General features: G+C 37.3%; 6 protein-coding genes and 1 long non-coding RNA gene across 29 annotated transcripts in view; all 7 read right to left on the bottom strand.

The window, feature by feature from the left end:
- Nucleotides 1-4,709: 4,709 nt before the first annotated feature.
- LOC144630957 (uncharacterized) lies at nucleotides 4,710-5,734 on the bottom strand. The gene is made up of 2 exons (XR_013566650.1): nucleotides 5,218-5,734; nucleotides 4,710-4,870 (listed from the first exon to the last, which is right to left on the bottom strand). It is a non-coding gene; the product is annotated as an uncharacterized LOC144630957 (long non-coding RNA).
- A 1,242-nt stretch (nucleotides 5,735-6,976) lies between these two features.
- LOC144630462 (eukaryotic translation initiation factor 3 subunit K-like) lies at nucleotides 6,977-11,849 on the bottom strand. The gene is made up of 9 exons (XM_078488821.1): nucleotides 11,335-11,849; nucleotides 10,329-10,377; nucleotides 10,086-10,135; nucleotides 9,556-9,676; nucleotides 8,729-8,803; nucleotides 8,554-8,620; nucleotides 8,025-8,102; nucleotides 7,546-7,671; nucleotides 6,977-7,104 (listed from the first exon to the last, which is right to left on the bottom strand). Exons 1-9 carry the CDS (start codon nucleotides 11,385-11,387, stop codon nucleotides 7,073-7,075), a joined length of 651 nt encoding a protein of 216 aa, XP_078344947.1. The 5' UTR covers nucleotides 11,388-11,849; the 3' UTR covers nucleotides 6,977-7,072.
- Nucleotides 11,850-32,977: 21,128 nt separating this feature from the next.
- LOC144629910 (hepatocyte nuclear factor 3-beta-like) lies at nucleotides 32,978-53,450 on the bottom strand. Its single transcript, XM_078488156.1, is given in 4 exon segments — nucleotides 32,978-33,786; nucleotides 33,788-34,048; nucleotides 34,050-34,667; nucleotides 53,347-53,450. Coding segments are annotated over 3 exon segments (894 nt in total). The 5' UTR covers nucleotides 34,536-34,667; nucleotides 53,347-53,450; the 3' UTR covers nucleotides 32,978-33,639.
- A 14,544-nt stretch (nucleotides 53,451-67,994) lies between these two features.
- LOC144630647 (H2.0-like homeobox protein) lies at nucleotides 67,995-76,436 on the bottom strand. The gene is made up of 3 exons (XM_078489015.1): nucleotides 75,816-76,436; nucleotides 69,326-69,490; nucleotides 67,995-68,320 (listed from the first exon to the last, which is right to left on the bottom strand). Exons 1-3 carry the CDS (start codon nucleotides 75,988-75,990, stop codon nucleotides 67,995-67,997), a joined length of 666 nt encoding a protein of 221 aa, XP_078345141.1. The 5' UTR covers nucleotides 75,991-76,436.
- Nucleotides 76,437-83,908: 7,472 nt separating this feature from the next.
- Nucleotides 83,909-114,891, bottom strand: LOC144630857 (uncharacterized). 23 transcript variants are annotated; one of them, XR_013566643.1, is made up of 44 exons: nucleotides 114,734-114,890; nucleotides 111,585-111,746; nucleotides 110,110-110,217; nucleotides 108,686-108,802; nucleotides 108,454-108,561; nucleotides 108,151-108,267; nucleotides 107,472-107,582; nucleotides 106,585-106,695; nucleotides 106,055-106,156; nucleotides 105,502-105,621; nucleotides 104,943-105,053; nucleotides 103,898-104,014; nucleotides 103,511-103,621; nucleotides 102,803-102,919; nucleotides 102,370-102,480; nucleotides 101,794-101,910; nucleotides 101,394-101,501; nucleotides 100,774-100,890; nucleotides 100,183-100,290; nucleotides 99,546-99,662; nucleotides 99,249-99,347; nucleotides 98,501-98,617; nucleotides 98,267-98,377; nucleotides 97,765-97,881; nucleotides 97,234-97,344; nucleotides 96,984-97,100; nucleotides 96,434-96,544; nucleotides 95,939-96,022; nucleotides 95,105-95,191; nucleotides 94,491-94,607; nucleotides 93,866-93,982; nucleotides 92,561-92,674; nucleotides 91,991-92,080; nucleotides 91,489-91,605; nucleotides 90,763-90,858; nucleotides 90,171-90,239; nucleotides 89,376-89,471; nucleotides 88,502-88,582; nucleotides 88,259-88,360; nucleotides 87,889-87,930; nucleotides 87,491-87,518; nucleotides 86,780-86,950; nucleotides 86,084-86,673; nucleotides 85,745-85,945 (listed from the first exon to the last, which is right to left on the bottom strand). XR_013566643.1 is itself a non-coding variant. In XM_078489211.1 (43 exons), exons 1-43 carry the CDS (start codon nucleotides 114,768-114,770, stop codon nucleotides 85,695-85,697), a joined length of 4,449 nt encoding a protein of 1,482 aa, XP_078345337.1. In that variant the 5' UTR covers nucleotides 114,771-114,889; the 3' UTR covers nucleotides 83,909-85,694. The 23 variants fall into 23 exon arrangements, 22 of the variants coding, with proteins under 22 accessions (XP_078345337.1, XP_078345336.1, XP_078345339.1 ...); XM_078489211.1 differs by lacking the exons at nucleotides 85,745-85,945; nucleotides 86,084-86,673 and adding an exon at nucleotides 83,909-85,722 and having other exon boundaries at nucleotides 114,734-114,889; XM_078489210.1 differs by lacking the exon at nucleotides 85,745-85,945 and having other exon boundaries at nucleotides 86,070-86,673.
- A 6,539-nt stretch (nucleotides 114,892-121,430) lies between these two features.
- On the bottom strand, nucleotides 121,431-136,453 carry LOC144630451 (alpha-1,6-mannosylglycoprotein 6-beta-N-acetylglucosaminyltransferase A-like). The gene is made up of 18 exons (XM_078488813.1): nucleotides 136,169-136,453; nucleotides 135,186-135,259; nucleotides 134,935-135,024; nucleotides 134,247-134,315; nucleotides 133,391-133,555; nucleotides 132,353-132,498; nucleotides 131,596-131,748; nucleotides 130,782-130,918; nucleotides 130,004-130,116; nucleotides 128,478-128,528; nucleotides 126,219-126,272; nucleotides 125,220-125,303; nucleotides 124,673-124,735; nucleotides 124,456-124,572; nucleotides 123,858-123,932; nucleotides 123,233-123,335; nucleotides 123,023-123,065; nucleotides 121,431-121,680 (listed from the first exon to the last, which is right to left on the bottom strand). Exons 1-18 carry the CDS (start codon nucleotides 136,365-136,367, stop codon nucleotides 121,482-121,484), a joined length of 1,935 nt encoding a protein of 644 aa, XP_078344939.1. The 5' UTR covers nucleotides 136,368-136,453; the 3' UTR covers nucleotides 121,431-121,481.
- An 853-nt stretch (nucleotides 136,454-137,306) lies between these two features.
- Nucleotides 137,307-144,179, bottom strand: part of LOC144629859 (phospholipid-transporting ATPase ABCA3-like) — a 49,722-nt gene continuing 42,849 nt past the window's right edge. The window contains exons 41-47 of the mRNA XM_078488094.1: nucleotides 144,104-144,179; nucleotides 143,321-143,413; nucleotides 142,780-142,874; nucleotides 141,512-141,684; nucleotides 141,252-141,377; nucleotides 139,220-140,597; nucleotides 137,307-137,539 (exon numbers count right to left, since the gene is read on the bottom strand). The exon at nucleotides 144,104-144,179 is cut by the window's right edge and continues 28 nt beyond it. Of these exons, the coding sequence (XP_078344220.1) occupies nucleotides 140,514-140,597; nucleotides 141,252-141,377; nucleotides 141,512-141,684; nucleotides 142,780-142,874; nucleotides 143,321-143,413; nucleotides 144,104-144,179 (647 nt within the window). The 3' untranslated portion in view covers nucleotides 137,307-137,539; nucleotides 139,220-140,513. The remainder of the gene's footprint in view (nucleotides 137,540-139,219; nucleotides 140,598-141,251; nucleotides 141,378-141,511; nucleotides 141,685-142,779; nucleotides 142,875-143,320; nucleotides 143,414-144,103) is intronic.

Raw genomic sequence — 144,179 nt, 5'->3', positions numbered from 1 at the left:
ATACGCTTGCAAATATTTATTGACTAACGCCAAAATCGAGAAAAGAAAAAACTATATATATTTCACGCTAAATACTGCTGGCTTGCAACTAACGTTACGGCGGCCATGCTGGGGGCAAGAACGAAGCGTTTCCCCCGCTAACAATTTCACTTTCTTATCATGCAAATTTTGCGACAGTTTTTTTTTTGTTTTGACCCCCAACATGGCCGCTTTGTCACGTGGTTGCAGCCTGCAATAGAGTAGACAAGGGCCATTCCGTTGTAATTCTCTATTTAGCGTAGTCCAAATAACGAGTCACACAGTTTGTGTGAGCTGGAGTATTGAGCGAAAATTTCCCTCCTTACATCGATCGCACGCGTCATCTCTTTCTTTCTTTCCGACAACAAAGTTTTCTCGGTGGTGTCGGCCGAACGGAGATCTGGGGTGAATAACCATAAAAAAGGGGGAAAAAAAATAGCGAATTTGAACTGGCGCTCCGCCCAGTTAATAAAACATACGCGTGTTAAATGAGATAAATGTTTTAGGATCTAATTGGTGAATTCAAAGCATGCCAGCAGGCCTTTTTCTCCAGCTGGTTGTCCGCCGACATACCCCAGCTGTCTGTATTAGCTGTCGAATTCTAGGGACGACGAAGGGCATCCAAGAGTCGTTTGTTTCCCGTACCGAAGCTTTGCCGGCGATGGGCTTGGGAAAAACAATGGGCGTACTTCTTTTACACGTACGGCCTGTCGTGTTATTGTAAGGCGCAGTAATATTTTAGAGCCAAAAATCTCCATCACTTAGATTAAGTCATACGATGTTTCTCTTTTTTTTCCTTTTTATCCTCCCGTAGGATACAACCGCGGAAATCAGAAAGTATAATTTAAAAAGAACGACAAAAACTCCTGGAGTGGCAACCGTACAAGTTTCTTTCCTTCCTGTGAGGTTTTTAACGACCCTCACTTGAAATCCGCCTTACTGTGCTGTTGGTGTTTTTAAATGCGGGATGAACAGAAACATGAGTTGAACTATATTTGTGGAAGAATAACCGGTGTTCGTAACATATTCAGTAAGAATTCTTCGGGAAAGTGAATTTCAATTTGAGTAGGTTAATTGGTTACCACATGTTTCTCGTACTTTGGGATTCAACAGTTTACAGTTGAGACTAGAAGCAGTGATTTAAAACGTATTGGTTCTTTTCCCGTGGTATAGAAGTCAAAATTGTAGTTGTAGTGCTAGTGATTTCGCGGCGTTTTAACTGGTTGCTTTTTCGTCAAATGGAGCAAGGGTATGTCTCTTAGGGCGCGTTTTTTTATTCACAATTCTGGAATGATAATGGCCAGAATGTGAAATTAGCGCGTTTTTCTATTCCGCATTCCTATTCTGGAATGGACAGAACGCCATTCCTTCCATTCTGCTCCCAGGGGCAGAATGAACAGAATGTTCCTTTGTGAATAGCACTACCAGAACTTTCGACAAAATACATTTTAAAAGACTTCATACTTTCTTCCTCCACTTTATTAAGACGAAAATTGCTGCGATAATGGCTTCAATGGAAGCCTCTTCGCCGGCCGCCATATTTGTTACGGCCGTGCTAGGACCACGCATATCATCTCGACTACATGGGCGTTTTTTAATGCAGGCAATCCAAATTTTTCTTAGCATTCTGTACCAACCATTCTTATTCCAGAATTTGGGTAAAAACGCCCTTAGTTACGGTGGAGGAATCCCCGACACCTCCCAAGGACTGGGGACTGGGAAACACGTACACCACAAAAAGAAAGAGAGAAATGAGACCGGTAGTGGTTCGTACCCCATGTTTAGTCGCATTTGATTCTTGACTCCATAATACCGAATACTTTGCTTTGGCGGCTCAAGCGATGTGACGAGCGAAAGTAAATTATGGAAGTCCTTATCTTCCAACTCATCGATTCTACTCATCTATTTCTTTGATTTTCCAGCAATATGTTTTACCTTTTCCCACTATTATTCTTAACAAGTCAATGCGATCAGGGCCAGTGTAAGACATACAAGAATTGTAGCATCTGAAATTCAAATATAAACACCACTGCAAAGTTTACTCGGGTAAGTATTCTACTGAGTCACAAACATGCAGCCGCTCACACAATTGCGAGATTCATAAAATACCTTATTGTTACTTTTTTCGCGGGTCTATTTCGCAGGACATATCGGACTATTTCGCGGCCTACGCCGTAGTCGTGCGCCCTCCTTCCTGCGCCCTCTTCCCACCCCCTTCTGTTTCCCCCCTTCCTCGACCCCTTCTTCGCCCCCTTCTTCCCCCTTTCCAATCGCCCCTTGTCCCCCTACTGTCACGTCTCCACACCCCATCAACGCACTCACAGGTCCACGGTACAGCTCCGCCCCTCCGCCCTCCCTTCCAATCCCCGCTCTCGGTACAACAGATCGTGAATCGCGGGTCTTCCTCCCCTCCACAGTACACACTGATCGGGCGAGACACAACTTCTGAATCCTGGGGCGTTTCTTTGTTTGAAATTAAATTCTGTTTTCAAGTAAAAGATACCGTTATGCTTTTCTAACCATTATTTCAAAATAGGAATTTCAATATGAAAGACAGAACTTAACGATTTATAAAACTCGTGTTAATTTTGGAGCGTTAATTTTTATCACCCCGAAAGTATCGCTGTAATTTCCGTGTCCCTTATTTCTATGATTTTTACACAAAATTCTGAATCCTATCCAACGTTAGCCTGCGTAAACCTCGGGCTATACCGAGGTTTTGTGACACGTCCGGCTCCGACGCAAGCTAGTCCAACGTATACGGGATTTAAAACAGTACTTAACAACAATTTCTTTTGTTTGGCGTATTTCAACCTTGTAATCGATGAGGGCCCTGAAGGGGGCGTATAAATTCCATTTTCCCAACATAAATTTTGCCTTTCATATAAATTTCTTGGACTTTTCCCCGTCAATTATTTTACATGGAAACACCAGTAATAAACACCGGCGTGGTAAGCGCGCACACGGAAACAAAATGGCGGCCTTTTCTATATGGCTTGGCCCACGAGGGAGATAAATCATCGTTTTCCCGTAATCGAGCATATTCACCTATATTTTTTATTGCATAATTTCGGTGAACAAATTGTCCTCTTTGAGTAGACAATTAAAAAAAGATCAGAGGAAAAAGAGATATAGCTGAATGCGTGCACAAAACCGTTTCCCGAGGACGCAAAATATGAGCTTGAATTATACGACTCGAGGAACGTTTTGATTTGATGTCGTTCAGATTTTTGTAATTTTTTCCCTAAGATATATAAACGTTGTTCCTAATAACCGAGACTTTCTATCTATCAAGTTTCTGTTTAAATTTTACTTTAGAAAACTATGCTTCGGTTCCACGAACCACCGCAAATTAAATGAAATCTGGACTGATGAAATAACGCGCGTAATTAGTACCAGTACAGGGATAAATGTGGTAAGATAAGTCAGTCATATCTCTTTTGCGAGCATGATCTTTATTTTATTTTTCGAAACATTCAGGGAAAGTTTCAAATAAATTGTTCGACAACTTTTATTTCTGTGGAATCACCTTCACTAAACTTTTCCTTGTGTAGGCCTGCCAGCTTCAAAGGACTATAACCGTAAATGAACTTATGAACTTATCCTACATTTGTATGTAACTCCGCCTAGACGTTTCCTTGGAAACATCTAGCCGGTCCCAAGCCCGGATAAAGGAGGAGGGTTGGGGGTGGGGCTAGCAACTCCACCCCGTAAAATACGATTACGCTACAGAAACAATACGTTCAAGTTAACGTAACTGGTCCTGGGAAAAGGCCCCCCAAGTGGAAGCCAGTTCCTTTGAAGCCCTTTCAGTCGGAGTCAATTCCTTACAGCCGTAGTATGTTTATTACAGGCGTTTTTCGAGTTTATTATGATCCGTTGTAGACAAGGAGTATTCATTAATAAAATCCGAAAGAAAGAAAATCCCTCGTGGTTTATTTACTAAAACAATGATTCCATTCAGTTCGTTGGACTTTGTTGGTCGAGGTGCTTATAACCAACTCGACGCTACGGGCCGCGTTGGTAATCTTTCAGGCGTCTCATATCCAATGCTCGCTTGCCGAATAATTGTTAAATACACCAGCCGCCTAAAGAGGTTTGAAATATTATGAAATATAAGGAACAATTTCACAAAAAAGCATATCCAGATAGCTTTGGAAAAGGTGTAGCGTATGGAAAGTCTTTTTTTTTGCAAAGGCCGAAAAATGCAATTTTTGCAATTTAAAGCTTGGTAACAAATACAAATGGAAGTAAAAAAGTAAAACTTTGTTTATTTCAAACCATATACAATACAGTTTTTTTTTTGTTTACATAATATTTTTTATTCATTTATTGTTATTTTTGTATAATATTTTGCTGGAAAACGTTTTTCTTCCATTACACAACTTTTTTTCTGTCTAGTACAAATATTTCCATAATTTCACAATTGTCTTTTCATATGTTATAAAGCAGTTTACATTCCAAGACAAGTGGGGGAGGGTTGCTTGGGATTGTCTTTTGGGGAACGATGATTGTTGGTGGGGGAAATTGATGGCGGGGTTGGTTTTGGGGAAGCGGCCGGAAAGTGGTGGTGGGGTAGTTGGGGTTGGGGGTTTGGGGAAAGCAGAGAATGGTGGTTGGAGGGGGGGGGAGGGGGGGGGGGCTTTAGAGTCTTTAGATGTCTTTTCAAGTCTTTGAAAGTCGCCCAAGTGTTGATTCTTGGCTAAAATTGCAGGAGGTAACCACCAAAATACTTCTTCTTCAGAGTCTTTGCCACCACAATTCCGGCCTTGTTGTTTTAGTCCAATGATGACGTGCAGCTGCCAGTTAATGACGTACAGCTGTCAGTCACTCCTCCATCCTGTCTATCATCCTGACGGGAAAAAATTGCTACGTGAGAAAAATTACGCACCTAGCACTACAACATTCAAACAGCTGCCTCTGTCACTTTGGTTCAATCAAATTAATTTTCCCAACGGCAAATTTGCGCGTATTTTACGACAATTCAGTAAGGTCAAGACTTCCGCGTATCGAATTTCAACGGCCGCGGAAATACGGATAAGAAAATAAATGATTTCCGTACAAGACATTTTCTTCTGCCCTAAGTGTTCTCATTCCTGCAATCCCGGGAAGGCCTTCAAAATATAAACAACTGCGCACGAAAGGCCGACAGCCCAGCGAACTGTTTTTTGTGCAAGTGAAAAATTTCGTATTACTTACGGTATCATCATCCTGATCATTATCTTCGCCTTGGTATATTCTCCAAGCTTTGGACACCAAATAAGCTCCAAAATAACCGAACGCAAACCCACCAACAGCGCTTAATAGAAGTTTCTTCATCATGTTTTAAGCTTTTTGAACTTTTCGGAAGAACGCCGCTTGTTACTGTTAACTTTGCAAGCAAACTCTCACAAAACTCTTACAAAGACGTCAATAATGATAGTGACGACATAAAGCCGTGCTTGCGCGCGGAATTCGTGGAATAAAACATTCGATTGCATGCCGCCGATTAAAGAACGATATTTAACAATTTACAGTAACCAAAATTGCGGACTTTTGTCAGTTACAACCTATCAAAACCGGACGATACATACATATTCCATTCCTTGATGGATTCAGCCAATTACAAGGCTAGAAATCGTTTGCATATTCCGCAGTATTCCATGGGTCGTATTTAATTTTTGTTTCCCGGCAGTCGTCACGGCAATAACGACTTTTTTTTCCAAGCGCGCGCTTGCGCGCGCCAGGCATTTTTCTTTTTTTTTTCTAGAAAAGGTTTGAACATGAATAATTAACGTAATTTTGGGAATTTGTACGTTAGGCCAGTTCTCCGGAAAATAGCCCTTAATTGTAAGACAGAGCATTGTATGCTGCACTCAAACAGAACTTTGATGACTTCGACAGAACGGGACACTATTTATGCCTTTCTTTATTTGATACCAAGTAGACGAGGAATGTCTACAGACGGTACGCAAGTCAGTCGGTACCTACTTTCAGTGTCCGTCTCGCCTGTTTTCTGGTTATTTAGATGCTGGATCGAGCTACTTGAAATAAAACACTTTTATTGGTTAATACGTTCTCGTATACTGAAAAAGCCACTCGTGGAACACTGCACAGCACTGATCGTGCCACTCGAAACATTGCATAACTTGAGCCCCGCCTATATTCAAGCGGTCTAATGGTGTTGAGTCCTCTGTCATATGGAATACGGAGAAAGTAGTCCTGTCCCAGAACTCTTCCTCTGCGCCCTATAAAATGGTTGATCCCAGGTGGGAGAGGAGAGAGTCTAGGATAGCTTACACGCGCATGCTAAAAACGAACCAATCAAACACGACAGAGGAGCTCTGGCGTTACTTACATGGGACCGGCGTGCATAAGGGTTAAAATTGCTCGCTCGAATGTCGAGATCAACTTCCCGACCAAGCACGCGACTTAAAAGTGCAAGAAAAAAGGGCGAGAAGGGTAAGCCCGGGCCAAATCTAGTTAAGGTACGTAAGGAATTCTTGAAGGCGGAAAATTTTTTTTTTTTTTTATTTTTTTTTAAAACCCCCACGGGGGGGTGACAAAAAATTAAATTGTATTGTGTTGACACACTTCTGTTGTGTTTAGACATCACAGACTGTGAAATTGATCGGCTCGAATCTGAGTGAACTAACAGAAAAGGGCCAGCTAACAAGCAAAATAGTGATTTCCAAATATTAAGCATCCTTCCAATTTGAGAATTTTATTTCATTGGGAAGAACAAGAACTGTTCTTTATTTAAGATCTCGTTAAAGTACCCGAGAAGGTCCAGAATTGCACAAAAAATGACCCAACTTCCATCTCAATTTTTCTTAATAAAAAAATGCGCACACTTTTTATACATTTCTGTAATCTCGTAACGTTTTTGTGCGAAACACGTTCCACGGAAGTCGTAGCGTATAACATGCACGCGTCCTTGCAGCAGTATTGTTGTAAAACGATTACTACTTTGACAATCCTTGTTTAACTAGTTTTATTTTTTTCAGCAGATTTGGTAAATACAGAAACTAAAAGTAACATTTCATGTAGAAATAATTTATCAGGCAGGAAACTTCTACTTGGCAGCAGCAATTATACCAGCAACGCCTGCAAAATAACAAAAGAAGGAACATTGTGAAAATTCAATCCCGCTCTGAGAGACAAGACCCTACAATTTTTGCCAAATTTCCTGAAAATTATTAAGGACTCCCTTGTGAAACGTCATCGCCTCTGCATGCATTGCGTGCCGTTTATTTTATTGTGGCGCTACATAATGATTAGACTACATAGCTTTTCTTGTCGGGCCTGTGCCGTCCCACCCCTCCCCTGATACATAAGAGTGCACTTTTGATAATACATATCACTGCCCTCTCCTCCCTGGCAATGTTCAATAACAAAATGGTGTCACCAAAACAATATCCTCCTAGTTGATGATTTTCTTCATTCTCAGCACCTTTCACTTCAGAATGTATTGATATCACAGGGAGAAATAAAGTGCTGATCAGTTAGGGAATTGAATAGTTAATTTAGATGATAAGTTCAACTTACTCTCAAAGTCAATTTTCTCTGCAATATTCTTGGACTTGATATGTGCTTCTTGGTTGCAAATAAATACTTTTCCGTCTTCCTTGATTGTCCAGTTTTGTGCTTTTATCCAGGCGTCAAGTTCTTCTCCTGAAAATTCGAAATATCACAGAAGTACTAAAACAGAGTTTTGAAATGAGCCCTACTGTACAACAATGTTTGTACAACCCCACCCAGCCTGTAATCCACAATCTACACTATGGGGGCACCTCAAATAAGGGGACACTTAGTCATGGTCGCAGCCACATGTAAAAAATTTGTAAGAGGTCTTGTAAGGAGACACCCGCCATAGCTCCGAGATCCCAAATAAGATGACGGATAGTCATGGTCGCAGTCACATGTAAACAATACATTTGTAAAGGTCCATTGTAAGGTGACAACTTGCCATTAGGTGCCGATGGTCCCAGCCATGCACGAATGTAATTCACAATGACAAAACATACCTTGAAGCCCTCCAAGAAGTTCTGATATGAGGTTTTTATCTATTGTTTGATATGTTATTCCTATGACATAGCTTGCATCTACACAAAATAAAAACATAATATGAGCTTACATTGCAAACAGTAAAGGAAGAGGTTTCCACTTGATACCGAACAAAATTATATTCTTGAGCAGTCCATCATACTGCAAAATTTAGATACCAACGGAGTCTGACTGTTCAGGATACTACTTTTCACTATGGAAAAGTTCCTTTATTTGGTGACTGTACAGCTTATAATTTGTATTGACCAGTGATGATTTAACTCTCATCAGACTTTTCCAAAGTTTATGGAGAGTTTACATATATGCTCTAGGTGGGTAAATCTCTCCATTTGAGTTATCCACTCTAAGGGTATGATTTTGATTTTAATTTATTTCCAGTAATTTTTTAGGGAACTAAGAAGGGAGAGACAAACTGAGAGGGAGCCATCTAATTGTTTTAGCATATACCATCACCAATAAATTATGAAGTTTTCATCACAAAATACTCACATTTTCTTATTGCATCATGGAATCCTACAATACCATCCACAAGAGAACTATCTTCCTCAAGGTATTTCTGAAAATGATACATGTATAGTAAAATTTAAGTTCAAATCAATTAAGTCTTCATGCCCTGTAAATTAATATTGAAAAAAATCAAGAAACATTTCATGAAAATTCTTACCCAGGCCTCCACAAAATTGCATGTTTCCAGAAGCTCTGCCAGTCTAATGACTCGTGCAATAGCTGGATCTTGTTGCTAAAGTTCAAAAGTCAAGGTTGCTAACTGTGGTTTATACTCCAGGGACTGGTTATTTGAAAGGTCAAACAGACAGTTAGAAAGGGAGCTTTATTTCTCAAAGCTTCAATAAAATACATATTTATATATAAGTTGATTAGGTAGTGTCCTTCAACTATGGTACCGTAGGAGTACAGTATGCACATGAAGTGGCCCGTCAGGCCAGCGCCTGAAGCATCTGGTAGCATCATTTCTACTCGACCCTGGATGGGACCCTGGATGCTACAGTACATGTAGTCCATCGCAGGGTTTACCCTTCTCCTCCCCCACCTCACCCCAGCTATATATTTGCTGGTACTGTTTGTACCCTGGGTGAGAGGGCCGGGTTTGCCCGAACACACACAATCTCTTTAGCCTTGGTGTGACCTAGACTGCTCATCTGGAGTCCAGGCCCCGCTTGTTCAAAGGATGGATAATGCTATCCACTGGATAAATCAATATCCATTGGATAGCAAAGTTGTTTTGCCAACACTCATGTCTCGCTGGATGCCATTATCTGGTGGATAGCATATCCACCATTACAACTGAGCCCAGCACACAACCATTAGGTTGCAGTTCCTTAGTTGCACTGTAACTTATACAAAATCATCTAGCAAGGAACATTTTATATATATTTGCAACTTTTTTTGTTGATTTATTGAAGTGATCATGCTTTTTTCAAGCTTAAAGTTAAATGTTTTTGCATTCAAATGTTGTTTCAACAATAAGGATACATTAGCATCGTCAATTAAAGATCTGCACATGATGAAGTCAGCATTTGGTAATGTCATGAGAGCTTTCAGCAGGATTTGCATGGTGACTGTGGTTTGGTGATATGCAGGATTAAACTGATACCTTAAATATAATAAAAATAAAAAACTTTTAGTATTAGCCTGCAAACAAAGGTGGATTTCAAGCTCTTGCACTGAAAAACTGCTGCATTCTATTAAAAAAGTTTCAAAAAAATTTCACTTGTAAAAAAATCTAAAGTAAAGTAATTGAAACACAAGAAATTATAGCTCAGTAACTGTCTTCTTAGGAAAGATCACACTCAAGGATTTCATGTGCCGTCTTGGAAGAACATTGAATGGCTCAAAAGGGTTTACCACAATTTTAATCTGAACAACATTTGCCTGTGGTAAGGTTCATGTTTCCACAACTTTTATTCTTCTCTCAGGCTAACAAAAATGTTAGCCTGAGATGAGAGAAATGTTAGCCCCTCCATATGGCACCCCACATGGAGGGGTACTAATTCTATACTCACAATTTTAAAACTGCCAGATTTGAATCCAGATCATATGCATTATTGTAAACCTGACAAAGAAAATAAATAGAGTCATGTGAAAAGCAATATACATGTTCCTTGTACAGGCCCTAAATAAGGGTATATATTTTTTGTAAGAATTAGTGACATTATCGCCGTATAAAGTGGTGTGAAAGAATGAAAAACAAGCAAATATGTTACTTGACAACTGTACATGACAAGTAGTCTTCACCTGCTACGTACCTGAATATGAACATAGCTTTCCAGTGTTGTAAGATTTTCTGGGTTGTACCTAAACAAAATAACTTCCAAGTTAATAGTATTAAAAAAAAAAAAAAAAAAAAAAAAGAAAGCAAAAACTAAAACTCTAAAATGAGTATTTTCAATTTGAAATGTGGACCTTAATTATGTACATGTATACTGTACCTTTAACTTTTAATTATAAAGCACTACAATCATTATATCATTGTTAAATTTTCAATATCTGAAATATACTGATTAAGGTCCACAGTTATTAAGCAAATAGAGACAAAATTCCAGCCATGCTTTCAGGAGGCTGTACAAGTTGAAATGGCAATGTTTTTTCTTTTCTTTTGGTTTGTTTGTAAGTTGATAGTAAGGTCAGGTTGGCATTTGGCATCAGTAAGTCAGAACAAAGCAGGAAACTCCAATGCTGTAGATTGCCACTTGGCTAAGTTTTTTGATTGGGTTTGACATATTTTGAACAGCTCTGAAAGGTTCTGTTTGGATGTTCAGCAAATGCTTACAGAGCACTCTCAAGAAGATAGTCAATGATACTTATCTCGATCTTGATTATTCCGTAGATCACAACAACCTCGTCAAATAATTATTTACAAACCATAATTAATATCGACTGCTATCGATTCCCATCGATTTTTATTAATCGATCATCGATCGAACATCTTACTCAAACTTTATACAACCAAACACTTTTTCCTCGTACTGTATACTTGCTGGTTGAAAACAAAGTGATGGAACAACTTTAAAGCGTCCTTCGCTGATTTAAAAATAGTTAGTGAAACCTTAAAACAAAACGTTTGCGTTTTCCTTTCAAAGCACAGAGAGATCATTTGGTTTCTCAGATCGATGGATTTATCCACGTGGGTCGAGGAAATCGTTTGATCTGGCGTCCAAGACGAGCTCCAATACACAGGATTGCTACATTAACCTTAAAACGGTACATTAATTCGGTTTTTTTAACCAATGGATAGTGTTCGACGTTTCTTACCTATCTATTCCTTTCAAAAGTTGAGCCACTTTCGCTCGCATTTCTTCCGCCATCTTGGATAGTCGACAGATCCAGCGAGTCCTGGGCTCTAATGAACCTCGTTTCCACGGCCTTTCAAGATGGCGAACGCTGAGCGATCATGGGAACGAGGTCGGTTGTGCAGCACGGAACTTTATTAGAATAAATTCCCACTGGGAGCCCCCACTCCCAAACGCCCCAGGTTGGGATAAGATTAGACTTTCTCAAAGTCCTTTTAATTTTTTTTTTCTGGTGTCCGGTTGGTTGCGCCTTTTGAGCAAGTCTAGGATAAAATCTAGGAAGAGGCAGGAGCCCCAGGAGGCGAGTCCGGAGGCGGAAAGGAGCGGGAGCTAAGGCACAAAGGTGAGCCATCGCTGCGGAGAGGAGGGTGGGGCGACGATCTGATGTCTGGCGTCCGAAACGAAGAGATGAAAAAACAGGCCTATTTATACTAAACTAGCCAAAAATTACTGTATTTACTCGATTAAACACCGCCCTCAAATAAACGCCGCATTTTAAAACAGAAAAATTAATAAACGCCGCCCTCGAATAAACGCCGCATCATGATGTGGCGTTTATTCAAATTATAGACTGTCCTTGTTTTTAAAGTTCAAATGTTCAGTTACCATGCTATTATTTGCAAGAAATAAATTGTATTTTAAATAAACGCCGCCCTCGTATAAACGTCGCACTTGAATCACTAGAAATTTAATAAATGCTGCGGCGTTTATTCGAATAAATACGGTATGCACTGTAGACTCCCTAGAGTATATACAGAAGCAGGGAAGTAAACAAGTGATATCCCAAAGGATTTAGGGGCGTTTGTGCTTGAGGACTCCCAGTGAGAAAAGCTTGTAATATCTTTTTTTTTTAACAAGTGTAAGCTACAGTAAAGGAACATATAAAAAAGCAGATGGTCGTTTTCCGGCGTGTAAGTAAAAAATCTTTAAAAAATTAAGAGATCGAACTGCAAGAGTTTCGTGCTTGTTTCGCGCGCATTTCAAAGATCCAATGACATCACGCAATTCTGGGAAGCTACTAAAGTGCATTTGAACCACGAGTTATTAACAATCTACTCAATGTTCTCGACAAAATTATAAGGAATGCGTCGCATTTTTATCAAAATCCAAGGAGAATTCAATCTAAATTCTTGAAATTGCAACAATCAATTTTGGAAAGGGGGACTGGGCCACAGGACCAAGACATGAATTCACGGGACATTCCACTAATCCTTCAGTCCTTTACTTTTGCATCGTTTCGGTCCAGTTTGCACTAAATACTTCGTATGAAAGGAAAATGCTCATACCTGTAATTTTCCTGCACTGTTTGACATTTGCCGTCGTGCCAGGATGCCAATTTTCAAGTATATATCCCATTCCTCATGTTTTCTTACTTCAAAGTTTATGATTGTTTTGTAACATGCACACAAAATTTCGTTTTATAGATAATCTACAGTACTCATATGAAACTGATATGAAGCAAATCAGATTCGAAGGTCGGCATTCTTGCAATTGAAAGACGAACTTCTCTTTGATACAAACAACCAGGTAATAGATCGTTTCTGTCCCGGGTCAATGGGCTTATATTGGCCCTTGCATATTTAATATTCTAAAAAAAACACAGATAAGCGGCTCGGACATCGCTCTCGGGTTAATAGTTGTTTTTTTAAAAAGTAAAATTTCCACGGGCAACTATCATCCCATAGGCCCGAGACAGAAACGCTTAGAACAGTATGGGGTAAGGGGAAGGGGGATGGTGTTGGTTTTTGTCCTTTTTATCATTGTGTTTTTTATGGCTGGGATAAATTTTATATACTTTTAATAGCATATAATTTAGTGTATTTTAATTTTAAGTCCTACGTTTTTTAAATGAGCCTCTGGCTCGGACATTGAGAGAGACCTCGTCCCACGTATGGACATTAAAATTGTATTGTATGTAAATTGTATCGCTTGTTAATTGCTATGTCAGAGAGAACAATTAACTTCTCTCGACCAGTAAACTCTGATTTAGATATCAGTGGCGGATCTAGGGGAGGGTCCCTTGGGGCCCAGGGCTCCTCCTTATTTTTGGTAAAAGACATTTTTTTAATGACTCCCCACCCCCTGCTATAATGTTTTTGAGTGTACAAGAAAAGGGGCCCCCACTTAGTTTAACGTCTGGGCCCCGTTTTAAATTCCTTTTTTTTTGGGTTTTTTTTTTTTCCCTAAAAAAAAAACAAAAAAAACCTCTCTTAAGGCCCCCAAAAACGAGGGGGGAGGTCCCCGCCGTTTTTAGAATTTTACTGTAACCAAAACCCCAAAACGGACAAACCAAACGGACAACGGACACTTTGAAACCGCAACGGACACTTGAAAAGTGTTTTTTATCGTGTTTTAATAAAAATACTTCCAAACTTCGTATCGACCTAAAGAAAAGTTAATCGCGCCCTAAGGATACGTGTATACTAAGCTTACTAACCACAAACAATGACGCTTTAACGGATTACTTCTCTGCGCATGCTTACGTGTATGGACACTAAAGAGGTCGTTTTCTGCTTATAGTATTACAGTTTGTAGAAGCTCTCAATTTTTGCTTTAACAAGCAAATACGGTCCTTTTATTATTTTAGTCTTGTTGCAGCTAGCAAAGGTTTGTTGCATTGCGCAAAGGTTTAACTTTATTACCTCAGAATTACTGGTGTCCTATTACTTCGACTCTCTACAGAGCGGACACCTCTCTAAGACGGACAGCTGCGGCCGGTCCCAAAGGTGTCCGTCTTAGGGAGAGTTGTTTGTACCCCAAAAGAAATGCAGTAAAAATGTCTCAAGCCCTCAAGAATTTTATTAGAAAAATATTTACTTTACAAGAATTCCACTACATTTCAGGATTTTACCCGTAAAAATTCCAAGATGTTTCACCCACAAGTCCTCGTAAGGGGAGGGGCAGCTGCCTACATATCAGATAATGCCGTGAGGTTTTAGGCGTACAGTACTTATCTATTAAATAAGAACCGTTCTAGCTCTGAACGCTAGCATTCGTTCAAGAGTTCCTGCCCAGTTCTCTCCTTTGTCTGAATCGGCTAAAAGAATGGAGGAATTAAACTCCGAATCCATGAAATTTCGAACATAAAGCAGCTGATGATTAGCTCCCTCTTCAGTTTCGACATCAAGTCCACATTCCTGGGGACTCTCCTGATTGTTCTGGAACCTTTCAAACAGATGAGGGCGGATCTTAATAGCGCAAAATACGTTTTTTGTTTTGATCCAGGAGATTGTCTTAGCATACTGTTCCCCTGACTTCTTTAAAGCTATCAGCTCTGCTAGGCGACTGTGATATCTCAAACATTCTTGGCGCATTCCGCCAGTTGTGGTAATTACTACGGGGCGTGAATGTTCCGCGTGTTCGATGCCGAGAACTCTCCTTGAGTATTGGCGCTTCTTCTCATTCTCATGTAGTCGGTAAATCTGTTGTGGCTCTAAATCCTTATACGATTCGGCATTTGGGTGGCAAGCCCTGACATCAAAGAATGCCGATCGATGGGGTTCCCAGAAGCCACGTGCATTAATATCCAACCTTGCTTCCATGCAGTGCTTTGCTAGCTCCTCTGCTGAGCTGTTCTCCTCTGATGTCTTGGGCCACCGGTTCGGCTTCACTAGGCATCGTTACATACCGTACGCAGGAGTTCGGCTTTCAGGTCTCTCAGCTCATTATGTCGCTGGATGACAAATCCGCCTTGTTTGCAGAACATGGTGTGGTCTACCGTAAAAACTTCCCCACATACACACGTAATAAGATAAGATAAGATAAGAAACTTTATTTAAGTGTCAAAAACCTTATAGCCTGGGAATAACACCATACTTATTAGGGGACACTGCTAAAAACTAAAAACTACACTAATACTAATATAAATACAATAAAAATATATATAAGTCATATAAAAATGTTATTATAATCTATGATATAGAAAAATGTTAAAATCTTTAACTAATTGTAAAATTATGGCTAAAAATAAATATATGACTTGACTTGAGAGGCATTATGTGCAGCATAGGATGTAGCCCTTACAGCCGGTGTCCATTAAGCCAGTTATATCCCTTTTGCGAATACAGTTTGTTTCCAAGCACGTGGAGGGAATATCATCAACTGGCCATTCACAGCGTAGGTGCCCTATCTCTAATCCTTTTTGCCGTTTACTTGAGCTTCTCCGCTCTTTCGCTCTTGACTGTCTGCTGTGCACACTTAATAACCCCTACCCCCCCCATTTTTTTTTTTTTTTTCTTTTTTAATTTCATTTTCTTTTCCCCGAAAAACATTTTTGGCGAGCAAATAAAATCTTATTCTCTTATTCTTAATAAGGGACTCCTCTGTTAGTCGGATTGTTTGAGAAACTATATGTTCAACGAGGGGCGTTGTCACTTGGACTTATGAGGCGTACTCACGACTTGCTTTACGGATTGGATTTCAAGGCTCAGGCCTCCAAGGCGAAATGTAAGCGCTAGTCTAAGAATGTCCCTATCAAGCTGTTTTCACTTGTGTTTCGTTATCACAGGAATTAACACTTGATGCATATTGCATTCTCCAATGGCTCTAGTAGTACTTGTATGTCCGGCAGTGTTCTTAGAAAGTAAGTTTACCGATGCTTTAAACCAGAATTGTAGGCAGCATAACACGCCTGTGGCTTCGTCAAAGCGAACTCTTCCAGGTGAATAACGACCGTTTCCGAAGATTAACGAAGTCAGGGCCGCAGCCGGGTTTTCGGCATAGACGAGGCAAAATCTGCGATCGTCGAATGCATGAGCCACCAGGGTGGTCTGGGGGAATGCACCCTAAAAATATTTGAAATCTAAAAGCTCTGAAACGCTATTTGCAGCATTTTCTCATTTTCATAACGTATTTCTTTCGAAAACACCAATCACGCTAATATGGGGATTATTTTCCTTACTAAAAGCATTTTTTTTTTAATTTTGAGTTAAAATCTAGACGAGGTAAATGCCTCGTCTTGCCTCTTGCTAGTTACGGCCCGGAAGTTTGTCGAAGATTTTCGAGGAACATCCGAAGACGTTCCAACTTTCGACTCATTCCTCTTTAGAACATTACAAAATTAGTCAGCAGACACGACTCATAGATATCTTCACGATCTTTCTAAGTGAAAGAAATCCTTGTACCGGTAATTCAACGAACTTTTGCCTTAAAATGTTATTTAGATACTTCTGTTGCAGTGAAATTGCATGAAACTGCTTAGAAATCTTTCCTTCAAAGGGAAATTAGCATATATTTGGAGAAACTTTCTTGATAAAAAGCAGGCAGTTTGGATTTTTTGGGCAACTTTCGAGCAACTTTTTTTTTAAAAGAAAATTTTTTGGATTTTTGGAGCAACTTTCGAGCACCTTTTTCAGAAATTTCTAGCACCTTTTTGAAAAAATTTCGGGCAATTTGTGGAAAGCCCTAGACTAGGGTGGAGGAGGGCCATGCTTTACAACATGTACTTACAGTTCTGGGCCCATTTCAACGGGGGCATAATAATCAGTTTTTACTAGTTCACTTCTTTTTTTTGTCTTATTTGACAAAGGCTTCTAAATATCATTTTTTTAAACCCCTCATCACTTTCAATGCTTTTTTTCGTTGACAGGAGAGAAACATTATAGAAATGAATGAAATAGGTTTTTGGGTACTTTCAAATCAAATAAAAAGGATCTCATTTTGGCGACCAGAACTTAAATCAAGTTTTCAATTCAAAAATTAACGCTTTTTTATATCATTCGTTTTAGCGTTTGGTCTTTTTCTTCCAAAAAAGTGTTTCACGTTCTAAATATTAAATTAATTTTTTGCTTAAGTGTAGCTGGCGGCTTCCACAAAGCAACTTTTTAAGTGTACTCGTCAATTTATGCAACCTTCCATCGATAGCAACATAAAACTTAAGTAAACAGACCACGGAGATCGAATTGTTGCCGATCACTTTAGGGGAAAAATAACAAAAAGTGCAATTAAAGAAATAAGCCAACTGCTTTAATATGACAACCTCCTTCAAAATAATACTATATCATTTTCATAAGAAATGGGTTTTTAAATTCGCAGCTCGTAAGCTGACGATTTCCGTCATTTGAAGTTAATGTCTTTTGTAGCAGCATTCTTAACAAGAGTTTTCACAGATCAACCTGGCTAAACGAGGAAACACATTTAATTTTGGGCAAATGTTCAATTTTTGTTATTATAATCTTTGTGATAGGAAAGGGTGCTAGCATTTTAGTGTGACTTTGCTATTAAAAGGAGCGGAGATTCACAAAAAAAGAATTATTTGCATTGTCACCAAATGAATACAAGAGAAGCTGTCATTTATTTCAATGCAATTTCCCATTACAAATGGATTCATACGTTGCTGGGATATAAGTACTCTATGGGGAACGCCCTATACAATTTACTACTGTTTGCTACAAAAATAATTTTCACGAATCGCTTCGGTCAGTTTTTTTTTCAATAATTATTTTTAATATTTTTTGTACTCAAAAAAGTTTCTTTCCGGTTTTGAAATCTCTTGTGACATCATTGAAGTAACATATGATTTTAACAGTGACAATTTCCTTGTTCATTTGTCAGCTGTGCGGCGAAGCTTTCTGCAAACATTTCACAAAGCTTGTTTGTTCCATTAGAACAGAAACTTGGCAAGATCTCCTATTGTTGGAAATGTCCATTGCACAAAAAAAACCGGTGATGAGTTGTCATGCGAGCATGGTCAAACCACGTAACTCTTTTCATGACATACGCAAACAGAAAGCGAGACTTTTGCCCTTGAATAAAGAGTTATTTTATCATATTGTGAAGCTGAATACACCCACCGATGCGCTGGAATAATGATAGTATTATCAAAATAGGTAAAGAAATGCTAAAGCAGTGCACACAAGTTTGGAGAAATTGAAGCAAACGACACGCTGCACTCAAACTTTGAAATGAATAAATAAGAAACCTACGACCAAATAAATCGACAACGATTAAAATTAAAGCATTTTAAGGCGCAACATTCACATCGTTTACAAAGCGATGCTAAGCGTGAAGGAGGATCTTGAAAATAACTAGTTATTCAAAGAAAAAAGTCGACGAAAGGGCAAGCAAAAAATATAAAATGTGGTTTGAGTTCGAGGCTAATATATCGTACCTTGTGATCTGCGGATAGAAAGTTACTAAAACACGCTTTAAACCAACTGTGAACTAAAATATTAGTATGGAATAAACATCGTGAATATTCAGCTCATGTCCAGCCAGCGCGCGAATGTGTTTTTTTTTATATGACGAAAACATCATATCTGTCAAACATTACGATTCTAGCGCGCTTAATTTCTCCCAGATACAACAAACTTAGTTTTCTTTCGAACTGTGGCGTTTTAAAGAGCAGTGGAAGTTAAGTCAAGGGCTTTCGCTCATGTTGTTCCAAGATTGCGAGAATGAAACATTATGATTACTTTACACTTATTGACATTCGCGACACGAATACAATTTTGCTATCATTCTCTCAAGGAAAACAAGCACAGAAATTGTTCATTCTTAATAAAGAGAACCTGAAAAAAATAGAACATTTTATTAATTTCTTTTAGTGATTGCGCTAGCAATTATCTTAGATACTAATGTCAGCTGAGTTGCCTTCGCCAGTTTACATGAGGGACAATATTTTCAGAGAGTGTTTGTCCTGGGAGTCTTCCATGGCCCAATATTTGTAATTCCACTCAAATGTTGGTCATACTATCACTTTATGAATACTCTAAGGATTACATGTTAACTTAGAACGCCCGTTTTTTTTTCAGCGTAACGATTTTGCGCGCTCAAACACGCTTGGTGCGAATTTCACGTTTATCCTAAGATACCTCGGAATTTTCCCTTGATAAAATTATGCATTTCAAATTCTATGCTGGATGTCTTTTATCCTGCTCGACAGCTCCGTTCGATTATAAAAACAGTATTTTCTTCAATTTCTCTTAACCCAAGCTCCCAAACAAAACGGGAGAAAAAATCCAAAATAGTTTGGTCGCGAAGAACACAAATGCCCAGCCTTGGTCGGCATTTCTTCTTCTCGAAGTGATAATCCTCAATTGTTTTATTGAGCGATCCTTTGTTCCAAATAATAAAAACGGAGACCAAAGAAGAAAATATCTCGTTGATTTTCCTTGTCTGCGTTTATTTTTGTTTTCTCTAAGTAAATGTTTTGAACAACCGCGCGTTATATCCTCCAACTTCTAGCCTTGTACACAAAGAAGCAGAATAGAGGCTGCCAATGGGCAAGATTGATTTTGCTCTGTCGTGTTTTCATCTTACCGTTTTGAGAGTGAGTTGTTTGGTGTTTCCTGCAGTAAAACTCATATCAACTGAGTCGCCTGTTGTATATACTTTTCACTTCTTGTGAAGATTAGAAATACAATAAATAGATTTAGCACAAAAAGTTGATTTGCGTTCCCTCGACAACAATAAAACACGGTTGTTTTTGGCCAACATTAACAGTAATCTAAAATTTAGAAGACACGGTCCTCGAAGGAAAAAACATGGCATTATTTGACTGTTTCACAATACATGATCGTTGACTAATGTTTCTATTCACGAAATGTTTTCCCTTCTAAAACAAATTCATTATTCGTTGAAATGTTTTCACTTCGCTAAGCCTCGAAGTCTACAAAATATTTAATTCACTAAACAGCAAACCAAACCGCCTCGGGGCTAAGTCAACAGAATTCAAAATTTATAAGTTTATTTTTCTAACTTGTTTGAATTCGTTTTTCTTGTACATCGAGAGAAATCAAACAATTACAATCAACCATTACACGATCCAGGGTACCAAAATGGCAGACTTTCGGGGTTGGTAGGGAAAGACCTTCCCAGGGCTTCAGCAAGAAGGATAATTAAAATTCACTGCTACCTTATCAACCAAGTCCCCAGTTTGGAATTTTGCTTCACATTTATTAAAGTACACTAGCAAAATTGCCTGTCAAGAATTTTGAAACGCCGCCTACATAAAATTTCAGACGACAGCAGTCAAGGCTTTGTTTTAGAAGGAATACGCTAAAGTGAAAATTGTTTTCGCCATTCAATTAGACACCATGGAATACAATCGGTATTAAAAATGACGCGAGAAATATCTTTTCTTGAAAAAATGGGAAGAGTTGATGATAAACATTATTTCTTTGACTAATAACATGCCGTAAGACAAAGGCTTTGAATGCGTGTCAACCCCTGAACAAACGACTCGATTGATCTAGGAAGGTGTGTAAACGAAGCTCGGAGTCTACTTTTAATTGCCACGAATTACTTTTATGCAAAAATCGCTGAGGTTTGCCTATGACGAACATAGGGTCATTTCTAATCCCGAGATGCGACAGTTTAGCTGTCAGTTTTTCCCACGCAAAAAAATCAATTTACTTCTAAACAAACAAACGGCTAAAACAAAGGGCTTTTCACAGCGTCCCACTTCATGAAAAAACCCAAAGTAAAGCCCTACCAAGCTAAAACAGCATTCATCTTTTCACTCCAAAAATATCAATATGAAAGGCGTCGATTGAGAGCGCTTAAAAAATTAACGTTTGCAACGCACAATTTCAACAACTAATATTCGAGAACAAATATTTTTGCGCCGTGTTTGTGTACGATATGTGTATGTACAGCAAAATCCTCTTTTTGAGGGGTAATACATGCTATATGTTTGCTTCCCAACAAACCGCTCCCAAATATTTTGCCTAACGTTTTCTTGCGTGCAAGTTTTAAAATTCGTGGCAAAAAATGTATGTTCCCGCACACAGCGACATTGCCCTGCTAAAATGTCAATCTGCGGAAACTAGAAAGGCCCTCCTCGAAGCCTGTGATTATGCAAAAATGTACCACTCTAATAAATAAAGAATCAGTAGTGAAAGAACTGTTCATAAATTCAACGGATTTTTTGATAAAGAATTGACAACATGTGTCATCCAAGCTTTAATGTGTTTATCAAGGAAAAATAAAATTTGTTCCGCGTTATGGACAAGATTTGCAATAATGGTTTAAAATTAAAAGTTAGCTCAGAAAGTACGACAGCGCGGGTTTTCTGTCTCGAGTGCTTTACGAGAAGAAATTTAATCAAAGACAAAAAAATTGCATGTCCATGGTTGTGGAAGGGTCTTCCGTAACTGATCCCTTCATTGTCCCTATTGTATTTTTATGTCGGAAATTATTAAGTCTTTACAAAAACTACGACTGATCTCAAAGAAAAAAAATAATCGCAAAGAAAAAAAAACTCTGTTCTTCATAATCGCAGCGAAATTTGCTTTATACCATTTCAAGTGTTTTTTGGTAAGTAATATTCAAAACGTCGCTGGTACGAAGAGCTGTAAAACTTACTTTATTGCATCACAACCATTAAAACCAGGATTAATCATCATTTAGCCTAAAGAATCATTACTTTGATCGGTATTTCCTTTTTATTTTGAGCAGAAATATAAAACAAACCATTTGCCGTAAGATTGCTACATCAGAGTGAGTTGTATGTTGTTTTATTTAATCACGCTTTCTGTTTGTACCGACAAAGATTCTACTGCAAATTAATTGACAGAAAGCGCCCATTGTGTAGCGAATTTATCAATAATCACAACATCCCCGCGAATATTAGGCTCCGATTCAAAGGCTTTTCAAAAAGCATAATAGGACAATTTTGTAATTAAAACCGGCTTCACACGTCTATAAGACAAAAGAAATTGAAAATTTCTTGGTTTAATGGACAGAGAAGCAGTACGGGCCCCAGAGAACAAATAGTACTAAATTGTTGGAAACTTGGTTGCAGTGCATAATTGAAAAACGTTCTCCTTTTTTCGGTGAAAAAGCGTCCTGACTGAGATAAACACAAAGACAGGAATGTAATAACAATAAAAAGACAAAGAAAAACCAAGGGCTGTAAGATAAATTGTGGTTTATTACAACTTTATTGCTTCAACTATTTCTTTAGAACGATGGGATTAGCGCAGTAAAGACAATTTTACAAAACAAAGCCATAAACACGTGAAATACAAATGCATAATTTTTAACTACAAAGGCAAGGCTTAAACTAGCTTAAGTCTTTCTTCAACGTGGGAACTCTGTTAGCTAAATTCGGCTTGCTCTAGCTAGCAGGAAATTGGAAACTCATTTCAATTTTTTTTGCGCCGACTAACAAATTAGTTAAGTGCCTGGAGATTGCCCTATTATCGCAGCTGCGGTTTTTGGTCGAGTTTTTTGTAGCGAGTTCCCGCATAAAAGAAAGACTTGCGGACGATTTACGGCCATAATTACCATGGCAAAAAGACAGTTTAAAGTCAAAACAAAGTAGTAGGTTCGAAAGCTTTTCTTTCTTTTACTAACTTTCAAAGAAGTCGTTTAAGTTTAAACAGATAAGCCGAAATGTTTATCAGCCATAACAAAAGGAAAGCTTTTAAGGTCTTCTTCTGGAACAATGGGCAAACCACGTAGAAAGGCGGGAAGCTTAGGATCGGTTTACACATCCATTCATACACTTCCTTCTAGCTATTAAGCCATCGTTTTGTGAATAGGTTTCCACAGAGATATGACAATTTTAAACTCTTGTGCCTGTTTCTCTAAGTACCTTATCTTAGCCTGTATAAGATACTGCCGGTAAACGGACCCTCTGTCTAGTATCCCGTTCTTAAGGGAAAAGCAAAACTTGACAGTTCTACAATACGGAAATATATTTTCGCTAGACAAAAGCGTATTTTACTCTGGACAATCCTGAAATATTTTACATATACAGCCATTAATGCATAATTCGGCCTTGTTTTGTGCAGAATTGTTCTTTTTTACCTCCAAATATCGAATTGGCAAAAAAAAAAAGAAAACAACAGCAACAACTTACAAAATGTTCAAATTTTCAAGTACGCTCATTTTTTAACGGAATATTTTCGTAAAACATTTAACTGATTTTCACTTGTTTGTTGTCCAGAAAAACTAAGTTTTACTTTGTCATTTAATATCGTGGTTCATCTGTTGTAAGGCTATATCTTATTTTCAATAAATTGGGCTTATGACGAAGATTAAAATGTTTAAACTATGTTAATTGTGTTCGGAAATTAGTTTTCGCTGGAGAAGGGGACTTAGTAATTCAGTATGCCAGTACAACAGTTCTAATAGCAAGGGAAATGCAAAACACATCTTACTGAGAACAAACAAAGTCCTGAAATTTACTTGTCCTCGCGTTGCTCGAGTAACAAAATGTTTTTCACTTTTATTTTGCTACTTTTTTCTTAAAAATTTTATCCAGGTTTTCAATATTTTTGTAAACTGGTTCCCCCAAAAATGCTTTTGCAAATATAAAATTTCAAACAAGCGATTTGTCTAAGATTCTTGCCCGGAAATATTGTTATCTTTTTTTTGGCTAAGGCAGAAACGACTTTAAAAAGATTATCTATTTCGCTTCATAAGCTGATTATTCAAGACATTGTAAGTATACAGCATGACTGGGAATATCAGCGCAAATCTTATCTAGTGCTGGTATTAAAGTAATACACTTGGCAAATGAAATCCATTAAATTCACGACAGGTGCGAGTTAAATGAAAAACAGAAATGAACATCTCCCAGAGAGCCCCTCAGCAAATAAGCTTTATAATTGAAAATACAATTAGAAAAGAACGAAGTTTTCATCACTCGACGCCAAACACACATATTAAAAATGCCAGTTCTAGAAAAATATTGTGTGTACATAAATATATTGATCTTGAAGGTTAATAAAAACAAATTATGAGACGATAGAATTTAGCGGCTTGGTCTTCGGAGAAAATACAAACTTTCTGATACGAATTTTGTTAAAAGAACTGAAACTTAGTTTAAAAATAGCCCAGTGTATTTTTATAGTGTAGACGTTTTTTATATATTAATTCTAAGTTTAAATACAAAATAAGTTAACTAAATGTTTTTTCTCTCTTCTTGGCAATGTCCCCGTTTAATTTCAAGGCCTGTCAAGGCGAGTCCAAACATTTTAGCTTATTTTAGATCATTCAGTACTCTTCTCACTGCCTCCTATCACAGCTTAACCGAATTAAACTTTCATTCCTGATTCTCATAGACCCTATTTAGGTAATTCTTGAAGACTAATGGCCTTTTTAAAAAGTGTATTTCTTAACCTCTTTTGAAAAATCCGTGGACAAAACTTGCAAAAGACTAGCTTAAATTGACGCCCAAAATTAACTGTAGGAACTCAACCAGTTTTTTGCTTGCTCAGCCATTTTGTTTAGCTAATTCTTCGTATATATCAATGTTTATTAACTTATTTCACATTCATACGTCTACACATCCATACAACATATATTGTTATTCGAACACACACACAAAACAAACTCAGACAAGTCTTCATTTTGCTGCTACAGAGGTTGTGTGAGTTTTCTACGAAGATTAAACTGTGCTAAAGCAAGTATCTTAGATTAGAAATGCCCCTGAAATAATTCTTGCTATTGATGCAATTGGTGGAATATTTCTTGTATAAAACAAATGCGTTAAATTCGATAACATGTTTACTTGGTGGCTATATATTTTTCGTTCGTTTCTCCGTGCGAACATAACTGACCAAAGAACAAATAGAATGAATAAATCTTTCTATTTTGGAGTGACGATAAAATGTCCAAAAATTGTCAACGTTTTCAACTCCAAGGCATAAATTCAAAGTGTGTCTTCTTTATTTAAGGTAGCTCAGCGCGATACTCGTTGCTAGCAGAAACGTCTAGAAAGTAAACGAGAAACGAAGGTAAAATTACGACAATTTAAATACGCCCACTTGCAGGTCATTTTTGGCGAAGTATTGTATTGCGAAAGATGTATTTGGAAAATGAATTGCCTGTAAAGTCGAACTGTTTGTCTTTCCAATTTTCTTGTCGAAAAATACGCGGAAAAATGGCATAACTTGTATTTGGGCCACCATGATTTGAAAATCTCAGTTTTTATCATGCCTTCCCGTTCAATACCGCCTCGTCAAAAGATGTCAACGAAGTCATGTTCAATTAAAATTTCAATGAGACAGCTGCAGTTTCTTTTGGCCGATTTCAGTATTTTCCTCCTCCTAACTTTTCTCTTCAATATTTTTTCCAAATATTTTGGTCACTTTATAGAAAAAAGTGCATTTAACACTAAAATCAACCAGACAGGTCATTCTGAAAAATTGGAAAATTTCAGCAATGTACTTTCTAAAATGAAGGAAAGAGTTCCTTAATTTGCATTCTCGATTTCTCATGCTTCTTCTTGAGAAATTATTTTAAACCGAACAGAAATTGCCGCAAGCTCGACTGAATGATCTTCCGAAACCCACGTGAAACAAACTCAAACATAAACTAACCTAACTTGTTAAACGAGAAAATATTTTCCTAACTATTTATCGAAGGGAAATTTGAGTCAACTGTTTCACGTTTCACTGTTTGTATTCGAGAGGTTAACTCGACAGAAAACAACTGAGTTTAAAGTACTTTATACTCTCACACAAACGATTTATTTAGTTTTTCCATCTGGGTAGGTCACAAGGGTTTTCTATCCGTCACCGCGTCGCGCAGTGGAACTAATGCATGACACATTGGGAACGAAAAAACAAGAACTTTGTGTTTACGCATTAGAAACTGACTGATTCGCTCCACTTTAGATATTTATTCAAGAGAAATATTTTATGATTTTTCTGAGAAAATTCGTGGTTTAACTACGGAGGAAGTTCAATAGCTAAGGCAACAGTAAACAGCGCAACTTGATATGGGTTGAATTGGAGGAAACACTAAGCGAAAGACTCTTTCAAATAAAAGACAACAAATAGCCGCCAGTAAAACCCCCAGGGCTCTATCACAAATTTATCCCAAACGGTTCATTTCAAATATGGTGAGTAAAATACTGCATCGTATTGATGCAATCAGCATCAAAAAAGCGAGGGTTATTTTTCACCCATGCAATGTCTTAAACCTTTATTAAACTTTGCTATTTTAATCTCATGAAGTTGACTCAAGGATTTAAGGATTAAAAATCTTTCTTTCTCAGTCGCACAAGTTAGAGAGGCCTGCTTTGCCTTGAGGCGAATAATTGGAACGCTAAAAAATAGCTTAATACAATTATATGCTTCTTATTTTCAACTGACGCAAATGCATAGATGTTTTACTGCTGCAATTGCAGGGAAACTCTCGTTAAGTTACGATTTTATCCAGTGTATATTTCTACTAAATTATACATATATCCCTGTATTTGCCCGCTGTTAATACCGTTACTGAGCTCAGACCAGATATCACATGGCTTGTTAGCCGTTTTCTTCTTTAAGGCTCCGAAAGCTCTTTAAACCTGAAATGTAACAGACTTGATTAGATCACATTTAATGCAATGGGCAGCCATCAACTAAGATGCAACAACAAAAAGGATGAAAAGTTATTTCTGAAAACCTTAGTATGAAAAAAAATACTAATTACGTTTTGGGATGTTCAACGAAAAAATGAACTTACTCTTTGAAAGTAATGATTGTACGCGACCCATTTTAGGATCTTTTTTTCATCTCTGTAATACCCTGGTTGCCAAGCAAGTTTTTATCCGCTTAAAGCCTCTACAAACACCCGCCAAACATAGGACACTGGGCTTGTTTTTCAAGCATCAAACACCGCATGAAAAACTTACATTTCCGACATTTAAATTCCCCCAAAACAAACGAGTAAAATTCTTTACGAAAACTAAGGGTTTGCACGATAAAAATAGAGAAAAAAGGCTTTAAACCAAGGTGCAATTTAAAATGAGCGCAAAGTAATATACGGTTAGAAACATATCTTTTGGAAGACACTGTGTAAACATGTCATTCGCGTGAAATGACCCTTTCTTCAGGAAGGACAAAAAATACGTTTTCTTTTGAAAATTATCACCAAAACTCACTTTAAAATCCTTTGAAAGAAACCGCTCACAACTTTCCCCTTTCGAACAAAACTTTTCCAGAAATATAAGATTGCAGAGAAAACGTTTTCTGGTAAAAGGAAATTGCGATTTTACAAGGACAGCTGGCAAAACAGTTTAATTCTTGCGAGACAGATCTTCTTAGCTCATAATGTTGTCCAAAATTAAAACTCGAAATTTTTCATCGCTAAGTCAACTTCATCGCGGCCGCATAAATTTCTCTAAAGAACACTGCGTTACAATCCATTAAATTTCAGCTAAAAAACGTCTTAAAAACTTTTTCAGGTTTAATTCTGTCTTTCTCGGAGTGACAAAGCTACGCCCAAACATAATGCCCATGTGGTCATGTAATTTCCCTCGCCTAATCTGCTACTCTCAAAGAACATAGTCGATTTTTTTATCTCAACGTTTAACCAAGAAAGTTTTCCAGATTTGTTTTACTATTTTTTTCCTTGACTAAAGTTTGTTTGGTCTCATCTTTGCTGCTGTCATCGTTAGCGATTGTGCCGATGTCTTCGAATTTGCCCCATGATCAAACAGACATGTTCGGCCATGTTTATTTGTTTGCTATAAGTTCTGCCAGATAAATAATTACTGCTCTTCTCCAAGGCACAAATGACATTTTCAAAACACCAGAAAAATACTCTTCGTCTAGAATATCATGAATGTTTTTAGCTGCCAAATGACGCCTTCTTACGAAAAAACTCAATCGATCACAACTTACAAAAGCCCCAGCTTGCGAAAACTGGTAGGGCACATTCGAGCCACAGTTGTGTCCGTAAATCTAAATATTTCTAGCTTATTTAAGCAAGTCCAACATTGACCTTACTATCACCTTATTTTTTAAACAAAATAATAAGAAGCCACTGAGTTTTAAGCCCTTAGAAACATAAAACATCAGCCTACTGCCGGTTCTCATAAGCAATTAGTTGATCTAACATGACAAATCTTGTTAGATGGAATACAAAATTCACGATCATTTCACTGCGAGCACAAAACCAACTCAGTTCACATAACGTAAAAAGGACTCTGCTACAGCCAACGGGTCTTACATTATTTTCCTGTCAAAGCAGTAACATGAATCTTAGGATTTCACGGAAGCAAAAGATAAGTGCAGTTTTTCACAACAAGGCACATTTAACTCGATTATCTATCTGTGAGAGAGATTTAGGCAGATTTCGTTTCCTCTTAACCTCATATTCCCATGATAAAAAATAAGCTTCGCAGACAGCAAAGCAGTTTGTGTACAACAAGTTTATGAGATAAAGCTCGATTAGCTTTCGCTATAGACTATGCACAGAACTCGATAAATATCGCAAACACCATTTTCCATACCTTTTAAGTTCTCTTTGTCTTCCTTGTTTCCACGTGTAGTACCAGTAGCCATAAAAGCATATCACTTTCGCATCTTCTCAAGTTTTCTTTCGGTCACCAACGAGAATTCTCTCCCATTCAAACGCTAAACCACAAGAGAAAAATAAAACATGAGAAATCCTTCAATGGAGTAGTTTCAAAGACCTAGCTATTTGAGAAGGTCGAGTGTCGCTTCTCTAGCTTTCTTCGCTTTAAACTTCCTCGAAACCAAGTCACAAAGGGCTAGAGCGGAAATATCTTCCTAAACTTTAGATTTGAATAAAACAACAGCGGGCTTGTTCTTGACAGAGGCTCAGCTTGTAGAGAACATTTATAGTTTAGTTTAACTGAATTGTGTACTTAACAATATTTTCCCTTAGCCAGCAGTTAACTATATAACATGCAAATATTTAACTCATCAAGATGAATCACTGGTTCGCAAAGTTTGTCCGTATTGTAAACTTTTATACTTGGTCAGTGTCGGAACTGTTTACTAGCACTGCGAATAATGAGAACGTTTCTCGTCAAACTGAACAGAAGAAATTCTCTTGTACAGTCGATGTTTAGGGTTTGGAATCTCTACACAGTGTCGCGGCATCTGCTATACACTCTCATTTAGTGTACATCCCAGTTTAATCCCTGTTATTTTGTGTAAAAGCTAAATGTGTTCATGTTTACGTTGGCGATGAGAAAATCTGGGGTATTGTTATCAGAAATATTTTGTGATATCTCAAGGACCTTGCTGACAGCGGTGTGAGTGTTTAACTCGCCGCACCTCTTTTACAATTCCCCTCCCTGTAGGCTAATGTCGCCATTTCCTCAGCTCATTTCAGAAACTTCCTTCCTGAACGCTAATCTCATCGAGTCCAAAAACACGAGTCCATACAACAGATGCTACAGAAATAGGTTTTCACTTTTCAGACACACCTATTATTTCAGGTTTGAAAACTAAACACGCCTTTGACCTCAAAGAAAATACAGTTTGAAGGAAAGGCAAGCTAGGAGAGTTCGTTTTAAACGATATGTGTGGTCGCGATGTTTGATCACTAAAACGATTGCTAATCATTCACTCGTCCTCTACTCGAGACAGGCGCGTGTCTCTAAACTCTTTGACAAAATATCGACTTAGTTTCAAGTTTCGTTTATTGAACAGGTTTTTCAATGAATATTACGAAGGCTTAAATTGCGGCATGACCGGATGAGTTCTATTGCACGCCATTTTCGCGAGGCCAACTTGAGGCTGACCTCAAAACATCTTGGTGCCATCTTCAACAGTAATCTGTCTTAGTCTGCCCTTGATGAAAGCAATCATCTTCTAACGTCAATTCCTAAGTTTGCACACAATTCGAGTCGTAAATAAATTAAAGCAGACACGAGCGCAGATAAGATCAAAAGGAAATTTAGGGTGACTGCGACGGGAGACGACAGCCGAACTGCCTGCCCGCGTTTTCCATGGCAGAGCACGCATTGCACTTAATCGCTAAGCAGCTTTCGCAGATGTTTTCAATGCGATACTTTCATTTTCACCAAAGTGTAGTCAGATATTGAATTATGACAGAGCAATAAATTTCGAAAGCTCCCTGCATAAATTGCGCTCTTATCGCTTAAACCTTTTGGCAAGACAAAACTCATGAAATTCAAGATGAACCATAAAAAGCCACTTAACTAACAAAGATATTTTCCTCGTTTCTTCTCTATGCGCTTATTTTTCGCATTTCATGGCCAAATGAAAGCCATTGTAAACCACTTGTAAACTAAGAGAATTTAAAGCGAGTTAAATCGATCAGGTCACGAAACCCTAAAGGCATGAAACAGTGAGTCTTCAATGTATCATCTTCAAAAGTGCTTTCATCTTCGCATTTAGTTATCTCGTTGTTCGTTAGATTGAGAGATTTTCTTAGCAATAAATAAGCGATTCATTATATGATTTCTCTCTCGCACCTCACAATACACTTTTCACGTGAACTCAAATGGAGAAACATGCTTTCTTCGTGTACCTATACTTTAGAAAAGGAAATACATAAACACCGCTATTCAATACAGTTTTACTTGAACGTTAATAACAATTACAAGTAAGCAAAGGCGGTTGCACATGCCTTTGAACCCAAATTCGGGCATTTTCGCATTTTGATCCGATGTGAAAACATGAAATTACTTGACCCAACTTAGAACATAACGTGCTCCGTAATTATAACTCATGTACCCTAATACGAACAGAACAAAAGACCATTGTTTCCAAATCAAGACTCAAACCATCGCTTCTTTACCCGACATTTTAAAATTCGATTGAATTCCTTTAAAACTAAGAGCGAAATGCCGCCAGCTCACAGGTCGGGCGTATGGAAGTTTGATTAAACGATTTCGGAGCCTTTGATATTCGACTGTGGAATAAAGCGAGTTTAAAATTAGTTAAAAAGCTAAACTCGTCTGAACTTCTCTACACATATCACTCCTCCACTCAAACGCCTGAGGCAAATTTTTGAAGGAAATTTTTGTAAACCCTGATCGAGATTCGTGAAGCTCTTTTCTTTTCGCATTGAGATGAAGGCGGGGAAGAACAATCGGTGAATAGCATCTTCCGGCTTTCTTAAACGTTCATTTTGCCGACCTTAGGTGATAAACATATTACACTTTTAATGATGCAATGATTTTCTTTCTTTCTTTCCTATTCGACAAACTGCTTGAATATTACTTCGCAAGACAAAGTCAACTCTGGCACGAAACTTATTTCATGGCTTCGGAAAATATCAGTCTTTATTTACCGCACAGCGAGTCCCGACCTACCATTAGTACGAGTAATAAAAGTACCTGAACAGATGTGTTCATGCGGGAGCCCTGTTAACTTAGTAATCTCGGCTTCCATGTTAAACGCATCACTTCGGAGAGGCCGGCGGAGAACGTTTTGAGCGCAGCGTAGAATCACGCGGTGCTCCACACGCGGAATTGATATTCATCCGCGGCGAACGCACTGTCACCTCATCATGTCTTCACGACTAACGAAATTCAAGGGCAATTTGAATTCGAAAGAGGCCTGTCTTGATATCTTTACGTCGATTCTCATTGACAAATTTCCCTTTAGTAGCTTTTAATCCGCTTACGTGACGAAATAGAGCCGCACACGGGCTGTGCAAAGCACACAAAAACGGCTAAATCATTTCGGTGAAAACCGACCGAGCGTTTGCGTCAGTGTAAGATCTGAAAAGTGTCCGAAATACGGAAACAATAGAACAAGGTGATTACCATGTAGCGAGTTAGCAAAACTGTGACCAATACGCTCGCCGCCTGCTTGCTAAACTCAAAAGAGAGGACCGCATTTTCCCACGGAAACTTCACTCGAACTAGAAGAATAGCGAAGACCTATCTGTCGAATAACAGCAAAATGTATTTACATTACCTTAACTCAATCTCGTTCCTCTAACTCTCCAGAATCCCTTACAAGTTTCCATCTAAGCTTTAGCCTAAACTCTCCGTCGAAATCGCAAGAACAAGAGCTAGTTTTGGCGTCCGACACGAACTGCGCTGCAGTCGTCAATCACAAATGTATTTTTTGAGCTAATAATGCATGTCTCTCTGTGTATACAGGTTGGTGTTTAAACTAACAACTCAGCCGACTTTGGGCAGTTAAGAACCCTTTCAAGAAATTTGATCTCCTGAAAGAGGACTTCTCCAAACACAGTTCCAAAGTTTGCGAACGATTGGTGTGTTGACTGTTAAAATCATTCAAGAAGATCTGTGTTTAGAATGTTTTGAAAGTTTGCGCTAAACTTGAGGCAGGTTTGCGCTGTAGACCTCCAATCTATCATCACATCGTTAAAGGCCAAGACACTATGTGCTTTCTCTGTAAGCAAAGGGCAAACTGTTTTAAGATATCAATGCTGCGCAGTGAAAAAAGCGAAATAGAAAAGTTGATTCGGGCCGAAAACTTAGAGAAAGGGATGGCAAATGATTTAAAGAAATTTCAAAGGGACCGCTAGTCATCGGTGCGCTGTTTTAACACCTTTACTACATGTTTTATCCAGGAAAAAGTCTCTCAAATTCGATTACTACGAGTAAAGTGGTTTTCACACATCGTAATATTGCCGCCGCAGGGTTCTGTTTGCCTGAGCTGGGACACATACTGGGGTCATTCGCGGCGGGCGCGGGAATTTTTTCATAACCGCGCGCGCGAAATGCTTCATCTAGTCAGGCCTGATAATCGCGTTCTTAAATGTTATAGCTCGGCTTGCCAAGTATTTGTCAAAACTGTTACGAGAAACGTCGAACTGTTGATTACTTTTAATTAAAAAAGCTGGCAGTTGCAAGGTTGTTGGCTTTCGCTGCCAGCCGATAAATAATTAATTTGACTTCCCTTCTCAACAACCTCAAGTTACTGCAATGGGGACACGGAAAACAATGAATACGTCAAGAAAACTCTTCGTTAAAAATTTATTTCGTTGAACTAACAAACTGCTGTTTGGGCAAGACTGTAAATTTACAAAACCTCTCCCTGCTTATATAAATAATGGTAAATGTAGTGTTAAATACACAGTTGACATGCGAACCGCTAACCACAAGAGCAGTCTCTACCGAATATCTCGGTAGTCTGGAAAATTTTCTCGCTATTCTCTTTTGCCCAGCAGCAAAACGAAACTAAACTATAACGTCTTGACATCTCAACATTTGCTCTAAATTTTCAATTGCCCAAAACATAACTTAAAACGATCACATCTTCTGATTAATTCAGTTTCAAAATATTTTGATTTACACATTTACTCTGGTCAAAATACTCTATAATCAAGTTGAGCACGGCGACTGAATGAAATAGTACAAGCTATATTACACTTTATATAATTTTCTTTAACTTTGATAAAATTCTCTGATTTTTTACGCTAATGTTACGGCTTTCTTTAGTCGAGAGAAAACGTCTATTTGAAATGTAATCAACGAAATCACCTTGGAATTTAAGTATTAATTCGTATACACTGGCAAAATGTATCTTAACAGATAACTCAATTTACAAGGCAGCTCAGAGCTGAGCGCCCGCATAACATAATTTAAGCGTTCAAGGTCCCGAGCGAGGATAAGTATGTCAGCTTATGAAAGGTTTGAAAATCCTGCAATTCCCGCGCAACTGGACGGCGTAAACACACAGCCTTGATAGTACGGACTCGGCTCGGTTGTAATGGGGTTTGAATCGTAGGGTTTTGGCAGTCCTAGAGATGACATTGATGAAGACATTCCCTGCTGGATGGTACGGGCTGAAATGCATTGGATCGAATCCTCTGAGGTCTGCTTCATGGTCGGATGCGATGATATTCTTGATGGCGAATGGATGATTAAATGATTTGTTCATAGACATAGAGCCCATAGCTCCCATCCCCATAGCCCCCATGGCTCCCATTGCGCTCATAGCACTGTAAGGGGACGGTGCAAGAAAGCTTGGTGCTCCTAAACTCTTCTGTCCCTGCATTTTTTGATGGCCATGGTGCATCGACGATACTGCCAGGGCTCAGCAATCCGGGTTTAGGAAGGTCACTCAGGCTCGGCTTTTTATCGGCCTTGAAGCGTTTCTGCCTGCGGAGGTAGCAGCCGTTCTCGAACATATTGCCACAGTCTGGGTGCAGGGTCCAGTAGCTTCCTTTTCCAGGCCTGTCCGGCGAGCGAGGCACTTTGACGAAGCAGTCGTTGAACGAGAGGCTGTGTCGTATTGAGTTCTGCCACCGTTGTTGGTTTTGTCTGTAAAACGGAAACAGGTCCATGATAAATTGATAAATTTCACTGAGTGTCAGCATCTTGTTGGGCGACTGTTGAATGGCCATCGTGATCAGCGAGATGTACGAGTATGGCGGTTTAGCGTGCGTGTAACTGCGCCGGTAAACTTTCTCTTTCGCCTGCTTGCTCTTGCCGTCGTCCATAGGGTGGCCTTGAGCTTGCGGATTTCCAACTCCCATAGCGGCGGCAGGATTACCGGGATTCATTGCTTCCATCATGATGCTGTCTTTCTCTATTCTACGAGCAGGTAGACTGTCTTTAAAACTCTTTGGCAACCAGCTGAATGTAGCTATCGTACAGTCCCGTCACGTCCTTCTACCGCGGAGACCAGCGTAGATTACTCTTTCCTCCTAGCAATAAAGAAGTTTTATTTTTAGTGACAGTTCGTAAACAGGCTTAACGTGACATGTCGCTTAGCTCCTCCCTCGCTATTGTTCCATGGGAAAGCCCTTTGGAGCCTTAGTAGGTTTATTGACATAGGGGCCTTTGCGACCACCCGTGGGGAGACATTTTATTAAAAGTTGTGAGGTCCATTATCGCTTGTCCATCACACGAAGGCCTACAAACAAATTGCCGTTTCATAATTTATGGGCAAATACAATTATTTCGATAGGACACTTTATGGTTCGGTCCTATCTCGTATCCTTAATGTCAACACTATACAAAGATCACCGTTCGTACAGGATAAACTAAACATTAACGGCAAAAGATGCAAAGGTGCTGATATCTTTGAAAAGACAGGAAGAAGGGTTAGATTGAAGCGGTAAAAGCCCTGCGTCATCACACAACACGTTAAAAGCCACGCAATTTGGCATTTGACTGATCGAATCATTCACGTCAAAAACTGACCGCTCTAAAAACCGAGGTCGCTTAACATTCTTTTGGAGGCTAGCTGTATCCTAGGTCCTGACAGCGCTATTGGCCTTCGCAATTAGCATAACAACTGCGAACATAAATTCCACAAACAAAAGCAATTACCGCTGGAAACCTTCTTTAGCAATGTTTTTCTCACTTCTTAGGCACCGGCTTTTTGCCTTATGCGGCGACCAACGGTCGCTTAAACGCTTGTTTTCAGTTTAAAAACAGAATTTTCTGAAATCACCTGCTACGCATTTGGGTAATATTGCCAGGATATGTCCCGATCTTTGTATCGTGTATTATTTTAGGTTCTCGTTATGTGTGTTGTTCTGAGTTTACTCGACTCATTATAATCGGTCCGGGAGAAACGCGCTATGAATGAAACACAAAAACTTGAGTTTCATTTAATAAGTTTTGCTAAACTGCTGTCAAATTCGACCAATAGCTTGGTTGAATTGTCTGAATCGATAATTCACGATCATTTTGCGAGCAAGTCCAAGGGGTTTATATATAATAAATTTGCTAAGGATCTTCTTGTTTATCTCTGTAAAATTGTAGCACGCGCTCTGACTGTGCGATAAAATCTGCGACTTTTTTTGTGGCCAAATGGGCGCGCGTGGGACGGAAAGAAAAATGCAGAATTTTTAGAATCCAATTTCTCATTTCCGGAAACTGAGGCAATTAATTAACAAATTTAGCTCGCGTCAATCATTTCACAAAAGCCATTTCCAGGTGCTTCGAAAGACAGCTGTAGATGTAGTGTGATTATAATGGTAAAAATTTCAAATGACCTACATGTATTACGAACCGCCAATGTTGAATGAATGTGTCAAATGCTCATATCCCCCTTATTTCATGTGGCAAAATAGGGGCTAAAAAAGCTCAAACGCAATTAAAACTACCTTACCACCACAAACTTTCTGTTGCGAGCCAGATTTATCTTCATGAAATGAGCAATCGAATGAGATGAATTATTGACCGACCAACTTAACACTGCTCGCCCTTGCAAACATACATTATTTGGTTGTTTCCGTCTCTTAGTGTTTAAGGATTCTTTTTCTAAATGTTTGCCCCCCAGGATCTCCATCAATATGCCAACATTAAGGAACTTTATTTTGGTAAAGAGACTTTAGAACATCTCACAGGCCAGTGGAGTAGTTTCAATTATGCTCAATTTATAGTGTTTGTATAGTGCCGGCAACATTATCTCTGTGTCGAAATGGCTTGTATTGTATAGTGTTTGCCGCAATTTAGTTTTTATTACCCTATCTGGGTTGCGAAAAAACTGCTTTTGTTTAGTCTAAAGTAGCTTCCTTGATCGCGCATCGCCTCACGAAAGAAAGCAAGACTTTGCGCGCGCGGGTGTAAAGCGAACGGTGTCACAAAAGGATTATAAAAGACTTTAGAGCGACAATTCCTTTAATACTAAGGAATCGAAGGGACGCGCTAAACTTAAAACAATTCTAGGCTATCTAGGCTTTTCAAACAACAAGATCCTTCATTTAATTTGCCACGCTATAAGTTGCCGCAATTCCTTCTATTATGTTGAGCCGTTATTTTAGCCAAGCCCTTTCAATGTTAAAAACACCCCAATTATGCGCGCTTTCTTTAACTGTCGGCTTTCTTTAGAAATTTTAAGTGATGGTTACAACTCTTTGCCATTTCACGCAATAATTGGTGTCCTGGGTTTGAAAAACGTTTATCGATGATTAGGAAAATTTTGCCATCATTCTATTCTTGACTAGTTTGGCTCCTACATTAGGAAGGAATCGAATTTTGCGGTTAAATTTAATTTCTTTGGTCCACCTGTCATCTAGGAGCCGTGTGTTATAACCTTGCTTATGTTGGTTTTTCGCTAATCTCGCTAAACTCTTATCCTTCATTCAATAAGTAAAGGAAGTATTCGACAGCCGACTAGCAATTGATGCGCGACCCTAATTGCAATCATTTCGTCCCCAATTGTCCAAGTTTCTGTAAAGTGTTCATTAATTTTTACGTCCTTCAATGTTAATGCGTTTGTCCCCACCAGCGCTCTATACCGTAGTCTTTCGCCAGCTAAAACAGCGTTTTTGATGAGAATTTTCTTGTTTTCTCGCTTTGTTTCTCGCGAAATAAATAAGATATTTCATTTTTCTAATAAGGAAGAAAGCTGTCAACTTTGGAAAGTGTTCCTTCTGTTTGGAAAATGAGCTTAAATTTTAATATGTCTTCTGTGACTTTCAAAGGTAAACAATCCACATTTGTAGACGGGGAAAGGTTTTTATTATTAAACTTAAGTCGAAATTTCTGTAAGAGTTTTTGCGATCTTGAGAATTATTTGTCTAATTCCGAAATCGGTTAACAATCCAGAATTATCTAATCTAAGTTTATAAATTTTCAAAACTCCAAGCAAACAGCTGAAGAGTTTATATGCATAAAAGGAACAGTATTTTCGTTGTAAGGAGATATCCTGAACGAAAAGTTTTGGCTACTAAGTGAATAATTACGGGGGAAGTAGAAGGTACAAGTTGTCTAAAAAGGGTTTCCCCGAGTCACCGTAAGACCTTGAAAAGAAACCATTGACTGAATTGTTCTGTAGCTTATTTTAGATTATGTTAACATGGTATTTTTAGACAGATGACATGCTTTCTGCACTCAGGAAAAGCAAGAATTCATGAATTCTACGGTAGCTAATTCAAGCTTACACGCGCGTGCTGACAGATAAAGATTCGCAAGATATACAGTTATTTCTAAATATTTGTGGGATCCGGGGAAGATGTCAGCAAGATTATTCAATCCACGAGAATAGATCAGAGGTGTACCTTGAGTTTAACTAGAACACAGTGGATCGACATTCGAAGGAAGTTCGATGTTTTCACATCAGGCATTTGGCGCGCAAACCGATGTAAAGTAAACTATAACTGTTCGTTGATGTCTTCGGACGCAAATAACTACAACTCTATCGGCTTTTGATCTTCAGATTCGATGACAAAAGGTAAAGATAGCTGTTTGCCCTGGGGCGCTTAATTATCAAACACTTAACTGCCTCTTTTAGCTTTAATCCCCTTTACTAACTTCCCTGAACACAAAACATAACAGCTAAAACCTTCAACGCGTTCGCCACAAACATCAGTTTTAAAGCTCATTTTCGATAAATGGCATCAGAGCAATATTAACTGAACTAACAGACTATCGGCGGGCTGATCGTGCTTCAGTTTATCTGTTGTTCAGTTAGCTTTCTTCAGCACACAATCATATCAAATTTACAAACACGACTCAACAAAACAGTTCAAATATTGGGCCGAGTGAAAAAAATTACAACACAACAGGTTATGTAAAATTGCTTGCTTAAACATCACAAATCTATCTACCAAACGAAAACGTATTTCGCCGCGAGAAAAGCGATAGAGTTGTTTACCTTTAGAACCTTAGTTTATCCAATAACGGGAGGAGACATACAGATAACCGTCCTCTATCAGTCTACATTGCCAGCTCTCGCTGCGCTGCTTTACGCACTAGCTAAAGCAGAAACCTTTCATAAGTTTTTTGTCGCCTTGTACAGCTAACTCCAGCAGTCAGCATCAAAACTCGTTGAGTCAAGATTTACTTTGAGCTATGTTTTAGTTTTTTAACTGTTCAAACTTAAACGGCAGTCAGCTTATAAACGTTCAACAACCAACGCACTTCATGTTTACTCTTTCGTTTGCAAGCCTACTAGCTCTCCGAGAAAAAATCTTCGGTGAGAACTTCAGTTTATCAAGGATTCTATACTATCCTATTTTCTACACGCCTGAAACTACGGCAGTTTCCACTCGGGTATCTACTCTCCAATAGTTTTACTCGCGAAAAAAAAAGTCTAGAAATTTGCGCAAAAGTAGTAAGCTTACCTCTACGAGTAAAAGTTGAACTTTTGTAAGTTTTCAGTAAAAGGCGTATAGTCTTTCAGATTCTTGTGCGGTTGACAGAGAAGTCTTGTACTCCTTGTAAGTTGTTAAATTACAACTAAACTCGGAGTCTTAAATGATTCTCTTTTTATAACAACGTCTTTGTGTATTATCCTGACTTCCTATGTTCTCCTCCAATTAAAATTCACAAGCCCCTAAGCAAACTTACTATGCTCACAAACGATTGGTTAATCAAAATCGTATTTTTATGCTAAACATTTCTCTATTCTTGACACTCGGTAAATGTTTGGTTTGTCTCGTATTTTTTACGCATTGTTCCGTCTCTCAGATTTAGCAGTTTGGTCGTTTTCCTGTCAATGTTTCGCTCGGTTGCTTTGTCATTTATTTGTCACGTAATGATTTTTCTCTTTGTCGGCAAAAATTATTTTTGTTTTCAATGAAACACTGGCATATTTGCGGCTCAAACATATTCAAGTGTACCAACAAAGAAAACCGACGTCGAATATTTTCTGCAGATTAGCTAAATAAAACTTTTCTGGCTGTCAGTCACTAAACCTCGTACCTGTAATATTCCAAAAGATTAACCTTCATTTTAACTCACATAATTGAACCTTAGCTGTACAAGCGAGAATGCTCGCGGATTTTCTTTAAAACTCGCAAAAGATTGCTTTGTCGAGTTTTTCCCTTTTCTTTTTCCTTGTTAAATGCGTAATATAACGAGTTAGAATTGTGTGACGGTGGTTTTGTTAAACAAACAGATATATTAAGCATAGTGGTAGTTTGGGATACAGTGGGTCGCTGATACTATTTCATTATTCTTTTCATAAACTCTTTTATGTGTGGTTACCACGATGGGGTGAAAGCAAAATGGTTTTTAATGAGCTTTATAGCCCCAGGTGAACAAGCGATTAAAAAGTCCTAAATACAAAATGTGTACTTGGCGAAATACGAAAGAAAATAAGCAGCATTTGGCTTGAGAAATTTCGTTGCAATTTTAAGAAGATGCAACGTGTCTGTTTGTTTACTTAAATCAGAATCTTTTTTGACGTTTGTGACTGACAGCTCACAAACTCGTGAGAGAAATGTCGAAATAAACCTCAAAAACTTTCATTATCGCAAATTCTATCAACACTGTAACAGTTCCTGAACCGTTGCCCCTAGAGACAAATTTCTTCTCGCCCCCAAGTTCATTCCTTTTAAATTATCTGATAGCGTGAAAAGATTTCACTTTATAAAACGGTTGTGAAATTTTTCGTTACTCTATTTTTTCCACTGAAAGTGTAATTTTTCGACAGTTTACAATTTTGCTAGGCAGTAAAACGATTATTTGTACGATGTCGTGAAAGCTATCTATTTTGTTTTTAACAGCATCGCGATGAGCCTAATCAGGGAAAATTTTCAAGTGTTCGTCGGAAAGTCTGGGAAGATTTTGTTTTGACTAAGTTCGTGCTCTAAAGGTGAAGCTGTGTTATCTTTATTCGCCGCGTGGCGAGACAAAAACGTGTGCTCGGTATTAATCTTTTTTCGCACCTGCTAAAGACAGCTTGAAAATAACCTTGCCTTGAAAAGAAACTCCATTTACAAGGTTAAAGTTTGCACGTACAAAAAATCGCTTAAAACGAAAATGGCTTGCCAAGAGTTCGTTCTAAAAATTCAGCGCAACGATAAAGTATCAGTAAAAAGAAACCCTTGACTTTCATCTCGTATTTAATAGCATTTCCATTGGTTCTTTTGTAACACTGTAAATTACTCCGAATTTTCTAGGAGCAATAGATTAATTTCAGCAGCTTTGTTTCCCACGTTCTACATGTTTTACGGCTTTTTATTATTAGAGCCTTAGTCAAGTCATTGTTATTCCGCCTTGTTCGCTGCAAACAAAGGCTTGTTTACACAGCCTTTCACTCAAAAGACGCGCGGCTAATACCTTGTCGATTGCCTGTGGTAACGAACTTTCCTGACTGAGTAACATGAGAATTTGGCTCCCAAGAACAGCTTGTACATTAGCACGCAATACTGCCTCTATTCTATGGAGTCCGTAAAAACAAGTGCAGTAAGAAGAATGCCTTAGCACCTAAAATTACTTGGCACGAGTAGTGACACACTGACAGCATACGTCGTGAGAACATATCCTAGGAGAAGACCTAAAAACAGATTTACAATCTGGCTCTCTTTGGCTGTGAATGTGTTGTTTTTTTCCTTTAAAACCTTTGCATAATTTTTACTCTATGCACATTTGAGATCGCACGATATTAAACTAAATCAGTGTAAAAGAAACCTTTCCTAAAGCGATTTGAGTGGTTTAAGTCATACGAAGTCTCGTGAGAAGGCAAATAAAGGAAAATAATTTTGTTAATCTTTGCTCTATTCAGCGAGTAAACACGCGATTGTCAAGCCTAAAGATCCTTTGCTATGAGATAAAAGAATACAGAAAAAAGAAATTCACCTGTCCGTGCAGGTAAAGTATACCAAGCATGAACCGAACAAACAAGGAAAATTTTGATTTATTTAAAATTACATCTCAGCAAAGCGAGTAACGAAAAATGAAGGGATGGCTAGAGAAAACAAACATGATATGACAATGCTACATATAGAGTGGAATTAAATACTAAAGCCTCTTATAATTAATTCTTGTCCTCTATTTCGTTCTACTCGCCCGACGGATAGGCACCTTTTTAAAGCCGTTTTAAAATTTCTGCCAGAACAACCTCGTGCAAAAACATCACTTCTTTATTTTGCAAATCAAGGGATTTTCAACAGGTGCCAAACTTATTTGAATACCTTAACCAAAAGTAAAAGAATATTTTATGGGCTTATGCTCAAAGGGCTATATCTCAGTTCTCATTATGCAACTGAAATGTTGAACAATTTCAAAACAAATCATCAATGATTTTAAATTTACCCACGTAAAATATATAGATAACGTAAATGTATATATAACAGTAAACAAACACAAAGATTTGTATCGAAAGTTTACCCAATCTTTTAAAATCCCAGAAAGAAGTGTATCTTCGTTATTCTTTGACAAATACCAGACAAATGAATGAAATTTAAAAAACGGCTAAAAAGCAAGGCCTCAGACATTCATCACAAGTTTAATGTGCATTAATAAAGAAGTATTCCTTTGCTTTTCTAGAACAAAAGGATAGAGCAATTTTAAAGCTTCAATTCAAATGAGCTTCCTTTGATCCAAAGACGATCGCGATTATTTGTTTAAACAGCGTTTTGCTCACGCCTTTCCTAATGAAACTTTAATGGTGTAGTAATAACTTCATTATCAAGCACTGTTAGGTTTCTCATTATTGTTAGGATGAGAGGTGGATGATGTTTCGTGACTTAGCAGGTTAAAATTCTGAGTTTAAATTGATTTCAGTTTTTACAATTACCAATGATATTGGATCTGACTCCGTTAATACAGCTTACTGCCCACCTTGCTGAAACTCTCTAAAAATCAAACGGATTAAAATTTTCAGTTATATACCAAATAGATAGTTAGCTGATAAAATATGGGATCGTAAACTCGCTGAAACAAAGTAATAAACAAATAAGGCTCTACCGCTCGAAATTTCCCATTCTCGTGCCGATCAGTCAAGTATATGCCCACCTAAAAAATCAAAACGATTGAACCACGGTTCCATTTCTCTCACAGTATATGCAAAACAAACAAACGTAATGGTTTGGGATAATTTGTAGATATTTTACTTGCAAAATGACAATTTTTGTTCTCAGCGATTGGCCCTAACAAAACCACATTCAAAGTGAATTCACGATCCCACGAGCATGATAGTTCCTTTTATACCGATCGTGTCGAAAATAAATGATTTATCATTATTATTAGTAAATATTTATTTCTGGATACGTTGTATTAGGTAAACAATTCAAAGAGAATTTAGCTAGGCAATTGACTATTTATGTTGGCAACTTCCTAAGGACGCAGTTACCGTATGCAGGTTGGAGCGAATTTTATAACATTACTCAAAGATTGGTGATGACTGCTACACGAGTAAGCCGTACAATGAATGTAAAACCTCAGTTCAAGAAACTTGTTATTGAACTGCCTCGTGTCGCAGTGAAGAGCATTGTATCAAATTAATTCAAACAAAAAAAAAATTTAACTTATCCACCGTTACGTCACGACACCTCAGGTAATGATATTGATATTATTTTATGTGTGGTGCACGCTGAAACACGCTTAGTTTGTAAAACAATCAGTTCCTTATTTGAATACCGATTCACAAAGAAACTTGCCTGTGGCAAGAAACGTTTTAGTGATTTAAAAAACCTTTGCCTGAGGGGCTCCAGACAGTCACGTTCGTTTCTAACGACTTCCGCAAAAATAAAGAGAAAGCAAAACAACTAATTTTAACCTGAGTTTTATCAAAGTACACATTTACTCTGGTTTTATATACTTTTTGATCGTTATGTTTAACAATGTAAGATTTCTTACTTTATGGAAACATTAACATTATCAAAGATAATCAAGACAGACTACTAAGAATGGTTGATTTTTTAGTTATTCTCAAAAACCTAACTTCTTAAATTGATAGTTAATTGTTTAACAAAAAAGGAAAGTTTGCGAATGTTTAAGCCATTTCTAAGTCTTTAGAAATAGTGCGAAATACCTAGTGTTTCATGTTTGTATGAAACCTTTAGTGAAAATTGTGCGGGAAAATAGAGGGGGGCCAAAAAAAAAAAAAAAAAAAAAAAAAAAAAAAAAAAAAAAAACAACCCCACACACCTTTTAAAAAGAGAAGAGAAAATATAAGTACAACTATAAGTACGATAATAAGTGGATATATCTAACAATAACATACGCGTTCTGGATATATTCACTTTGCAAGATCTTGGGAAAGAAAACATCTTAATTACAAGCAACTCAGGCTAACAATTTATGTGCCAGTAAAATTCGTTTGCCCTGTTCACTGATCAGCCACCCAGTATGTATAAGATCACACAAACATATTTTATGTTTACCATAAAAGTACTAAAAACACAAGCTTCATTCAAATGTTTCCTTTTAAATTACACAAATCGTTGGATTTAGTGTGCTACTTATCAAGTTTCAATTTTCTTAAAAACGGGTCTGGAAGCTCTCTTGGCGTTTTTTGGCCAAGTAAAGGAGAAATTACGATTGCAGTAAATTTGGCAATTTTGCAGTTACCCAGTCTGACAATTTTTTTGTTTTAAAAAAATTGCAAAGATTATATTTGAAGTTGAACTTACATTTTAAGTTGAAATTAAACAGATCAATCAAACTTGGGTCCTAGTGGACTAACCCCTGTCGGGCCTAAACGATCAAAGCTGACATTTGTGCATCAGAGCATCAAACGCAACACGGATTTCTGAGATTACCATTTTATCAAAAGCAATAAGCAAGCATGTATTAAAAGATGTCTAAAACTTGGGATGTGAAATACGATAAATGTAAACTTAAGAAATGGTCCTTTGCATCTATTTTCAGAGTTTGTTTGCAAAATTCAATGTAGCGTTGAAAGTCGATGATTTCCTAGATACTCTGCACGCGTGCCCCATGCGAATAAGTAAACACAAATATTTGCAATGTATGGTATACATAAATATAGCTTAAATTCATAGAAAATATTCTCAAGCATTAAAAAGTCGGTCCTAATAATGTATTCAGTAAAATTTGGCCTTTAAATTTTATGCTCTTGCAGTTTAATTGGCTACTGACAAGAAACTCTGGAGCTTTTGATTTGACAAGTGACAAAAGCGTAGCAACGATTTATATATATACAATTTGCATTTTAAGCTGTTGCCTTTGGGGGAGTTTATGTATTAGCAGGAGCCCATAATAAGCTCCTGGTATTAGCCTTCTATGTGGCCTGAATGGAATAGTTCGCCTGCCAATATTTAGTTATACGGTAAATATTTGTTTATTATTTCAAAACATATAAAGCAAGCAAAGGCATATGCGATAATCCATGTGTTTGTTAGTTGAATATTTTTCCCGATCACAGCGAAATAAATTTTTACTAACCTTTCAAAATTTGAATGAAGCCCGCCGCGTTGTTTGTCTTTGTGCGTAGTGTTTTGAAAAGCGCTCAATAAACAGTAAATCGTTTGTAAATTGCCCGCTCATTAACCAAGTGCGGGAAGCGCCATACCAGCTCTCGAACGCTGTTTGCTCTTTTGTTACCGAAAAGTCAACAAAGTTAACTGTTCTAGTCACGGTCCAATTCTTTCCAAAGTGTGGCTTCTCGACTATTTTTGAGACGTTTCTTGACAACTTCAGAGCAGAACTGATGTCTACTAATTATGTCTTTACAGCCGACCCACGAAAATTGACACACGGCTTTCACTTTTTCTCCCCCGTCATTTTAGGGCCAATGAGTTGGGCGGAGAAAGAAAACAAAAGATAGGCGATTTTAATCACCGTTGAATATTTAAAAGTTCACCAGCAAACCTGTCACGAGTTTCAAAGACTCCATCTGTCCGTTTAATGACAATTTTGCGAGCTCATTTCGATGAACAATTCTTCATTTAGGTTTTTATGCCACTGGCGGGTGTTTAAACTGGTTGCAAATTGTGAGGCAAAAACTTGAAACCGCTCAGCAAAGCAGGTGACAACCAAATCACAGCCAAACTTCCCTCTAAACGTGTGAAGCTAAAATGGTACTTCCTATTGCACATTTTACTTTTATTGTTCCATTATACGTCTTTTGAAAATAACAGACAAAACATCGTGTGAGGAAATTCCTTCGTTACGCTCTCGTAACCTCAAGCGATAGCACTTCACCACATGCAAGTTGATACCAAAGCAGATTTACTCAATGTTTTTACCACCAAAATAGTGCTTTGTTTTGCACAACGCGTTGGCTAAGTTATCTGCGATCAGAAGATCTGTTTCTGAAGTCGACGATAAACACGAACCAATCTGCTTTATTTATAAGTCAATAAAATCTGAATGATAATTCGTGTAAACATTTAGCTGTCGAAAACAGTGGGGAAAAATAAATAACGCGAACAACACTGCCACAGAGTAAACAAATCACCGATAATTGGTCTAGATAAAGAACTTTGAGAAGAATAATGGATTTATTTACTTGTACGTAAAACGTTGCCTCGGGGAACGACAATAATCATTAGTTTGTAATTCTTCCTTTGTTCTCAAGTTTTATACCAAGACAAAAGATGATTTCGTACGTTGTAACACTAAGCCCTAAAAGCGAATATCATTTAGTTCAATGTACTTAATTTAGTATATTTTCTGTGGAGGCTTTAGTTATTCCCATCGCTGCCTATTGCTAGAGCAATTATAGGAAATTTTAGCCAAGTGGCCAATAAATCCAAAAGTTCCAGACGCAAAGTTTCTTTTAGCGGTTATATCAATTCAGTGTAAAACTTCCGGGAATGCTAATTTTCAGCTAAATACACTTCTAAGGAAATACTCTATAACAAACTCTATACAGCTTAGCAAGGTGCAAATTCCTCTGAAACTTAAAACCAAATTAAGGTTTCAAGGTCAACAATACATAACAAACATCTAGTTGTTCACAAACACAAAAACGTTGAGGTTTTCTTTTCAGCTTGTTCCTTTCTCAGTTTGTATATAAAAAATAGAATGTACAATAAAACAAACGAGAAAATACATTATTATGAACGAAAAGAGAGCTATTTGGTCGGCGTAACCTACTTCTTCAGTTCGATTGTTTGCGACGTTTTTGTTCAACTAACAACTTGCACGGAACTACCTGCTTTTTGGCAATTGACACACGCGCTAATAACCGGTTCACATGCTTGCTTAAATTTCACCTGCTGCTTAAAATCTCTCTTTTGTGTTTTAGACTTTTAAAAACTTATTTAAAAACCTTTAAAATTTTGTACTTACAATCACAAACAGCCAGATTATGTCTCCAACGTCCGCGATAAACTTAAACTGATCAGGTATGTTTGCGTTGCGTGCAAACTTGAGCTCGGTTAAATGACTAGTGAGGATTTCCCGGCAGTGAATTTGTTAAATGCGATATCTGCCCCCTTATCCTCCCTTTTGTTTTGTCACTTGACACAATTTAGACAAACCTCATTAAGAAAAATATCCTTAAATGTCTCGGCTAAATAGGTCGTTAAGAAAACGTGTCTTATGATTTTAAAAGTTAGTTCAATAGTTAATACCAACACAAGTGAAACACAAATTATGAAAACTGAACGAAAAACGTTGGAAATTCAGGTTCATTATTTGAACGCTTTTTAAACTATGTTTGAAGCAAAAACTATTTTTCTACAAACTTTTCCTTTAAAGTTCAAATTTTAAAATTCTCCTTTTTACACCCATACACTTCTTATGGTACTTGTTGTGAGAAATTCTTTGGTGATCAGTTTCTTTATTGTTTTGACCTTCAGCCGGGTATACGGTCGAAGTTATAAGGCCACTTTAAATGTTAATTGTTTTGACAGACTTAAGGAAAAAAAAATATATTTTCTTCGCCAGATTCTATATCAACTGTTTTCCACCACAAGTTACAAACTAATTAAACCATTTTTTCGTGGCTTGAGCCTTTCTTTACAGAACACAATCGAAATAGCGAAAAGTCGCGCTTCTTTATAAGCAGATATCTAGAACTTTAGAACACTGGGCTGGCGCGACCACGTGTTATGCAAGTCGGATTCCATTCAAAAACCAGCGCCATTAACACGTCCATGGTGAATGAATAAGTATGGCCACCAAAGATTGAGATAAAAGGAAAATCAATGCAATTCTTTTTACTGAAATAACTTTGTGGTTTTGAAGAAAAACGAGACGTTTAAATGAAGCTTTCAATGCTTCCAGATTAATAAATGTAGCCCGACCAAAATGCGCGGATAAAGAAAAAAAAGACACTTTTGCCTGCAAGACAATTTAAGTCTGTCTGGTATTATTTGTAAAGTTTGCCAAATAAGCCCTCAAGCAAAGGTGAAATGAACCTCAGTGTATTGACTGTAACCTATTTGGTCTAAATAAGCTATTAATTGTAAATGCTTTGACCGTGTTAGTTTGCTGAAATATCAGTTTGTAAGAAAATAAAAAATGGCGTAAATGATAAGCTAACAAACAGACCCGAACCCATAGAAAACATTTCAACAGGACTTTTAACAATCATAAAGGAATAGTTATTTTTTGACACGCTTCACGTACAAATAAAGATGTTATTCTTTTCCTTAACAATGTTTGAGACTGGTAAATAGTTGGATTTCTTGAAGCATTTGTACTGTTTGTTCAGTTTTTCTGGAACAAGGGAAAGCTAATAGTCGGTTCTTGTCTTAACGTACTCCTGTGTAAAGACAGCTTATGTACGCTCTTAAAATCATTAAACAATGTTTACCTTCCCAAGCAAACTAGAAGTCCAATATTCCTGTACAAACAGCAACTCATCAATTGCTTGGCCACTTCCAACTAAATGACTCCTAAACTTAACCCAACGGTCTTAAAACAAATAAATAATTCAAAACTGTGTAATCCCGATTCCCGGAAAAATAATTTGCTTTAAAGGAGTCTAAGCGGGAAAAGACATATTAAACTCGTGTAATTTACAGTTTTCAATACTAGCACTTAAGAAATACGTTTTATTATTATTTTTTTATCTTTGCCATTTACAATCCGTCTCCTTTAATTGTTGTTATTCGACGATGGTGAAAATCGTTTTAACTGTCCAGTATGCTTTTAAGCATCTAATTCATTGAGCCATAGGCAAGCTTTTCATTCTAACATATACAGCTTAGTGTTTTTCGTAAAATAAAGCGAAACAGATTCTTATCATGCGAGTTCAATGGGCCACAAAAAACAATGAACATGTAAATCAAGATTCTCTTGGTAAAATCTTAGAGCCGCAGACGCCGATCAAATAAGTGAGGCTAAAGTCGAGATGGTACATGATCTCTAGAAAAATCAAATAGGATTTTACTGAACGACTTTTTTGTGTTTCCCAGCGGATCACTTTTAGTTGACTGTATTTATCGGCTAAATGTACCGGAGAGTGGACTAGGCAAACATGAAAAGGTTAAAACGAAGATACAATATCGGGGATATTTTGAAATCTGTAAGCGAACTTTGTGTTTTTGCAGGTACATGTATCTACAGAGGCTGCCCTATTAAGAAGAAAAAAAGAATTTTGAATTTTAATGCTTGATATATGTAATTTTTTGTCATGATCAAAAGTTGGCATAAGAAACACTGAATTCGTGATACTTCCAATCCCATGTGGTTCTTTGTTGTTATTTCTGTAAATTTGGTTGTGCAGCAAGACAATATTCCCCAATATTCACTTCTTGATGACTCATCTCACGTTTCTGTTTGACAATTTACTGAGGAAAAACCTTTTGGATGCAGAGGACCACTCAACGAAGAAATAAGCTCTTTGACTTGGATCTCCTGTTTTAGAAATGCAAGTTCTAGACGAAAATAAATACTTCTTTGCCCTTTTGCCATTTTGCAAGCCTTGCTTGCCAATTTAGTTTCAGTTTATTAATATTGTAAGGGGAAATCTTATGTTGGTCAGCCTTTGCCTAGCGGCCCACCGTATTTCTCGTACAGCGCGTCAAATAGTCGCAGCATATGTGATCACCTTGACTCGACAATTATTTGCATTAGAGAGCAACTTTAAAATATTACCTTTACAATGCGATTTAGTGGAAAGCAAAATAATATCATTTGACCATACTTATGTTTTATTTATTTTCGGTCGAGCCCTTAAATGTTTACGCCTTAATTTGTCATATCTTAAAGAGGAAAAAATCTGATAAAAAGTTATATATACAATCAAGAATGTGCCTTGCAAAATATCAATCGAACGTCATTTTTGGTATTTTTAATTATATACATTTGCCAAATACCAACAAAAGTTATTTCCATTGAGTGTGGCCACTTTATTTTAGGCGCAGTATGCAAATGCTTTTTAAATCGTCTATTTATTTTACTCTCTAGAAGATTGACAGCCATTCATACGTTTAAACATTGTTCTTTTCAATTCTTTTTAAACAATAAAGTATTGTTTTGTTTAGAAATATGTCATACTACAGTACCCACATCGAAGGAAATTTGAATTGAATTAAAAAGTGTAGAAAAAATTCTTCGTTCTGTGACAGGCTTCATTCTTTTATGAATATGAGGTGATAGCTTTTCTAGTCAAGGTAAATAAACCATGTTAGTCCTACCAGCAAAATATGTCGGTTATCAAGTCTTTCGCCTTTTTGGGCGTTAAATACCAGTATTATTTTACAGCTTACGGTCATACTTAATAAAGAACGTCGAAAACTACTAGTCTTACACCAAATCGTAAACAGTCAAAATTATTCGACAAAAATTAAAAAAGATTCATAAAAAACATGCTAACTTGTATAAAACAATGAACCTTTTTAAACCGTTGTTTCGAACAATTCGTGAATAAATGTTCACTTTACGACTTACTCCAGAACACAAAAAAACCTAGACTGAACTAAACTTAGAAAGAGCCAAATTTATAATTCATTACTACAGAAAGGAAAACGCGTTTTAAAGTAAAAAATAAGAATTGCTGCAATGACTGACTCTAACACTGATCAATTTATCATAAAAAAACTTCCAAGATGATTCCCATAAACTTTATAATTACTCAAAAAAGACAGTCTGAAAGACTAATTATACACCAACAAGTTTTACATCCTATGTAATCAAAACTAGAATTTCGTCCCAGCCGTTCCTTGCCTCAGTACGGACTCATTGTTTGCGTGGCTATAATAAAGTGCAACTATTAATTTGACTGAAAACAGTTTAAAGCAATATCCGGTGTGTGTTGAATACACTCTGCAAGTGCAATTTGAATTTACATGTTTACCTTTTAAACAAAATCCTGTTAGCCTCCTCGCCCGCGGCCTCTGAATTCTCCTCTCCGATCTTATTAATATTGACAACAAAACAGTTTAGACTGCCTTTTTCGTTTTTTTGTGTTTTTTATTTTTTTTTATTTTTTTAATAGCTTCACTTCTGATCCAATTTCTTCTAGGAAGTAAACTGAAGTCTACCTTACATTTGCTAGTAAGACCTTCCTTTCGGTGTTTTTGTCATTTTGTGCTAATAAGGAAAAACAATAGAAGCGTTTTACCGTGTAATCTCCAATTGATCTTCTTTCGCTACTAAAATTCAGTTTAACTGTTCCAGAATTAATTTCAGTGTGTTTCAACCGCTTGAACAAAACTAATTACAAGGTCAATTTATCAACGACAAAAATATTCTAGTGTATTTTCGGTGTCTATAGAGGTTTAACCTAATGTGGCAAATTGGCGCCAAAATATCACGCGGGGATCAACCAAAGAATATCCACACCCGCCAAGAAAGTCATTTGCTTCTTGTATTTATGAGCACAAAGGCCATGAAAACAAACCCTATTTATTTATGCTTTTCAAATGTAAATTAAACTTTCTCTGCATTAAGACTAAACATAAATACTGAAACCTGAACGTTTTAAAAGGAGTATTGTTATGTTGTTTTATTTCACGCTCCGTGAATTCAAACCATCCCTGGGTGAACTTTGCCTTGCCGCCTGTAGGCGACAACTTTGTCCAAAAGAAAACTGTGGCTTTACAAGATGTTGTAAGGATCCAATTTCTTTAAAGATAATGGAAAAAGGAAATTTTTTTGACGCATTTCTGTAATTACAAGTAAAACGCCGGGAAGTTTAACTAATTACCCGCCATAATTAGGTCGCACTCGGAACACAGTAGTTTTCTTATCACTCCATTGTGGTGGTTTCAAGGACGTCGCCGCATTTGATCCAATACTGATTATATCAAAGCTTGAATTTCAACATTTGAACAAATGAAGGGTTACCATCTTGTTAGTTTTCAATGTGATAAAACAACAAAACTGGCCGTGCACTTTGTCTATTTCTTTGAATTTGTTAGATTCCGGCGCCCATCAAACTAGACAGCCCGCGATCAATGTTTCCCCGAAAGTAAAATTTACATTGTGTACATGCTTGGAAATGTCAGTATGGATTTCACGTCCATTTCGTTGAAATGTTTGATCGATTTTCACTCATTCTCAAGGGCTCTTCAATTCAAACAGATCGGAATTCTAAATTTTGGCCGGCCTTGTCTAATATCTTTATCGAATGAAATTCACATCGGCTTAGACAAAACGCCTGAAATTGACACGACGTTAATTTCAGTAAAGAGTCACGCGAGGTAAATTTTGAACTGTTATCAAAAGCCCGAGAATTATCCTAATTTCCTAGATATTGTTTTCACAAAGCTCTTAAGTCGATTTTACTCAGTTTCCGAAATATTAAAAGTCTTTCTTCACTCCATTTATGATCTGCCGTGTGAAATGAATAAATTGAATAAAGGAAGCACTGAAAGGGGGATATTAAATTTCACAAAACACACTCGCTTCCACAAACAGAGGACCGAATTAAAGTTAGAACATGACACGCCAACGACTTGGAAATTTTTCGAAAAGGAAAAGGAAAAAACCTGACATATCTACTTTTCCCAGCACGAATGAGAGAGTGCTAACCGATTCATTAAGTTAAAATAAATATAACGTTTGTGAAGATCTTCAAAAATGTATGTAGGTTGTTCGATGCATTTTGAAAAAGCAGTGGAATACAATATTAAAACATTGCCCTATTATGTCATCTGACAGCTTCGTGCTCTAGTCTGTCATTCTATAGACACTATATGTCCTTGAAAAGCGAAATTTAAATACGCAGAATTATCATGGAATAAATAGCTCTTTCAGCTATCACATTACACCAACACATGTGTCCAAATGCGTTTCGATATCTCTGACGTTTCGAAAAAAGATTTTTCTCTTCACGAGGTTTTACATTCGAGTCTTCCCTAGCAATTTACCTACTGTATAAAAGAACTCTCTTTCTGTGGATATTGAAGGAGAGGGTTTGTCGTAACTCACTTCACCCAGAGCAACTTATTTTTATGCACGCTACATATAGTGGGAGCCTAATATAGAAATATAACTTTACGATAATGGTCTCAACTTATCTTCTAACGATGTATTTCCTCGTTATATCCAAAACACGTCTCTTTCGCTCGAATATCAAATAACAACAAGAAGTTGCGAACTTTTCCCCAAGATGACTTCGCCGTTTTCCGTCAATTGAATTACAAACAGCAAATGTTTTCTTAGCTAAACGTCTGTATTAAAACAGCGAAACTACAAACATGCCATGAAACGCACAAGACAAGTAAACAAGAAATATAAAGACGAGTTAAGGTAAAGAAAGATAAATATTTGTCGTGTAGTACTCGAATGGAATTTATATGGCCAAAGTAATGTAAACAACAAGCTTCATCTCACCTCTTAAACGATCAAGGTTGACAAACAATTTGAACAGCTTGAAAATATTTGATCTTGAATCCGTGAGGCCTGTGAAAGGAAGAATAGAACTTAGTTGAGTTTTGTACAAAAAGTGACATATAAATTCGTTTGATCATTCAATCCTCAAAAACCTGCCTGGTATACTCGACGATATGTAAGGATCTGAGTACCTGTTTCCCTATTTGAATGACATATTTACAAAGCATTTTCGCGGTGATTTGTGGGAACGACTGAAAGAAGGTGAATTCTGGGTAGAAGCTGACTGTAATGAGAGATTCATCACCTTATCGACTGGTACAAAGTCTCCCGTATTTAACAGAAATATTTCCAAATGTACTTTCCAAAATATTTGGAAAACTAAAGCAGAGCCAAAACACCATTTATTGGGGAAAATAAATCCAATTTTAAAAACCTAAAAGTAAACACAATCCGGAAAGGAGCAAATATAAATTTTCTTTTGCGTTTGTAAATATACACATTTATAAATATATTTGGAAAAAACCCAAGCAGTCAAGGTTAACACTAATAAAATAATTTTATACATTATATATTACTATTTTAGGAAATAAGGAAAAGCTGAATGTTGTGACATTTTATGTTATTTACGATGCACTCGATAATATCAATACTGTTAAACAGACTACAAGAAGAAAATCAACATCCCTAGAATTTACCTACCCCCATCATTCAAATAACAGTAAAATTTGGGAAATTTTATTGCAATATTTTTCTTAACAAAATGTTAAATAAATTTCACTTGTGTCCCGGAGTTTGTGTCAAAATTTTATAGGTAAATTTCTGAGGAGAATTGCATTGGAGAACAAACATTTTTCAGTTTTAGATTTATAGTTTCTACAGATAAGAGTCTTTTTGGACTTTGCATGATTGCCACATGACTCAAGTTTTTCAGAAAGACACCTTTTCTTTCAAAATTCAAATATAACCAAGAGTTAGATCAAGGAGAATTAACTCGCAGCTTCCTCCTACTTTGCTTGCCTGTTATTCGTGCATCTGGTTGCATCGCAAATTCCGCCAAAAAAGCAAAATCTTGAACCAAAAACTTGAACTTACCATTTGGGGCTTCAACTACCACCAAAGCGAGATTTCCTTTCAGATCAAAGTCAAACATGGCGTTAAAAAAGGATTACTTTATCTTTAGCTAACTGCTATCAAGACGATCAGTCGAAATTTGAACACAAAAGGCCCTCAGTCAATTTCGAAACTAAAGTTTCTTCTTTTAAATTTAAACCGCACCTTTGGTAAACACATAACATTTACTTTTTTTTCCATGTTTATATTTGCTCGACAACATAAAAAGTAATTTCCTCGAATCGAAAGTGTCATTCGATTTGGGAGCTCTTCTTTTGCCAAGCTACAATTTTAGTGAGGTCAGGCGATGTGTGGTTGTATTTAGCTGTCTTTTGATCGAGCAAGTAAAGCCAAGCGAGTATTAAAGTTTCGTCAATAGCAGGTGTTTTTAAGAGATGAGTCGATACGGAAGCTAAACTGTCCATTTTTTGTGTATTACGAGCATTTCGCTCGTGAGGCTAATTTCCTCCTCGTCTTTGCAAAGTTTAATTAGCAATGATTATAGCAATTTATAACACATGATTTTCCACCAATGATTCATGAGTAAAATATGTCAGGAAAAGACATGCCCAAAGAAAATATGCCCTTAATGATAAATGCAGTACGTATTTAAATTTAATAGGAAAAGCGGTTCGAAAACCTACGATTTTAATTGTAGGAAAGTGAAAAACAAATGTTATCTATGAAGCCAACAGTAATTTAACAATATACGGCAACGTCTCTTGTTATTTCTTTCTAGAACATTCTATCATAGAGTCTTATAGCTCTAAATTTACCGATGTGAAGACAGAAAAAAAATTCCAGTTCGTTTGTATTTTCGACATTAAACCTTAAAAAGTCTCAACCCATTTAGTAACTAAGTAAACCCTTTTCTGATTCATAAAGCAATTTCCGTGCAAACAGCTACACAGTGAACATGAAATAAAATCGATATCGCTGAAAGACCTGAAACCGGCTTTGGTTTGGACCTTCAAAAAGGCTTGTAATCAGGCACAATTCATTTCACTGACCACAAAATTAACTTAACAAACGCTAAAAAAAAGAGCGATCGTTTACAATAAACAACAGAAAATTTAGCGGTCGACATAAATCTTGGACAGTATAAAGATCGACAAGATTCTGAAACGTAAACCGAGAATGTTTCCAACTGAAATGTCTGGAATACCCGCTGTCATTTTCTAACCCCAACATTGAAAGATTATTATCTTTTCAAAAGGCACAGCCCAATAGTTTTAAATGTCTTTTCTTTCGAGTGTTGACTTGCAGTTTTCGACTTCCACGAGGCGTCAAATGTCCAAGTTTCTAGTTCGTATTTGATAACAATACTCCGTTTGCAAACAATCCTCCTCCATTACTTGACCACATACAACACGGTGAGTTAATTTAGAATTTACTCAGCTAATCATGTTTATCAACAACAACTTTTTATGGACAAGAAATATTTGCTATAACGGAGTTTAAATTTTTGTTTGTCGGGGGGTTCCGACGAGTGCAAATATTTTCCTCAACTGTGTACACTAAATTACACAGCGCAAAGGTTTCGTCTGAGATCAATATTGACGCTCTTAATAAATAGTGATAAATTGAAGGCAAACATTGAGCTGTAAAAGTACAGTATTGGCCGTGCAGGACTCAAAACAATGTTCCTTAGACTTCTAGTATTCAAACGTGACTACGTGAGAACTAAATAACCTGTTTTAATATATTTTGGTGGCTGCAACAGTATTTTACGTGCTCTCGATTCCTAAATAAAAAAGGCGATGATGCGTAGCTTCGAGGTGGGTAGAGGCAATTTTCAGTTTTATATTCAAACTGTACTACGCACAGTTAACGTCTGATTCCTCAATATTCCTTCTTTATTCGCAGTATTGGTGCTTTTTGAAATGACGAGCTGCATTCAAAGGCTTATACAGTACCAAGCGAACTCGTAAGAGGTGATTTTATTGTGGACAAACAAAAGCGACGAGAAACCTCTTAAACTCATTCTTTTGTGTGACGGAATCACAACATTTTACGTAGATCTTTGTGAAAAACCCTTCACTGGAGAACTTTTATGGACTAAGAAACCACCAGTTTTTACTCTGTGGGAAACATGCCTTCAAGCAACCTCTTAAATTTTTAAAACTTAATTTAGAGTGTTGAGGTTAAAGATAGAAATTTTGTCATATGCAGAAAATGAAAGCTTACCTCACAAAAAGATATAAGACTTGATACTGGAAAGACCTGTTTGAAATGCAGACTGATAGATTGTTGACAGTGTGAAAGCTTTTAAGATGTCCGAATGTCTCAAAGACTTTCCAAAATGACATCCACAAGAATTATTGAATAACTTGGCGAAAATAAAAAATTACAAAGGCGGCAAATGTCTTTGATGTCCCAGTCAATAATTTCATCACTTGTGAATGATTGTCGCTTATGACAGCAATACCGGTATTGAGTTAACTGCTTATTATCTGACGAATTACTTAGAAATATCCCAATGAAATAAGCCGGCGTTAATTTCTCTATATCCTGTTTTTGACCTAGGAAGATTTTTTTCAGTACATGGCATCAAAAAGGACTCTGTGAAAACCTAACATCGGTCCATTCACTTTCTATTGTCTTGTTTTGAAAGATATTTTTGTTACCGCAAATTGAAAATGTGTTCAAATAATTGTCCCAAAACAAAGCAATATGAAAACAATTCCGCCAAATATAGCGGAATTAAATAAAAGAATATTAATAAAAGGCTGTTTGCAATCTTAAATACGGGTTTTGTAGCCCGGGCAGATTATACATAAACAAAGCAATATACGATCATTAATGAAACCTCTGTCGAGTAAAATGATATTTGGCATTTGAACAAAATTTCATGCTTCTATCTTATTAATCTTTTAATCAAGCGGCCACTTTGAAATACTTCACAGGAGTTAAGCGAATAGGAAATAGATGCGAAATTGTTAATTTTCGGAAATAAGTACTCGTTCGGAGTGGCAAAACTTAGAAGGCGTGACGTGTTATTAAAACAGTATTTGTGAATGGCTCGAGCCACTATTCATTACAATAGATTGCCATTGTTCGTATGAAAATCCATCCACGCGTTTAAGCTGAAAGAAATGCTAAATACCGAGTTATTTTGAGACAAAGAATTATCATGGAAAGTTATGAAGCGGCCAAACATGCGTCTTAACAGCCTTTGTAGTCATTGTTCTCAGTTAAATAAGGAAAAACACAAATGCTACTGTCGTACATTGCCGGTCAATTCACTTTCTTTTTATTAGACATTCAAATGATGAACACAGGCTGCTTTTTAACAAAGCAGAGCCTTTGATTTTGTCGTTTTCTCTATCAATTATCTAAACTTGGCTATATGTGTCTGATAATTTTGCTTGAATAAACGGCGCATTACTGGATCATGAAAATGTACTCCTCGATGTAGAGTTTACTCGAGGCTTTGACAAAATGTTCAGTTGTATTTATAACTAAGCGTTTGTGAGAAAATTTCCAATTTAATTGACAAATTCTGTTAGTAATTTTATTTTATCACAGTGAAGACCTAAGAATCCTACTTTTCTCTACGCATAGCATAACTTAGTAGCATTACTTGAACCAGTTTTTCAACGACCTCGAGCAAGTATTTAACGGCACTGATATGACTAGGGTATTTATTATGAAAATTTTCGAACCGCTTTCTTTGTTAAACATACTTGTCCGTCTTGTCCCGCTTTTTTAAAAACTATCTTCAACGAAGACCGCAAAAAGGCGAGATATCCGTTAGTAAAACAATCCGGTTGCGGCAATTTGTCTTGTAAAGAATTTACCGCTACTGATTCGCTTGTTTAATGAGTCTGCGCTAAGCAGTGAACGGCGATGAATTAGAACAAAGCGGTTACAAGTTACAAGTGGTTCGGTCTAAAAACACCTGCTTTAAGATCAATTTCAGCTTCTGATAATCGATTAACTCTTGCGTTTAATCTTTTCGCTGTCTTTAATCACTGAATATCTTTAGGTAATTCATTTGTGAAACACCCGATCAAGCGCGCCAGGGCAGTCCAAATACTCGTTAGTAAAAGGAGCAATAATTTCGCCGATGTAAAATGATTAAATCACTGTTATTTACAAGTAAATATGAGGCTAACACCGCCATATCGGTTCTCTTTGACATTGATATAAATTAGATGAAGAAAAGAAGACCTTTAAGCTTGTAATATGACGTCCATTCATCATTTCCTGTTCGCCACAATGCCTCATATGGACACATGCTCTGTTTTGGAAGCGCGCGCCTTTTGGCGGTCTGACTGGTAAACGAACTCTGAAAGTAACACTGCAAAAAATACTCCAAAATACTGATTACTTAAAGAATGAACATGTATACCATTGATTCAACTGTATACTGGACAGCAAAGTTTTCAGAAGTGACGAGCGTTCTAACAGACGATCAAAAGTAAACTAGCAGTAAAAAGAAAAGGTCAAAGTTTTTTTTTAGAGATTTATGAGTTACTTCGTACTAAAACTCACTCTTTATTTCATAGTTATCGGCCTTCTTTTTATGTTTTATCTTGCATTGCAGGCCGTTTTCTCTGGGTTCTTTTTGTCGGTGGCGGAAAAGGTAATAGAAATAACCACCTGCATGAGTTCCTGCCGCCTGTAGTTGCACCATTTTTCTCCGTCTGCTCAAGGCATCGCGCGTGTCCAAGCCATTTCTCGCTCGCCGTTTGCGACAAGAACCACTTTACATCGTGCGACATGCTTGATAGCTCATATTTTATAATTGCTTCACGATAATACCATTCTCTGATTTACAAACACCCTCCTCGTTTCAGAAAAAGAACATCAATTTTTTTGCTAGGAGAGAAAGGCTTAAATTCAACGGTGCCGAGTTTGAAAAAACGCTCAAGTCTGCTCATAGAAAAATAAGTATTCCCCAAGTCTTTTTATAGGTAGCTACGTATAAGTAACACGAATATCTTTAACCCTGGACAATTTGATTGTCCTTTCTGATTGACGTCGTCTTTGCATGTGATTTCTATCAAGGCAATATTCGATTTCCAAGTTGACGATTGTCCTTTCTCCTCATCACCTGTCAGTTCTTGACAATGAACCATGTAAGGAGAAATTAAATTTTCATCACTTGGCGGTTAGAGCCCACTAAACTCCACTAATTGGTTGCACTTTTCAGAAATTCTTAGGCTTACCAAATTTTCTTAGGTATGGGGTTCCGCTTGCGCGCGGAAGCCCTCATCTACCTGCGCCCTTCCCTCGACCGTATCTGACAAGAAATGGCAACTTCCACATTTCACCCCTTTTAGGTTCAAAATGCAAATTTGACCGTTTCCAGTCATGGCACTAAGTGAAGTAAAGCGTGCTGCAAACTGAACATGTTTCAAGTTCTCATGAAAGCAAAATACTCCATTAACAGTGATAACTTGCTAATGTTTTAACACAATATTCTCAACAAAACTGAAACAGTTTTTATCAGTAACTGTCGTAGAAAATAGGCAATTTGATGGTCAGCTGTTTACACTTTGATGGTTGTCTGACAAGCGTGAGATTCACCAGGTCAGGCCTCCTTTATCCCAAACTTTCTTGTTTAATTGTTTAAAGTTCTATATTTTTTAACCAAATGCCTGGGACGGGGTAAAGTTTGTGTCCGAGCCAAGTGGCCCATACAGCCGGAGCTTATCCCGGTTTCCGTAGCATTAGGCGACTAGGAGTATTGCTACTCTCCCTGGATGGGATGTTAGTCCATCGCAGGGTTACCCCCCAGCATTAAATTCGGCGGTACCCATTTATACACCTGGGTGGAGAGAGGCATGGTGAGAGTAAAGTGTCTTGCCCAAGGACACAACGCAGCTCCCCGGCCAGGGCTCGAACCCGGACCGTTCGACTTGGAGTCGAGTGCGCTAACCAGTAGGCCACCGCGCCTGGGGCGAGCCCGGTTCATAATTCTCTCAAGGTTTTGTTGCCGGTTTCTTTTTTCATGACTCACCCCATTCCCCCGCGCGGTCGACATGCATGCGACATGCGATTTATTTATTTATTTTTTTTTTTACAGTTAGGGACTGTTTAAAATCGAACCAAAATTACTGGCGATCGGTTGAAACCAATGAGTCACGAAACAAACACTTTCCCAGAGTGAATAGCTATATATAGATTTATGCTTGGTCGAAATAAGTGAAATAAAAAAAAAAAACAATCGGGGCGTTGATCAGAAAACAAAATACAATTGAACAGCGAGAAGGGGCTAATGTGAAGTAAACGAAAGAGGAAAATCGTTTATTTTTAATATTTTCTTCAGGTTTTGAAATTTTTCTAACAAATGGGTCCAACGCGAATGACCTGGAAACCGGAAAACTCATTTCCTGGCATTTCGAGCCCGAAAAACTCTGACATTAGTGATGTATAAATAGCTGACTATCTACTGTCTACAAACTTATTATTTTACCGTACACGTGTCTGCAAACAATTTATTTGAACAGTTTTGCTCTTGCAAACAATTTTTTTTTAGGATTTTGATCCCCCCTCCAAAATTCAATGGTCCGTCCCTCAGAAGAGCAATCGGCTTATGAAATTGTTCGGTAAGAGAGCTAGTCCGGGAGCTAGGAGCACAGAAATGATGTTTTGCACTTCAAGAGTACTGAAAAGGTTTGACAACGGATTTCAATTGATTAAAACCTCCTCTTTCACGCTAGATAGTTTGTGGTTTCAAATTGTGGTATACGTTTTGAGTTACCCCGTATAGCTATGTTTTTGTCAGTCGGTACAGGTCAAAAACGGTCTCGCATGAGAACGAGGCTGAAATTGCCACTTGATTTATTCATAGAAACTTATCCAATAAGAAACTAAATGTTACCCGGATAACTGATAGGACTCTATGAAAGTCGATTTTATGAAAAGTACCACGGCTTGCAAAGAAATAACATGATATTTGATCTCGTTTTGTGTGACGTGTCACAGCATCCTCATTCGCTGTTACATAACAACAGAAACTTTTCGGGCTCACGTTCACCTGCAAACCGTTTGCTCTTTCAATTTGCTCTTTTCGTACTAAAGAAAGGCAATATTGTTAAAATTCATCACTTGCTGAAATAAAAACCTTGACCAAAGACGTTAAAGTAGCGCATTTTTACTGAAGCCTCGCTTTCATGTTAATGGAAAAAGAAAAAACATATTAAACTTGGTAGGGAAAGAAGCAAAATTTAATGAAATTTGCCCACAAGAAAATATTTAAAATACATGCAGGTTCTGTCAATTGTAGCGTAGAAAATAAGTATGACGTTAAACTATGTCAGTTCTGACAAGACCTATCTTTATATTTAAAAAAGAAGATTTAGAAAGTTTCCACCTTAGATTTTGTTAAAACTTGTCTCGTATGAAAGTTATAAACGGTCGTAATGACGCCTAGAATATCATAAATACCAGGTCACAAATAGTCGCTTAATGAAACGGTCATTCTATTTCTGTTTCGGCACTCGTGGTCCCCCGCACAGTGCAGCATTTTGTATTACTTCTATCCATGCCCAACAGGTTATTGCAAGGTCTTTTGTAGCTGTAGGTTATATATTCAAACATAAGCCTGAATACTGTAATGTTCTTTTTTTTTACAGCAAATGACATAGCACAGCGCATTCGCAGTACGTACAAACAGCTCTCTTTCGGGATAAATACATTATTTTAATCAAAGCTTTGGTTTGTGTGCTGTTCTCTCGTCTACCTCTGCCGCTTTCTCTAACTGCCCTAAACGATCTTAGTTTTTGATTCTGCGTAAACGTGTTTGAGCATTTCGGTTTCAAGTTACAGCAAGAGAGTTCAAAGCACCAGGAAATGCATATAAAAGGAGGGAAATACAATCCACAACAATTTTCCATGTCTTATGGCAACTTTCCCACTTAAATACAGAAGTAATAAAACACGTCTGTGCTGACCAGTCAGCGCCTTCATTTGCAATTCATGTCGCCTCACAGAATTTAACAGGAAGAGCCGGCATGGCATCTTTTTTGAGCTATACTGAGGGACCAAAACTCGTTGTTTTCTCACGAATCGAGCTCCTAACTGGGCGGCACATAAGTGTTTAAAGTACCGCAGTGTCTCGCAAGATTGCAGCGCTCGCACCATCTTTCGAATCATGTTTGGTGTGTAATAGAAACCTTGTGTAGGCTTTCTCGCGGCCAGAATATAATGCAATGATCGCAACAAAAATAATCACTTCCCTTTTTTGTGAGGGGCAGGGGTGGTGGTTGGGAGGGGTCGGGCGGGGGGGGGGGGGTTTGGGGTTAGAGGAAGGTATAACCAAGCCTTCTAATATGACCAGCAAAACTAGGCTCTTCACTTGGTTGGCGGTATGGCTTACTTTAAGCCCCCAATCGTCCGAAGTAATAACATTTGGTACGCTTGCCTCAAAGCACTTCAATAGTGTTACCTCTCACTTAAATAAGTAAAATAGTGCGGGGAGAACATTGTCTTTGATCCTTATTGGCCAATGTCCATCCGGCAAAGATGCAGAGCAAAAGAAGAGAGGAAAAAAACACTGAAATTGATATCAGTGGCCCACATACATCACTTCCTTAAGTTAAATACAGGGAAATACCTGCGAGTAATAGCCTAATTTTCCCCAGGTTTGCCGAAACGGGTTCTTCTATAAATGGTAGTAACACAAATTATTTTAGGCTATACAGGTTCTTAATAAGTTCTTATTTTCTAAAGAAAATTTTCTTTAATGCTTAACTTTTAGTGATATTCGGCTATTCCTTGTATAAAATTTGCATACCACATAAGTGCTTATGTAATAAGCACTAGTCATTTAGAAAACGACATTATATAATTTTATACGCACAGTTATGCTTTGTCCAAACTTCCAAAAAACATTTTTAATCAATTTTAGAAAATAACAACTTGTTTCCAAATTTGAGGCCAAATGGGTTCTTATACAAATGGGGTCTAATTTCCAAATTTTAGCCTAACAGGTTCTTAACTGTTAGGGTTTTACCCGCGGGTTTTTACCGTATATATATTTTAAAACTGGAAACAGGACTAATTTCGTGTCCTCCCAATCCTATTCTTAAAATATACTTAAAACAGGAACCTTGTTATTGCTACTGAGTGTAAAAATATAAATTTTGCAGTTTCTCGGAAAAAGAGAAAGCCCAAAATTAATGAGACCATTAGATTCAAACAACGAGAAAGCCGTCAGAAGGGTTCTATCACACGCCAAACATGATGCCAAAGATGATGCGAAAGATAATGCGAGAGCTTTCATTCAATCGCCAGATACTGAATGAGTAATGTAGCCTTTATTATGCAAGGAAATTGGCTGCCAAGAGCTGTCGTTCCGGACAGTGTTTAAAATTCAAACAAAATACACTCAAGTACACAAAATTGTTTCATCAATGTTTGGTAAACAGTTGTGAAAAGTTCATGCTTTCTCTCTCCTGGGATGCGATTCTACAAACTTTGATGTTGATAATGGAAAGCAAAATACTTGGAAACTCATACGTATTAACACAGGCTTATCAAGAAATCTTAAGATGGTTGTAGAAAGCAGCAGGGTCACGGTAGACCCGAGAACGGACTTTGCTGAAGGAGCTTCTGCCTTGATCTCTTCCCAAGCAAGGCTGACTAACATATTGTGAAACAAAAGAAACAGAAAGAAAGAAACAGAATAGCAAGTCTCTTCAACAAACGTCATTCAATCTTCCACTTAGGTTCTTGATTTAGTAAGAGACATCAAAATTATTTCCCTTTTGTCAGGTAGCCCTTAGTTTGTTTTACAAGGTAAGAGTGTGTTTTGGGCAACCTAATGACAGACCTAATGACTCAATTGACAGTGACTTTCTGCACAATATTTTTTTAATACTTATTCTGAAATATCTTGTAAACTTTTGCATTGTTTGTTTTTTTGTTCTTGATGTTTTTCGATGGTTTTTGACGACGTATGACAGCATTATATCTTTTTTCATATCCTCAACATTGCATCATAAACATCACTATTTCAGACTCCAAGTCAGAAAATAATGGAAAATAATGGAAAATTATCCCAGAATGATAATGGCTAGCTACAATCTACTCACTGTATTGGTGCCTACTGTATTGGTGCCTAAAAAGTAGTCAGGAACGTCGTGATTGAAACGAAGAACTATGTCAAAAAGCTGAAAGTGAGGCTACACGTCACTAAACACGGTCCCAGGCAAACGCTCGGCACATCAAAACATTCACGGGGGAAAATTGCTAAAATGAACATTTTTGTATCATGAAGTAGGTCTTCTTCTCAAAGTTTTGGAAAAAATCTCGAGGCTACGTCGCTTATACATCTTTCATGTACGAGGGCTGAGGGAATAGAGCAGGCAGGATTCGTAAAGAACGTAACAGTCTTGAATATTATTTATTTTTTGTTTCTTGAAAGCTATCTTCAAGGAAATGTATGTTAAGTTTGTGCATGGAAGTTTACAAGCAGCTAGATCGCAAATTTTTTGCCAAGCCCGTGCAATCTCGGACACCACTGTAAAGACACTTGCAGTGACTTGGCCAAATGTCCACTTAATAGTGTACAACAGTTCTTTTTTTTTACCCTCCACCTCTCTCCCTCATTTGGTCATTGCTTCGTGTTGTCGTGTTGTGAAAACAACACGAAATGAATATCAAACCTTTAAAAAAAACTAAATATAATGCAGTTCAAACGCACTCTCGAGTAGAGACATTTTAAAGAACAAAATGTCACTAGTTGTTACTTGCAATTTGTAACATTCTTGATGTCATCAACGAACGAAATGGAGAACAAGTTATAATAAAATCTTAGAATATTTTTAAGCACCAATTTCGATCTCTAATTAACTTTATTTTCTACTGCAACCAAACGACAACAACTGTTTTTAGATATTTTCTGTTAGGGAAAAGTTATCAAATGTTGTTTTTTCCAAACCCAGTTTATTATCACTGTTCGTTTCCCTTTTAGCACCAAAGCGAGGCTTCCAATAAAAGGCGCCACTTTAACGGCTTTCACCAAATTTTTAACTTCAGCAAGTGATGAATTTTAAAAATATTGCCTTTCTTTAGTGTGGAAAGAGCAAATTGAAAGAGCAAACGGTTTGCAGGTGAACGTGAGCGAAAAGTTTCTGTTCCTATGTATCAGAGAATAAGAATGCTGTGACACGTCACACAAAACGAGAACAAATATCACGTGATTTCTTTGCAAGCCGTGGTGCTTTTCATAAAATCGACTTTCATAGAGTCCTATCAGTTATCTGGATAACATTTATTTTCTTATTGAATAAGTTTCTATGAATAAATCGAGTGGCAATTTCAGCCTCGTTCTCATGCGAGACCTTTTGTGACCTGTACCGACTGACAAAAACATAGCTATAACTCAAAACGTATACCACAATTTGAAACCACAAACTACCTAGCGTGAAAGAGGAGGTTTTAATCTATTGAAATCCGTTGTCAAACCTTTTCAGTACTCTTGAAGTGCAAAACATCATTTCTGTGCTCCTAGCTCCCGGACTAAGCTAGGATAGTTTAAAGTCATTGCCCTGTAATGCACTGCGCATCCTTACTGCGCAGAATTTTACGCGTAATTAGCCCGCGCACATAAACAAAATGGCGGCTTTTATCTATGCGGCTTAGTCCGCAAGAAAAATAAATCGTCTCTTTCTCGTAAACGAGTATGGTGACCTATCAATTTTGTCTTAGATTTTAGGTGTAGCGATCAAGTTCTTTTGTAAAACGAAAACAGATCAATTCCTATTTTTAAGAAATAAGTTATCACTGGAAATGTGTACTTTGCCAGCACTCGCAAGAGAATATTAAGGAATTATGTGGTATATACAAGGTCTTTCTGCTCCTAAACGAATATGGGGACCTCACTTTTTTATTACAAAATTTAAGTTTTAGTTCAATTTCGGGGCAATGACATTAAAAGCCCTTATATTACACTAACTGCGACAAAGGGTATTATAAAGCCCCGTTGGAATTCAAATCCCAAAATAAATCATATTAATTATTGGAAGAAATAAAAAAAAACACTTGAAACAAAATCTAACCTTTATTTGTAATGGTTTCGGGTTTCGTTTTGTTTTGGTTAGAGTACAATTTATTTTACAAGTGTATATTAATTTTATTTAACAAAGAAGATCAATTCTCTAAAACATAAAAGGACCAACGTGCAATACTGCTCTAGCGTTATATCATGTTAAATGTGATGCGATATAACCAACTGTTTTTACAAGCTTGATCAAGACTTTTCTACTCTTCTTTAAAGTTGTGGCGATGTTAGCAACTTTTAATGGAAACATCCTTTGAACATCAAATACAAGACACTCGAAACGATCAAATGACTATCTGTCAGCATTGTAATCTTAAATAGAAAGTTTATAATTATCAGTCAGATTTGACAACTTGAAATATATTATTGACGAGTTTTGGAATTCACTAAGTCTGTCATCATAGCCTTGTTTTATGATCTCTCCAGAGTAAATCTGCCTAACAAGTTTTGTAATCCACTGTAGTCGCCTTAAGCTAATTTAGTTTTCTTATTATTAGTTAACATTCCATGATACTTAATGTACCACTGCCGTCTAAGTAACAGCTTTTCCTACACTTGAAGACTAATCGTTTTTGCTCAAATATTATTTTACATCCTCTTAATTAAGCCTGACATTGTGTTAATTTTGCGATCAGAATAATAACCAATCACGTTAGTTCTCTTGTATACGTCACTGATTTTCAATGTTCTTTGTCAGAACTCGAGCATGTATAGATTGTCATAGATTCAAACTAGTCTATTACACAGTTGATTTTATTTTCAGTATGTTGCTCCTTGCTTTGCAACAAAAGCGGCATCTCCATTCTAAATTGCAAAGGCAAAGAAAGTTAACTGAGATTCGCCCGTCAAGTACACCTTTTTGTTTTAGTCAGGAACACTTAGGAGAGCTCAAGTTGTATTCTCCTTTTCCAGTTCAATTTCAGTCCAAGCTCTGCGCCTGTACTAGCCTACAACAGTCTTGTATTAAATTGAAGCACTCACTCGATATGTCAGACATTATGCTTTGGAGGCCGAACTAACTTTCAAAGAGATACGTCGCGGATAGCGCATCTGGAAAAATCGGACCCAAATTTTCAAGTTTTTTTATTTGTCTCAGCAATGCTTGCTGGTTATTTTTACTTTTTTGGTCTTTTCAGTACTTTTTTTACACTATTTCGTTTGGGTTTTCTTCGATGAGAAAGCAAATTTTTACATAATCGCAGAAATGACTTACTATACCGTGCACTGTGGCTGGTGGTCCCATTCTCACTTCCACTTGTCAATCAAAACACTGACAAGTCAAGAAAGTCGAGAGAAGAGAAGATTTTCTAAATACTGGTCACGTGATAATAATACTGACTGTGCCACTGAATTTGCGTGGTGTATTTTTAAAACGTACATTTTTTGCAAAGATGATGGTTTATCACCTGATAATTTAACTACATGTGATATATATTTCTTAATTAACTTATTTATTTTATTCCTCGGTGAAGAGAGAGTACGTTTCTTGCTCGTGTGGTAAAATATACAACTTGTAATTGTTCTATTGCTCTTGTTTGTCCGAAGCTTCTTCAGGACTGCCTGTAGCTATTGTCTCTCTTGCTTCTTGCCTCCATTTCATTCGCCTGTTTTGAAACCACACTTTGACTTGGTTGTCAGACAAACCCAACATGGAGGCCAACTGATGTCGATCAGCTTTTGTTAAATATTTTTGAAGCTGGAAGCGTTTTTCCAGTCCCTTTCTTTGAAGATTAGAAAACACTGCTCTGGTCCAGGGCCTCCTAGGTTTTCTCGGTTTTGGTTGGCCGGGTAGGACTTGTCCTGGTATCGTTTTATTGAGAACTGTGGCGCTGTAGTCCCCGTACACTCCTAGCAAAATTGAAGTGAATTGAAATATGTAGTTAAAGCAACAGATTATAGTCTAAAAATAGACGAGTAACCAGGGTAAGACATTGTAAAAAATTGAACTGCGATCTCTGGTTAAAAAAATTTGATTTAAATACGAGCTTTCGGCTACCAGTCTGTAGCGTTTAACAAGTAAAGACTACACCTCGTTTTTAATCAAATTTTTAACCAGAGATCGCAGTTCAATTTTTTACAAGACTGTAATCTATTTACCGGCCTCAAGAGTCCTCACGGGCCCGATGAGGATAAGTAAGTAAGTATAGTCTATTTGGAATGAAGAGCAAGGGATCTTTGTTACTAACTTAGGCATAGTTTTTAAGCTCTTGGGTTGTTTAGAAGCGTGGCTGATACACGTTTACAAATGTCGTGGAAATGAAGCAATGGTTTACAAATGTAGAAACTCTATGTTTATTCAGTTGTATAAATTGTAACTGAACAATTGTCATGGGCTGTTTAGAAGCGTGGCTTAGTATGTTTACAAATGTCGTGGAAATGAAGGAACGGTTTACAAATTGTAGAACCGTTTATTCATTTGTATAAATTGTAAGTGGACAGTTGTCATGGAAATAATGGCTGAGAAAAGGTTGTGAGTACGGTAATAGAATTGTCATAACACCTGTAATTTAGCTGTATGCACAGTGTGGTTGGACTCATCCTCGGTGCAAGAACCTGTGAAACTCACCGGTGACGTAAAACAAAGCACGACCAAGACAACAAAGAACCTCGAAACAATACAGAGCAGAAAAACAAAAGCTCAAAAACAAAGAAAAATATCACAGGTTCTTACACCGAGGTAAACCCTGTGGTTGTCACACGCTTCAAATTTGTCTATGAAAATAACAATGATCACAGATTGTGTGTGCAGTGAAATAAATGTCATATCATACCTGTTAATGAGCTGTATGAGTAAGGAGTGTGGCTGTAATGATCACAGATTGTGTGTGGAGTGAAATAAATGTGGTATCTTACCTGTTAATGAGCTGTATGAGTAAGGAGTGTGGCTGTAACATGCTTCACAGTTGGAATGAAGTAATGATCCACACAGGAAAGGTTGTGAATGTGCAGCCAAATATGGTGAGGTCCAGTATGTTGCGTGAAGATGATCACATGTATTAGGAACCATTGAATAAGCGCCTGAGAAAAAAAAAATAACAGCAAAGTTAATACAATGTGTTCAGCTGCAAATGTATTGTTCATGGGACAGTACTGGGTAAGGACACATTAGTGAATATTACATGAACAAGCTGAAGTAAAATTAGATTGGATTTACCTTACACCTTGTAGAACAATAGGTACGCAAAGTGTGTGATGTGACTTTGATGTTAGGGTGTTCAGGATATCATGGATATAATATTAGAGTGTTTATTGTACACTACAATATTGTATTGCATTGTAAGTTACCAAGTCTTAAACTGAAGAGAAATGAAATCTTTCCCTTTTTCCTTCTAAAGCAAATTACTCCTCAAGGCCAGGGAAACTCAATTTCATTCCCTCCTAAGTCTCAGACAGTCAATTCGATGAAGAATGAATATTTACCACAACTTTTACTAATTTCTTCCATGAAAAAAAAATACATGAAAAGAAAAATAATATTTTTGTTAATCTTAGTTAGGTGTCCACCTATTAGCAGTGTGGTCTCCTCGCTGCTAGATGTTACAGACACATTATTATTATATACTATCACAATTCTACTACTTGCTGACAGTTGTTTTGTATTGTCAGAGTAGGACTCTCCTCGTAATGTCTTAATCAAGGCCAAACGAGGATTATCTTCCTTTCTTGTCAAGGCCGATCACATAGTTATCATATTTTTGGTATTTTTCTTTTAAAAAAAGCGTTCGATGTTCCGTTCAATGAACTGATTAAGGATGACTTGAGGATAATGTGTTTAAATGTTTAAACACCTTATTCAAACCTAATTGATAAGGAGTTTGGTAATTGTTAAGGCATTTGCTAGCAAAGTACCATTCATAAAACTGGAATAGATCAAGTGGCATAAACCAGCTTATTCTTGATTGATCTTGTGAAATTAAAATTTGAAAACGTAAGTTTTTAATTGTTTGAAGTTACTTTCTTTTCCAGCAAAAAGAAAAACAGTCATTATAGATCGTTCTTATTAGAATATCATAACTCACTACAAGGCGCCGCGTGACTGGGCAATATCATATGTAACAAAAACTATTAATGTGCTTGTTGTTTTTCCATTATCAACAATATCAATCACATCTGTGTCATTAGAGATGGTAAAATGCTATTTCTATTACAAGAACAAGGTATAACAACATATGACCTATTATTGCACTGTTATTTCCCCTTAGTGTAGGCTTTTAATAACATTCAAGGTTCCCCCAGCTGTACCTGTATATTAAGGAAACGAAAATAGGTATTTTATGGTGATACTTTGGCGTTTTGACTGCTGGTTCACTCAAACAAATCGCGATAATCTTTGACTTATGACGATACCTTGCAAAACCATCCATTAATATTCCAAGTTTTGTCTAATTTAATGAAAATAAACAGGTCGAGGTCAAAAATCCAGTAATATCAGTAGCTAATTGCAGCCTTATTGTGTTAATAAAATCAGTGCTAATTGACCAGTGTGTGCTATGTAAGGTTACTTGCAAATCTATTCTCACTTGAAGAAACAGAAAGTTACTTTGTACAATGTAACTACAAGCCAAGCGGTTTTCAATGGATCATTTATAGCTTTTTATTTTTTGACCAATTATTACCATGCTAGACAATATATATTGTTAGTAGTGCATTAGTGTCATAATACATGCTACTCACGAAAGTAAGACTTATTTTCAAGTCCTTAAAAAAACGTGTCTTTCAGTCTAAAAAACACGTGTCCCCATTCACATGAAAAGCATTCTCTTATAGTTAATGACAACCTTTCAAATTCTTTGGCACGCTGTAGCGTTTAGTAAGGTCTAAAACTGAAAGATTTCTTCTAATTGGGTGGTCATTCACAGCTATAACAACTCAGACATGTTTGACATAAGATGCCTTTAAACGTCATTTGCGCAAACTTTCTCACGCTAGGCACAACGATCTCGTGAGTAAGGTCGCCTCTATAAATAGTTCTTTGTGAGTTTTGAAAGCCAGAATAGTTTTTGTTATGCAGTAATAATATTTGTCTTTCCGATGTGCTGACGAATGATGTCCATTTCAGCTTTTATCGCATTCATAAAACAAAGCAACACAAACAAGCAAATGGATTTTAGAAAACTGATTCAATCTATTACCGCGCCTCTATTGTGAAGCCTTTGTTGATCTGTCGTCGTTGATTTAATTCATCTTGAACTACATTCTCTCAGGATTTTTTCGACAAGGTGATGTTCACTCTCGACTACAAAGGAATTAGTGTCTAATCCATTTCTAGCTGGTCGCCTCAGATGGTTTGTGTATTTAAGTTTTGTTTGAAGGCAGTGTAAGGCGTGGCGCTTTGTTTAATGTATGACAGCTATTACAAGAAATAAAGCCTTTGGGTTTGGTTAGAAATGCAATACACCGCCAACAGAAATGTCTTGCGTTTAGTTGCCACTTGAATATGTCAGTCCAAAAATCCGGAGCATTTCTCGTCTCCAACGCCACAAAAACACCACATATTTGAGAGAGAAAAAGTTTTGCTTTCCCGGACACATCACCTATAGCAAGTGCTCGGCTGTCGTCGGCTCTTCATTAGTTACTTTATTTTTGTATATGAGTGTTCGTTTTAGAAACCACAATAACGATAACTTGATAAATTGAAATGCAGCTGCTATTAGTGAGTGTAAAAGGAAATGAAAGGTGATAATCTTGTGTTTTCGAAGCTTTTGTCTGCAAGGATTACAATACACGAGATTTTCAAGTTCTCATATCCGATTCAAGTTCTTTTTCTCTTGATGAAAAGTGTTCAAAAGGTATTTTGAAAATTGAACGGATTAACAGACTCAATATAAACCGACACTACTCCTCTTTTGAAATAAGAGCACAGAGATTAGTAGTTCTTATAGTGGCCACATGTTTATTCATTCTGTGCACGAGTATTAATCCCAGGTTCTTTATATCATGAAGACTGAAACTTTGGAACATATTTGATAAGAGTTTAATGCTATCGTAGTCCCAAGGAGTGCCCTTTAACAGTCAAAAAGCTCATGATTTGTTTTAACTCAAATAGCATTTTATTAATCTTCATAATTTCAAGGTGTACTCAGCTAAAAGCATATCGTCCAACTATTCGTTAACAAAGCGAAAGCAACAATCAAGGTTTAGGTTGTTGGCAAGTTACCTTACTCAAAACTAGTCTTACTGAGCAATAAGCGGTTTATCTTTATCACAATAGAGTCGTGCTGTTTTTCAAAACTTTGTTAAATCAGTAAAATTTGGGAATTTGTACTTTTGAATTTTGTCACTCTTTAAGTAAAAAGATGAAAGTAGTTCAAATTTAATCTATACAAATAATAATTTCTCACATAGTCCAAGGTAGTCATGGTAGTATCAGGCATTTATCATTCAACCACGCCGTGAAGTTGTACCCTTCTCTTCCGTAGAAGGCCATTTTGTCCACATCATCAGCCTAACATTTGTAACACAGTCAAGCGTACTTTATACTAAGATATCTTAATCAAGGTTTTGCTATTCTTTTAATTGTAAAGAAAGTTTAAACGCTCAGAAAGCTCTCAAATCTGTTTTTGAAAAAAAAAAATACATCTTCAAGTTAATCGCAAAAACCATTCATAAACACGTCGCTTTACCATCAACAATGAGCCACTGATGTTTTTTCGTCCATTGAGTTTGCCAATTAAACATATAATATAATTATGGAAAAAGATATCCTAGCTGATACAGCCAACACTTTATTATCTGTTATTATGAATTGTTTGATGTGAAGACTTGTTTGGGCAGAGATTCCAAGCATCAATTGGAAATCTAATTCATCATTTGTCGTTTTTCTGATGTTGTATTCCCCTAGTGTTATACAATATAAATTACAATAAAAACTTATTAGTGAAGGGAATTTCGGCGAAAAATAATCAGTTCGTAGAGCATTAGTAAGAGATTCATATTAAAAAGAAAAAAGTAGCTTCTTTTAAACTATGCCCGGGCAATGAATATTCCTTTGGTAACTTGTTGAAAATAAATAAACTACAGTGTCAAAGAGCACACATTTTATTTCTGAAAAAGCGATATATATTTTTGGTGGAATCGATAAAAAATGTAGTCCAAATTGACAAAGGAAACGCATCCTAATTTTGGAAAAAGCAATATAAATTTAACAATTTAACGAATACAAGTTAAGTTTATGAGGTTTGGTCACCAATGGGCGTATTTAACTTTTCATCCCATATTCAAATGTCTGGGCTTGGCGCTTTCATGGCAGAAGTCTTTTCGATCTACATGTTTTAATTCTTTACAGCTGTTTCTAACTGTTTCTGTTTCTTCTCCCATCTTCTCAGCATCAAATAAATTGACGCTTACTTTTCATGTTCATGCATGGCATGTTACAAGACACGCAGACTGCACGAGGAATGCTTTCCCAATCACCGTACATGTGTACTAAACAACCCTACGCTTTTAATTTCAAAAGTCTAAACGCATTACTTTATATAATAAAATAACCAAAGAAATTTTGTGTCCACTGACATATCGACAACGTCAAGTAAATTTGAAGGTTTATGCCTTGTGGTAAAACTCGATTACAAAGACTAAAAAACTCACGCATTAAGAATTAAGCCGATAAAGTTTTTTTGTGTTTTTCACCAGTACGAATGGATATACGGTGTTTTTTTTTACATGTTTAGGAAATCTTCCACAATAGTTCTTTAGAAAGCTGTGAAACTAAAATCCGTAAACCTGAAAATTGTCTTTCTCTCTTGCGTGCTTTCTATCTCGGTTGTTGGTGATGTTTTGAAAGCATGTTCACATTGAGACGTTCAAGTTATCAAGTTCATCTTGAATCACTCCGATCTGTTCTACATATCACAAAGACAACGTGATGTTTTAACGAAAATGCCTTGGTAATAAGAAATTCTAGTGACACAAGATATGGTTTATTACTGTTACTACGTGTCAGATGAGTTCAGCAATTGTACATAATGTCGAAGAGAAGCAATGTGAGATATAATCAGCTATAATCACATAAGCTCAGTATTGCTGGAATGTTTCTTCATTTCAAGATACACGTATCATTGCCATCTATACAGCCTTAGAATGGTTCAATTTCTTAACATTTTTGCTAGCATTTAACTGACCAACAATCTTTGTGCCGTCTCTAGTATTCAGAAACTGAGTACACAAAAGCGATGTTAAAAGTAAGGTATTCCTTTCGGAGAAAGAAAACACCACGTAATCACAAATCACACAGCACACACATACATGCACACCGCTTAATGAAGATAACGGATCGTTTAAAAACTAAAAAGGTATAAACTACTCGCCGCGCGAGTTACAACACCTATTTGCTGATGAAAGACAAAAACAAATCTTCGCCCTTCTTTCTGAGCGCAACCACTTCAATAGTTTTATTCCAACAAGAGTGCAACTTCCGTAAATATCTGTTTGATACAATGGATACGCTGTCGTTTCCGTTGTTTGATCGGCTTCGCAAACCGGCCGTATCGGTAAGTTTTTAACGAGTGAGTGTGGGCAATCAAGGGCACGCTGTGTTCAGATACTGCTATAAAGATATCACCGAACGAAAATGGACACGAACTGAACTGTTTGGCAACGCAACGATCTGATCCATTCGCAAATAAACATAGATTGTTAATAACAACAGTGCTTGCCGAGACAGTGGCTTGCTCACCTGCAGTAAAATTTGATAAAAAAAAGGGGGAAGATAAGGGTGAAAAACAATTAATTTAATATTCTCCTTTTCGATTCTTTTAAAGATGCTGTGGCATTTATTTAATTAAGTACCGCATTGTGTCCCATTATACAAAGAAACTACCTCCTTCCAAATGCATCAGTCGATTAGGCTAGACTGCCTAGCTGTTCGCAGAATATAAATTGAAAATCTTCAAGCCTCTAAGCGGAAAAATTGGAAAACTCTAAATCGCTATAACACGTCGATACCAAGAGTATTTTGAGTCGTGACTAGCGAGTTTGTACTGAGATACGTTTTATTCTGTGGTAGCTAAAACCGAAGATAATCATAAACAATCTAATTTGTCTTTTTGTTAATGTACGAGATAACATCATGGGCGTAAAAGTTTATCGCATGTCTGTTGCACTCGGACGTTGTGCCAAGCTGTGAAAAAATCTTCCCGGTTCGAACGAAATCCATTAAATGTTTTATGAGGCTTTTTAGTTGAGAAATACACTTAATATCTGCCACATAAGACTGTAAAAATAAGTAATCTTAAGATGAATAAGAGCATCAAAGCGATGGACCTATGAGCGTACGCGTGGAAGATAACTTGTGGTCATGTTATTAGTTCAGCAGTGTTGGATTTAAGGTTTCTCTTTATCTTACCTAGTAGAGGCAGTCTTTCTCTTTGCTCGGTTTCGTGCCTGCCGAGTATTTGGTCTACACCAAAGCTTAACTGTTGATAACTTGGCACAGGGGTCGACACGCCAAGTCCACTGCTTGTTTCGGACCGAGAGCCGTGAGGTCGGGCTAAAATGTCGTCAATACGGAAAGACGCCATGCTGTGCTCGTCAGAGAAATTTAACTTACAACTCGTGTTTCGACAAAGATGTCGACGTTAGCTAGCCAACGATAAAGCTGGAAAGCTATGGGCTTGTGAAGAAAGCAAAGACAAAGAGGTCCCATCAGATGTCTAGCTACAATGGCCCACGGGGAGCTAGAAATGACATTACGTTGTTGATTGTCACTTCGAGTTCCATTAGCGTTGATTTGTTGATTTTTATCATCTTAACTTTTCTTTGTCAATGGGAGACATATACATATAGACGTAATGTGCTTCCTGAATAATGCTTTTTGAGGAATGGTCTCGATTGATATCTGTATTCACAGATGGGACAGGAAGGCAGAAGAGCACGCAAGAGGCTTTAGACTCTCCCTATATCGCTCACAATTCGCACGGATTAGTAAGAGATACTTTTATTCTTAATCCAGTTACTTCTTACAAAGATTGTTTAAGACTGGAAGCAAAAATCTCAAAATCGCTCAAGCTATGCTGATTGTAGTCAAGAAAGTGAATAAAAAGGTAAATGAGACAGCTCTATAAAAACAGGCAAGTTTTTGGCCTCCGTGGTTAAAAAGTCATCATGATCTTTCTTATCTCATATCTAATGGTGTCGAGTTTACATGGGTGACCATTGGGTGTCAATTAGCACCCATTTAAGGTATTAGATTCACGTATGCTCATTTACACAGCCACACACGTGTATTAATATCCTTTGACTTAATTAATGCCTCACTCTATCAGTACATGTGTGTTTTCCATGTAGATGAAACAGATAAAAGTGTTTAACTTCGCATTATACGGAAAGGCAAAGGAACTCTGCTTGGGACAATATTGCTTTTCTCGTGTTTTCTTTTCAAACAACGATGCAAAATCAACAAACCGAATATCTTGTTCGCGAGCGTTTTCCGCGCGCACGATCTCTGCGGTTTTCTCTAAGGCGATAATTCAATTATCGCACGATTAAAATGGAATATGATCCGGGAGCTTTAAAACTAATCAAAAAGGAAACTGTTGCTGCCAATCTTCTTATATTGCGTGTATAACACAATAAAGAAACAATGCCGATAGTTTTGGCTAAAATGGATGAATGCTGTCAACATTCAAGCTTAAAACGTCTCGCATAAAATTAAACGAAATGCGTTTTTGTTTGCCTCTGCCATCGGGCAAGGTGCCTGAGAAAACACGAATTATCACAGATATTGGCGCTAAATGTTGTTTTAAGTAGAATGTCGGCATGATTATCATCAGTCTTTTAAGATACGAAACAGCTTCCAATAACCAAGCAAATGTTTTTAATCCCTTAAACAGTTGTTCCTGTTATCGGATTATTCAAATCTCTCCAAGCAGTACACAGCCATTTTTAGCCAGTGGTGACTGTTTGGCTGATACACACTTCACGCCCAGGCTTTTACACACTAAATCTGGCGCTGCACGCTATGTTTTTATTGCATTAAAACAATATTACTGGCATGATTTGAAAGAAAACGCTTTACACTGTTTTCTGATCCGTCCTGACAACGCGTTTTGATTGCGTGAATGTAGCAATCATCAATATCCTCACTTGTCAACTTCTATGAAGGTGAGCAGGCGATACGATAATTTATCTTTCTCAATCAGTAAGAGCTTTTTCCATATAATATTCGTATTTCAGCGGAAGCTTTTGTAAGATATTTTTGTGTCTCCCGATTTAAAAGTTTTTAGTTAAGTTTTAATATTACCGACGAGTTCTGTTTCTGATTGTTTCGGAATAACGGTGGAAATTTATAAGAAACTCGAGGTGAATAAAAGACCTAAAGACTACGTGATACAACGAAGATTGTTGGTGTCCCATTAAATAACAATCAAGCCACAGATTTCAAAACAGAACCTTGTTTTTCTATTAGTTACTTGATTATTTCTCGTGTTTGTCTTCTTTGTGGATTTATCCCGTTTAAAACTAGTTGTCACGTTTTTATATCACAATGAACGTCACAAAAGTTTCTTACGTTCAACAGACATCTCAGTTTGCTTTATAAACAGTCGTCCATCACATGTATTCAGGCTCTTGTTTATGCTGGCGGGGGAACATTTTTCTCTGTGAAAATCTTTGGAAAACGAAAAGCTGTGAATTTGTTGACAATCCGTGGATTTCTTTTATGATGATGTTTGGAATTGGTATATTAACGGAGAAGGAGGAAAATATTTATCTTTGACTTGCTAAATTTTTCAATACAGTGACCTAAAACGTCTCGTTTTTTGAAATGCTTCAAATTCCATGTTTGACCTTTCATTCACAACTGTCGTAACCTTTACATTTTTAACCGGTCCTTATGTATTCTCATACGAAAATTTTATGTCAAACCTTTTAATACAACATGTGTCAACATCAAGACCACGCTAGCGTTTATTCGATCATCAGGGCTAGGAAGTTAGTTTGAGAGCCTTTTTCGAAGTTTCTTCACTTCACTATTCACTGGATTTCAGACATAGGAGTACCGGGAAATGCTTTTGTAAGACTTGTTCAAATGCGTGTGTAAACTCCTTCTCGCAGCGGAAACATTAATGGCATTTGGTCAGTTAGTTTGCATTTCTCAATGTTTGTTCCATGGAATCTTCACAGAACAACACTTTATGGAGATTTGACCGGTAATGTTTGCACTGGGCTGTCGCATGGTGAACTAACTCCAGGCAGAACAGATGTTATGCTTTTCTGAGTGCAAACATTTAATTTACTTCTTTTACAAAGGATCACGAGAACTTTTCACAAATCTTTTCACCTGCTTGATAAGTCAGGAGCTTTCAAATCCGGTTTTTCGAAAGCTTGACAACTTTAATGACACTTCATTACACAATCTGCTTGTCAAAGAATGGCTGGTTTTTTCCTATATTTACATTCCTCATTGTTTTTCCTATCATGTACTTACTAAATGATCCGTCTTGTAAATCCCACAGCAATTCAACGAGTCGACGTTCATATCCACTTGTCCTCGATGTCGAAACTAAGGCCGGGTGTTCCTAACACTACGTGCCTCAAATCAGTAATTACTTATTAAGCACTCTTTTACGTTTCCTATCTCGGATATCCATAAGTACTTCCCTTATTTTGTTCATGTTGCTTTGACGTGGCAATTTCTCCCTTTTGGACAAAAGAGCAAACGTAGTAAAATAAATTTAACGTCTGACCGCATTGGTGGAGTAAAGGACTAGAATTTTAAATTTTAACCTTCTTATGGTACAGTTAAATTGGTACCGGCGAAAAGAATGTTATTTTATTAGGCTACTGAGCCTTAACCCAAAACTACGTATTTATCTAGAAACATTAATTTGCCATGCTATAAGTCACATGTACAATATTCCCTCAAAAGTGCTCTGACAGACCTTGGGACAAATCTTTGATTGTTTTCGTTGTTTTTTAAAACAATATTTGCCTAGTTTTGTATCCGCTTTTGTATGAGTTTTTGTTATTGGCGAAGTTCATTATTCAACTGTTCCTAAACCACCGTTATCTGTTTTTTGAGTGTACATCACTCTATTTTTCCATTGTGTGTTTTCTATTCTAGTTGTAACAATTCAGTTAATTCTAGGCAGTCTTTACCATTTGGTGAATTTCTCATCTCTCCTCGTCCACTAAAACACCCAAGTCAAATCTGTCCAGTTTTACATTTACCTTCTTTTCCCTATTGATCTTTTACGGTATATATTTGTTACTTAATCCTAGTAGACTCAGTTTATTTAATTTCCTTACTGATCTCTTCTTTATAATACTTTTTCCTAGTCCATAGAGTTTTTATTTCAATCTACTCTTCCCAACTCTATTCATTCCTTCTCTGTGTCTATTCACTCTATCTTTCTCGCCTTACCTGTTCATCTCACTATACACCGCTACGTTCAATCTGTTCTATATCTACCGTAAAATTCAGAAAATACACTGCAAGCTTATATTTCATCAACGACCATTTAAGGTGAGTTGATTTTTGGATGGGAATTTGTGTTTCAAAAATTTTTGGGTTTATAGTTTGAATGGATAATGCACCTGAAAATCTTTAGATGCATAGAAGAATGTCACGTACTAAATTCTCCAAATATAACGATGTAAAACCCAAACTAAGTCCTACAGTTGTTAAATCAACATAGCAGGTCTTTGAGCATACGCTAACAAAGTAAGATACAAAAGAGCTCTATAATATCATAAGTCTTATAAACTGAAAGATTGGCCATTGGTTTTTATTCGGGACGGCATATAATTGGAAGGAGATTTGTGTCTGAGATTTTTGGGGCTACATGTGATTCTGATTTGAACATAGAAAAAAAAAACAAAAGTGTTTTCTCGTCCCCACGCCTTAGCAGTTAAAAAAAGCGAAATTTTATTATCACTAGCGGTTGGGTCATGAACCGCGCGAAGGGGAAACCTGGGGCTAGTGGAGGCGTGACGTCAAAACCTGAAACGTCATCGTGAACAAAAATAACAGATTGAGCTAACTGAGCGAACTGAAAGTGTGTAATTCCACATATATTTTCGTTTGAATTTTTTCTACAAGAAAACAACAACACAACAGAGAAAGGCAGGGAAACCCAGTTTTGAAGTCACGTCTCGACTAGCCCCAGTACCTCACGTTGCGCAGTCTTAGACCTCCCCAGAAATTTAAAGTGACATTGAACGTTTTATCACGTCTTATGCACGGAAAGGAAAATACGATTTCTTATTTTTCTCGATGTTCAAATCCAGATCGCATGTAAATTCAATCAAGCAGATAATTTTTTTGCTATATAGAAATAGTCTGCTTCAGTGCGGATCATAAACAAAGTTTTATTGTTTTAATATTCAGATGTAAGAGCTTCGCCAAAGTGGGGATTTAAAGGAAACTAAGCCTGCTTTATGACAGGTATAACCACGTGTCCATTGTGTAAGGTCACGCATGCTTCTGATCGTAAGGGGACGCACGTGTAATGCTAAGGAAAACACGAACAAATGTCTCAGAACTGACGGACACTCAAAGGAGCATAAAGGAATGAAAGGGGGACGCATGAAAGGAAGGAGGAGAAAACACGCAAGGTAACTCACAAACAGCGCAAGCAGAAAAACATGGAGGAAAGCGACGGGCAAAAGACTAAAAAGAGGGAACGCACATAGTTGTGTGTAAACCAATCGTTAAGTACAGACCAACGCCTTGCTGTCAAAAAACGTTAGGAGTCCAACAAGGGAAATAAAAGGGTAAGGGATAAGGTTAGTATTTGTAAACAATTTCTTTACCAAAACGAGTTCCCTTTTTACCACAGTCATTTTACTAGCATATCAGCACCGAAATGTAATTCCTTTTCACCACAGTCATTTTACTAGCATATCATCACCGAAATGAGTTCCCTTTTTACCACAGTCATTTTAGTAGCATATCAGCTCCGAAATGAGTTCCCTTTTTACCACAGTCATTATACTAGCATAGCAGCACTGAAATGAGTTCCCTTTTTACCACAGTCATTTTACTAGCATATCAGCTCAGAAAGGAGTTCCCTTTTTACCACAGTCATTTTACTAGCATTTCAGCTCAGAAATGAGTTGCCTTTTTACCACAGTCATTTTTCTAGCACATCATCACCGAATTTTAATTCGGTGTTGACTTAAAAGTTCTCTTTATATTTTAGTTAATTTACAAGCATATCTTTCAAGAAATGAGTTTCCTTTACATCAGAGTCATTTTAAGTATTTTACTAGCATATCAGCTAGGGAGATTGTGGTTACGGTTAGGGTAAGGGTAAAGATTAGGGTTAGCAACTTCGAGGGGCGCGACACCTATAGGAAGATCTCGTTAAATTTCGAAAATTTAAACGATATGTGACTGTGCTTGCAAAACTCTATCATCGTGCTCACTTTGGTGGCATAAGGTTGATTTTGAAATTTTGGCAAAAAAAGGCTAGGGTTAGGGTTATAGGGTTAGCAACTTCGAGGGGCACGACACTAAGGAAGATCCCAAGGAATTTTGAAAATGTAAACAGCATGCGACTGTGGTTGCAAAACTCTATCATCGTTCCCACTTTTGTGGCAAAAGGTTGATTTTGAATTTTTTTCAAAAAAAGTCTACCACTTGGAAGATCTCAAAGAATTTCGAAAATTTAAAAGGCCTGCGACTGTGCTTGCAAAATTGAGCCCAGAAATGCAACAGGGAATGTACATGGAGCGCATGGTTAACGCTCGAGAAACCGCTGTGGGAAAGTGTAACACATTATACACGAAATGCAGGAGGGGTGACACTCGGGTGATCGCACGAGTAAAGGTACGAGGGAACGCACGGTTTATTAAGTCCCCAGTGGAGGCTTGTGAAAGCTAAAGGCTAACCATGGTGAAGTAAAGGCGCAAGTGAAACCATAGGGTACCGATGAGAATACATAACGGATTGTAACAAGCGGAGGAAATAAAGCAGGATAATGCGCGCTGGGGGTAACAAATGATAAATGCTCAAGGCAGCGCAGAGGGAATGCAGCAGGAATTTCTGGTGCAACGCGGGAGGAAAGGTGCGTGCAAATACACAGGGCAAATACAAAGTTTTTCAAGAAACGCTGTAAGAAATGAAGAAGGAAATGTACGCCTTAAGGTGGCTCGTAATAGTTTAGATATTCCCGTCTTTGGCATTCTATTGCTGCTACACCTGTAATGTTGAAGTATAACTTTCCAAACATCCTTGTTAAGGTTTTACTAATAAACAAATTGGAGTCACTGTGACGTCGAAATTCGTTGCCATGGCAACTACAAAAGTGGTCAAAGATACCATATTTTTGACCATTAAAGGCTAATTACTCTAAAACTAGACGGTAAAAGTTTTTGTTTTTCAAATATTTTTGTTTAAAGGACAAAAGAAACGATCTGACAACTTTTTAAAAAATTCTGTCAGAAATTTTCAGAGCCACCTTAAATTTATGCAAAAATAACCTAACTCCGAATCCCTTTGACAGATTTTTTTAAAAATTGGCAAAAATGTTTATTTTATCAGTTGGATAAAAATATGTGAAAACGAAAAACTTTCACCGAGTAGTTTTTGAGTTATCAGCCCTGAAAGGTCCAAAATAGTGTATCTTTAACCTCATATGGCGTTGCCATGGAAACAGATTTTGACGTCACCATGACCTCAAATTGTTCATTGGTACATCTTGTTTACGTTTGTGCAAAAAGATTTTTCTTAACGTTATTGATATAGCTGTGATAGAATACCAAAGACGGGCATATTTAGTTTTGACTAAACTATTGAGAGCCACCTTAACGTACCAGCAAAGACGTGAAAAAAAGCCACAGGGATCCCATGGGAGAATGCAAAATGTATTTACAGCGGAGCGCATTATACAACTCCCGTAGAATATAAACGCGCAGGGTTCGAACACAGCAAATGCAGGGACAAGAAAAGGCATGGGGTTCTCACAGGGAATGCAGAACATAGCAGGGTAACCCACCGGGCGAAGCATGGGTAAAAGGATAAGAAAGTTAGGTTATGAACGAGAAAACGGACGGTGTAAAGGACGAGTAAAAAATACATTGGTCTACCCACCCACCGGGAACGAGAACGCCACGAGTTGCTTACAGCGCAACAGATAAAAACACGCCTCTTACGAGGCCGTACATAGTTGCAAGCAAGCACAAACAACTTTGTTTAATGAATTTCAATTTTATTCTCTATCAATTTGCACTGATGCTTAAATAATTATGTCTAACATGTACTCTATGTGCTTGTGCTTTGCACTTAAACATTTTATGAATTTTAGTCAAAAAATTATCTCCCAAGTCACTGAACACAAATGTGCATTTTTAAACTTACATTTTTAAAATATGCTTAATGGTTTTGTCTAATTACTACTTTCTTCTAATTGAAAAATTACAACATTTTTTCCAGCTTTCAGCATGCCTGTATCAAGACGAAAATATAAATCTGGGCTTCTACACAATCTCTCTTACGAAAGTCTGATTTTCAGTTAGTCTCTGCTGCATTTATAGCATGGCGGCTTGTAATTTTTGTGTTGAAATTGTCACTTCATTTCAGTTGTTACTTAAAATTGCATAAAACTACACTAGATCTTTGACACTCCTGGTTCATGAGAGGAATGAACGTAACATGTTTAGTTAATAAAATCAAATGTAAATCGCCGCGAATTCTGTTTCCATTTACACGTTTTTGCAGCTTTTTAAAATATTTTAAGGCCATTGTGTTGTCTTACAGAGTATTTAGATCAATGCTGTAATGAAATCTGAACTTATAATAACGTACCAAATATTCTCCATTAATTCCTTGTGCCGATGACTGCAACCTCTACTTTTAACGACATAATGTTGCAACTAGGAATCTAAGACTGAAAATATTAATTGAAAGACTAATTCATTAACGACAACTCTTACCTAAGTAATAATAATGTTAAACAACAAAGTCCTTAAATCTAAGTAAGTATGACAAAAGGATTGCCAGTTGTCAGTTTGAGAAGGGGTTGAAAATTGTTTAAAAAACAATAAGCGTGTCGATCTTTACCCATTAACTCAGAGAAAAAGGACTTTAAAAAGCAGAATTTTAGATGTTGCTCTCTATATAGACTAAAATGTGACGAAAACGTTCACCCAATATGAAAAGTTTACTTGCTTAATATCGTACATCTCATATCAGTTCTACATAAACATATTGCAGGGATTAAGCATCACGTTTCATGGTAAGCAGCAAACTTTTGATTGCTGTTAGTTTTGTTAACTTTTCCGAAATGTGTCAAGAAAATGAAAAAAGAAACCATACGTTCAAAAGAAACGCGAATTTCTCAATATCACGCACACACGGCAGACAGCAAATGTGGGATTCATGCTACTCGCGGGAGGAGCAAACGTGATGCTCGATCTCTCTATTAAAAAAAAGAAAGTGTAAAAATGTAAAAAGAGATTTCAAAAGATTAAGAATAAGGAATTAAGATTAAGAATTAAGAGTTTTATGTAGCAGTATTACATTAAAATGCAAACACCAGAAAATTCACGAGAAATAATCTTTTACAACCCAAGAGTATAAATTTATAGCTACCATCTATTTTGACACCAAATTTGTTTAATGTGCATGCGGGAATGACTTGTTCAAAACCAAAACGATGCGACATTGCTAGATGAAAGTGAGTTGTATCTTTTTTAGTGTATCTGTGGGAATTTGCCAAAAAATTTAAGACCCCCGACAAGAGCCAACTAAAAGTGATAGTATTATTAGGAGGAATACTAACATTACCAAAAACGTATTAACTGTAGCTGTTTAAAAACAAATGTTTCTGCAATGAACGGTTACTAGTTTCCAAAGGGGCCGTATCAGAATTATTGCGAACAAATGTACCTCCCGTTTGCCCGGATGTTGAGCCTTCTGTAATTACCTTTGATTCAAATTAAATACTCACCATTTCCATTCAATACTTATTCAATTAACATTCTAATGCTTTACAAAATCTGTCTTTACAAGTGCTAATTATCTAACTAAATAAATATTGCATTAATATAATTGGAATTAAGACACTTGCTACGATCCTTTTTTTCATATAAATTGACTGTTAACTTCAAACACATCTGAGTACCTTCGCATTTAAATCTTCACTTTAGGTTTACCATAACTCTAAAACAACTCTATTGTACAATTTCTCTACCATAAGCTACATACAATTAACTATACATAAACTGCTACTTGGCTCTTTTGTTCCTTTTCCAGCGTGATATACTTTGGATTTTTGTTTCGTTAAATCTTATCGGGGTTCTTTGCGGCCCTGCAGAAAGGACGAAAAGAGAAATCAATGGCAAACATCTCCTTACAGACACTTATCCATTACATGCAGTTCACTTGGACTCGAAGAAACCCGAATTCATCTTATTTCTATCTTTTAATACAGACACTTTCATGAAACGGACACACAGCTCTGCCCCTTTGGTGTTCGTATTATAGAGTTTCAGGAGGAGGAGGGGGAGGAGAAGAAGGAAGAATAAAGTCACCTCAGACTATAACATTCAGCTCTGCCCCTTTGGTGTTGGTATTAAAGAGTTTCAGGAGGAGGAGGGAGAGGAGAATTAAAACAATATAAAAACGCTAAAATAATTGCTAAAAATCCCTAGGAGGAAGAATAAAGACACCTCAGACTATAACATTCAGCTCTGTCCCTTTGGTGTCGGTATTAAAGAGTTTCAACTATCAAGCAATGGTTACTGCACTGAACATTGCACTCAACCAGATGTACATAACTCTTATTAGTCGAGTTTGAGACCCCCCCCCCCCCCCCCTCAACTACTGTAAATTAGGGATCGAGGATCGAGTTTTATCCTCAAAGCAGGGCCGTAACCAGACCTTTGGCATAGACGAGGCAAGATTTTGCTAGGAGGTTCTGGGGGCATGTCCTCCAGAAAATTTGGGGAACTACATGTATGAGCTCTGAAACTCTTTCATAAACATTTTTCATTAGGTATATTTAAAAAAACAATCTTGTTCAACTAGGGATTATTTTTCCAACTAAACGTATTTTATTTTTAATTTTGGGTTAAAATCAAGACGAGGCAAGTGCCTCGTCTTGCCTCTTGCTAGTTACGGCCCTGCTCAAAGGTGAAAAAACAAACAAACAAGCAAGCAAAGCCACAACAAAAAACTAACAACGGCTGCATTAGTCCATGGACAACAGGGATACAATCAATTTCCGGTAATTCCTTCGTTGACACTGCTGGGCACAACTCTAACAGAGATTTCAAAAAGAAACCGACATAGTCATCTTCATAATACTCATTCGAATGAGCTAACAAACCAATCAGATTGTAGGATTTGCAGTTACTTTTACTTACCCTGGGGACCCCTGATGGTAGGCAAATGGAGCTGGACTAACAAAACCTCTTCTTGGAGTATGCACTCTCTCAGGCCCAGACCCTCCCAGCCATATTGGATGAGATTGGCGTGGCTCAGCAGTCCTGGGTCTGGGTGGTCCATCCACTTGGGAGATCACTGGGCTTCTAAAGCTGAGTAAGAAATCAAGAGGAATACTGACCATGTGTTTCCTTCTTACAAACCAGAAACGTGATCAAACACAATCTCGAGTTTTTTTTTAATATATCTTCTCAATCGAAACTAAAACTACTATACGGCGCAAACAGAGAAATGAAATCGTAAAAATCTATGCTAATTAAGATCACATATCTAAACCACCGTCACGGTTCTGTTTTCCTTTGTTTCAACTTGATGAGTTATTGAGTTTGAGAAACTTCAAGAAACTTCATCAAAGGAGGAAACTAAAGCGATACGTATACCAAATTGTCACAGCTACAATCCCAAGAAATACATTATGGCAACCAGCAAGGATCCAGAGTTAATATTCTGAGTTTTGGATTTTTAAGTGTTTGCTATTCAGGACTAGTCTACCAGTTCTATTTATTTTGCCACGATTCCGAAATTTATTAATTTTAGCTTAGTAAGCAATGGTCTGACCAGTTTAGTCTGGAGTACTTGAATACTTGTTTACATAAATAAAATGCTTCTACAAAATATATGTAGCGTCATACCTCCTCAGACTTCGGCGTGACGCTTGATCTGTGCAAAAAAAAAAAAAAATAAATAATAAAAAATACAGCTCACGGTTAAGGATTAAAAAAAAAAAAAAAAAAAACCATTCCCTTTTTTCCAAAAAAGGCCACCTAATATGTTTTAATTAATTAATTAGGGGCGTATTAACTCGCAACATACCCGTATAGCCGTCGCATTTGCCCGTTGAATTTTTTTTTAATTGTTTTCGAGCTAAAACACAAAAGTTCCAACGGGCAAATGCGACCACTATACGGCAAAACGCGTATGTTGCAAATAAATTCAACCTAAATTTTAAAATAGCTAAATCTACGTTGAGTGCATAATAAATGTTTAGGTACCATTATAGATTACAGGAAAGATTTTGTTCTTTGTTTACCTCTCTGAAAGTTACTTGGTTCTTCTGGCATTGTTAACAAGTCTGTTTAGAAGTGAAAAAAAAAAAGAAAAGAAATCAGAAAGACGAGCTAAATGGTTACAAAAAGGTAGAAACACAGGTCTTTCTACAAAAACATTGGCGGGTTTTTACTATTATTAGGGAATCCTTGATGACTTTCCGGCCCATGTTAGTTTTCATTAAGGAAACATCCATATTCAGAGGCTTTCTTTTCTAAATGTTCATTTTAAGAGCAAAGCCCGAAGAACGATGAACTTTTCTGAATAAAAAGGTAGCATGTCATCTTTTCATAGATTTTTAAGCAGTACATTCTGGAAGCATTAAGTATTTAGCCCATGAGAAATTAACAAACCTTTGTGATGACCTCCCTTTCTAGCTATGTTAAGGTAATTAGACGCAGGACCCCGGTGCCTCATACTTGCACTTCTTCTGAGAGGTGAATCTGTGCTGGGCTCTACAAGGAAAGAAAACTAGGGTATTAGCACCACCATAGGTTCTCATACGGTAAACAATTCAGTTAAGGAGTTAAGGTGTAATGAGCCATGAACATAAATTGATGTGTGTAGAGTTTATATACAAGTAAGCTGCAAGTGACCTTTTCTTCGTGGAGTGTCCATTGTATCAAAACTTCTGGCAACTGGTGAACTTGTCTGACGTGGAGCACTGCTCAGAAGATCTGCCATAAAAATTTACTACATCAATGACTGCAGAAAAGCACTTTAGGTTTAAAAAACAACGCCTTTTTTTTGGAGGGCGCAGGGCTTAATTAAAATTTATCCCCCGAACAAACTCTCCCGTTGCTGACAACACATAAATAAGGTAAGGTAATCTGTTGTTGTTCATTCGTTAATAAAGTTGTTCACAATCAAGTACAGTTTCCAAAAAAAAACCGACCACGATACATCATAAAGTACTTCACTTTAGGATATAAAGCATTGAAATAAAGACAAACAGCAGAATGGAAAGCCACTTATGTCAGCTTACAATGTACTACTCTTAAATAACAGCCGCCGCACACGTCAAACGCTGAAGTCATTTGTTGAACAAAGAAAGTATCTCCCAACTCACCCCACCCCCCACCTCGCTGATGTCACTGTTTGTACCTTAAGTGTATACAGTTTCACAGCGGTCAAACGCAAAAATTGACGTCACATCCGGTCTTCGCCGCCTCGAACTTTTGACTCGAAAATGGGCAAACTTTTGTAAGAAATTGTTAAAGAAATAGTACGGTGAAAGAACAGTTCAAGCTGGGACACTCAGTGAAGATGAATTATCAAATTTCCAATCCATAAGCGGCGAATAAACCTTAACTTTCCAGGGACGGCGTTAACTTTTGGGTTTAAAGCGAAAGTTTGCGGAAACTTAAGACTTTGTATGGAGAATTTTGGCGGGAATTGCACAGTAACTGCGCACGCGCGCTGCGTTTGACCGCTGTGTGGTATTCAGTACAGTACTGAACTACCGCTGACCTGGATGTCCGCCACCTTTCCTTGCAAGCCTGAGATAGTCAGTTGAGTCTCCAGCTGCACTGCTTATACTCCTTGGGCTGCTGACTGGAGTTGAATCTATAAATGAACATAATTAGCCTAAGGCCCCGTCCACACTAATCCGGATAAATTTGAAAAGGCACCTTTGTTTTCTCCAGTTTGGCCAACCGTCCACACTAATCTAGATTAACTGTCCACTGAAAACGGAACTTACTTTTCGAAGACGCTCTTCAAAGTGAAATAATTTGAAAATGCCGCCTTTGTGTTTTTGTATGGACGGAAAACATTTTGAAAACGGAACTTTTCGAAAACGCTCTTCAAAGTGGGTATTTGAAACCGAATTTAATCCGTTTTTGACAAAAATAGATGCGTTTTCAAATTTGCCCGAAATAGTGTGGTTGGAAAATATTTTATACAACCGCGTTTTCAAATTTCCCTGGATTACCACTCATGTGGACAAGGCCTTAATGTCTAGTTTATGTTTATGGTATTCTTGGGTTTTTCCTTTTAGATATTAGGTATTATTTTCCCCATTAGGGTTTTGACCAACAACTCATCTAAGTAAATAGTTGATACAAGCTTATTGAATTCTTTCAGTGTCAAGACTACAATATTTTGCCACAGTATAATTTCAGAGTTGAAGAAAAATACAGCCAAAATTGCAACAGGTCAAGACATTTTGACTTTGTCACAACTGACAGTCACAGTTACTATTTCAGTCTACGGTTTTCTGTCATTCAACTCTGAATTTCTGTACTATTATTATTACATTTGTACCTATATTTCGTTTGACTTCTTTAGGCTTGGGACTGGGACTGGCTTTCTCTGGTGTCATCATCAACAAGTCTGCAAGAAATGCATCATTAATGTGGTATAAACATGTCACGAATTGTCTGACAAGTAGTGGATACTACCAGAAGGCAAGAAGATATAATTTGTTTTTTACGAACGGGTGCAGCGAATAAGAAACAATACGTTTTTCACAAGGAAAATAAATTTCATCTCTTTAAGCTACCGTGTTTTTTACTGTTTATTACATGACAAAAAACACATTAACAAAAGTTAAACGCATTAACCATGAAAGGGTGGAAAATGACGTCATCAATATCGAAAACAGAACCAGGACACTAGCGCCATAAAGGCAATACCTTAGAGTATCGTCGAACCGCTTTTTTTATTCTCAAGCGTTTGTAGCAAAAATGTTTACATGTATTTTTATATGCTTTGGAAAAAAACAACAACACCCAAATGTTTCCGTTTCTATAATTTTGCCACAGGAACACAGCATCATTTTTATTCTACACATAACATTTTCTGCAGCTTGCATGGCTCTGCCCTACATGTATGCATGGTACAGTTTGCACCATACCTTTCCGTCCACCTCCTTTCCTGGCCATTTTTAAGTATTCTGTACTGGCTGGTGAACTATCAGCACTTGTCTTTCTTGGGCTAGTAGCAGGAGATTCTAAAAAGCAAATTAATTTCGAACATTTTTCATTTAGGAAGCAAAAAATCAAATACATCGGTGAAATATTTCCTGCCAAAAAGCGCGACTCAAAAAATGTATCCACCACGTAAATAAACATGTTATTTGGCCAAGTAAAAACAAAAACGACAAAGGTTTCTCGTCCCCGCCCGCTTCATTTTTTGGGGCCGCTTCTCTTTTTTTAATATTTGTTATTGGGAAGGTTGAAACGAACAAAATCCAACAGGCGTTACTCCTCAATTAAGTACAAAGAAAATTCTGTAAGACATGGCTTTTGTCTGCGTTTTAAAACGAACTCAGGTCAAAATTTTTAAACCTCGGCACGCTAGGTCCGTACTGGATAGGTCAGGATTTATTTTGCAAGTTCGCTTCTGGAGAATTTGACGATGGAGGAAATAACAAATAACAAAAACCAAGCGCCCGCCCGCTCTCTTTTTTATAGAAATTCGGACGAGAAACACTTGGTTTTTTTTCACTTGACCTTGCTTGTTTGGTGTTTTTCCACCTAAGAAAACTATTATTTTGAGGTTTCGTTCAATTTCAAAGTAATTTTGCCCGTCAGAAAAACGATGTAAAGTTGTAATATTAAATAACAACCGAACTAAGTACCTTTCCTCTGGAGGGTATCCTTAACAACTGTTCCATCTTGGTAGTACCAGCCTCCTAGCTTACTCTCTTGTTTTTTGGGCCTGGGGCTGGGTTTATGATGTTCAATTGTAAGAAGGTCTGCCAAAAAAAAACCGAATTAGTTTGAAGTATCTATTTGTTGATTAAATTTATATTTATTAACGAGTTTTAGCTTGTTTAATAATGATAATAATAACGGAAAACAGAAATTATGAAATTAAGAGTTTTCAAACTAAAAGCAAATTTCAATCAAAATACAGAAAGAGTCCTTAGTCTTGCTTCTACACGTTAACAAGCATTCAACCGGTATCTGAAACGTCATGGGTTCGACTCCCGTTGGAGGTCAGAAATATTGTTTTCGGAGTAAATTGACTTGAAAACGCTTCTTCATTCTTTTTTTAATATTTCACTTAATCCAAGTCACCATTCCACTTACCAAGTCTGTAACCTAAAACATAATAAATAATATTTATCTAACTGTTACCTTTGTGTCCTCCTCCTTTCCGTGCTTTCTGGAGATATTCAGTTTCAGTGTTAATTTGTACAGAGGAGCCACCATTTTGCTGACGAGCAGCTGTGAGTTAAAAGGATACAGAAGAAAGGGAAAGAACATATGAGTTACAGTAATAAAATACTGATTTTAATTTGCTATGGACTATCTCAAACAATAATAAAACTGCTTCAAACTCCTGCAACTTCAAACAATTTGTTTTCTGAGTGTGTAAGATAGCAGTAGTGCACTGGAAATACGCGTAAACCATAATTTTATTTTCAAGACTTGTGGCATGTGGGATGACAAGACAACTTAGCGAGAACTTCATTGGGAAAAGGTCACCCATTATATTTTCATTTTAGTTTAGGATCAACTCAAATGGCAAACACAACATAAAGTGCTTTTATAAGTGTCAATTTGAGCACAAAATAGTATTAGCCTGCAGTCAAGAACACTTGCTGCTTACCATTACTGTACAGTAACGCACCAAAACCTTCATGTAAAGACGCTCATAGACTGAACGAGGGGAGCAGAGCAATCCAACAAGTTAAGTTGCATTACCTTTTCTATCCCGTGTTTTATTTCCATCCACAATATCTTGATTATTATTGTTTACTTCTCCTCCTTTCTTTGGATATCTTTGTGTTTCAGGTGATGGTGTGTGGGTCAACAGATCTGTTGGAATAAATTCCACTTCATATACATGCTGCCTATGTACATTGTGAAAAATGACACATTTACCACAGAAGGTTTGCCCCCACTACGAACAGGCTTCCAATTTATCTCTCTCTAATAACACCACACTATAGGGAGCCTAGTCGCAGGCTATACCGGCACTTGCAGGTTAACAGTCAGGGCCTGGTTGTTCAAAGCACGATTAAGGTAATCCAGGATTAGCACGAACTTTTAATCCTAGGTTAGCGCTAATCGGCTCTACGACAACCCGGCCCAGTGTTAGCGCAGATAGCAAATGCACAATATCGCCACTAACTATCTTCTTTTTATACCCTTAACACCCAAAGACCAACGTCCAACTGCCAAATACAAATTCTTCCTTAACCTGTCTCCACATCCTGTTCCTTGATGATGTTTTCTACAACTCACCCGACCAGGAACTCATGCTTCATTATTTGAAACATACAACCGTTTCTCCAATCTCTTATTTTATACTCAGCTAAATGTTATGACAGAGTTGATGCCTTCAACATGATAGTATTGGCACGGAATAATTATTCCCCAGTAGGAAATTGGTAGCAAAACAGAAATCACACACAGGCAAGATCATTTGTGGTGCTTTGATAGAAATGAATAATTACAAAAGAGAAACGAAGCTGGGAAACATTTATGTAAGTGCCATCATCCTTATGAGTTTCTAAAGCGACCTGCAGTACACTTGACTATCAAGTGACAATAAATTGCTTAGCTTTGCTACGAAGACAAATCAAATGCAGGCAGTTTTGGGTTTTCCGAACTTAACCTCACTTCAGCCAAGAGCATTTATCTACCGTTCCTTGTATTTATTTTTAAATTTCAAATAAGCAAAAGATCTAAAGCTTTGTGTGCAAATTACAGACAATCATCCACAACCAACCAATACTTGAACGATTACCAAGGAAAAAATCATCTGCAGTTAATCTTTAATGCAAATATTGGCGCTACTTATATTTAGCTAATTATTATTACTATTACTTTTAACAATAACAAAACGCAATTAAGAAGCAACAAAAGCCAGTTTTGAATGCTGCTTAAGTATTGAATTAGTATACACGCAATTATTAATTATATTACTCTTAATTGCATGGTTATTATTACTGTTATTATAAACTAATATTACATTACATTTGTTATTATTGTTACCATTAGTACCTTTATGACCTCCGCCTTTTCTAGCAATTTTAAGGTATTCTGTATTAGTGCTGATGTCTACTGGTATTTTTGAATCTCTTGCGTTTTTACGAGGACTCCGACGAGGGCTAGGTGTATCTAGAGAACAAATACAGCACTTTCAACAACTGCTGGCAAAGTGTCAAAAAAGCGGGCCAGTAGGGGATAACTGAGAAGTTTTCAGAAGCATTACTTTGTTTGGAGATTAAAATAAGAAAACATTAGATATCACTCTGCACTCTGAATATAATGAGTCTACTGCCAACAGTTCCTCGTTCCTTGATACAAAAAGACTGACTGGCTGACTTGTTAGTCTAAAGGGGTTCGTGTGAAAAAAAAAAATGCATTGACAACACTATGTTAGCGGACCTTGTTTGTCGCTTGGTCCATGAAATACATGCAACACTAACTACAAACAGAGTCCTGTATAATCCATAAGGTTCGGATTTGCTGCGACTGCAGACATGAAACATCACTAACAGACTCACAAATATCAAGTCATACATGTATGGACTTCGGCAAGTACATTAATATAAGAATATTGAAATATGACCGATTGCATGGATGTACCTAAACAGCAAGAGCACTTAAGTACAGTGAAACTAACCTTTTCTTTGCTGTGTCTCCTTAACATCCACGCCATCATGAGTGTACCACTGTCCGTCCTTCTTGTCATATCTGACTGGTTCAGAGGTGGGTGTGTGGGGCTCTGTTGTCAACAGATCTGTTATAAAGTACATGCAATCATATTTCATAACCACACCATTTGGAGTATCAACATTTTCTTTATGCCCTTTTAAACTTGAAAAACACAGGTGGTCGATCATGTTACGTTTGATACCCACTTAGGTCATGTTTCCACTATGAGTTCAAATGGTAAATGGTATACACCCAGTAAAAAATTCACTAGAAACACTGTTTTCTGGGGCATGTTCCCTAACAACAATTCCCCCACCCCCCAAATGAATGACTGCTAGATTATCAAAGGTTATTTTAAAAACATCCCCACCAGACGTAAATGACAAAAGTTAATTGCCATGGCTCGACCCAATCCATCCGGTTGACATCTCCCTTGTCTGTCAGTGTGATAACCTTAATTCTTGGCGTAGTTTCAATTGCACGGTTTTTTTCTCCAATACGATCAAGTTCTTTTTTCTCATGATCTGTCTACAGGAACTTATTAAAATTCTGTAAAAGAGAAGTTAGTCATTAATGACATACCACTGTGTCCACCGCCCTTCCTGGCCAGTATTAAGTAGTCTGTGTCACTAGCGTTATTTTTACGTGGACTGGGTGAAGCTGGTGACCCTAAACAAACAAGTAGAATATACATTACTAATCTACGTCAAAAATAAAAGATGTGGTTATTGTTATAATAGAAATAATAATGATATTACAAAGCTGTGCTCTTACAAAAATAGCAGGGTGTCCAAAGGCTGTTATGAAAGAAGTCTTGGGTGCCCAGCTCTAAAAGCTTTTTATGATAGCGAAGTTTTTTTTTAAGTTGCCCAAGGACCAAAGTAAGTCGCCTGTGGCACCGGGGCCCTGCTAGAGCACAGCTCTGAATTATCTACACAGCGGAGCGATTCTGTGATTGTGTCATCTATTTTCCTTCATGGAAAAGATATAACCCACGAAAATGACCTGACTCCCAGTGTGTGGATTCACCGATCAGTTGGTAGAGCATCGCACCAGAATCGCGGAAGACACAGGTTCAAATCCCATAGAATCCCTGAATATTCTTCTCAGCATTCTTTTCCCCAATTACTTAAGCATCGTGTCAATGCTTGTTAAAATAATGTTCATCTTAGTTTTAAAGAAAGATGAACATTTATTTGTTTGTATCACGATGGGGTCAATTTGAGCTGTTGATCGTGATGTTTCCATTGCTATACTCCTAGTCTTATCACTCAGTTGATCGCCATATTTAGCATGTTTGTTTGCTGTTATTGGTGCATTTCGATCCTCATTAACCCGAGTAAATTTTGCAGCGTGGTATTGTTGAGCGTCTACATGTGCCTCATATCTTTATTACCACACCCGTTGTTTTCGTACCATTTTGATTGAACCAGTTTCCTCCATTCTTTTGGTATCTCTGCGGTGCTGGCGATGGAGTGTGTGGCTCCATTGTTAACAAATCTGAAACAGGGTTAGGGTTAGGGTTAGGATTAGGGGGATTAGCGGTAGGGTTGTAGTTTAGGGTTAGAGTTAAGGTTAGATGGTTCTTATATGGCGCACATTTAAAATTGTCCAAAGGCACTTCAAAATTCTTTTTCGAACGTGGGATCCGATGTCAGTTTGTAAAGGCGCCCTTAGCTGTTGCTCTAGAACAGCTCATTTATGATCTCATCTCATCCACCAACCCATGGTGAACAAAAAGCGTCATATTGTTAAGTTTAGGTAACGTAATCAGCTTTATGACAAATTCTAATGAAATTTAACGCGCCAGATTGGTGATTTTCTTTCCACAGGAAGTTACTGGTCTTTGAGAGTCAAAGGAACGTTTTCTTCTTATTGTAAGATACAGCCATCAAAATATTTCAGTGTTACCTTTATGCCCACCGCCTTTCTTTGCAATCTTGAGATATTCTGTGTCTGCGTCAATGTTAAATGAACTGTCCATTTTCGGTGAACGAGGACTGTTAGAAACTGTCACCATTTCTAAAGAGATGTCAACCAAGGACAAAATGAATAACTACACATTCTGTCAAACATGTAACACAGTCTAATACGCCATCTTGACGAGTAGGCAAAGCGGGTAGAAATTACAGTGTTTGTATGGGAATCCGACGGCAAATATCTTTTACAAAAATTGAATTCTGGACAACATGTGAATTGTAAAGTTAAGATACTAGGCAAAAGTTGTTATTTTCCGAGTTTGAAGGATGTAACTGGGCTAGAAAGCGTCCAGTTACGTTTTTAATTTTTCCATACATTTGTCTATAATTTTTCCCGCGAACCGCGTCAATCATGCGGAAAAAAATAAAGACAAATGTATGGGAAATTAAAACGTTACTGAACGCTTTCTAGCCCAGCTAACGAAAACCGTGATAAGGCCTATTACACCAATCAGAAAACTCCACAGAATATACACCCTTACCTTTTCTTTGCTGCGTGTCTTTCACATCAACTCCATCATGAGTGTACCACTGTCCGTCTGTCTTGTCATATTTCACTGGTTCACTCCTTGGGGTGTGGGGTTCAAGTGTCAACAGATCTTAATAAGTACAAAAGTCGCGTTAGACTCAGAAATTAAGACAACAATCTTTTCCATGGGTAGAAAGTTATTAGTTAGGTCACTCTTTGAGGCCGTAATCCACTGTAAAGCATTTGTTTCCTTGTTAACGTACCTTTATGTCCGCCACCTTTCTTGGCAATCTTCAGATAATCAGTTTCTGTCTCAATATTCACAGAACTGGCTGCGCTTGACGGCCGTGGACTGCCTGCCACTGTTACCATTTCTGTGAAAGGCAAATCAAGCATAAATAATTGTTTGAAAGACGTACAGTACATGTACATGAACAATGCAGCTTACTGTGAAATTAAGTTGACAACATAAAGTTAGTAAGGTTAAGGGTTCGAAAAAAGTGTCGTTTAGACGTCCTGGCAAGTAGATTTTCTTTCCTGCAAGTGTAACATTTTTTTGATTACTTTCCCAATAAACAAGGACCCAACAAGTCATCTACCAAACTGAAACATAAAAAAGTAAACTTAACGTCTAGCAAGCAACCGCACCAAGCAAGCAAAATTTGACAGCTGCCTGACCGAACCTTTGGCAAGTTGGTATTCAATTTTTTTGTCTTCTGATGGTATTTTTGTGCTTTCCCAAAGCACCACCCAAAGAAAAAAAAAACGATTTTTGTAAAACTTCTATAACTCACCTTTTCTTTGTTGGGTGTCCTTGACATCCACTCCATCATGTGTGTACCACTGTCCGTCCCCCTTATTGTATTTCACTGGCTCAGGGGTGGGTGTGTGGGGCTCAATGGTCAACAGATCTATAAAAGAACACGTTTGTTAGGATATAGATACTGTCACATCATACGTCAAACCATACTGACACAGCACATGTCACACCATACTGTAAAACCATATGTCACACCATAAAGTAAAACCACATGTCACACCATACTGTTTAAACCATATGTCACACCATACAGTAAAACCATATGTCACCCTATAATGTCACACAATACGTCACATCAACTTTCGAGGGTGGAATCTTTGAGAGATTTAAAAGTTCGAATCATAGATGCTACTTTCACAAGTGAAGGAAGTAAGGCTACAGGTCTTTATAATTACTGATTTATATGTGATCTACACAAAACTGCGCAAGGTACAAAAGGCTTATAGCTTGTTATTTTTCCTTTTTTTTAGTCTAACCTTTATGCCCTCCACCTTTCTTTGCAATCTTAAGGTAATGTGTTTCTGTATCAACTTCCACTGAACTGTCCAGATTTGGTGATCGAGGGCTACTCGCGACTGTAACCATTTCTTAAGAAGATAAAAAAAAACGTATTTCATTACAAAATGTTAACTATCAAGTAACATTAATAATGATGTACACAAGAACAAAATTATTGCAGTGAATGCACTGACAGTAACAGAATTTTATACCTTTTCTTTGCTGTGTGTCTTGAACATCCACTCCGTCATGAGTGTACCACTGTCCGTCTGTCTTGTCATATGTCACTGGTTCACTCCTGGGGGTGTGCGGTTCTATGGTCAACAGATCTACCAACAAGATGGCAAGCCTTTAGTAAATATTCATCACTTCACTGAAAATCTTTGACATTGAAACGTTGGTCAATTCTTGCACCATAACATAAGAATGTGGTCAACATACTCAGTCCATACATTTTACTCTATTTAACAATTGAAGGCACGGCGGCAAGTGACACTTGGTTTTGTGGCCAACTTTGAAAGTGCTCAAAAATAGCTGAATTTTGGCATGTGAACTTCCTTTTACATGAGAAACATTATTAAGGCGCTTTTTTTCGCTGGTTAGTGTTTCGTTTTGGAGAAATAAAGTATGCAAAAAACTCAGAATTTAGAAGCAGCTTTCTTTTCAGTGTTTTGACTTCATTAGAAGAAAACCCCTTCTAAATTCTGAGTTTTTTGCAGACTTTATGTCAAAAAGGAAGCGCAAACCAGCAAAAAAAAAAACTTCGGAACAATGTTTGTCATGTAAAAGGAAGTTAATATGCCAGAATTCCGCTATTTTTGAGCACTTTCAAAAATGGCCAAAAAACCAAAGTGTCGCCGTGCCTTCAATTACACTATGAGCCCGAAATTCCAATAGAACACGACTGAGAAACAGGAACTGCCCCTCTTTTTTTTCGTAAAATGATATTTGAAACATTACCTTTACGTCCCCCTTTCCTTGCCATCTCAAGATATTCTCCATTCACTTCTCCTGCTGTTGACATGTCTTCTGGAATGCTTTCAAGGGTCATGGATAGATCTGTACAAAATTGGAAACATTCTGTGAATAATTTGCATTGGCCCACTATTCTATCTTTTGCATTGAAGATGATGGTAAAGGGTAACCAAAGCATGTGTTTCTCTCTACAGATTGTCATGTTGTCTTTTAAAAATGTGATATAACAAATGAATAAAATTAGCACCACAGATAATTGATGGCTAGCTTAACTTATAGTACCTCTTCTTTGTTGTGTCTCTTTGACATCCACGCCATCATGAGTGTACCACTGTCCGTCTCTCTTGTCATATCTGACTGGTTCAGGGGTGGGTGTGTGGTCTTCTATTGTCAACAGATCTGCAGGTATAAAAGTGCATTCATTTGTTAGGCTACTGGAAAGGGAAAGTCAATTACAGATTAGTAGCAGCAGCAAAAACAATGTTTCTTCAAAAGCATACCTGACATAAATTTCTTATTCACATAGTAAAATTAAATTTTACTTTTTCAGCTGCAATGATTTGTTCTAGGTTGAAGGCAAGGTTGAATCTCCTAAGGGGAGGGGGAGAGTGTAACCAAACATCCTCTTCAGTTTGTGGGAAGAGCATGGATATTTTTCTGGAGCAACACAACATTTTTTTGCAGTAAGTCACAAACATCTTAAGTAGATCCTATGTTTAGACGCCTTGTTTCCCACATAGAGAATGCAGAATTTACTGAAGAACCTTAATAGGTGGGTGTCAGTGTTTATTTCAAATAGAGCTCCCTCCATTCTTCAAAATACATTTTGTCACTTCAAAGATAGGCCAAAACGTCTTCACTGTCTACCTAAATCAATGTATACAGTTATGAATTAAAATCCCTTAATCTGAGCAGTTACCTTGATGACCACCTCCCTTCTTTGCCAACTCAAGATATTCTCTGTTATTACATCCTGCGGCCACTGCACTCTCAGTGATACTCTGATCATCAACTGACACAGTTGACTCTAAAGGATAAATAGTTGATAATATTGACGTAAATGATATTAACAGATCAAATATTGCAGTTAACTAACAAAGGAAACCAGTTTAAATTCGATCATTAATAAAAGTAAAAAAGTTTACTGAACATGATTATTTGAATGTACACGAATGTACTGTAGCTATTCTCCATGTACATGTAAAATTAATGTTATTTGTTGTTGTGTAACAGAGTAGTTCAAAACATAAGTGAAAAGAATCTGTCAATGTGATCTACGCAGTTGTATTTCAGTAAATATGAGAATTAAATCACAGCTAAGGTTTATGTGACATTCTTCATCTTTGGAGCTACGCTTGGAAATCGGAGCGTTCGTAGCCCGTGACGTCGACATCAACTGATCGCAAAATAGTCACTCCCTCATGTTAAAAGGAATGCCTGAAAAAAGGCTCCGATGGGATTTGAACCAATGACCTTTAAAATTCCATGGAAAGCCTGAAAACTCACTGACCTCGTCTCTGTTGTGACTCCTTGACATTGACTCCATCATGAGTGTACCACTGTCCGTCTGTCTTGTCATATCTGACTGGTTCTGAGGTGGGTGTATGAGGATCAACTGTCAACAGATCTAAGGGTTTAAAAAGCAGCCGTTAAGCAGTAACAAACCTGCTTTGCTCTTAACAATTGCTTCAAAATTGGCTTTGAGTACACACAGTGTACATTTGTGTCTGTACATTTTACATTTACACCACAATGACACTAGAGCCATTTTGCCATGATAATAATTAATGCTTGCAACATCGAAATGTTGGACAATGTTTCTGTTATTTCCGGTATTTCAACTAAAGTTTTTTCGTAAACTATATTAATCATACAGTGGTCAACAAAAGCAACAATCCAGCTTAACCCCTACTGCATCTTATTCTTCACCATGCATGGCATTATTTGCAATGGTTTACCTTAAGGTAAAACCTAGGTAAAATTTTGCGATGTTGACTGACACTGCTTAGCTGAGAATGCTGCAAATTGCAAATTGTAAATTGTGGCTAAAGCAAAACCACAGCAATAGATGATGACTTTTGGAGTAGTACAGTATTTTTATCAAATCAAACTACATAAAAAGAACCACACCTTTATGCCCTCCTCCCTTCTTTGCCAAGTCAAGATAGTCTGTGTTATTTCCTCCAGCAGGTGTAAGACATTCTGTGCCCTGTTGGGCTTCCAAAGTTACCGCTAATTCTATAAAAAAAAAAAAAACAGAAATACACAATGTAAAACCACTGACTACCAACTACAGAGATTTGGTGGGTACTTGTAAATTATAGAGAGAGATTTATAATTATAGATTGAAGTACCTTTTAAATAACATTTTATTCCAAAAACAACAAATACAGAATAAAAAAACAGACAGGGACTTATGAATTTGAAAACAATAATAATATTAGTATTAAGGCCTTGGTTACATACTGAGCACTCCACATCTTGCGCAAGCAATGTACATTGTACATACACGTACATTTAACTCCATTACCTTTCCTTTGTTGGGATGACCTAACGTCCACTCCATCATGAGTGTACCACTGTCCGTCTGTCTTGTCATATGTCACTGGTTCACTCCTTGGGGTGTGCGGTTCAACAGTTAGCAGATCTGTTATGTACAGTGCAATTATTATAATAATTATTATTATAATCATCATTGTGTAGTTCCATAAAATTAATTATCCATAGTTCCCCAATGGAAGGGATTTTTCCTAAGGGCCCCCCCCCCCCAGCCTTCTGGGAATTCCAATTAAGCTTCATACATGCACATTCCCTTATTAAAGTGTTTGGCCTTTGAGACCCCTAGGCCTCCTACCCATAGGAATTTCTAATCCCTTTTGTGGGGGAGTATGAACATTTACTGGAACCACATATTATCCTTATCATTATCATTATATTAGTATCATTATTTTATTTTTGTTGGTTACCAACATTCACTGTGCATGCCGGATAACATGTGATGGTACTGAAGCTAGCTGCTGGCTTATACAATCCAATTTATTCAGTAATAATGGTTATCTAATGATAGCAACATTATAACACTACTGAATATCATGTACAGTTGTACCTTTGTGCCCTCCTCCTTTCTTTGCAATCTTCAGGTAATTCGTTTCTGTATCAACTTCCATTGAACTATCCAAGTTTTCTGGACGAGGACTACTTGCAACTGTTACCATTTCTAAGGAAGAATTTATTCAAGTAAGATCTTATGTGAACAAATTTGTTGGCAAGGCTGTGGGCCAATTTACAGGATGGTGAATATGTGTACCATAGGTAAGTACATACATGCGTTATTGATCACCTAGCTCCTGTCGTTATGAAGCGTTGTCTTAAAATCTGCTCTTTGTCAGAGCTAGTTAAAGGGGCACTGTAGTATTCATGATGTACCAAGAGAACTTAAGTATATTATTATAAGAAATGAGCTAGTGTTTGAGAAAGAAATTCTGCACACCCACTACTTGTAAAGAGCTGATCTGTTAACAACACTAATAAAAATGCACCTTTTCTTTGCTGTGTGTCTTTCACATCTACTCCATCATGAGTGTACCACTGTCCGTCTGCCTTGTCATATTTGACTGGTTCAGGGGTGGGTGTGTGGTGGTCTATTATTAGCAAATCTGAGACAGCAAAATAAAGATCAGTGAAGACGTTAGCGATCTAGGAAGGTTTGGACAAATACTGATGATAGCAAAGTTGAAAGCTTTACTTATTAATTTTAAGATTACAAATGTATGTCTAATCTACTGCAATCCTCAATATCAAATTCTGTGCAATGAAACTACATGTACATGTAGCAATGGTGGTTGAAACCCACTCTTAGCTCTTTTATTTGTGCAAATAACTTACAGGGATTATAGTACTGATTATGCTGGGTTATTTTTTACCCACAGATCTACATTATATCTAAATTGTATTTGCTATGCGCAACCTACTCCACAATTATGCTAAATGCATGTAACAGGGAACCACAGTTAGTCACCTTGCTCCTTATTAAACATTTCAAAGCTTTACAGTTAAGATGAAAGAGCGATGCACCCAATTACAAAATTCACGGGTTTGTAAAAAAAAATCTTTAAAAAGATTTAAAAAAGCAAAATAAAACACGTTTTACGTCCGTAAACAAATCAACTGATTATTGCTTACACTGTGACCATTATAACATTCTCATTTTGATAATTTATTCCACAAATGTTGTTTTCTTGTTTTACCTTTATGACCTCCTCCTTTCTTTGCAATCTTCAGGTAATTTGTTTCTGTATCAACTTCCATTGAGCTATCCAAGTTTTCTGGACGAGGACTACTTGCAACTGTTACCATTTCTAAAGAAGAATTTATTCAAGTAAGATCTTATGTGAACAAATTTATTTTCTTTACTTAATACATTACTTCACATAAAATTGTTGTCAAGGCTGTGGGCATTTTTACAGGATGATGTATAAAAGTACAATATAATTAATATTGTCAATTCATCATCATTGTGTTCAGGGCTATGTTTGTTGACAAGTCTGCAATATCACAAAAAGCAGGAATTCCCTTTTAAAATTTAACACCCAGTTAAAAGCAATATCAACAGTGTCTTAGATGAAACAACTCACCTTTCTTTTGTTGTGATTCTTTCACATCCACTCCGTCATGAGTGTACCACTGTCCATCTGTCTTGTCATATTTCACTGGTTCAGGGGTGGGTGTGTGATGGTCTATTGTCAACAGATCTAAAAGTGCAAATAACCCTTGTTCATAACTGGACTAAATGATAAAACCCAAGGAGAAGAATTATTAAAATACTATACTACAATAGTAAATAATAAAGATGGTATTTTTTTTTAAGTTCGGTAATAAATAATGAAGATGAAGTGTTCTACATGACTCGAGCATGGGACAAAGAAAAAATTCTGAGTCCCCGACGGGAATCGAACCCATGGCCTCCCAGATACCGGTTGGACGCTCTAACCAACTGATGAATTCGACATTGCTGATCCAAGCAGTATGCAGGACGCGTGTCACTTATCAACCTAGTAAAATGGCCCAGCTCTCAACAAGTCTCTCGTAGCTCAGTTGGTTAGAGCGCCCGACCGGTATCCAGGTAGGCCATGGGTTCGATTCCCTTCGGGGACTCAGAATTTTTTCTTTGTCCCATGCTCGAGTCATGTAGAACACTTCATCTTCATTATACTACAATGTACTAACAATCATGCCTGTCGTCAATGTGTGCTTCTAGAAAAATATTCATATCCATACCCACCCTACAAGGGGCAGGGTTCTTATCAGAAGGCAGGACCCAGGTGCACCAGTTCCAAGATACTCAAGAGTCAGTTCCTGCCTACTTTCAAATTGCTTTATTGTGTTAATTGTGTTCTTTTCTGCTTGCCTCCTCCCTTTTTGGTGTCTTTCTACTCGAAAACTTTATGAAACCCTGAGGGGTCAATAGAAATTCCAAAGGGGAGGGAGGTCTCAAAGGTCAAAACTTTCAAAGGAAAAAAAAAAGAAGCAGGACTGGAATGGTGGAGGGGTTTAACCAAAAATCCCTCTTTGAGGGGATATGGAAAATTTCTGGAGCAACACAATGTAACTCAAAAATAACAAACATGATGCAACAGCCATTATCCGAATGTAAGTCACGCTGCCCTGAACACTACCAACCTTTATGTCCACCACCTTTCTTGGCAATCTTAAGATAATCTGTGTTGGTCTCAATATCAATGGAGCTGGCTGCACTTGATCGGCGAGGACTGCTAGGTACAGTAACCATTTCTACACAGTAAAACTAAATTAGTAAATACAGATGCATGTGCATAGTCGCCACTGATATACAGTAAAAACTCTTACAGTACAGTACAGCACTGATACAGACTCGAAGTTTAAGCAAGCAGTCAATACCCTGGGAAACAGTGATGGCTTTGGACACATCATAGATTGTCGTTGTCATTATAAATAACAAAAGACACACTAGTAGTTAACCCTATCCAGAAAGGGGGCGGGTGTGGTTTTGTTATGCACTGTTCTATTGATTTTGGATACTTTTCAGTAATTTTGGGCAGTTCTCTGATGTTATGGAAAATTGTCACGCGATGTGACGTCATCATCTCATGTGACGTAAATCAAAAGACAGATTTTCATCCTCTATGTTTCATTGTGATTGCTTAAAATAATATTCTGGAAGGTACAGCAGGGGGCGGGGAATCCACACACTTATTCTTACCCTTCCTTTCTTGCGTGTCTTTGACATCCACTCCATCATGAGTGTACCACTGTCCGTCCTTCTTCTCGTATTTGACTGGTTCAGGGGAGTTAGACACTTGAGGGTCTATTGTCAGCAGATCTGCAGGTGGAAAATCAGGTGCGTTTTAACAAATAAAAAGTAAAGTGTATGGATCAGTTTGCTATCAATGGAAAGAAACATTACGAGAGTAAAGTGTCTTGCCCAAGAGCACAATGCAGTGCCCTGGCCAGGGCTTGAATTCAGACCGCTTGATCCAAAGTCCAGTGCACTAACCATTAGGCCATCACACTTCAACTGTACTTTACATGTAGCTTTAAACGGGGGTCTCATTAGATTTGTTAAGCAAAGGGCATTACTAAGGATTTGGCACCAGCCATTTGGATTTGGCACCAGCCATATGGGTGCATTGAATTTTATGAATAAGTTGAAAGCCTAGGGTTGAAAACAGCTGGGAAAAAGTCTGCTCACTCGGTCAATTTGCCCAGAGCCTAGCCATTAATGAGACCACTGGTAAAATCCAATCATAAGTTACCTTTATGCCCTCCTCCCTTCCTTGCAGTCCTTAGGTATTCAGTTTCAGCTTTACATTCAGAGTCACTGAAAGTTCGACGACGCTTCTTTACTTCTCCAGTATCTGAAAATGAAACATCTTGCAATTATTACAGCCACCAGTTATAAGCTATTGTTCACTTTTGCTTTAATCTGATTTTACTGCACGTACCTGAGTTGATGTATACACTGTATACAGTACTGCTCAAAAGTGGGTTGACAGTCCCTCGAGCCTCGATCCTCGAAAACACAAGTTTAGACTTGATTCTTTAAACTCAAAATTTTAGAGTCTTGAGTCGAGAGAAAATTAGCTTGTTGCTTGAATGAATTCCTCGAGAAATAAATTACACAAACGGGCCGCACTATAAAGTGTTGTATGCAGTCAAAGCCAGGGAGGATCAAGCTTAGAGGATCTAGTCAATACTGTCAACTTACTTCTGAGCGGTACTGTACACTGTCCTTACAAAAATTTTCATTTTCATTATGTAATCAAACTGGAAATCTCTCGCTTACCCTGAGGACCATCTTTAATGACCATGTCATCTTGATTATACCAGTCCCCTCCCTTCTTTTCATACTTCAGTGGCTCAGGAGATGGAGTGTGATCCTCAACAGTCAACAGATCTGCAAACAACATTAAATGAAACTTTATCAAAACAAATTCCTGATTAGCTAACTAGTACATTTTAGTTTGTAGCCTGAGTTGACATTCTATGTACAATTTTTCAGTCTTGCCCTTTGTGTCAAGAAGCAGCACTAAATGAACATTGCCGAATTGTGTCTGCATACTATGCAATTCACATACAGCCTAGCTACCGTATTAAATTTAGTAAGCGCCACCCCCGAATAAGCGCCCTCGAATAAGCGCCGCATTTGGGGCAAAAAAGTTAATAAGCGCCGCCCCTGAATAAGCGCCGCAGTCCCGATGCGGACTAAAAAAAGTAGCACTACAAAGCAATTCTTAAACAGCCTTGAAAATTACTTTTCATCAAAAAGCGATGTTTCACAGTTCAAAGATATATATTATGTTTTACCGCTCCCCCATTATTTTTTCCATCCAAAATTCTTACAATACATAGTTCTGGTTACGTTGAACTTTGTTGGGACAGCAAACGTAACAACTCTCTTCCGTAAGCGACAAATACTGACAATCAAAAGAAGTTTCGTCTAGATAAGATTGTTTGTAGCATCCAATTTTAAAATAAGCGCCACCCTCAAATAAGGGCCGCACTTGAGGCACAAAAAATTTAATAAGCGCCGCGACACTTACTTGAGTAATTAGTACAGTATATTATTTGCAAGAAAAATTATTATAACCTGGAAGATCAGCTAAAAAAAAATAATAATTTTTACGTTATTTTAACTAACAAAATTTAATGTTACATGTATGTTTGTGTTACCTTTGCGACCGCCACCTTTCTTGGCCAGATCAAGATATCCTGTTTGTTTTCCTCCTGCCGCCGATTGGTCATCACCATTGATTTGCAAGCCATTGAGAGCCAAGGACAGGTCTGTTTACAAATCGTCACAATGACATACTTTAGTTAGTAAATTACATGACAATACAAACAATGAACAAATTAATAATACATGTAATTACTGGCCATTCGGGGGTAAATGAAAAGCTAGAGGAAAAGCCTTTATAAAAAGCATTGAGTGCTCACAAAAGCCATCATTCTTAACTCCACTGTTACTTTTCTTTAGTATAAAACAGCAGGAGTATTCTGAAATGATTCTGAAATTACAGTGGAATTTTAGTTTCTCACCCACTCCAAGGGAAATGAAATTTGGTTCCAGAAACTGGGGGTGAAATTGCAGTCATTTTTAATTTTTAACTAGCCGGAGCCCGTTGATAACAGTACGCATGTACTGAAGGGTTATCCCGGATAAACATTCGCTTATTATTATTATTACTATTATTATTATTATTATTATTATTATTATTATTATTATTATTATTATTATTATTGTTTGACTATATCCGAGGGAATTAAACAACCTTTTGTCTGAGTTAGTGTGAGGTTTGAGAAACCAGGGGTTCAAGAAAATTGGGATTCACCGTATGACTCAATTTTGTACCTTTTCTCTGTTGTGACTCTTTCACATCCACTCCATCATGAGTGTACCACTGTCCGTCTGTCTTGTCATATGTCACTGGTTCAGGGGTGGGTGAGTGGTGTTCTATGGTCAACAGATCTGCAGGGAAACAAGCAAACTTGTTGAACCTTAATTAGGCAGCACCTCTTTTCTCATCTCACATGTCAATGAACTTCTTGCTGTACAATGTACATTTTTGTGTTATAAGAACTGAGCTGCAATTTATAAGTAACATAATTCTCCATTTTTTGGTCACTTTTTTCCACATAAAACTTGGTTGCTAACCTTTACGCCCTCCTCCTTTCTTTGCAATCTTAAGATATTCTGTGTCTGTCTCAATGTCTATTGAACTGTCTGGGGATGATTGTGGACGAAGAGACACTGTCATCATTTCTGAAAGAGAAGCAAGTCAAAAATTCATTATCATTCTGGAACAAAAAATATAATTGTGATGCAACATCATTCAAGACATTTGAATATGAAAAAAATGACAGTCAATTAATATAATTGTTCTCACCTTTTCTTTGCTGTGTGTCTGTAATATCCACCCCATTGTGACTGTACCACTGTCCGTCTTTCTTCTCGGTTCTTGCTGGTGAAGAGGTGGGCGTGTGAGGCTCAATTGTCAACAGATCTGTCAAGATGAAAGTGATTCATACATGTATCAAAATTGTATTTAGCAGTCTGCAGTCCAGTACAGCTATTATTACCTGGGGATAGTAAAATTAAGTTAACTACAAAATAACTCAAAATGTAAAGCCTGGGTGATTGCAGGAGACAGTCCCTTACAAGTTGTGGTGGCATACTTTTAGGGAGGCTCAGCTGTTCAGTATAAATTAGACTAGATTTGGTGCCAAGAAAAGATGGAAGATCTGTGCATTGACTCAAGATCACAAGCTATGCACTTCAAGTGCAACAAAATTACTTGTCAGTCCTGAGCAACTGTCAAAAATGCTTGTCGGGATAGGTGGGAGGGGCAAGCCCAGAATGGAATAGCATACCATCCAACATACAGTGAGACACAGTCTCCAAGTAATGTTGTTATTGATCATGAGTCATAATCAAGAAAGATTTAATACTGCTCGACGTTTCGGAGTCATCTTGACTCCATTATCAAGAGACTTGTACAGTATGCAGATAAGGAACGCTACAAAATAAGCATAAAACAATGAACAGCCTAAATGAACACCTTAGTGCGGATGGAATCCGTTTGCACGTTAAGTGTTGGCTTACGCATGCGAATGTACAACATTTCTTTCACAAGGCAATCAAATTTGCCGCTACATGAAATGTTGTACATTCGCATGCAATGTTGTACATTCGCATGCGTAAGCCAACACTTAACATGCAAACGGATTCCTTGCGCGCTAAGGTGTTCATTTAGGCTGTTCATTGTTTTATGCTTATTTTGTAGCGTTCCTTATCTGCATACTGTACAAGTCTCTTGATAATGGAGTCAAGATGACTCCGAAACGTCGAGCAGTATTAAATCTTTCTTGGTTCTTCTTATGTATTTGCTGTAGCAAATCCCTGCTGATCAAATGAGTCATAATCAGCATGCAAAGAAGTGCATTTTCGATGGCCCTGGGCTAGTGCATTTTGAAGATGACTAGTGGATTTAATCCTTCACTTGCCCGGCAGGCCAATAAAAGTTTTTTTGGGGAAATTTTTTGTATCCTTCACTTGCCTGACAGGCAAGTGAAAGTTTTCGGGAAAAGTTTTTGCCGCTAGTTTAAATGACTTTCGTGCTAGTACATCCTGGCTACAGCTTGCCCAAAGAGCAAGCTGGAAAAATGAATTTCCTTGCACCCTGCAAATGTATGCAGTATAGGGGGAACAGTAACTAGGGCGATTTTAATGTATATAAGACCCTTTTTATTGATAAATTTAAATTTTGTACTCAACATGTATGTCCTCTGCACATGGTGTTCATATGGTTACCTGAATGTCCGCCACCTTTTCTTGCCATTTGAAGATATTCTGTGTCTCCTTCAATGAAGCCATTACTTGTCCTAACACTACGCTGACTGTCTGGTGTGGCTGGATAGTCTAAAATTATGTAAAGTGAACACCATTACATGTACACTGTACATGTTTAAGTTATATTAGGTAAGTAACGTACATTGGTAAATGGCATTATATTTGTCAATAGAATGGGGAGTGGTCACCCAATATCCTGGGCCAGGGCTTGTGAATAAAAATGATGCTTGTCCATCAACATACATGTACTAACTAAAGACTAAAATGAAAACATATGTACATGTATAGAAACTGTTCAATTTAGAAGAGGGAATAACAGATTGAAATAAAAATTTAATACCAAACCTGGTCAACAAGTCTAAGATCTAAGATGGTAAACTTTCAGTAATTTAACATACACATGCATATAATTATACAGACAGCATTCAAAAAATCAGAAATTCTGCCTTCGTTGAATTTTTACATGCTTTTTTAAGTTCTTTATTTGGTTTTGAGAAAGGTGGTGTACCATGTACATGAACATAAAAAGTTCATGTTTAGAAATAACATTGGGCTAATTATGTATTCTCCAGTCACTGTGGTAGTGTTATATTACCAGTAATTTCAAATATATGTTCAAAGTTGACCCTGATTGCTTGATAGACTTTCACAAGTGAGAGGACCATAACGGGACAATCTCAGTCCTACTATATACATATTGGTCTTCACATATATATGTATCAAGAACAGCAAAGTCCATAAAGAAAAGACAGAGGACTGATATTCTTCCAGTATCATAATCTCTCTTATGGTAATAATTTATAAGGGACTTATGGTTTAAAAACAGTTGTGGAAAAATTACTGGTCCAATACTTAGAAAATATTGGACTGGCCACAAAACATTTGATTGGCTGATTGTAGTTAGTGGACCTCTCAGCAACAGTCCATAATAAAACATGATGCAAGTAATCAGGTGGATTGTATACATGCATGTAGACAGGTGTATAAATACAATATTGGCCTTCACTTAGAATGTGTCATGCAGTGAGTCATTTTTATTTGTTAAGTGAATAACACTCTTCAATAACAGGAAGTTTATGATGAGCAGGACGTGAAGATGGGAAAAAGATAAATACATGTAGTATATACCACAAGCGGAAAACGACAACTTAAACAAGAATATGACCACCCCAAACAATATACTAAGAGACTGAGGAGATGCAAATATTCCACTATGATGACAAAAAAAAATGTTTACATTTACCACAACAAGAAAATTTTAATTTTTTTTAAAGATTTCAATTTGTTGCTATATGACTTGAATGTACAACAGCGTATTTTAAAATGAACAAATACTGTACCATATTAAAACATGATTAAGCCCCTCCCAGTCCCCTATCAGGGTTTTGTTGTATCATTCTGTTCTTTGAACTCTGCACTTATCATTAAGTACTGACCTTGATAACCATGACTATTCATATAATAATCTTCGCCGCCACCATTTGATAAGCTCCTGTCTGTGTTTGGCATAACGTCGTCATCCTCTCTCAGTGAAGAGAAGTCCAGTGCTAAAGGAGTTGGCAAACGAGAGTCCCACGAATCATCCAGGGATTGCCAATCTTGAATAAAAAATTAAAAGAATAATTATATCACCTATCACTATCCTCCTCGCACCTTGTGGCACATAAGGCCAATAATTATGTAGTTTACGTGTAACTGTTAGAATGTTCAGGTGTCGAGCGAAAACCATTCAGATATCAGATGATGCCAGTAAGAGATTACCTTGATTTTGGTCAAGCACAAAGCAACTACAGGGAAGGAGTAGTTTTAACCACATTCCCACTCCCACCCTACCCCACCCCCCTCCTCCAAATGAGACCTTTTATATGGATATAAAGCACAACTGGCATAGTGGTAAGGGCACAGTGTCTTGTGTTCTTGGGCAAGACACTTTACTCTTATGGTGTCTATCCACCCAGGTGAATAAATGGACACCAGTGAATTTAGTATCCCATCCAGGGAGGAGTAGAAATAATGTATAACTTGATTAAATGCTGTGCAGTGTTTATTAAATTTTTAGCGTGTCTGATGCTTCGTTTATTCAAGGGCTGTGTTTATTTCAAAATCATATTTCTAAAATCACTGACAACAATTATGGCAAATCATTTGTAAATATTATGTCAGGCGAAACATGTTTAAAGTTCAATGTCTTGCTTTTTTGCTGCTCAAAAAAAAGATAGAATTTATATATTCTCCAAGGATGATAAGGAATGTAAAGAATAAACTAGAAATGGTAGCAAAACAAAAGACAAATGTATTGCCGATAAGATTGACTTTTATTTATCTCAATCTAACTTTGATGTGAGAACCCCCCATGCTCTGGTATGCGAAATAGCTACGTTTAAGGGATGTAGATTTTTTTATTTTATTTTCAGGCATACCCCCCACACCCCTGTAGAATTATGGCAATTTTGATTAGGAAAAAAAACCTGCAGAGCAATATGTATAATTACGGCGGGGCTTTTGTCACCTACGGCGTAAGTGAACCATTACTTTTCACACATCATAAAAGTTGTATAAAACTTTCTGCAAAATAGGGTCATTGTTTCACCTAACAAGGACAATAAATTTCCTGCAGTTTTCTTCTTATAAACAGACCAATAAGTTCAGTGGCTGATACAAATTAGCTGAACATGTAGCTGACAGCAATAATTAGCAATCTTACCAGGAACACTATTTTGAAGGCAAAATTACAAGTTTTTATACTATGCATATTTATTTATTGCAGATTCAATTAGACCATAACAAAATTAAACCAAAATCACTATGTGACCGTATAAACCAACTTGGCAAAGTAAACAATTGTATTATGGTGAAATTGAGTAGGGAGCTGCTATCTGCCCAGTATGAAACTGCAAACATTTCTTGGTGGACATTGAAATAAAAAACTTAGTTTGTACGGATGTAAAATCAAGATCGAGGCTTGATAAATTGATTATTTTTCTCTTTTAGATTAGACAATGTACATCTGGCTTGCAATATATTCAACCATAAATATATATCAATTTGGAATATCACGATTTTACAGAGTGGAAAGTATCGGTTACAAATTCAGTTTCCCTGTGGTAGCAGGTGGAATTTTGCCCCTGTGGTTCAAAAGAAATCGAATTTATTAGCACCTTCGAACACCAACCAATTTACCTCTCAACAAAATAAAAGGCTGTCGGTTTCATAAATCCTCTATTGTCTTATCTCGTTTAACTTCTTCACAAACATTGGGGCATTTCATGAAAGTTGTGACGAATTTGTGATTTGTTTGGGTTTTGTATTTGTGCAATCCTTTCAGCATCAAGTTTCGTCTACGGACAGTGATACCAAGCTTTAAACACAGTAAACAATTTAGCAAGACAAAAGCAAGGCTTTGCATAATTCAAGATCGGCGAGTACAGTGTGATACGAAACAATACGAGCGCATTTCTGAAAGTTAATAGCCAATATGATGATTCTTTTGTGAGCAAACGTTTTCGTGTCATCCCTTGAGAGTTGAGCTAACACGCACAAGACAGTTATTGCCAGCTGACAGACACTAACAGAGCATTTAATTACTCAAGACCAAAACAAACAGAGCCAACAACGAACGATCGAAAACTGTAGCCAAATTCGTGCTATATATAGAACACCCGTAGCGAAGCTAAGTACAAGGTTTCGTTCGTTGGACGACGAATTGTAAATTACCATCAATCATCACGCATTTAAAATCAAGGAAAAACTTCTTCGTAAAAGAAAACAAACATTTAATTTTGAAAACAGAGAAATTATATTTTCCCACAAGTCTGTTACGTAAACTTTCCGGACCGTTTGCGTTCAATAAAACTACGAACAAGCATCGAACACGCGAAACTGAAATTTCGCATGGCACAATTTGTTTTCGTTTTAACTTCGACTTATCAGATATGATAAACCTCAGCTAAATATTGTCAGTATATTGTATTTTTTAAAATGGCTTTGTTTACCAGCCCCTCCTAAAACAAATTATTATCCGCTTTCGCAATATAGGATTATTGTGTGTACATGTATTTTTCTGTGGGCAGCGGAAAATAGCTCTGACGGCGATGAGACATTCCACGAAGATAAAATTTCCCGTTACAACAACGAAGGTCAATTTCGTTTAACCTAGACACACAACACAATTTAAGGTTTAACACCATGAAAAATCGAGGGTAAGCCGTAAGAATAGTCACTTAAACAAGAATTGGATCTGTAATGAAGCCTAAACAGATCGATGTAGTTTGGATGAATAATTCACGGCCAAGAAACCGCTTTCCTCCAGCCATAAAACATCACTGGTGTTACAGTTAAGCACCAAGCTATTCTTGTGGCGAAAACCTGCCACGAAATCGAACTACGAGATTTAAACTGGTAAAAATAAATATCAAATCAAAGTAGGCGACGAAGGTCACAAAAATTTTGACCAAACGCTCGAAATTAAATGAGGCCTGACCAACAATACGAACGCTCCGAGGGCTTCGCGTTCGCCGCCCGCTTTGGTATCGAACGTGTACTCAATACTTACGTTATTCTAACAGGAAAAATATAAACTACTTACCTTCTGAAGATTGGTTTTGTGGGGAAAGAACCTCCATATCACGTACAACAGAGACTTTCGCTCTGAACGACCAACGCTGTTTCCTGCAGCGAAACGGAAATTATTCACCTTTCTGTTTTCTTCTTGCAACACGCGCTCAAGCACAGTGACAACCGCGTGGGGCCTGAAACACGCGAGACACTTTGAACTGTCTAGGGAGGGGTGAAGATGCACAAACTTCTTTCGCCTAGAAATTCGTAATAAATGCTGCGTTAAATCAATTTTTTGATAATAGCTGGAGAAAAATTTGTTTCAAAATTATTGCCAAAATTTGTTGTTGAACTTTAGAGCTGTGTTGGTTCAATTCGTCGAAGCGAAAAGTTTAGCGTGCGCCCCCTCCCGTGAGAGTATTGATTGTTTCAATGTTTGCCCAGTGACTGGGTTGGCGCGGAATTTGACCAAACATGTCAGTCGATGATTTAATGCTTGTGTACTTGCCCTATGCCTTAATGTAAAGTTGGTTTACTTGGCCATTATTAAAATTAACACATTAAACAAAAAACTTAGCCATATCTATTTAGACGTGATGTGTTCAAGCGACTGATCAATATTCTTTTTCGTTTTCATTCGCTCACGGAAAACATTACCGTTTTAAGAGTGAATTGTGATTCGCAATTATATAAAGGAACTGTCGCAACAAAGGCCCCCGCGATGTTAATAAGCTCTTTGTCAGTGATGTATTGAAATATTGTTTTGCCAGCGTTAATAGCGTTTTTAAATTGTGACACAAAAAGCTGGAAAGGTGTTTTTTTCAAACGCAATCAACGCTTCGAACACGAAATGTCTATCTCCAAAAAAAGAACGGAAACCTCGAAAATGTTATTCTTTTTATAAGCGATGAAATTCATTAAAAGTATTTTCGTTGTTTTATTTTTCTTCACAAAAGCTTATTTGTGTACATGATAATTCATGCATCAAAAGTTCGTTTTTAATGACACAAAAACGTCTCCTTCAATTTATGTAAAGTTTACTGAATTTGACTCAATGACTAATATGAAGTTGTAATTTAATCACAGCATACTCATGGAAATTTTCGCCGCCTGACAAATATTTCTTTAGCAGTTTAGTTACAAATCATGAAAAAAAAGCAGTGGAAAGATCTAAAGAAGCGAACGAATGTTTTGAAATAGTTTTCCTTTGAAAATCACTAGTTGACCAGTACCCCTCACTGAAATGTTTTCCAACAAAATACAGAGAAAAAAATAAACATAGCCCTAGAAGGAATGTTCTTAATTAACCTTTTTACGCGCGCGGAGAAAAAGAACCCCACAGAACTGCATGTTCTTAATGCTCTTCTCATTTTACAAGTATTTAGTTGCATAGTGATTCGTCCAGACAGTCAAAAAAGACTTTAATTCTGTCGTTTCGGTCCTTCAATTCGCTCGTTTGTTTTGCTTATTCCACTGCGATTTGAGAGCTTAGCCTGAATCACTGCGACTTCCGAGGCGAAGTAATACTGCAGATCAAAGAAACGCGGCTACAGAAGTAAAGAAAAAATATATCTTGAAAAATAAACAAATTCGCTGAACTGATACTCAGATAAGAATTGTTCCGCACTGGTTATCAGCAGACAAAGTGTTTAAAAGTGTTCATGGTTCATTTAAGATGAAGAGTCGGACCTGCGAAGCCAATGAACCGTTTGTTCACACGGTAGCTTGGCTCGCCCAATCATTAAACGAAGCCAACCAACCGAGTAAAACAAACAGCGAAATTACCAGGAGATTACGAGATTAGTTTGAACAAAAATATGCTCTCCTCGACAACATCAGTCGCTCAGTGACACTCGCTAAGAGCCGAGTATTTCACAATGCTATCAAGCGATGTAAATGTTAGTTTTAATTTCAAGAATACTGTATATGAATTTTGACCTGGAAGGGTCAGAAAAACTCACCTGGAATCCCTGGGAACTCGGTGTAATCTACATATTTCATTACTTCAATTGACCTTCGTAGTAAAAACAGTCAGTCAATGAAATTTTTCACAAAAAGGAAACATGTTTCGGAAGCTGACGAGGAGTGCGTTTAAAGACGATTATGTAATTTCCTAGGCGTTGTCCCCGGACTCAAAAGAGAGAGAGAGGCTAGGTTTCAACCCTTTTCTTAGTAGCTTTTATTTATTTTACAAACGGTTTTCAAGGAACGTGACACTCCAGTGCTTATAAAAATAGTTCTGATCGACTAAGCATGAACGCACACATTTAAATTAACAGTTAAATGGAACATCAATATTTGACAGTCGCCCCAAAGCCAAGATGCGCGCAGCATCAACAACGACCAACGCTCGATCGACACTTCATTAAAATTCCACTGTACAGTACAATACGTATATACAGTAAACACAGCAAAATATCCATAACAATGCGTGAAAAGAACGAAATTAAATATTTCTCTAGCTATTTCGTCGACCTTGACATTTGGAGAAACTGACAGAGGATGCATGTTCTAGTTATTTAAGGTCGCACTGGGGTAGAATTATCGTGTAGAAATTACTTTTAGCAGTTACTTTCATGTAACCTCCAAAATGAAACAATAGATTTTCTGATATTATGCGTAGTAACAGCTGTTTCTAGGCCAGGTGTCGGTGTAACATGTGCATTGTCTAACACGATGTCTCGGTAATCTTTTACGAGGAATTGTAGTGATTGTTTTTCTTTTCTCAAATCGTTTGTAGTCGATCTGTAACAAGATACGTTTTCGCCATTTAGAGAAATGCAATTAGCGGACAGAAGTTCCTCTTCCTATAATAGTTTATTCCAAGGCTACTACGCTAGACGCCTTGGAAAACAATCAAAGGCGAGGTAGCGCCGATTATATTATTTTTAGGCTCTTTAAACTATTCAGGAAAAATAATACATTGTCTTTGTTTTCCTTCGCAAAACTAGTTTATAAGTTTATATGCATCAAATAAGTAAGTTGTTACATTTGACTTTTATTACTAGTAAAATCGGATCAATTTCAGGGGATGAAAAATCTCTGCAAATATTATAAAAATTGATTATTCACGGCAGTTAGCACACATTGAACAATAAATGGACGGCTCGCTTTGGCTATGAACTTACATGTAGAAACAAAGGAAGTATTTTCACCGCTCCTGAATTTCTAGCTGTCCAGCCAGTTTACAAAGAGCGCCCAAAGAACACTTTGACCACTTAATCTTTTAGCTAGATTGAAAATTTAATGACAAATTCTTTAGTGAGAATCAGCAAGCTGTTGCTTCACAAATATACACTGACTAAAGCTTGTAAAGAAAGCGCTAAATTTTGCTGCAATGGCTGGGCAAACGTATGGCGGAAATTTGACTTTTAACTTTATGACTTCTAGATATCATTCCGTGTTCTCAGGTACCGCTTAACAGGGGATTTAAAGGAATACAGTTTAGAAATTAAAAACGTAGAAAACGTGGAAAATATTTGGTACCTCTGGAATAATGCAAGGACCACTTGTACAAACAGCACAGCGAAGTGAAGCCGGATCTTGGCGTAGATCAGGATCAGTAATATTGAATAAAACAATAAACCAAATGCCAGGCTGATCGGACAGCGAAAAATAAAAGGCTTAATAAATTATATTGCCCAATATTTTGGCTAGACAAACCTAACCTTCTCAAGGGACTGAAAAAGCTAAGAAAATATAGAAAATAAAAGCGTACAAAAATTAGAGAATGATGTCTGAATGCTGATGTGAGAGTTGTATAAAAGGTCTTATAACATAAAGCCGCGGAATCAAATTTAGTGTACATATTAATCGCATCGCCAGAATTTTTATTTATGGTTTGGGAACTTTAGGGAACATAAAAGTAGAGAAAGAGTTGCTTGAGGCGATAGACGAGAGCAACTCTAGTTTTGAGCAACTCTTGACTTCTAGGCTTTTAGGCTTTCTAGGCTTTTTTTACTCTAGCAGAGCCGCGCGATCAAATTTAGTATATATGATATTCGCATCGCCAGAGTTTTTTTGATAGTGCACTTGGAAAGTTTATGGAACATAAAAGCAGGGAAAGTGTTGCTCAAGGCAGTAGCAGAGAGCAACTCTAGCTTTGAGCAACTCATGACTTCTAGGCTTCTAGGCTTCTTGACTACAGCTTTTGCCTAGCTTCTTTACTCTTGAGTCTCGGCTATCGATCGCCTCCAGCAACTCTTACGCTTCTTTCGTTCCTTCCAAACTCTCCGAGTGCATCATAACTCGATAGTGTACGCTAAAAGCATGAACCAATTGTCAAATTTCATAAAAAAACAACTGAAACGCAGTTTACATTTAAAGTTACTTTTACATGTACAAGCTAAGATCATTTCCTCTGCATCCCTCCGAATAGAAATAAACTGTGAACTAACAAAAAATCAAGGTGTCAAAGTTATTTTTTCTTTTTGTAGCACTTCACACGATCATCGTTAATTGGAAAAAAGAGTCAAATGCCGTGTACAGAGCTTAACCAGTGCGAATTTGAACGACAGACTGCGTGGACTTGATATTAGAAGGAAAACCGTATTGTTACTTGTAAAGATACTAGTAGAAAAATGTTTACATCTCTCTGAACTGACCAATACAGTGAAATTTTTAATTGTCCAAGGCTTTCGGCTTGGTAAGTTGAGATGACGATTCACAATTATATTAAAGCGTTGTTGTTTCAAATATTCGTTTTCATAAATTATTTCTTGGAAATTATTATCCGCAGTGTCTAGTCCCTTGCGACAGTTTTTTTACAATTGCGGAAAAGACAATTACAAAAGTAGTGCTAACTCTGTGCAAACAAAGATTGTTTCGATTTTCAAAGTAATTACTTGCTAAGCCAGCCAAACTAATGAGTTTGCCTTATGTTTATTAAAATCAACACTTGTAAATTGTACAAAGTGCGAAGCTAATTCAAATGCAAAGAAAGCCGCCAAAAGAACCATTTTGAGAGACGCCAAGCTTTCTTTTTACAGTGATACCATTTTAAAGCTAAAAAATGCAAATCTCGAATTAATCTTAAGCTATCAATACACAGCACATGTGATTTTATGCAAACCTTTACTGCATGAACAGGGAAAAAAAAAATCAAAATTTCATTTTTAACAAGTATATTTTGAGTAATTGTACAAATAATTTAAACCTCCATACTTAAGGTGCCGAATAACAGGTGTAAATTACAAAGACCTTCCAGATCTTTTGAAATTGAAATTTACCAATATTACTCAGCATTCGGATTGAAATTTCAAGTATCGATAAGATATAAAAGCAGAGTAATAAGTATGAATAAAAAGTGTCGGTACTCGAAATTAAAAGCTAGGTTTTTAGGGTAGCGGAGCTAGTGGTCAGTGGGAATTGATTATTAATAATATACTCGGTTTTTGGTAAAAGCCGAAGTACAAAAAAAAAACAAAAGCTGTAACTTCTGCTCCGAGACTTTGAAATTAAGAAATGGTTTAATTACATACATTATTAATAAGTACTTTACCAAGAACAACATAAAGCTGAGCATGTCGACTTTCAAATTTAAGATGTTATTTTAAAGAGGATTTTAGCAAATCATCAAAAGTCGACCGTCCAAGTTTTCCTGCGTTGAATTGCTGAAAATCAATGCGAAAATAAAGAGAGTAGTTGTCACTTAAAACAATAATTTTAAATAACAAAAGAGTCTTTAAAACAACCGATAACCGCTCGCTTTGTCTGTTTGGTCATTACAGACTAGTCTGTGGTTTTTATCCGTCGTTGTACGGTCGAATCAAAGTCTGGGAGAAAAGTTCTACAGACAAGCGAATTGAAATTAAACTGAAAACGTTGCGCCCTGTTTGCTTCCTAGGAAAAATCTACATTGCGCAAATTCAATCAGTACAATCTTCTGCCATGCACGTATCATTTACACCTGAATATTTTAGAAATAAAATTTTAAGGTTATTTTAAACATTGGATTTTAATAAAATATTTTCCTTATTGGATCGTCCCAAGTCCCAAGCACTGTATCTCTCTAAAATAAAAACCGCAAAATACATTCAGTGTTATTAGCAGACTGCTGTCCGATAGCTTGCGTGCAGAATTTCAATTTTTTTCTTCCTGCATAGAAAGCGTAGGAAGATAATTGATACTCGAGCACGAAAGCTGCTAACACTATAACCCAGTTGTTGCCCGGCAACTTATGAACAGCTTTGAGCGCAGGCTCGTTTTTCCAAAGTTTACACTGACGCATAGAGGTCTGGGCACAATAATAAATTAGCCTGCAGAAGAAAAACCAACTGCCTTGATCTCCCTTGAACCAAAAATTTCAGAAATTTCGATCAGAAATTAAATGCGACAGGTTATTTTAGGGGAAAACCGTCCACTCTAACGTCCACTGTTTTTGACGAAAAGGCATGTTTCCATAGATTTTGTACAGGTGAGGAATTTAGGAAGCTAGGGCAAATGGGTAGTTTGCTTTTATTTGAAATGCCGTTCCATTTTTACATCGTTTGCGCGAACTAATTTTAACGATCAATCCGTCCAAATGGGAAACCATCCCATGTCTCTATCCATCTTTTCTCCTGTGCAGTGTTAGCTCTATGCACAAACAATAAGAAACGGCCAAACAAGGATTTCAGCGGATTTAACTAACTGAATACTTCTTCGCACAAACCATGTGCGCGGGCTTACATCTTAGCCAGTTGTTCTCGGAATTTTCGGCGATTTACATCAGTGGCTCAGTTATTTAAGACTAACAAGGTCTTCAAAACAAATTTCTAGTGAAAAAATGTCTATCCATTTCAAAAACAGTTTTTACAAAGCGCTATTTGCTCTTTTCTGTAGCGTCTGCAAGGACAGAATCTCTTGTAGGAAGGGTGGTGAGCTGCACAACTGAATAAAAGAGATTGTTTCTGAAACACACATCTTGTAGTGACTGGTCCTATGGCTGGAGCTACGATGCTTTCCTCAGACACAACTTCAACACAGCTGGGAACAGTACTGAAAAGGTAAAACAAAGTAATGTTTTTATTATCTCAAAATGACAGCCGTGTAGGAGGAATTCAACTACTTCAATAACCACTGCCTGACTGACTGACTGACTGACTGACTGACTGACTGACTGACTGACCAGTAACAGTAACAGTAACAGTAAATCTTTATTGTGCCTTACACTCCAAAGGGAGGTATTGGTCTAGTTACAATAAAGGTGTTATAGCAACTATGCTAACAAATTACTTAATAACAAACAATGAAATTACAATGCAAACGTTTACGGTAATTATTGGACTATTAATTATACAACTATTTATTGATATAACTTTCAATTTAAAATTTCTTTTCTTTTTTGAAACATTAGGATGATATATTAAGCTATGATTCTAGAGGTAGCATAATTATCTAGTTTAAGAAGGTACTTTATTTTTTCATGATCAGTTAAATCTACAAAGCGAGGATCAGTTTGTGACACGATGGAATGAAGCTCTTTTCTAATATCATTATACCCTTTGCAATACATTAAAAAATGCTGTTCGTCCTCTATGTGGTTGTCCTTACATACCAAGCACTTTCTTTCTTCAACCGACCGACCGACCGACTAGTACTGACCGACCGACCGACCGACCGACCGACTGACTGACTGACTGACTGACTGACTGACTGACTGGCCAACTGACTGACCGACCGAACGACCGACCGACCGACCAACTGACTGGCTGAGTGACTGACTGACAGACTGACTGACTGACTGACTGACTGACTGACTGACTGACTGACTGACTAACTGATTAACTGACTGGCTGACTAAATGACTGATGCGGGTAAGAAAAATTCCCAGTTGATGCGTTGCACTATAAAACAAAAACAAAAAATAAATAAAAATGGTCACAAAGGTGTCATTTTGTGTAGTTTACACAAACGTTTCAGGCATAGCCCTTCTTAAGTGTGAAACCGTTTTCCATGAAAAACGATGTTACATGACTGACTGTCGACAGACCGTCCGACCGTCCGACCGTCCGACCGTCCGACCGGCCGGCTGGCTGGCTGACTGACTGACTGACTGACTGACTGACTGACTAGCTGGCTGGCTAACTGACTGACTGACTGACTTGTTGGCTGTGATGCTGTCTACAGGCAGTTGCGTCCTTTTGTGAAATTACACTGTAAGGCTAGATGGATTATTATCTAACTACGAAGAGACAATTTTTAAAGGCCATAACGAAAACAACATAAGCCGAATTGTATGCTTATCTTAGCCAATCACATCGATAGAAAGTTATTTATAAAACGAGAACCAATACGACATGAACGTCCAATTATATAGTTATAACAAATTGAAAGTTACCTGGAATTTAAGAGATAAAAATACTCTGGTTCACATGTCAGACCTGGGAAGATAAAAGGAATAAGAGGGGTATGGCTATAAGCAATCAATAGCTAGATTTGTTCTTTGCTATGCAGCGGCGTTTTCTTCGTTCTTAGCAACCTAAGACATGCATATCTATAGCGCAATAAATAAAATTTCATCATTTTTCTAACGGTAGCTCTAAGATACCTTCTTTAAAACACGTGTCAGTACAAGATTGTCCAGCACGTGAGATAGTGACTTGTAAATCGACATTCTGAGGAGGCCAGTGATAAGATTTGTCACAGAAATCCTGTCAAAAAGAAAACAAAACAGTTATATATTTGCGTTTCTAGAAGAGAGAGAGCATATAGGCTGAGAAGCCGGGAGAAAATAAGTAATATGCGGAGAAAGTAGCATGCGATCACTCGTGGCGGGGAAGAAAAAAAGAAAGAAAGAAAGAAAGAAAGAGTGTGCTTGGTTGCAGGCTTCGAAGAAAGAGGCCTTATAACCAGCATATTACAAGTTGAGGAGATCAAGAAAAGCAATTTCCAAAGAAGCAAGAACACAACACTTTCAAGGCAATATAATGATATTTGCGGCTCATAGTGTCTCCCGCGGGACCTTTCACGACGTATGCATAAATTCATTGAAAAGCTTACGAGCTTGCAATCCTGAAAATGTTTAAAAAGACTTTTTGTTAGCTGAAGCCACATGCGTATTGTGTATGGCACAGGCCGGGTGAACTTGTAAAGAGATATTTTTCCCCGCCCTTCTTTACTGTTTTATTTACTGGGCAAGAGTCCGGGTGTAGAGTAGATAAAATTGTTCTTACTTGATTTTCGATGTAAGCATTCAATCTTTCCAACATTCCTTCGCAGGAAAATTCGAAAGGAACAAATGGTTTGACCTAAAAAGTATAAAAACAGTTAACTTTAAGTATGATGTGTTTAAAAGATGGGTTTAAGTGAAACAGTAATAATAATAATAATAATAATAATAATAATAATAATAATAATAATAATAATAATAATAATAATAATAATAATAATAATAATAATGGTTTTATTGGTAACATTTCTACAGAGTAGCTCTTCGTTTACCAAACTAACCCTAACCTAACCTAACCTAACCTAACAAATAAAATGATATTTACAATTAAAACTCTATAATCGTTAAGTTACTGTATACCACTATGCTACTATACTATATACATTTCTACATTTAAAAAATACTATACTATATACATCTAATAAAAAAAATAAAAAAAATACAGATACAAATAAATAAAAATAAAAATAGAAAAAAAGCTACAGGAGATCAATCTGTTGGTTTAGTTTTTTTATAAAAGGTAGCGCTTTGCTTCCCTGCAAAATGCATCATGGTCCATGCATATTCTTCTATGAGAATTATTAATAACATTATTTTCTTACCGTTTTGTTTAAAATGGTTTCTATTGTAGCCGTCACCTCTCTCTTATTCCAAATGTTAATTGTATAAACTAAAGGCTCTCCAACAAATTTCTCTGCATAAGGATGCTGCGAGCTTAACTGAAAAATGAAAGATATCGTTTTTTCAAATTATTTCGTAAACTTTTCATATACGTTCTTGTAATGTGACGGTAAGGTCTTTTTGTTGTGGTTTACTTACATTTCTTGCTGATGGGAGATCTTTTAGAGTTTTTTCATTAAGACGATTTTTAGGTGGAGAAAACTGAAAAAAAAACATTACAAATTGTAGTGGTGCTTGTCACATACCGTCAAAAAAATAACTGAAACTATACATTTCGAAATAGTAATTAAGTATCATATAGTCAGAAACTGACCGTTTTATTGATATTGAGTTTTTTAAAACTCGAAAAAAGTTTAAAAACTTTTAAACATCATTTATTAATATTTTTATTGCAAAGCGCCATGGGCAATTAGTGGATTTTGGCACTATAAAAATACTTTTTATTATTTTATTATATTATTTGGAGTCAAACACACGTATATAATTTGTTCCCCTTTCACCAGGAAAATCATCAAAATGTTTAAGATTTGATTTAACTATCAGCAGATAGCAAAATCAGTCATAAACAACGAAAACAAAACAATCGTTAAAAGGAGGAAAATCTAAAAGTTTTCCTCACTTGAGAAAGTAAAGACGATAGCATTAAAACTAAATGCACCGTTAATAAAATACAACCATTTCTTACGTTAGGATTGATGAAAATGCATCCTTGTGCAATGGCTTCTAGCGCCAGTTGTTGTTCAAAAGGAAATTCCAGACCTATAAATAACTTAAACCAGTTGTCTATTTAGATACCCCAGAAAGACAAGAATGTACTGCCTGAAATACATGCAAGGTTTTTATGAAAAAGAGATCCCTTATAGACTGGCGAAGAATATTTAACTTTTTAAACAATTTTATAGCAATGATTTTAAACAGCTCATTTGTATTTTAAGTTAGTTATCCACTTTTATCAGTTTTTTAAATAGTTTGTATTGTTATGATTAATTGACCATTTCCGAGTTGCCCTTTCCCTCTGTTTTAAAACGAGTCTACGTGCGAAACCATTCAAATGAAAACGAGTTTGATTTGCATGAAAATGGACCTGTAGGTGAAACTCATTTTCATATGAATGGCTTCGCACGTAGACTCGTTTTGAAACAGAGGCAAAGGGTAACTCGGAAATGGCCTATTGATTGTTGTAATGCGCATTTGAAAACTGCTGTGCAATCAGTGGCGGATCCAGACTTTCAGGTAATTGGGGGCCCCGATCATTCAGACTCCAAAAATAAGAGGGGGGCCCGCTCTCAAAAATAATTTTTCTCAGCCCTACTTTAGTGAGGCCCTGGTTTAGCCTGAAAAAAAGGCGGAGGCCTGGCACTGGCAATATAAATAGATCATTATTAATTCGAATGGTTACTTCTTTCTTCGTATATATAATGATATCTAAATCTCTAAAATTACGACTGAATATGTATTAATATCTTAAGGAAGACATTGCACTCAACCATCTGATTGCCGCCTTCACTGTTTTCCAAGAGTTATCAAAATACAATTTCCCCTTACATTGTCATTGTATCAAGAAGCAGGGACTTAATAAGAATAAAGAGACTTATCATTGTTTTGTTGTGTTACCAAATTCCCAGAACTATCATGGATGTGTTTGGGTTTAGTTACAGACAAGGATAAAGTATTCCAATCTTACCTTAGATTTTCTCAACAGTCGTCTTGTACTGGCCAAAGTTTTCACTTTTGTGGACTAAGCCAAACATGAAATCAAATCAAAGACTCTTTAGAAAACGGGTAAGTTAGAGTTTTGGGGATATGGCTTCTTATGACACTAACTAGTAGACTTTTAACAGGATCACAAGTGATAATCCTTTATATTATCTTTACGCATCTTTGTTAAGATGTTTATGTTTAAAGTTCTTTCGTCTTAGCTAGCAGCTTCAGGTTAACATTTATAACAGAAAAACCGTGAATAGTAACTTAACGACATAACGAAGCATTATGAGAGTACCTAGCCTGCGTAGCAGGCGTCTGTGTAGTTTTTAGCGCGCGAAAAAGAGTGCGCGATCGCGAGAAGGCCGCGCGAGGAAAAAATCGAGAAGACGCCTGCCCGGAAACCCCCCGAAATCCGTTTTTTTTCGTTCTCTGAGAGAACGAAAAATATCTCATTGGCTGGAATGGCCACGAGGGAATAACCGGTAAATTTTGATTGGCTCTGAACGTCTCGAGGGATTAATTAGTCGCTTTGCGAAAAAAATCTGTCTGTCATCGGAAATGTGAGTCTTGTGAGAGTTGTATTTTGTCTGTCATCGCAAATTTGACTCGTGTATGTAAACACTGGAGCACGTGCATGTCTGCGGATGAGGTTTTCGAGTCCTGTCTGCAGGAAGTTTTGACCAATTTGCAGAGCAGAGGTCAAAACTTTTCTTTGAAATGCGAACAGAGGCAAGCATTGCGCCATCTTTTCGAAGGCAAAGATGTAATGGCGGTGTTGCCGACCGGATTCGGCAAAAGTTTAATCTTCCAGTTGTTAGTTCTGATGATGGAGGTAAAAAGAAAACGCGATGGTGGAACAGGCTTCGCCAGCCTAATTGTCGTTTCACCACTTCAAAGCATCGTAAAGGACCAAATTTTGGAGGTCAGGTCTATGGGAATGTCAGCCTGCAATCTGACAGATTATCTGGAAAATTTGGATGAAATTCATCGTGGGCAATTCAACATTGTGTACGGTTCGGCGGAAGCCGTTATGAACAAGGAGGGGAAACAACGCGTTTTTGCTTTCGAACTCCCGGACTTCTCCCGGGAGTTAGTTCACTGCTCTTTCTCTTAGCGACTCCTTCCGCCGTCTCGCCAGCCGGACCGCCCAAACATTCCGTAGCAAAAACCTCAGACACATTGTTAAATGTAGCACACAGATTGACCAGTTTGCGTCCGCATGGACTGCAAACTATATCTGAAAGTCCTTCACGTTTTTCAGCTTGTATCCCGATCTTCCCAAGACTCGTCGCAATTGCACATTCATTACCGATATTCTTGCGTGCCGATGGTTTAAACAAATTAAAATACGAAGAAAATCCTGCTTTCTCACCACACTGACCGTAGGTAATCCTCAAGTTTTTCGAGCAAAGACGGCAGAAAGATTGATTTTCATTCCTTTTTCTGCCCAATTTCGAAGGCTTCGAAGCCATAGCTCGATCGACTCACGTGGCGAAATTGGCGCTTTGTTGGTTTCATTCCGCGAAAATGAAAGGGGTTTCAGATTTCGCTCCCGCGAGATTGAAGTCTGTTCTCACTCATTTATTTTGACAGTTGACTAACGACGCCTGCCACGCAGGCTAGAGAGTACCGTGATGATTCGATTTAGCGCCCGGGGCGCTTATTTACTTTTGGCACCTCAAGGGAGGGCGCTTATTCGAGACAGGGCGCTTATTCGGGCAGGGTGCTTATTTAATTTTTTGAGAAACAACCAAATGTTCAAAACAAAACTTTAATAAGTATTAAAATAACTAACAATAACAGAAACTGTAACAGTAACAAATTGTTGAAAATTCAGTTACTTTTAAAAGAACTGTTCATTTTAGCAGTAAATATATACATGGACGGTACGGTGAATGTTCATGAGTTTATTTTTTCGACGTCAATGACTTCAGTAGAGGCAGTTATCCACAATAGGGGCGCTAATTAGAATTGTGGCTCTTATAAGAATGGGGGTGCTTATAAGAATGGGGACGCTCATTAGAATGGGGGCGCTTATTGGAATAGGGGCGCTTATTGACAAAAACACATTTGAAGGGGGAGGCTTATTGGAAGGAAGGCGCTAAATCGAATCATTACGGTAGGCAACGATGCCTAAACTGGCATGCATGGAAATAGTGTTTTGGAAAATCAGTATTTGCTATATATACTAAAAAAAAGTTAAAAACGGTATGACACGCATGGTGTAATAACTACCTACCAAAGCTATCCTCATATGTTTGTCGATTGCTTTTAGAAACTTCCTGTGAGCCTAAAGAATGGAAAAGACAGAAAGCGATATGAGGTTGATAAGTTCAGATACACGATGCGCTCAAAAGGATTGTTCCTTAATGTCCTTAAAGGGACTGTGTCACCAATTTAGCTAAATTTAGGCATGGAAAATGACCATCAAATTCGTTGAAATATAAAAATAACCTCTTAAAACAATGAAGGAACATTTCAATAACATAGCAAATACAAAAGAAGATACGGATGCCCAAAATTGACGAAGATTGAAACGGATTGCGATGGGGGTTTTTGAAATATTGTTGCGCTGAACAGTTTTCAAAGTTAATCTTGTTTGCTTGTACCTTATTACATGAAATTTTCGCGACACTTTAATTTCGCGAATTTCGCGATTCTAAAAAAATCGCGAAATTAAAGTGACGCGAACAATAAGTGTCGCGAACATAACATGACGCGAATATTAAGTGACTCGCATATGTCAGTAATCAATGTAAATGGATGTTGTCGTTAATTGACTCACTTGTAGACATTGTGAGAACTGCTCTGTTGTTGCTATTGCCGAGATTAAGTCCCCCCCCCCTGCGTTTTTGTTAATTTTGACGTTATTGTTCCTTCGATGAAGTCGTTTTATATAATTCAAAGGCATGTCAAAATATATTCCAAGAAAATGTAAATTGTGTCTTACTCAAAAAAGCAAAATTAAAGTGATTCAAAATACAAAATTTTCGCAAAATCGCGAAATTTAAGTGTCGCGAAATATGTGCACCTCAAAATCGCGAAATTAACGTGTCGCGAAAATTTCATGTAATAAGGTATCTTTAAATTATAACACCCAGGAGACACATTTGGTTGTAATGAAGCTATGGTTTGGTTATTTGGATCCATAGAAGTAATTTCATAGCGAGTATCTGGCAAACCTTGATAAAATAAACTTAACTCAGCCGTGACACAGTCCCTTTAAAAATACTGTGGTCGTAATCAGGCATGATGTAACGAAAATATTTATCGGGATTGACGCTGATTAAAAAAACTAAAAGTAGATCGTATCGGTCACTTCGGTGACTTTCATTAGTTAAAATGCGGGGACATTTGATGATTTCGACATTGCTGATCCTAGCAGTATGCAGGACGCGTGTCACATATCAACCTAGTAAATGACCCAGCTCACCACGAGTCTCTCGTAGCTCAGTTACTTAGAACGCCCAGCCGGTATCTGGAAGGCCATGGGTTCGATTCCGAAACGAAAATGTCCTTGTTGAAAAAATCATCTTCAATAGAAAAACTAGTGATAAAAAAATTCAAAAAAATGTTTACATTAAAATCAGAGGTGTATTGAAGTTCTAAAAATTCTTGAGGTTACGTTAAACGTTGATACGTGGGAACTCAACATATTCGTAAATTGAGTTCTTGGAGTGCTACGTTTCTAGCAAACCTACACCATTACTACAAACATGCTTTAAAATTGTTCTCAGATGTTCAATCTTGGTTTACCCAACTTACCTTGAATGCCGAGAGCTTTCCATGGATAAAGGCAATGGGGTTTTTATGTGATGTTGTTTCATTCCGCAAAGTTTTTAACGCAAAACCAAGGAAAGAGTTGTCAACTGCCAAAGCTGCAACAACGAAAATGTCAATTAAAATACTTGGTTATGTTTTTTTACTTACACTGTATCTCTTTTCAAAATTGCTCAAACCAGTGGCCTATCTAGGCGAGGGCCCCGGGATCCTTGGGCCTCCTCCTTATATTTGGTAAAGACCTTTTTTTAATGACTCCCCCCGCTGAGAATGTTTTGGGTGTACACACTCAAAACGTCCCCTCCCACTTGGTGCAAGGTCTGGATCCACCAATGCAAACTACGGCCATACCTAGCGGGTGTTTAACAACGCACTTTGTATAATGATCCCTTTTGCGTTATTAACGGTTACAATTGGGATTACTAAATTCTACAAAGCAAGTTTGTCTCAAACAGTTCCATATCTATCGATAAAATGTAATAAGAAATCAGCACTTATGAAAATACACCTATACTCGAATTCAGTCAAGACAACTGAACTGATGTCAAGCCCGGTAAAGTCGTTAGGGTTTGGTTTTACCACTCATATGCTAAGAAGAGGATAATTAATTTTGCTTCTAAACAGACACCGATTTTCAAAAGTCAATGCAAAATTCATTCTATATGTACGCAAGCAAACCATGGGCCTAGTGTCCCCCAACCCTCATCCGAGCAGGAAAGAGTAGCCTGGTACTAATCTGGTAAGCGGTGTTGCACCAACTTACGATATTTGGTCAAAAACTGTTTGAGGTTTAGGTTCCAGTTCCCTTGTTTAGACCACTCTCCCATAAGTGGCCCTTTGTAGTCCCTGTAATTAAACTCGGCGTCCATTCCAAACGGAGTCACAACACGAAGGCGACAACTGAAAAAAAAAAATGCAACAAGAACATTTTTTATTGTGGCTTTTCATTGACATAAAATAACAGCGAGACTAGCTGGTGCATACATTTTTTAAACGGATGATCAAAAAGAACATTGAAAACCATCTTATCTTTGGTGAACAAAGAATAGGTGTGTCTTTTGTCACATATGCCAACGTTTGGTGAGAGTAATGCAATAATAAATCTACGGGTATAGCAAAAATGCCAGTACTAAAGCTGCTTGTCTGATTACCTCTGTTCTTTATCAATTTCATAAGTGGGGTAAAGAAATCAGTGCAAAACAGTTATCCTACATTGTTTGAACGTACATTCTCTTAGAGCGACCATCTAGGACCCAGATCTTCCACGGTGGACAGAGTGGGAACTGGGTACGAGATTAGACAGCTGTCGCTGCATGTGTCCCGAACTTAAGAAGTTTACTTTACAAAGCGGTCGAGGGGCTTCTGCGACGAAACAACACTTTAAAAGGTATTCATTTCGTTAAGTCAGCTGCGCTGATTTGTTAACAGGGACACTTTTCACTAACTGTTTAACTCAAGAGTTATCGAGCTACTGAGCTCCCCTTGTCTTCCCCCGACAATCCGGGTTCAACAACATATCAGAAGAAGAGAAAGGACTACCCCCCTCCCTGGTGAACATAGCATGTTACCATGGTTACCTGTATTTAGACCATAAAAGTGAGCGTGTTTGTGGGTCAGGTGCTGATAAGATCAGTTGTCTAAGGCCTGGTATATCAATATATATCAGATCAAAGCCTGAATCTCCCTTGTCACAGCCGCGGTGGGTGAACTGGCTTCCTTCTGTCAACAAACTACACAAAATGTTTGAGATAATAAACTGTAAATCACAGAAATAAAACTGACGTCCACTAATTAACTAATTAATGACAAGTTATGTTATTGGTAGAAATCTGATAGAAAACGCAGTGCACACAGTAGCATATTCAGTCAGCATCATTTTCTTCTAGAAGAGAATTATTCCTGATAGCAGGTTTCCCTCTAACAAAATCATGCAAAATAAACCATCTAATTAAAAATGGTCACACAACACATTCCCCACGGTCTGGCCAGGACTTGTACGCAAGCCGTAGCAGCCATGTACAGCTGTTACGGCTTTTTAGCCCTCATCTTCATGGCATAGCCATCGGGCAGGACTCGAAAGTCCTATATACGGGCACGAAACAGCTGTCCATAAGCCTATGAACCTTCATAACTGTAACTGGACAAAATTGTCAATGCAAAAGAAGAGCACTACTTATAACAAAATCAAAAAAAAGGTGATTATGAAGAAACATGACAATGTGGTGGGAAAGAATAGATTTTTTTAGTGCGTAACTTTTAGCAAAACACTTTTCAACAAGGCACTGTTAACTTCACAAATAATAAACATACAAAATAAGCACATTGTATTGGTACCTAAGCAATTCGACGCGGTCTGTCTCGATAGTGACGTCATGACCCAGGACCCATAGCGAGGCTAGCAGGTCGCTCCACTGTAGCAGGTCATCTGTTAGATAAGTCTTGTCAGGAGCGTCCATTAACTCTCCAATAAAAACTAAAATCTGCAACAAATAATACGTCTTTTTATCAGTCAGAAGCACAGCTTGTTAACCTATTTGTAGTGCTTCTTGTTACAAATGACCCAACGGTCAAGAGCACTTTGTGAAAACTTGAACAGAAAGCCTTGTTAGTAGAAACTGCTTTTAAAATCTTGACAAAAAGTACGGCTAAGCTTTTTTCTTTTTCTTGGAGCAAGGTCATTTTTGTCATCTACTTCACGATGTAATGTCAGAGTGCTGTACAGCCAACTGCATGGGAAAAAAATCATGATACAAGACAGGATCGTGTAAATTCATTTACAGCTTAAACTAATGCAATTCTTTTCTACCAGCAATCTCTTCTAATTTTTCAGATTCTTTTCGCAGTGACCGATGTGTTTTTTTTTTATCAAATGTGTATCAGTTTTATGCATCCACCTGTCATGTTCAAAGTATACCACAGGCTTGTGTTTTTAATTGTAGCTTTGACACGACCTGGACAAAAATTGGCTTCGAAGTAGACAGGAGCTTAATGCGAAAATCAAATAAAAAACAAAACAAAACAAAACCGAAACATAAACAAAAACAATAAGAAAAGACAAATCCTTGATAAAAGCATTCGGAACATTTTTGGCTTAAGGCCGAATAACACGGTACGATTTTGCCGCATGCGTTGCGACATCCTTGCAACATGCTTACGATAGGTCTGTGACACGAATTGTGTCGTGTAAATCAAACCTACAACCCGCTTACCACTGTCGTAGGCGTGTCGTTTGCTTGTCGCATGCGACAAAATCGTACCGTGCAAATCGGACAAATAGCGTCCTTGTAGCAATTACGAAAATTAACTCATGGACATGCCAAAAATATTTCTTGTTGTAAACACGCTAAAATGATATATATTTACAACGGATACCTTCTTTTTGTTTCTCTTGTCAATATTTCCTTTGTTTGTCTGCATATAACGGAGACCATCTTTCCAGTAAGGCCACATGTCTGCTATCCGTGATCTGATTGGTCGAGATCCAGGTATGGATTTTAACACGGAGAGTAATTCATCAAGGTTCTCTTGCATTATTGCCTATAACATAAAGGATGTAATATTGATTGATGACGTAATACTAGCTGTCAGTATCTGAACCAATAAGATCTAAGTGAAATGCACAAGAAGAGGGATGTTAACTTTCCAAAACGTTTATATTGTATCTTCTTTCACTGCTCTAAACTAGATCTGCCACAAGCAGAAATAACAAAATAACAGTTACTGCAAATTAAACGTTTTATGATTAAGTAGCAAATGTAAAACCGTAGGGATGCAACGTTCTACTGTTTCATCCCAAGACCCCTTTGCATTTTGTTGGGAAATAGAGACATTAGGGGCTTGATGGTAGGCGATGAAACGCGGAGCAATTCCATTTTTTTCGAGTGCGACAGTGCAGTCCCACGCGCACCACCCTCTAAACAAAGACGCACGACCTCGGTACAAGGCAGACGTCCCCAACTATTTTTAGACACGTTAACCCTATTTCCATGGTAATGTTTCGTACGCAGTGGTTCCTGCTGCACATAGGTTTCTTGTGCTTGCACAAAACCTTGTAAACTTTCCATACCGTTTAATCAGCCTTGCCCCATTTTTCGGTTCAAGTAAAACAATGCATAACCTGGTTCGATTAAGAAAACTCTGAAACGGTCAATTAAAAAAAGCTAGACTGTGGCCAAGTGAGAAGGACAGCTAGAACTTTCGTTAAATTCGGCCGTCTCCGGGGACTTACCCTCTCACGTCTTCGCTCCTTCTTTTTCATGAATTTTCTCCATGGAAATTGTGCACACCAGGATTCTACCTAAACACATAACAACTATGGTTACAAGGACTGTCCAAGCACAGCGTTGCCCCAGCACAGCGTGTCTTCGTTCTTGAACGAACGAAGGACGCTTGTCCTTGAAGCGCGAAATTACCGCGCCACCCGACACCGCCAAATTAATTTCTCGACTATCGTTTTCAGATTATATTCCACCTTGATGGAGAAAGGGTCTGTTTAAGTAATGTGTCTGTCCAAGAACACAGCACAAAGAAATTCCTACCATACTTACGTAGCTAAGTTCATCGTTTTAGCCATAAGAACACTGAGTATACCACTTTTAAAAAATATTTCCCGTTCAACGATAAGAAGAAAGGGATTATTTAGCTGAAGGCTATAATTTAATTAATTTTTAATTTTTTATAAATTTATATTGCGCTTTTTAACATATAAATATACTAACTATATACATAACAATATTAAAACATAAAAATATAAAAATATACATATGACAAACTACAAACTTTTACGAAAATTTGCCGCGATATGAATCCATGCTAGAGACGGAAACCTGCCATGTCCTTAGCAGTGATAAAAACTGAGTGTAAATAACCGACCTTCTATTGTACAGGTATCTATGGTATTACATTCAGAAACGTACCTCGCTCAAATATATAACCATTGAACAAATTGTTCCATCGACGTCATATTCTTCGTAACACGAATCCTTTTGCCAGTTCTTTCGAAGCCACTAGAAGCGATAAAACGATCAATTATTGATGAATGGAGAGTTTGATACATTTTTAGATTGACAGACGCACGGAACGACACATAGACAGAGACAGACAGACAGACAGACAGACAGACATTCAGGCAGACACACATATTAGAACGCATGACGCGTTTACAGACCTCTACACGGTTCTTGCAGTCTGGATATGACCTATCTTGCGGTATTTCACAGTCCACCTCCTCCTCCTCATCAACTGTTGAGTTAAAAGTACATTTTAGAAAGAAAATGATTTTCAATGCTGGCTATTATTTACTTATATAACAGATATAATAGTTAACAATTATTCACCGAAGTGGAGGCGAATAGTACTTTGCTAATCACCTCCGAGTTAACCAATCAGCGCGCGCGAAAAGCACCATTCACTTGTGTGGTATATACTAATGGAGATTAACCCGGGCGCTCTAATCGTATGGGAGGGGGGGGGGGGGTGGATTTACACTACTTGTGAAACCTCTTTCAAATTGAAGTCGCATAGCGCCCAAGACTTGGGCAGCTTTGAGAGAATTTTCAAATATCTCTCGTAGCGTAAATCCTTAATTTCACTCGCTTTTATACACAAATATTGAGATTCGCACGTGCCTATCTTGTGCTTGATAACAAATTCAAGATCATAAAAATTAGAACTCTTCCGCTAATGTGAAATTTTCATATAGAACGTAAATAATAAAAGGAGTTATAATGATATTGTCGGTAAATCAAATTTACTTTAATTTCGCAGCATTTTTTCCAATTTTTTCCCTTAAACAATTGCTTGAATCGAACAACTACTCTATTCACTTTTGTGTTGCTCACACAACCAAAGAAAGTTTGTCCTTTTGTAATTCGTTAGCTCGCGAACGGACAATGGACACATTGTATGTTAATTGAACTTTCTTCCTAAAATGCTCTGTGAAGAATTGTTTCCTTTTGTATCCAAAAATTAATCTCTCTTGTTCACAAATGTACTTTGCAGTACGAGTGATAAATATTATTAAATTTGAAAGAAACGATTTTCTACGGTAACATGGCTTGATCAAAGCGAACAGAACGGGCCTTGCATTGAAGATGATGTAATTATTGTGTTCTATCTGTGACAAAATAATTAAATACGGCGATTTCTTACCTTCAGTTCTTTCAAAATAAAGTGTATCATCGATGCTCTCTTTTCTTGTATTGCCAATCTGCGTAAAACTCAGACTTTCAAAATATAACCTCCCTTGTTCAAAGTCTAAAATGAGATGCGCTGCTATTAGGAATAGAACCCAGAGCCCTGCTAACACAAGAAGCGTAAAGATAATACCGCGAAAACTGCTAAAAGACATGGTGTTTTTATCGGTGAGCTCTTTCCTTACTGCAGACACGCTAAAAACGTCAAATAATATAAATTGTTATTCATTCACGCTACGAACCGCTGTTCCACTGACAGAAAACAAATTAGCATAACTATGAAAAGAACATTTTTCCTGAGATGTTGAATGTTACTAAGAAACGAAACTCTACGAGTCGCTGTTGACATGGAGTCCATGGCAACAGCGAGACGCGGAAAATTTACATTCAAAATCCTTCTGCCGCTCACAAGTTAAATAACGTTGCATGAAATAATGCGGTTTTTGCAATATTACTTGAAATACCTTAAAATTCTGATAATAAACGCTAGATTTATATCTGTTCTTAAAAGCACAAAACTTGACAAGTCAATGGCCCAGTATTCGAATGAACTGAAAACTAATCCTCAACTTTTAACAACCATATTATATTTTGGCCAGTACTGTTTTACTGGGTTTTAATTTTGGATGTTTTTAGGTGCATACAAGAATAAATGTACATGGGAGTTTATTGTCATAAGGCTTTTGCGTTTGAGGTTTAGAGGACATATTTCGGAAGGGCCAATAAACCCAGAAACCCAAATATTAAAAAAACTGGATATAGATGTATTTTTGCACATTTATGGTTATCATTTACTTTAATTTGTTTAAATCGTAAATTTTTAAAGTAACATGTCATGGAAGTGGAAAAAATTCGCGCGCCATCTACTAGAGCACAACTTGCAGATTTTAACAAGTTAAACAACGGAAGCTTTAACACGATTTGCATTTGGTGGGGATGGTCTATTTCGAGAGCTTCAATGAGTGTCATATCTATTTTTCAAGATTAATTTAATGTTTCGTACGCCAATACTGTCGTAAACAGCATTCGAAGTAAAGATTGCTTTTAAAAATGTACCCAGGATTCTAATTAGATAAGCAAAGCAACAAGACCAATAGCGTCAAAGACGTATTTTTTATTTGCAGTTATTTTATATGCAAGTTTACTCTACTTTACTATACTATAAACTATAAACTAAACATAAAATAATAAGATTTAGGAGCATCCGACAAGGTCTCGATGCTCTTACAATATAACTAATAAACTGATAAACTAATACTATTTAATAATATACTTTTTTCTGATATGCTAAAATAACAGACCTGATAACGACCTGAAAAAAACAACTCTCGTTATAAAACGAGCGGTCCGTACGGACAGTGTAGTGTTTGATACAAATGTGCTATTAATACCCCCCCCCCCCCCACCCCAACATCCTACATCTCTGGAAATTTCGGTTTATCTTCATACTTTATTTTAAAAGTTTAATTGTGAGACCCCCTCCCCCCTCTCCCATCAGAATTTCCAATGAACCTCTGTGGGGTGGGTACAAAGATTTTCTGGAATCACAATAAAATGTGGTTAGCAAGCAAGTAAGAAAAAAATCATGGGTTGCACAGGAATGTTAGAAGTTGTATTGTCAGTGTTCAACATAAAATGCGAACAGTTAAATACTCGAGATAATCAATCACGATCTCGCGAGGTTAGCAATGAATCGCTTCCTACCACTCGAGCTACGTAAAAACTATTACAAACTACTCTACAAACTCCAAAATGGCCGATGAAGAGACAAATGCATCACGTGATAAATGACGCTCGCGGCAATGTATGCCCGTGAGAAATCAAGTTTTCTGCTCAAAATCAAATTTCCACGAGGACAACGAAATTCTGCTCAAGTCTGCTCATCTTACGTTCCTGTAAAGGGTGAGGAACTGGAAATTTGATTTTTTTTCTTCTTTTCACGCGAGTAAACATGAGAAAATGATCAACTCGTGACGGGATGTTGTTTTTATTATTAAGAATGCGTCACGCAGGCTATTAAATTACTCAGTGGTTGTAAATTTAGAAACATTCGCTTTTGTGTTTGACAAATAAACTTTACTCGCTACTTTTTACTGTTTTAAACATTCAATTCTTATAGTTTTAGTCAAGTGCTTGCTGTGTTAAAAAAAAATTTTCGTGGCGAAAGACAAGAAAGTCTTCCAAAACACACTTTGCTTAAATGCAAAGATTTGAATCTTTTATATTTAATTGCGTGCGACCTTTGAAAGCCCCAAAATGAATATTGTTTAAGAACAAAAAAAACGCCATTCAAAGCCCTTTGTAAGTTTAGCACGCACAGTGGAAACAGCTGCTCTCAGTACTTTAAACGCTACCAAAATCGCTGTCTTTAAAATTTGGATTACCAATTGCAGGATTTATTTTTATCATCAGTAAATGCCGACAAATATTGGCAGCTTGCCGAACATGATATTTAACATCACGCGAAAAATTTACCGCTAAACGGTCAAATCTATTGCCTCACGGTCTGAAAACATAAGCCCCCGTCACACAGTCTAAACGGCCGGTTTAGGACTATATTGAGGATATTGCGACAAGTCCTGCTACAATGCAGGCGAGAAAACTCAAGCCAACAGTCCTTGTGACGAACCATTCCGCTCTCAGACGAAGGACATACTTGACATTTCTCCATGTTCAATTTGCGTGACCGATTGTTGATGTTAAATTACTCGTGGTACATTAAAAAACTTTCGCTTTCATGTTTTACAAATAAACTTTACTTGCAACTCGAAGTTTTTGACATGTATTTGCTGTTTCTTTTGCGGCGAAAGACAAGAAATTCTCGCAATTCATACTGGGAAACGCGAGGATTTGAATCTTGCATATAATTACATACGATCTTTTGAAAGCTGATCTTTTGAAATGAATGGCACGCTTGTTCTACTTCAGTGAGCATTAGTCCACACCTAGCGTTATCCCGGTAGCACTTTTACCTCACCCACAACCACCGCATAAGTGTAGTTCAAACACTACACTAAAAATGAAAATAACAGATACAAAAAACTTTACTCAAATGATACGATATTCAGGATCACTTTTATTTAAGACAATAATTTTATGATTTAGAATAATTTTCAACATGCTTATTTTTTTTCATCCTTATATATTGAAAACATTTGTCTTTTTTTAAGATGGATTGTTCCACATATGGTACTCAATTTAGCCACAAGAAAGTAGGTAACGAAAATCCAATAGGAAATGGCTGCTTAATACCGAAAGTAACGACGGGACTTCTTCAAGCGAATAGATGATGAGGGAGCTGTAAATACTGTCAGGCGCTGGATAAAAAGGAGTCGCCTCATTGGTTCATTAGAATTTCCTTGTTCTTGCTAAATAATGTATGTTCACCATTTCTCTGCTTTTTGACTCACACTTACAAAACTATATGAGAATATTATATGAGAATAGTCAAACAATGGCACCTCCAACCAAATGGGCAGATTCACAAAAGCCCACGGCTTGTTTCACTACTTAAAATTAAACTAATTATTTAATTTTTTCACTTGAATAATTATTTCTTTATTGAATATTATCAAATTTATAAGTTATCAACATAATAGTTATCGATATTATCAAACTTATTATTAATATTGCCCTATAATATTGTCATATTATAGGACACGGAGTTCCCGGTGTTGTGGTCTGGCCTATTGACATGTATCCATGGGTTGGGTGGTGGGACGAAATCATACATGGACGGATAGCGGCTGCCAAAGGCGCCTATAATATGCTGATGTCCGATCTGGTCCCGTGCTGTAATTGTGAAGCGCATTGAACTTTGGGAAATGCGCCATAGAAATTTCACTACCATTACCATCATTAAAGTCATCAAAAAATCTAACTACACTTATTAAGTTCATCTGTTTTTATCTTAATTTAACTGTTATAAGGAAAAGGTTGCTACCGACATCATAATTGTGTTTTGTCTAAAACGCTAAGACAATTACACGGGTTTCTCTGCAACATAGTTGCCACCAGAGAGAAAATCGTAAGTTCCTGACACTACACTGACCAAAAAACACTTTTTACTAACCGTAAATGACTGATTAAATAAGAAACAGTCAAATTACACTTAAAATTTGTTTTAATTTATTTTTTACGATAAGGCAGTCGTCATCAGCAACTTTCGTTATCGAAAACTAAATCAACGTGAAAATAATTTTCTCTGGCTTTGACAAGAAGTTTAAAAACTTCCTGTGCTAAATTCTCTTAATTATTACTCAGTAATTCAATTTTTTAATCAATCTGAATTTTTGATCTTATCAACAGCATGAAAAACACAAACACTTTTTCTTCTTTAAAGTGCGATCTTCAGCATGCTGCTCTTTAGCAAAGTTAATAAACACCTGTAAAAGAGAAAACGAAATATTACAGTCCTCGTTTTATTCCCCCCGGGGGGGGGCCCGCCCCCCCCCCCCTTTCACTCTTCTCTTCTTAGCTGGTGAATTTATTCTGGCACGATGTTGCGAAACTTTAGTGAGAGAAATAAACCTCTCTCCACAAACGCCTGGCGAATTGTTGGGAGCAACCTAACAGAATGATGAGGAAAACCCTGAGATGGACTAGATCCCAACCAGGGGGAGTAGCAATACTCCAAGCTACTTAATGCTACATAATTTGGAGTTATTGCCTAGAGATATGAGTCACTTCGGCTTAGAAGGCTTTTCTTTCCACTCGTTTTTACACCATGTAGGAATTGAAGAAGAACCCTAAACTGCAGAAGCTAAATATTACACAGGATGGCTTGTTGTAAGTCTGGTTGTCGCCACATTTAGAGCGCAAGTGCTCATTTAAAATTTGCGTTGACACAAAACAGTAATAAAAGAATTTTTGATCTGTAGGTCAATTCTCGTAGGTAATTTATTAATGACATTAAAATACCGAGCAAACCAACCAACTAACCAACAAACAAACAAACAAGCAAGCAAGAAAGCAAACAAACAAACAAACGGCCACAACATTGACAAGAAACAAGGTAAAAAACCAAACAATCTAAAGACCTGTTCAAGTGTGGTTTGACTGACACTGTAGTCCACAATATTAAGAGCGGCTCTATTTCTCTCCAGCTGACCAAAGATGTAAGACCAACTCAAACCTTCGGTGTTAATTTGGTAATGAAGAATGCCCTGAAAAGGAAACCGTTACACCAATCAACGGCAAACTTTTTAACTCCTTTACCAATTGCATTTTGCAAGGCGATACATAAACATTTCATACGTGTCACATTTTTAGGTTAAAAAATAACTTTAATGTAACTTACGCTATGGCTGTCCATAAGCATTGCTCCAGCAAAGGTGTTTGCGACAAACTGCATCACCATTCCTACTGGGTCAGGATTGACCTGTGGGACAGTTACATTTGAAGGGGCCTGGAGCTGGACGGGAGTATGACCTGAAGACGGTGGGACGGGGGGTTGAACACCATCACTGGTTACTGTGAACAGCAGACAACATGTGGCACAAAACAGGGTTGGAATTATGTTAATATTTAATAAGCATCACTTTGAAATAATGAATATATGAAATCATATATTTCATCTTCATCTTTCCCGGGTATATCATGAACCAATTTAATGACCAGCTCCCAGTTGGCTTGTTAGCTCAATTGGTTAGAGCGCTGCACCGGTATCGCAGAGGTCAGGGTTCGAGTCCCGGCAAGCCTGATTTTTTCAGGCTTTCTTTTCACGACTGCTTAAGTTGTGTTCATAACTGCGAGGATCTTCTCAGGAGTGACTAATTGTTAAAGCAATTCTAGTAAAATGGAAGAGCTTGCAAAGGCCAGTACACATTTATCCATATATCTATGAAAGGAAAGTAGCCTTTGTATGGGAATAAGTCCCCCTGCTACTATAGTAAATTCTTTTTTTCCTCATTTGAAGAAAATCTTACTTTGTGTGATGTTACGTTCCTTTTCGTTTCGTTTCGTTACGTTACGGTACGGTTTGGTATGTTGTGTGAAACTCCGATATAAGAAAGTGCCGAGGGACTTGGAAAATGTGTTCGGTTACACGTACCGGAGCTTCGTTATAACGGGATTTTATTCCAATATGATATTGTTCGTTATAAAAAACTAGCAATGATATATTGCAGTTCCTGCGTTTTGATTGGTTGACAGACTGGTTTATGAGCTCATATACCATTGACCACAAATATGGTAGCCGATACGCGTCAACGGAAACCGCTTGGGAGCTAAAATAGTGCAATTCTTTGGGCGATTTTAATAAAACAATGATTCCACTCGCGCTTGTTGGATATGAGATCGTTATAGGCAACCTGGAGCTACGCGCCTCGTTGGCTATCAATCATCTCATATCCAACTCGCTCTCGTAGAATAATTGTTACTTATACCAGGGACTTCGTTATAAATAAGCTAGTTATATCGAGGTTCTACTGTATCCTAAAGAACACAATACTATTCACAACTATACTGTAAATTAAAAGAGTAATGACAAACAAAGGCGTGTTAACCCCGCCAACAATACTTGAATTAACTATGTTACAATGCCAACAGTTGTTAACTGTTACCGACCTTGTACTTCAGGATTCACCAGCACCACTGTTGACTGGCCGTTTTCAGGTGCGACACTACCAACCTTCACCATGAGGGTGTACCCTGTTCCAAATCTATCAAAAAATGCAACAAGATAAAAAAGGTAAAGGTTCCAGCTTTCGAGCAGAGTGGCCCATCTGCGGAGTCATCACTTATAGTTTTAGTTGCGTGAAGTGACAAGGAGTTCTCCCCCACCCCCCAGCAGTAAATTTGCTGGTACCCAGTGACACCCCTGGGTTAAAAGAGGTACTCTAAGAGGAAATTGCGTCTCCGTAATGAAACAAGATGAAAGGTCATGGTTAGAAAGTTCATGTTTTTAGAGGGACTGATTTACCACTGCTGATGAGAAAAGAAGCGAAGGAATAGGCTTAGTGAATGTGACATCACACCAAACAAAGTGAAACCTCTGTTCTACTTAAGTAATGTAGTACGATATACGCCATTTATCACCCTACAGTAATTCATTTGTTACGGTATCCAACTGTGCGAGTTTTTGTTTCCAGCAAAAATATCAACATACCTGCTCTTGAGGTGTTGAGTGGATCCCAAACATTTGAACTGTCCGTTCACCATGATCGCCAGTCTTGTACACAAAGCCTCACACTCCTCCATGCTACAGTTATATCATAAAGAAAAAAAACCCCGTGTACATGTATAGAAGAACCTTGACTTCGGTTGTGAGTACAGACCGAACGGAGAGCTACCTTATTACATGAAATTTTCGCGACACGTTAATTTCGCGAATTTCGCGATTCAAAAATTATCGCGAAATTAAAGTGACGCGAACAATAGGTTTCGCGAACATAAAATGACGCGAAAATTAAGTGACTCGCATTTTGTCAATAATCAAGAAAGAGCGAGATAATACCACTGAAGGAAGAAATTTTCAATATAAATGGATGTTGTGGTCAACTGACTCAAGAACAATAATTCACGTACAAGGATGAACTGAGAACTGCTCTGTTTCCACTGTTGACATATATTTATTCCCGCCGTTGCGTTTTTGTTAATTTGGACGTTATTTTTCCTTTAATGAAGTCGTTTTATACAATTCAAGGACTTGTTGAATAATATTGCCAAACAAAACTTAATTGTGTCTTACTCAAAAACGCGAAATTAAAGTGATTCAAAATACAAAATTTTCGCCAAAATCGCGAAATTTTAATGTCGCGAAATATGGGCACCTCAAAATCGCGAAATTAACGTGTCGCGAAAATTTCATGTAATAAGGTAGGTCAAGATTCTCCCATACAGTACAGACCTCCTGCTATGTTAATAACTAAATACATGTTCAGCTTCTTACCTGTGAGATGTAAGAACAATTGAGCGGCCTCCTTTCATTACCCCGGTCAGTGTATTCCACAAAAAACGGCGAGCAA

The sequence above is a fragment of the Oculina patagonica genome, chromosome 11, assembly GCF_052425735.1.
Source record: "Oculina patagonica isolate OP01 chromosome 11, crgOcupat, whole genome shotgun sequence".
Taxonomy (NCBI): Eukaryota; Metazoa; Cnidaria; class Anthozoa; order Scleractinia; family Oculinidae; genus Oculina; species Oculina patagonica.
Note: the sequence above shows the minus strand (reverse complement) of the source record. Positions and strands in the feature narration are given on the sequence as shown.

What these genes read in the sequence shown, in the direction of transcription:
- LOC144630451 (XM_078488813.1), bottom strand. Translation starts at nt 136,367, where the DNA reads ATGTCTTTTAGCAGTTTTCGCGGTATTATCTTTACGCTTCTTGTGTTA. An exon ending in GACCGCGTCGAATTGCTTAG is followed by an intron (nt 131,749 to 132,352) that starts GTACCAATACAA and finishes CATTTTGTGTAG; the next exon opens with TTTGTTGACAGAAGGAAGCC. An exon ending in GAAAGCTCTCGGCATTCAAG is followed by an intron (nt 128,529 to 130,003) that starts GTAAGTTGGGTA and finishes TCCATTCTTTAG; the next exon opens with GCTCACAGGAAGTTTCTAAA.
- LOC144630462 (XM_078488821.1), bottom strand. Translation starts at nt 11,387, where the DNA reads ATGGCGGAAGAAATGCGAGCGAAAGTGGCTCAACTTTTGAAAGGAATA. An exon ending in CTTTTGAAAGGAATAGATAG is followed by an intron (nt 10,378 to 11,334) that starts GTAAGAAACGTC and finishes TATTTTGTTTAG; the next exon opens with GTACAACCCAGAAAATCTTA. An exon ending in GCAATTTTGTGGAGGCCTGG is followed by an intron (nt 8,621 to 8,728) that starts GTAAGAATTTTC and finishes TATCATTTTCAG; the next exon opens with AAATACCTTGAGGAAGATAG.
- LOC144630857 (XM_078489210.1), bottom strand. Translation starts at nt 114,770, where the DNA reads ATGGAGGTTCTTTCCCCACAAAACCAATCTTCAGAAG. An exon ending in GAAAGGAGGAGGGCGTAAAG is followed by an intron (nt 108,268 to 108,453) that starts GTTAGCAACCAA and finishes GTTTCCCTGCAG; the next exon opens with ATCTGTTGACCATAGAACAC. An exon ending in GAAAGGCGGTGGGCATAAAG is followed by an intron (nt 96,023 to 96,433) that starts GTAACACTGAAA and finishes ACCCTGTTTCAG; the next exon opens with ATTTGTTAACAATGGAGCCA.
- LOC144630647 (XM_078489015.1), bottom strand. Translation starts at nt 75,990, where the DNA reads ATGGCGTCTTTCCGTATTGACGACATTTTAGCCCGACCTCACGGCTCT. An exon ending in AGAAAGACTGCCTCTACTAG is followed by an intron (nt 69,491 to 75,815) that starts GTAAGATAAAGA and finishes TTTTTTTCTCAG; the next exon opens with GCGCTTATTCAATGGTTCCT. An exon ending in CTCATACAGCTCATTAACAG is followed by an intron (nt 68,321 to 69,325) that starts GTAAGATACCAC and finishes CAATTTTGCTAG; the next exon opens with GAGTGTACGGGGACTACAGC.